At 36.8% G+C, this 111,576-nt stretch overlaps 5 protein-coding genes and 2 long non-coding RNA genes across 14 annotated transcripts; 5 read left to right on the top strand and 2 right to left on the bottom strand.

Annotated features, from left to right (window-relative positions):
- The first annotated feature begins 33,108 nt into the window (after positions 1-33,108).
- LOC106087322 (acyl-CoA Delta-9 desaturase) lies at positions 33,109-43,009 on the top strand. Of its 2 annotated transcripts, XR_001221256.2 has the most exons (6): positions 33,109-33,640; positions 40,729-41,017; positions 41,233-41,569; positions 41,639-41,982; positions 42,039-42,375; positions 42,447-43,009. XR_001221256.2 is itself a non-coding variant. In XM_013252331.2 (5 exons), the coding sequence occupies exons 2-5, from the start codon at positions 40,729-40,731 to the stop codon at positions 42,287-42,289; spliced, it is 1,221 nt and encodes a 406-aa protein (XP_013107785.1). In that variant the 5' UTR covers positions 33,109-33,640; the 3' UTR covers positions 42,290-43,009. The 2 variants fall into 2 exon arrangements, 1 of the variants encoding a protein (XP_013107785.1); XM_013252331.2 differs by having other exon boundaries at positions 42,039-43,009.
- LOC106087321 (spindle assembly abnormal protein 6 homolog) lies at positions 42,939-94,293 on the bottom strand. 7 transcript variants are annotated; one of them, XM_059363148.1, is made up of 6 exons: positions 93,910-94,000; positions 93,702-93,824; positions 78,643-79,002; positions 62,784-63,082; positions 62,159-62,700; positions 60,846-61,606 (listed from the first exon to the last, which is right to left on the bottom strand). In XM_059363148.1, the coding sequence occupies exons 2-6, from the start codon at positions 93,741-93,743 to the stop codon at positions 61,491-61,493; spliced, it is 1,359 nt and encodes a 452-aa protein (XP_059219131.1). In that variant the 5' UTR covers positions 93,744-93,824; positions 93,910-94,000; the 3' UTR covers positions 60,846-61,490. The 7 variants fall into 7 exon arrangements, with proteins under 7 accessions (XP_013107778.2, XP_059219132.1, XP_059219129.1 ...); XM_013252324.2 differs by lacking the exons at positions 60,846-61,606; positions 93,702-93,824 and adding an exon at positions 42,939-43,718 and having other exon boundaries at positions 93,910-94,293; XM_059363149.1 differs by lacking the exons at positions 60,846-61,606; positions 93,702-93,824 and adding an exon at positions 53,585-54,064 and having other exon boundaries at positions 93,910-94,292.
- LOC131995125 (uncharacterized) lies at positions 52,527-56,184 on the top strand. The gene is made up of 2 exons (XM_059363150.1): positions 52,527-52,745; positions 56,058-56,184. The coding sequence occupies exons 1-2, from the start codon at positions 52,606-52,608 to the stop codon at positions 56,164-56,166; spliced, it is 249 nt and encodes an 82-aa protein (XP_059219133.1). The 5' UTR covers positions 52,527-52,605; the 3' UTR covers positions 56,167-56,184.
- Positions 56,220-57,037, top strand: LOC131995126 (uncharacterized). Its single transcript, XR_009397172.1, has 2 exons — positions 56,220-56,667; positions 56,840-57,037. It is a non-coding gene; the product is annotated as an uncharacterized LOC131995126 (long non-coding RNA).
- On the top strand, positions 57,601-58,077 carry LOC131994944 (coiled-coil domain-containing protein 12; the record flags this gene model as incomplete). Its single annotated transcript, XM_059362187.1, has 1 exon — positions 57,601-58,077. A coding segment is annotated over one exon (360 nt), but the record flags the coding sequence as incomplete, so codon positions are not given.
- A 4,846-nt stretch (positions 94,294-99,139) lies between the features above and the next one.
- LOC131995330 (uncharacterized) lies at positions 99,140-99,835 on the top strand. The gene is made up of 2 exons (XR_009397383.1): positions 99,140-99,382; positions 99,455-99,835. It is a non-coding gene; the product is annotated as an uncharacterized LOC131995330 (long non-coding RNA).
- A 2,517-nt stretch (positions 99,836-102,352) lies between these two features.
- Positions 102,353-109,538, bottom strand: LOC106087339 (DNA-binding protein modulo). The gene is made up of 4 exons (XM_013252353.2): positions 109,358-109,538; positions 103,610-103,744; positions 102,779-103,543; positions 102,353-102,724 (listed from the first exon to the last, which is right to left on the bottom strand). Exons 1-4 carry the CDS (start codon positions 109,473-109,475, stop codon positions 102,444-102,446), a joined length of 1,299 nt encoding a protein of 432 aa, XP_013107807.1. The 5' UTR covers positions 109,476-109,538; the 3' UTR covers positions 102,353-102,443.
- Positions 109,539-111,576: the final 2,038 nt, after the last annotated feature.

The raw sequence follows: 111,576 nt of genomic DNA, 5'->3' as shown, positions 1-111,576 counted from the left end.
CTCGTTAGTAAGTCTATTCATGATGAAATGTCAAAGCATACTGAGCATCTTTCTCTTTGACACCATGTCTGAAATCCCACGTGATCTGTCAAATACTAATGCATGAAAATCCTAACCTCAAAAAATCACCCTTTACATAAAATATTGACGCCATTATAAACAATTTGAGTGCGTAAATCCTGTTCAAATACTCGAAGGAGGTGAAATGGAAATAGTACAAATTCTAAGGACATTCTACAATACATTTAAACATGGTAGTCTCTTGTGTGGAAAACGATGCCGTGTTGATGTATTTATATGAGAACCACTTCTGGGAATCAATGCATATGAAATCAATTGCTGAATACAAAGAATTGAGGATGGTCACGATGTAACATTACCATTTGTAATTAATAATATAAATAATCAAAATAATTTGTTTTTAGTACTTTTTATTACGTCTGAATAATCTTGTAATATTTATAAAATATAATATTTTAAGGTAATTTAAATATTCCATAAGAAGTAACACAACAGTTACTCAATGCAAATATTATCGCAGCAGATCCATTGGTAGTGTCCGCTGTAGTCTGCAGTTTTGATGCATGCCTTTGGGCCTGAAGTATGGCTTCTTCTTTAACAGTACTGATTTCTAAGTCTCGGTGCAGAGCCCGGTTACGGATGTACCAAGGAGCTATTCATTGATTGTTTTATATGATAAATGATATATCAGATATTTGATTTGTTTTTTCTTGACCTTTGAACTATCCCGTTAAGGTAGTTCGATAGGCTCATCCGTAACCTGGATTCGAAAACGATTTGAAGCTGTTCGCGAACATGTAGGTCGTTCTTTCATGTAATTATTAAATATTAATGTAATTAATCATATAATTATTAATATTAAGAATTAGCGTTTCACTGTCTCTGTCACGAGTTAAAATGAGTTTTATTGAAATTTTCACAAAATTTATGAGGAAAATTATATGTTTCCGCGCACCGACATCGAATTTCCTACTGGAAAATCAGATGGAGTGTTAGTTTATCTATTTATTTTAATGCCAAAGAAAAAAACAGATAGACAAGTGCTGTTTTCGCGCACCGACACCGAATTTCCTACTAGTAAATTAGATGGAGTGTTAGTTTATCTATTTATTTTAATGCCAAAGAAAAAAAAACAGATAGACAAGTGCTGGTTCAGTGGTATTCTTAGATTTTTTTTCCAACACGTCACAGGTAAACCTCAAGGCACGATAACTTTTGCAGAAAATAAAATTTGTTTAGAATTCTTTTCCATGTTTTTTGGTTCATTAGGAGGTGATCAATCAATAACAGATTGGTATTAAAACCAATGCCAGTTCGGTAAGAAGCCTAGTACCAAACGTTACTAATCATTTTATGTTCCATCCATGGTTTTGTACCATACCATTTGGAACTTTCTTTACACCTGGAGGTAGAGGTATGAAATTTGGCATGTAGGTACAAGAAGGAAACATATAATGGGTAACTAAATGATCTAATCAAAGTTGGTACATTTTGGTACCAAAATGTGTACCATTTCTTACAGATGGAGCTAGAGGTCTGAAATTAGGCATGCAGGTACATGCTAAGTGAACGATTTTTGTTGTAAATAACCAAAACAAATCTAGTTCAAAAAAGTTTCGATAATAATTTGGACAGTTAATGCGTCAATGCATTCTAATCTGAGGAAGTATTGGAAGACATTTGGTGTTATGTCACAAATCAATGTAATGAACATACCTGACAAGGACGTAGGCATTTGTTTGGCCAAGTTCCTTTATTTCCACAATCATGTAAAGTCCCATGTATCAAAAGCCAGGTTAGCTTTTATGAGTTATAGTCATATCTTCTATTATATCTCCATCATACATGGAAATTATAAGGAAGATCGAATGAATTGATAATTTTATAATCAAGCTCATAATAAACCACCTGATTAGAAGGCCCAATATAAAAGGATTTGATGACAATTTGCTTTTAAATAACGATATACGCTTTGAAATTTGTATATCTAAAATGGATTGAACAGAAACTAAGGAAATGATTAATAAGTGCTGGTGGCTTAATAGCTTGACCACATGTCTTTTAGTTTTACCATCTCAACTTTTCTTTTTATTTCCATATATTATAATAGTAATGTTTTTTTGTTGTTTCTTGTTGAAAATTTGAGCTCGAGGTCATTTTTTTTGTGTTTATATTTAATTTTTTATTCGATATTTCGTCTTCTGCTGAAAGACATCGTCGGAATTTCTGTTACAATTACAAAGGAAAACGTATATCAAACACATATTTAAATAGTTATTTTTCTTCGAGCTTAAGGTCGTTGTTTTTTATTAAAATTTTCATTTGCTTTCCAATTTTCGCCCATCCTTTGGTGGGCATTTTCAAGAAAATAAAAATGTTGAGTAACAAAAATACAAACATAAAACTAAAAGCTATGCGACCATCTTCGTCGGCCGATTTCTGTTTTATATCGGCCGTTGTCTGTTTTGTATCAAAACGGACAATGGGCGACGAAGATCGTCGCATAGCTTTAAGTTTTTTGTTTGTATTTTTGTTACTCAACATTTTTATTTTCTTGAAAATGCCCACCAAAGGATGGGCGAAATATTGAAAATCAAATGAAAATTTTAATAAAAAAAGACGAACTTGAGCTCGAAGTAAAATAACTATTTAAATATATTAGGAAAGATAGCATACACATACACTGTGAATCAAACACATATTTTTATAAATTTATAATACAAATATCAAAACAAAGGGCTGTGATGCTGCACTTACGAATAAATAACCACAACATAATAAAGAAAAGTAAACAGCGGGTTTCGATCTTGTGTCGATGTCAGTGCGTTGCATACTGAATTGCACTTGTCTTGTTGCTTTCGTCTTATTGTACTTTCTTTCTTATTAGACTACATACAAAACCTCGAAAAACATATAAGCGAATTTAACAAACAATCAAACAAAAAATCCACAATAGTAATCCTAATAATATGCAGAAAGGCTGCGATAATACCCAATTTTATCAGAAATGCCACCAAGAAAATATATAAAAAATTTGTATACCCTACACCACTATTGTGGTGCAGGGTATTATAACTAAGTGAATTTGTTTGTAACACCCAGAAGGAAGACAGATAGACCCATTGCTAAGTATATCGATCGACTCAGAATCACCTTCTGATTCGATTTAGCTATGTCCGTCTGTTCATGTTAATTTGTGCACAAAGTACAGGTCGCAATTTTCTTCCGATCGTCTTCAAATTTGACACAAGCATTTTCTTGGGCCTAGAGACGAAATTGAAATTGGAAAAAATCGGTTCAGATTTGGATATAGCTCTTATATATATGTTCGTCCGATTTGGACTAAAATTGCAAATATATCGTCATTTGTAAACCGATTCTCACGAAATTTTTTGCACAAGGCATTCTATATAAGTCTCGATATGATTGGTTACTTTCATAGAAATCGACCCATATTTAGATATAGCTCCCATATATATGTTCATCCGATTTGGACTAAAATTGCAATAAAATCGAAATTTTGCACGAGTGATTCTCTTATAAGTCTCGACATTTTTGGTGAATTTCAAAGAAATCGGCTCAGATTTAGATATAGCTTCCATATATATGTTCGTTCGATTTGACTAAAATTGCAATAATATCGACATTTGTAAACCTATTCTCACGAAATTTTGTACGAGTGATTGTCTTATAAGTCTCGACATTATTGGAGAATATAAATCGGCTTAGATTTAGATATAGCTCCCATATATATGTTCATCCGATATGGAGTTGTATTGCAATAATTTGATCATTTGTAAACCGATTCACACGAAATTGACCCAAAGTATTCCCTTATGACTCTCGGTATTGCCTTTGAATTTCATAGAAATCGGTGCAGATTTAGATAAATCTCCCATATATATTTTCGTCCGATTTTGAATAATACTCAATAATTTAGTAATTTAGATCTCAACAAAATTTGGCACGAAGATTTCTCTTATAGCTCTTCTGATGACTGATGAATTTCAAAGAATTTTTTTCAGCTTTGGATATTGCTTCCCTGTATATGCATCTTCCGATGTTCACTTTTAAGGCCTTTGCAATCGGTATCTCAAAAAATTAAATGTAAGCAAATTTTATATTCGACGACTTGGATATTGCTTCCGTGTATATGCATCTTCCGATGTTCACTTTTAAGGCCTTTGCAATCGGTATTCTCAAAAAATTAAATGTAAGCAAATTTTATATTCGACGACTTAGCTTGCATATCCAATTGGGTGTAGGGTATCAAAAGGTCAGCTTCGCCCGACTTTAACCCTACCTTACATGTTACAAAAATATTATAATACATGAAACAGATAAGGGTAACGTCACAGTGACTATGGGACGAACCGAGTTAGAGGATGGGAGGATGAGGGTACAATAGTTGACGATATCATGACCTATAGAAAATTAAATTCGGATCCCGAAAACAAACTTCAAAATAGGAATAATGAACTAATAGACATGCTTTTTTAACTAAAGGTTTTAGATGAGAAACAGAGGAAGGAAATCAAAACCGAAACCTCCGCCGCCCCAAGGATTTATGAACTGCCGTAAATACATATATGTTCAGACAAAGTGTTGGATGAGCTATTGGATAGAAGCATTGAAGTCTGCAATGTTAGACCTAAGTTTCTGACTAAATATGTTGACGACCTTTTTGGGATAGTAACATCTAGTGCAATAGACAATCTATTGACGATATTCAACAATTTCAATCATCACATCAAATTTACAATTGAACAAGAAGACAACGGCTATATACCATAGTCATACGACACAATTAATCTCTTAATCAGGCAAAATCAAGACGATAAAACCGACAACAAGGAAAATATTTGCATTTCTTGTTTGTTTATAGTTTTGTATAAATGATGGATAAAAATAAAAATTGTTTCTAGTAATATATAATTGTATCAACTAATATCTAATTAGATCCAATTATATATACAGCGGTCAAAAAAAGTATTCATCATTCAATGTTTTTTTTTTAATAAGTCTACAAAAGACAATTGGAATAAAAACATATTAAACTAATGATGCAGTAGTGCTTGTGTGATATATATGTACACAATTTCATTGTTTTTAAAGAAAAAAATAGTATTTATTGGAACAAAAAGGGCCATTTTACAGCTGAACACAAAAAATTAAACAAAAAAAGTATTCATCATTGCAAAAAAACAAAAAAATAAATAACATAATTTAAAAAAATTAATACTTTGTTATTCGACCACCGCGTCTTATAACTTCTTTTGAACGGTTTGACATCGATTGGACTAATTTAGCGGTTATATTTTGGTCTATATTAGTCCATTCCTCCATTATCACCTGTTGCATTTGACTCTTGCTCGAAAAATTGCGCGTTCTCAATTTGCGTTCGAGATGTTCCCAAAGATGTTCAATTGGGTTCAAGTTGGGACTTTGAGGAGGAGTTTTAATGACTTTGGGGCAGTTATACAGCATCCACATCTTGGTATTTAAAGCAGAATGTTTGGGGTCATTATCTTGATAATATTGAAAGTTATTACCAAGCCCAAGTTTTACAGCACTATCTTTTAAATTCCTCTTTAAAATGTCAATGTAATACTTATGATCCATTACTCCATTAATAATTTCAAGATTTCCCGCTCCTGAAGCCGCCATACACCCCCAAACCATTAAACCACCTCCACCATGTTTTACAGTAGCAACTGTGTTTCGTTCTTCAAGCTCTGTATTTGGTTTTCTGTACACTATGACCTTTCCATCGCACCCAAAAAGATTAAACTTGCTCTCGTCTGCAAAAATGACTGTTTTCCAAAAAGATTCGGGCTGTTTTACATACATTTTTGCGAAGTTTAGCCTTTTCACTCGGTTTATTTTATTTTTAAAGGGCTTCTTACGTGCAGTTCTTCCTCTGTAACTATGCCTTTTGAGTGTATTTCGAATTGTTTGTGTAGTAACTTCCTTCCCTAAATATTCCATAGTGTTTTTACGAAGAATGGTCGCATTTGTCTTCGGAGTTTTCTGAACTTGCCGCACTAGCCAACGCACATCTTCAACTGAGAGTGCTTTTGGTCGACCAGATCTTGGTTTATTGTCAACAGTTTTCGTTTCTGTCCACTTTCTGATGATGGATTGTATAGTAGATCGTGGTCTATTTAATATTTCACTGATAGTTTTTTGAGTTAAACCATTCCTGTGGTGTTTTATTATCAAAACTTTTACCTCATCAGAAACCTCGTTTTGCTTACGACCCATTTTGACAAAAACTATATTTTCAATGAAATTAAATATTTGCTGTCAAGGGCAAAGCCTCCTTTACTAAATAAAACAGAAATGGGGGATTCCCAAATAATATTTGAATTTGACTTTGATGATAGCACATCAATGATGAATACTTTTTTTGTTCTGTTTTTGGTGTTATTATATAAAATTGCATTTTTTGCGCTAATTAAATTTATTTTTTGAATTTATTTTAAAACATATTACGAAAAATAAACTATTGCATAAAACTGCATTATTTGTTTACTTTAAATTTTCTTCAATTACCCAAAATAAGTGAATTTATTATCAATTTTGCTAATGATGAATACTTTTTTTGACCGCTGTAAGCATTTTTTGGCATTCAATTTTATCTAATGCCAGATGTAACTATGTCTACATACTCAACTTTTTTTACTCCGGTAATTACGAGTCTTTTTGGCAAAAGTTTTCTTTAAGGGTTAGTATTCTATTCTGCTTTCGGAATAGTCGCTAAAAATTTTAATTGTTCCACGAGCGGAATTTGACACCAATCAAATGTTTTTGTTTCCATACCAAAACACGTTTTTGTATCTGCACTTATTGTTTACTCCATTTAATGTATTTTTTCGCAACTAAATGAAGAATAACGAACCATTAAAACTAATAAAACATACAAAAATGATGCCGACAATGGTTTCAAGTGTTGCCACTTTGATTGTTTTTGTTATTTTTCTCACTATATATTTTAGCCAACGTTTTTTTATAGAGTTTGACAGCATTCCGCTTGAAAAGCTGAACGGAATACTCGGCTTAAAGCCTAGTACTGACTTCGACTTTTCACACGAACAACTGTCAAAACGCACTATAAAAATGGTGACGAAGATAATGAGAACACATTCCATACAAGTGGTACTGAGTTCTGAGCAATTGTAATTAAATGCTCACGAAAAGAGCCGAATCAACTCTGATTCAATACTGTTGTCTTTGTTGTGTGTTGTTGTTTGACTTTTGTTTGTGTTCTGGCAAAAAAAAAAGAGTCCGTCAGATTTCGCAATAATTTAATTGGCATTTTCGCTGTGAATGAAGTCCGGCTTACTAGGCTTAAAGGCGAAAAGTATAGTTTGTTTAATTTTCAATCAAGTTGAGTTTAAAGCCTAATGGAGGCATCCTAATGTACATTTCTAATGAATAACACAAGAACCATGCATTATTGGCCAATCATTTGAAATTCATTGTAATCAACATCTAAAACTTTTTATACGACCTGACATGAATTTAAAAAGAAAGATTCATAATGATTGAATGAGTACGTAAAGCATGCATACGTCTGTAGGTGTGTTCAAAGTGTGTTTTTTTTATAGCGTTTACACGGCAAATACATAAATGCTTACGCAAAGAGAAGAGTGATATAAAATAAGTCATTTAATATGCTGATTTTTAAAACCGTGAAATACATTTTAAAGATTTTTTTAGTGGTAAAAGGCTTGCGGACCATATATTTGGGGGTATTCGACCCCATATTTGTCCAGAAGCCGAAACTTGGGGCGAGTACTCATTTACATTTGATTAGTTCTTAAACAATACTTTATTTCGTACACAAATATAATGGTGGGGGAACCATGGTTGTTGTTCAATTCCAGATCACTTAACATCTTCTAAAGGAGTTAGTATCAGGGCATAACCAGCGTTATATTAAGTTTTATATAGATATTCATGCCAGTGCCTATGTATGTGCGGGATTGTGAATGAAATTTGAACGTGCTGGTTTGGAAATTTTTATATTGCTTGCCAAAAACGTGCTTAAAATTTGTTTTTCTTATGTTATTGAATCTCCAGTAATGTAAAGATTGACTAGTTATTCGTAGACAGATTTTCGATCTGGAGGAGTATTATTTTTATTGTTTTGTCAATCAAGATACTGCCTACCAAAATTTAAATGAAAATTCTACAACTTTCAACAACTGTTCTTAAACAAAAAAAAAAAACGATATCATTCTTTTAACCCCCCACCCAAGGCGTATTTAATAAGGTGACCGCATCAGCAGAGCTGATGGAACTTGATATGTCAATTAATTTTTGAATTCGCTTTATGAAAATATAAACTTTAAAATAAATCTTTTGTAAATTGATTTCTGTTTTTGCTGATGTTATTGTTCTTAACCACACATCACATGTGTCAAATGCATGACTCTCTGGAGGACATGAGGATTCCTCCTCCTGAATTGAGTTCATACGATGGTCATGTGCAGTATAGTTAGGGTACCACTAGCAAAGGGCTCCAATAAGAATATTGTGACAAGAGTTCAATGACGGTTTTTGTGACCCTTTTTGGTGCTCTTGGATAATTGTGGCTACGAAGATGACGTTTTCATCTTAGAGTGTGGTCGTTCAGAGAGCATATAGTATGCTGCCAAGATGGGCCAATGGGCTTGACGTAAACCCCCGAAGGATGAAGTTGGTGCTATTCACCAACATGAAGTAATTTGGTGTGTTTAGGGGACCTCTCTTAGATGGGGTGGAGCCATCGCTCTCACTACATTTCACATTTCAGGACTTTGAAATCGCGTTGGTTGACGATTGTGCATTTATTATGGCACTGCCTGAATTGATTCAGGATTATGGCTAAATGAAGTATTCCATATAATGAGGTGTTATTTTTGACTGCAATGGGGGCTTGAAGTGGTAGATTGGAGGGAACTTCTTCAGTCCGCCTGAATTGGGAAAACCTAAAGAGACTGCGTACGTGCAGTTTATGATGCCTTATCTCATTAAGTATTCGATATAATGAGGTGTAAGTATAACAAATACTATATTTTTAAATATATTTTGAAATCTTTAACTGCTGAATAGTGGCGTATGCTATAAGATAGTATTACACGAACGAAATATCAAGTTTCCATCAATAACTTTAATCTTAATTTAGCATATTTGCATTGTTCTAAGAAAAATTTCTCATTAAAGGCCGGTTGTCATAAGAAATTCATTAACATATCCAAAGAGAAATTCTCGGTTTGCTTGTGTCACAAGGTGAGATTGCAGCATTGTACGTTTTTCCGGCTTCATTGAAAGAATACTACACTCAGAAAAAAGCTTATCGTAAATATGAGTTGATTACATAATAGACGTTAGATCATGATCTTTACTCACGTATAATTAAAAAGGGGTTAGAAAATTAACTTTGTACAAATAAAACTAACTTTTCTTGAGTTTAAATGAAATGGTTAAAAACTCAGGTGGTGTTAGTAATTTTTCTTGAACTTATTTCTTTGGAATAAGCAAACATTTTACCAAGCATGGGTAAAGGCATGTTGTCGTCGACGATACCTCTTCTGGGGTATTACCGAATGAACTACTCAAAGAAATTTGGAATTTAGTTCAAAATATGTAACTTAAATTTTTACATTTTTTTTTCTTGAGTTCACAATAACATGCCCGGAAGTAAGCATAATTTAATTTATTTTAACTAGTTTGTGTTGAACTGAAATTCAATAATCTGACGGTGGCATTGTCAACTCTTAAAATATATTTTATAATTTCTTTTGGAATAACGTGGGATCTAATTTTAAGGTATGAAACAATAAAAATCATTTTGTTGGTTCGAGACTCGACCTAAAAGAAAAAGTGTGGCCATCTTTTGACTTTGTAGTGTTAGCAAATATGGAAATAAGAACATAGTCGAAGACTCAAATAATAGTGATGTGGACGAATGCGTAGAGCGTCTGCTTTGTAAACGGAATATTTTTTTGAAATTTTATATTTTCAAAAGAGTAGTCTACTATAAATGTTTAGTTCTCTTGTTATTTTAGGATTATTTGTACATAACAATGTTTATTTTTGACAAATGCATAGTAAATCAAGTCACAATTATACAAGTCACAAAATACATACTTCAAGTAAACAAACTCATGTCAAACTCATGAGAATGTGCAACATTCAATTATCACCAACCATAGTGTTGTTAAGCAATTTCATGCAAATTCATAATAACCTTTGATGTTTAATAAACAAACTAAAATGTTGTGAGTATGTCATTCATTCACGATGTTGGATAGTTCACGATTATTTTATTAAACTAATTTTTCACATTGCAACGAAAAACTACAATAAATTATTTTGTGAAATTGTAACACAAATGTGTAACATGTGAATATATTCTGCATTAAAATCGCATTACAACATATACATTGAAAATTACTCTAATTTGTTTAGAGTGCGTAAAACACACGCGGTATGTGACGATCATCACAGGTAGATCAAAAGAAAGACAGCATGTCTTGAAGCATGATTTGTTGTCATGGTCTATTTAGTGGATGAGTGAGCTCTGCAGGGAAATGGTTGCATGGAAGTGAGAAATATGAAGTATATATTTCAAGAACTATATAAATCGTGGAGGATATGCATATAACAGAATTTGTACGAAAACATCAAAGGTTTAGGAATTTTCATAAAAAACTTGGAAGTTTAACTGAAAGTATTAAAAAATCTCGGGTTATTATATTATATAACAAGTAAACGAATATCTTTGGTTTTTTTCTGAAATATTTTCGAAATGAATACAACTGTCAGATGCATTGCATGTGCAATGAATGCATGGCATGGCTGTAAAACGGTTTCAATCGGATCACAAATAATCCCACAATTTTAAAAAATACCGAGGATATCTTTACTAAAATTTTCACAGGTAAATAGACAGCTGATCATACAATACCAAAACCAAATAAGACCAAATAATGATAATGCAGTACAGTAGTTTTGTAATTTTAAACGTTCCTTCTAAAGCAGATAAAAAGTAGTCGACACAAATATGCGTTTAGGCAAATTAAGCAAAACCATTTAGTTGCCAACGAAATGTATGTATATGAAATGAAAATCTCACGAAAACCGGAGAATCAACCTATACCTCGCACGAATTTATTACGGTTTGTATTAGCAAACTTCCGCGGAAATCGCAACCGGTCTGATCTACAAATAAAAGGTACATTGAAAAAAGGGTTCCGGTTATAGACCGTATTAAACACCTTTGTTAAAGTCACAAAATAACACCACATGCAAAGTTTCAGCCAATTCGGACAAAAATTGCAGCTTGTAACGGCTCAAGAAGTCGAATCGGGAGATCGGTTTATATGGTAGCTCTATCAGGTTCTAGACCGATTCGGACCGGAAGTCATAACAGAACACTATATGCACAATTTCAGCCAAATCGGACAAAAATTGCAGCTTCCATGGGCTCAAGAAGTAAAATCGAAAGATCGGTTTCTATGGGAGCTATATCTAAATCTGAAACGATATGGTCCATTTTCAATCCTCTACGACCTACATCAATATTAAGTATCTTTGAAAAATTTTCAGCGGATAGCTTTAAGCGGACGACCGAACACGACTAGATCGAATCAGAACGCCGAGACGATCAAGAATATATATATATATATATATATATATATATATATATATATATATATATATATATATATATATATATATATATATATATATATATATATATATATATATATATATATATATATATATATATATATATATATATATATATACTTTATGAGGTCTTAGACGAATATTTCGAGGTGTTACAAACGGAATGACTAGATTAATATACCTCCATCCTATGGCGGTGGATATAAAAACGGACCACCCTAACGTTGACGACCCAAGCAAATGAAAAAAGGACCATGATTCGCGGATCTGAACTTGGAATGTCCGCACTCTTTATAAAGAAGGTACAGTATACGCGCTGGCAGATGTGTTAGAGAAGTACAAGGCAGATATTACCGTCTTACAGGAAGTGCGATATACTACATCTGCCATAATACGAGGCATGAATTTGGATTTGTAGAGACTGAAACACCTTGTCTTAAGCTTTACTCCGGTGGATGAGTGGCCAGCTACAATCTGCATAGAAACCAAATTCGTCAACTTTACCCATATTTGTGTCCATGCCCCGACGGTAGACGGTAGTACGAGCAGACCAAGGATATTTCTACGAGCGCCTAGAGAGAGAATATGACCGCTGCCCCCATGATATAAAATCGTGCTGGGAGATTTTAATGCGAAGATAGGGAAGGAAGCCAACTTTGGTCGAACAGTCGGAAAGTTAAGTTAACACCCGATAAGGTGTTGAGGCTAATAGAATTCGCCGCTGCAAAAAAACATGGTAGTTAGCAGCACCAGATTTCAACATAAAAATATTCGCAAAAACACATGGCTGTTACCCGATCAAAACCCGAGGAAACAAATTGATGACGTTGTGATATATGGAAGGCATTCATCCAGCGTGTTAGATGTACGATCGGTCCGTGTAGCGAATGTAGATTCGGATCATTACTTTGTGGCAGCAAAGGTTCGCACCCGTTTGAGCATGGCGTAGAAAGATACAAAAGACGTGAGTGCCAGCGAATTGAGATGTACAGAAGTTAGAATAAAGTCCCGAAATTTTACCGGGAAACTAAACATCAAACCGATGACTTTGGCGCATACACATTCTCCTGCAAAGACAAAGAAGGAAATCTAATAACTGACACAGATTGAAAGAACATTTTGCCCAACAGTTAGTTTCCGACGATGGCGGCTAAGAGGATACCGCAGAAGCAATCCCTGATAATGATATATAATATTTACCTCCTAATCAGAATGAGGTCCAAGTAGCAGTGACCCGACTGAAGTGCAACGAGGCAGCAGGAGCTGACGGGTTACCCACTAAGCTATTTAAGACCGAAGTCGATCTTAAATAGAAGAACACATACCCGACGATTGGAACCTAAGCATACTATGTCCCGTACACAAGAAAGAAGACAAGTAGGAAAGTGCCAACTTTAGAGGAATAAGTCTCTTCTCCATCGCACTCTCGAGCGTACTGTGTGAAAGATTAAAACCTAAAGTCAAAGAGATAATTGGGCCCTATCAATGCGGCTTTAGACCTGGTAAATCTACCATAGAGCATATATTCACATTGCGCCGAATCCTGGAAAAGACCCGAGAAGGACAAATCAACACCTACCATCTCTTTGATGATTACAAAGCCGCTTTTGACACCCTATACGAGCAATGTATACCTGTATGATAAATTTCAGATCTTTAGCTCAATCTGCAAAGAATGTACCAAATAGTACTAATTATAGCATTACTAAAGGTACTATTTCTCCCACTTCTCCCAAAAATTTTTATTTCAAACTTAATTTTTTCGAGACGCTCTTTAATTTGACCCCAATTGCATCATTCTAGTCCTTTCCGTTCGTGCTGGGCAAACATTCACCATTACGTACTTTTTGGTACTCTTTAGTACGTGCAAATGAAAATTTGCTCTTAAACATTCCATAATGAACTGGGGCAAACTTCTCACATATCACTGAGTGCTGTCCGATTCAAATTTGAGCTCAGTGATAAGGGGCCTCCTTTTTATAGCCGATTCCGCAGTGCGGCACTTTTTTGGGGAGAAGTTTTAATATGGCACAGTACCTCATAGATATAGCCAGCATTAGGATGGGATAACCACCGCTGAAAATTTTTCTGATACTCCGCCAGGAGTCGAACCCAGTCGTTCATCGTCATGCTAACCTCTGTGCTACAGTGGCCTCCTCAGCTCTTACTATTTCAAATTTCAAAGAGATATCTTTACCCATTCTCAAATGGCATATTTGTTACTATTTTTTTCGACTCTACACCACTGTGCGTCGGAGCTGCAACTGCTGGTGAGAAAGGCAAAACAGACAGGAAACGTGGTACTAATAGGGTGCGACGCGAACTCTCACTACGTTTTTCGCGGGGTATTATCGACGTTAATAAAGCTGCTATTACACTACAAGACTTGGCATGTGAACTGTCACCTCTAATCCGCAAGTGGCATGGGTCTACATGCATGTTCGGTGAAATAAAAGCTCGATTTATTTCGATAGAAAAAATTTTATATTTGTTCCAAAATTCATTTGTCATTTTAAATTTTTCGTACGTATCACACGATGTGTACAACCTCTTTCAAAGGTGCTATTTCTGAAATTAGATGACAAGTCTTATCGTGTACGAGCTTAAGCGGGGTCAAGCCTTGGCATAATTCTTGAATACTTATTTATTTATTTTTTTTTCAAACAAAACCAAACTTCTACTAATGGTACGTTGTCTGTGTCCGATCCACCTGTGTGTGTGTCTGGCAATTTATTTTCTGTAATCGATAAAAACCTTCCATTCTAGCGATATTCATTCTTGCAATATTAAAACCTTTTTCACCACGTTCATATTGGCGAAAAAGGTCCAACTTATTTTTCCACATGCATTGTTACTCGTTGAACTGATTTTTCTATAACAAATCTCAATGTTGGGATTCCTCGACATTCACATATAAAGAACGTACATCGGCCAAAATTGGGATTCCCCATATTCACAAAACAAATAAACAACGAGAACAATTTTTGCCATGAAAGTTCTGAGACGACGTTAATCGAAGTTATTGGGAACAATATTTTTGACGACGTAAATCGAAGCGACGTTAAATGAGGTATTACTGTATGAAATTTGGATAGGATTATCAGTAAAATGTCTTTATTACACATGGAAATAAACTAAAATAGTTTCTAAAGTGAATAGTTTCTAAAAAAAAGAACCGCTACACTCATGTACAGCTCCACCACACACAGATCCTCCGATTTTATGACCCCATTATACCTACATTTGTTATGGGATTTGGCTGCAATTTGGTTCAGTGAGTTATATTACAGTCCTACATATTCATACCGCATATGGTCATTACGCTTTTGCAGAAATTTAAGACGCAGGAGAATTCTACATATCATGCCATAATGACCTATTTTCCGATTTAGGTTTGGACCCCTAAAAGTCGCATTTATCACCCAAATTGCCTAACGCGATACTTTATATTTTATCCGACAACTACATACATATGTACATATCTCTGCCGAATATTGTCCAAATCGGACTATATGTGTATTTACCTTCCATACAGATAGATTTTTCTATAGTTGGCCCCTAATGAGCATTAATTACACGATTTCACTGAATTATGTTATAGTGAGTTGTATTGTAGCCGTCGATAACTGTGACGCGTATGATAAAGATCGGACCATTTATTAGATGGTGCTATGAAATTACACATCTTTCGATTTAAGGCCTTCGGCCCATAAAAACCAAATATATTTTTTGCACTTTTGGTCCCGATCCAATAACAGTTTGACAAAACGGATTTCACGATAATAGTAATAATAGTATAATAGCAATATATATGTAAGTAATATATGTACATACATATATCCGTGGTGGTGGGTACGCAAAGTTCAGAGTTAATGTGTTTTCACTTGTTGATTTCCAAGTATTTCATCTAAATAATAGAAAAAACTCACATGAAGAATTGGGACTTGCTAGGCCCTGGGGTCGGTTAGTGTGATTTTGTCTAGGTATCCATTTAGGGATTAAGCCTTGTTACACGAAAGAATTAGTCGTTTACTTTATTTATCTCTTGCATTTCGCGGAGATTGTGCTCTCTCAACTAAAGAGCCTCAGTTTGGAGACAAAAAGAATTTCTTCGACGCATAGATTGCTTAATATTATTTCAGGTTAGGTTAGTTTGAAAGGGGGGTGCGTATATTAATCGGCCCCATACCACAATGGAAATACACCTAAGCCAGTAATCGGCTTGTTGTGCGATCTAAAAACTATTTTTTTTTTAGGGTATGAAACATATCCATGCTTCCCAATGTTCGGCTCTGCCAAACCTTTTTTTACTTGTTTTAGTTTCTAAGACACTAATACATTATACGCAGCAAATAGTCATGTGAATTGGCTAGCAGGAAGATAGCAATGCTACTCGCAACGGCACGTCGTTAGTCCGCACCAAATAAGGATCGGTAAGAAAATGTTGTATGAAATGCTTGGCAACTAAATTCACTGCCACACTGTTGCGGAAGTATATAATTTCTATATTAGTTATTGGCACGATGGTTTTATGATTTTGCGCATTTATCCAACACATATGATGAATATGGACAGCACCGTCAAAAGCTCGGTGCACGTGTGTACACCATACAACATCTTATGTCTATGTATGTAGATCGGCACATGTACCAACCTTTTTTTTTTAACAAAGGTTATGATTGTATCAGGGCTGCGGAGCCGAACAAATTTTGACTCGACTCCGATTCCGGGCACTTAAAAATGCTATAATTTATACCGACTCCATGGAAATTGCTCAACTCCGACTCAAACCAAAAGGGAATAGACAGACATAAAATGTGATGGCTTTGGGAACTTTTACAAGTTGTTGGGCTTTTTAAAGCAATCTGATTGGTTCAACGGTAGCACCTAGAAGGCACCTTCCTTCTCCTGTTCCTGTGGTATCAAAATCGACGAAAACGTCAAAGTGAGTCTGATGACAGACTGTCTCTTAAACCTAAGCCACTTAACGTAATCTTGATAATTTCTTCCGATTTCAAGTGTAATATCACGGAAACCCGATAGCGCATTGGCATTGTGTATTTTTTGCTATTGATGGATATATCCATCAATAGCAAAAAATACAAATAATACAAGTAGAATAATCAAAAACAATAGCAATGATTTCTTTTAGCTTCTCCAAGTAAATCACTATTTAAAAAGTAAAAATTTTTTCAAATTTTTGACTATTAATGGAAAATAAATAAATGTTACCCTTTCTTAATCTTGCCAATTTTTAAAATACACAATTTGATTGCTTCTTCATATAATTCAATAGAGTTAAGCTGCCCGTACTTATTCCATTTTCTTCTAAAGTTATGCGAGTTACAACATTTTTTATTTGAAAATTTCAGTCACGGTATCCTCGGTATTTTTAATATTGTAGAACGGTGACAAAATTCTCCGAAGAATAATAAATTTTGTTTTGGTTGGTCATTGTAAAATATTAAAGCCTTCACAAATGAAAAAAAATCTTGAAAAACATGTGCCTATATGTGTAGAATATTTCTTACGGTTTATGAGTTATTGGAGTTAATTTTGTTTTGAAAATCTCTGTGAAGGCTTCCTTAGTATTTTTGAAATTGTAGGACTATTTGTTTGTTTGTTTTGAAAAACATGTGCCTATATGTGTAGAATATTTCTTACGGTTTATGAGTTATTGGAGTTAATTTTGTTTTGAAAATCTCTGTGAAGGCTTCCTCAGTATTTTTGAAATTGTAGGACTATTTGTTTGTTTGTTTTGAAAAACATGTGCCTATATGTGTAGAATATTTCTTACGGTTTATGAGTTATTGGAGTTAATTTTGTTTACGGTTTATGAGTTATTGGAGTTAATTTTGTTTGTTTGTTTGTTTCTTTGTTTGTTTGTTTCCTTGTTTGTTTGTTTGTTTCTTTGTTTCGTTGTTTGTTTGTTTGTTTCGCCAAAACTCCCAGCAGGGTCAATATGGAAAAAAAGGTATTTGGGAGTAGAGCATGAATATGATATTTAAAATTGGGTCCAAGTACCTAGCGAGCCGTCCAAAGCCAAGAAAAACCCCAAAAATTGAAGTGAACCGATGGGGACACTATGGGACTCAAGTGAAAAGTTTTTGGGAGTAGAATACGAATATGGTGCCAAAAATTGGATCCAAGTAATTAGGGCGTCGCCCTAAGAGTACCGCTCAAAATAAAAAGTGGACCGATGGGGCACAATATAGGTCCCCAATGAAAGGTATTCGAGAGTAGAGTAAGAATATGATATTAAAAATTGGATCCAGGTATCTAGGAAGCCGTCCCAAGTCCAAAACCGCCCAAAATCAAAAGTGGACCGATCGGGACCAATGAAAGTTATTCGAGAGTAATATATTAGTAATCATCGAAAATCGCTTTATTGTTTTTCAAAATCTTCCATATTGAGATCTAAACACTTTTGCATGCGTTTGAACCAATTGTCGAAGTACTTTTGGCGCTCTGATTGAGGTATCACCAAAATATGCATTCTGAACGCGTCAACCCCTTCTGCAGGTATCGTTGACGATGACCTCTCATTTTATTTTTTACGTACAGGAACAAAAAGAAGTCATTCGGTGCCAAGTCAGGATCATCAAATCGATGTTTTGAGTGCTAAAAAATGCAGTTGTTTAAGCCGATGTGTGAGAGCTAGCATTGTCGTGGTGAAAAGTGATCCCTCTTCGGCGATTGGTTTTCCTGATTTCTTAGAAGGCAACTGGTAAACATATGGTTGTGTACTACTTAGAATTGACTGTTCTACGTTGTTCTTGTGGTACGATTGCAACATGTCCGTGCGCGAGCAACTTTTGTTGGATTTGGCTCATCTTGAAATACCCATACAGTCGACTGCTATTTACTTTCGGGCTCAAACGCGTAAATCCACCATTCATTACCTGTCACGATATCATAGACGTGTTTTAAAGCACCGCGATCGTATTTTTGGAGCAAATAAGGATCGGTAAGAAAATGTTGTATGAAATGCTTGGCAACTAAATTCACTGCCACACTGTTGCGGAAGTATATAATTTCTATATTAGTTATTGGCACGATGGTTTTATGATTTTGCGGTTTTATCCAACACATATGATGAATATGGACAGCACCGTCAAAAGCTCGGTGCACGTGTGTACACCATACAACATCTTATGTTGCGGGGTGTTGATTCAAACATATGTCTATGTAGATCGGCACATGTACCAACCTTTTTTTTTAACAAAGGTTATGATTGTATACCAAAAAAATTAGAATTTAATTTTGTTCAAAATTTTTTCTATTTTGTCCGGAGTCGGAGTTGACTCAGGCAAGATTGATTCACTCTGCATCCCTGTTTGCAACAGCCAACGACCTACCAATTTTAATGGACATCGGTGGATGTTTTCAGATGGGTTATTAAACAATCCTTATCAAATTCCGAGCAAATATGTTCAAAATGTAATACCTAAGGTTGACAAATGACTACAAATTACCCAATGACGAACATATATATGGCAGCTACATCTAAATCGATTTTAACCAATCTCCTTAGATATTGTGGTAGTCATCGAGGAAAACGTTGTGCACAATTTTAGCAAGATTTGTCAATAAATGCGCTGGCAGTGGTTTTAGAAGTGAAAATCGGGCGATATACATAAATGACAGCTATATCTAAATTTGAAGGAGTCAGAAGAAAATTCTTTATGGCAAATTTCGAGAGAATCGGGTAACAAATGAGCACTTTATTGCTCTTCTCTTAAATACCATTTACTTAAACCCCATATTGCCATTGGCTTAAGAGGAGTTTACAGGATTTGGCGTCCCCCAACCACATGGCTCCAAAATAGGTTATCAAATTCGTTTTCTAATCTTAAATACTACATATTGGCATGGCCGAAAAATTTTTACCCTTTGGGGGGTGTTTTGGGGAAGGGGTGATTCCCTTTGAGTGATTCATATTCTACTCCCAAATACATTTATTTGAGCCCCATATTGCGATGGTCACTAAAAAATTGCTGTTTGTGGGGTATTTTGGGAAAGGGGTAGACCCGAAGAAAATTGGTCTCGAAAAAAAACTATGAATATTTAGTTCCACTCTCTTTAAGACCCAAATTGTCTTGGTGAGCAAATACGTTCTATTTGGAGATTGTTATGGTGGTGGGACGTCCGCTAGACAGTTGGCCCCTAATTTTGATATCAGATACGTGGTCTAATCCCACATACCTTTATTTGAGCCCCATATTTCCATAGTCGGCAAACATGTATATCGGATATATATCGTGTTCCACTTTAAAAACCCTCTTATTTGAGCCTTATATTGCCATGGTCGGTATATATGTCCGATTTAGGGGTGTTTTGGGGCTTGGGGTGGTCCCCCTAGCACTTGGTCCGACAATTCGATATCAGATACGTTTTTTTATCCAAAATACCTTTATTTTGAGTCCCATATTGTCGTGATTGGTCTAAATATATGTTTGGTAGGTTTTAGGGTGGGCCACACCCCCTAGGTACCTGATCCGAAATTTGGATACCAAATTTTTATTTTCAGGGTACTATATGAGAGCACACAAAATTTCACTTAAATCGCACCACCCATCTCCGAGATTTGGCATTTCTGAAAATTAGGGTAAGGGGGAGGTACCGCCCCCCCTTCAGATATCAAAAAATGTAGCACCCTATTTCACCACGGAGTCATTATGCACCATCTGTGAAAATTTCAAGAAAATACGTTCAGCCGTTTCTGAGTCTATAAGGAACACACAAACATACAAACAAACAAATATAGAAACAAACAAACAATCACAAATTGATTTTTATATATAAGATTACCGCAAATCGGACGAACATATATATGGGAGCTATATCTAAATCTCAACCAATTTTTATGAAATTCGCCAGTAATGCAGAGAGTCATAAGAAAATCCTTCCTGCCAAATTTCGAGAGAATCGGTTAAAAAAACAAATGGCCATTTTATTGTATTATTACTGCAAATCGGACGAACATATATATGGGAGCTATATCCAAATCCGAACCGATTTTTTCCAATTTCAATAGGCTTCGTCTCTAGGCCGAAAAACATGCCCGTACCAAATTTGAAGACGATCGGATGAAAATTGCGACCTGTAGTTTGTACACAAATTAACATGGACATACAGACGGACATAGCTAAATCAAATCAGAAAGTGATTCTCAGTCGATTGGTATACTTATCAATGGTTCCATCTCTCTTCTTTTTGGGTGTTACAAACAAATGCACTAAGTTATAATACCCTGTAACACAGTAGTGGTGTAGGATATAAACATTTCACAGACAAATATTTCGACGTGTTACAAACTAAATGGCGAGATTTGCATTTGAATATATATGGGAGTTATACCCAAATCCGAACCGATTTTTTCCAATTTCAATAGGCTTCGTCTCTAGACCGAAAAACATGCCCGTACCAAATTTGAAGACGATCGGATGAAAATTGCGACCTGTAGTTTGTACACAAATTAACATGGACAGACAGACGGACATAGCTAAATCGAATCAGAAAGTGATTCTGAGTCGATCGGTATACTTATCAATGGCTCCATATCTCTTCCTTTTGGGTGTTACAAACAAATGCACTAAGTTATAATACCCTGTAACACAGTAGTGGTGTAGGATATAAACATTTCACAGACAAATATTTCGAGGTGCCACAAACGAAGAGAACACACATTGTTGATAATTGTTGCGAAGTTATCTGTAATAAACGTTAAACAGTCAATTCAGATATGTATGGTATATACACATTATCTAAAACTTTCTTTGACAATATTTTTACTTCAAAAAGGTTATTTCAATTTTTAAAAAGAAGGTATTGCCTGGACGGACGGCTTTGTTCCATGCGTATTTGGCGGAATGAGGAAGGTGATTCCCAAATTCAGGCGTGTTTAATTCATTAAATGTTCAGTTTATAAGGCCTGAGCGAGTTCCGAGTTCTCAATCGTATTAGGCCTTTTTTGTTAACAGGCGTAAGGCCTGTAAACAGGCATTCCGTTTTCTTTTTTTTTATATCACAAAACGTAGAACGCATAAGCACATTCCCTTCACACTAGTAAGATGTAATGCGTGTACACATTGCCTTTTGCTTCCTTAAATCAGGTGTTTAAGATGACTGAACACAACAAGAAACGACATTTACCGTATATAAAAATGAAAGAGACAAAACAAAATATTTCGTCATCAAAGACAAATAAATGCCTTCTCTTCAGTTCAATTCTAAACCTCGTGTAGCGGGGATGCTTTCTATCAACAGCGACGGACAAAAAAGACAATTTTGTATTGAAAAAGTTATAAGTTATTCTCACGTCATTTTTTAAAATCTCTTCAAATAATGTCATATTGTCATTATACACATGTTTCTTGATATATTTATACTAATGTCAGTGTTTTGGAAGGGTTAATTTTCCAGTAATTGTACAGCGGTTCTTACTGACATGCCTGTATTATGTCTCTATATGAAGTGCTTGTAAAGACCCTTTTTATGGAAATTAACGATAAAGCCTGAATTCCTGGATCACCCTATGTAAAATGGAAAGGAAAATGCAATATGCTAATCAGACCTCTATTTAGATTACCTATGTATACCGTTTCTTCAATATAATTAATTAAGCAGCAGAGATTTTCACCAAACAACAGGATTTTCAGCTGGCTTAGCAGAACTACTGCTGTAATAGCACCAAATGAATTACTAAGAGTCAGCACACAGTGTTTGTTATTATCAGCAGACTTTTTTCTATGAGTGCAGCCTGCGAAAATACCTTCTTACAGACCTCGCATGCATATAAAATTATTAATTTTATCTCAAAGTTTTCCCAAGTAATGTTCAAAGAATAGCCATTAAAGAGTTTATGCATTTGTTGCAATAATAGGTATAAAATTAAAAAAAAAAGAATACAAGTAAAAGCGTGCTAAGTTCGCCCGGGCCGTATCTTATAAACCCCCACCATGGATCGCATTTGTCAAATTCTTTGCCCAGTATATCTTTATAGGCAAACAAAGGATAATGAATAGCAAGTAAAAGAGTGCTAAGTTCGACCGGGCCGAATCTTGGAAACACACCACCATGGATTCTGCTAAAAATTTTTACAAAATAAATTTCGTTGAAGAGCATAATTTTATTCTACATACCAAACTTCTGTCAAACCAGCAAAAATTAAAGCTTCTAGAGACCGAACAACGATGATCGAAAGGACTGCTTTCATGGGTGTTATATCACGTTATAGACCGATTTGGACCGCGCATGGCACAGTAGTTGAAAGTCGTAACAAAACACTACATGCTCAATTTCAGCCAAATCGTAAAAAAATTGCGGCTTGTAAGGCGCCAGGAAGTCAAATCAGGAGATCGGTTTATATGGTAGCTAGTATATCAGGTTATAGACTGATTTAAACCCTACTAGGCACAGTTGTTGTAAGTCATAACAGAATACTATCTGCAAAATTACAGCCAAATCGGACAAAAATTGCGGCTGCAAGGGCGCAAGAAGTCAAATCGGGAGATCGGTTTATACGGGAGCTTTATCAGGTTATAGACCGATTCAGACCGTACTAGGCACAGTTGTTGGAAGTCATAACGAAACACCATATACAAAATCGGCCCAAATCCGACAAAAATTGCGGCTTGTAAGGGCTCAAGAAGTCAAATCGGGAGATTGGTTTACATGGGAGCTATATCAGGTTTAAGACCTATTTGGACCGTACATAGCACAATTGTTGGAAGTCATAACAGAACACTATGTGCAAAATTTAAGCCAAATCGGGCAAAAATTGCGGCTTGTAAAAGCTCAAGAAATTAAATTGGGAGATCGGTGTATATGGGAGCTGTATTAGTTAATAGACCGATTTGAACCGTAATAGGCACAGTTGTTTAAAGTCATAACAGAACACTACATACATTTTGCAATCCCCCATGACCTACATTAATATTAAGTATCTGCGCAAAATTTCAAGCGGCTAGCTTTACGCTTTCGACCGCTATCGTCATTTCGACAGACGGACGGAAGGACATGGCTAGATCGACTCAGGACGTCGAGACGATCAAGAATGCTATGGAGGTGGGTATAAAAATTGTCATGCTGTTGGAGCCATCTCAGGTTAAGAACCGAGTGAAGCAATACTTTGTTTGGATTTTGGAGACCATAGTAGGGGCTCAAGAAGTTTTATCGGGAGATCGGTTTATATGGGAGCTATATCAGGTTATTGGCCGATTCACACCATATTTAACACGGATGTTGAACCTCATAGAAGAAGTCATTGCACAAAGAATTGCGCCGTCTAGAAGCTCATAAAATCAAGATCCAAGATCAGTTTATATGGCAGCTATATCAAAACGTCCACCGATATGACCCATTTACAATCCCAACCAACCTACACTAATAGGAAATACTTGTGCAAAATTTCAAGTGCCCTGCGCGCTACTCCTTCGAAAGTTAGCGCGCTTTCCACAGACAGACGGACGGACAAGGCTAGACCGATCTAAAATGTCTGGCGATGAAGAATTTATATGTTTTATGCGGTCTTAGGCTAATATTTAAATGTTTTACAAACGGAATAGCGATGTTAGTCATACCCCCATCTTATGGTGGAGGGTTTAATTAAGCATAGTAAAGCGCACCCCTTTTCAACGGCAATCACTCCTTCCAAACTGAAATCGAAAATAATTAGAAAAAAAATACTTCATTATACCGAGTGTACTACAGATACGTAATGACTACAAATCTTGTTTCACACGAAGTCGAGTAATATGGTTTTGCCTATAGTTTTTGACATTACTCTAAACCGCCTCAGCACTCGTACGAGTATTGATGTTTGGTTATTGTTTGTTTGCTTTTCTCAAGAACACCGACGACGGTTCCACTCCAAAATGCAAAATGGGTTTGTCTTTCTGTGTATTTTGCAAAGTTTGACTGACTACATACATTTTATGTTCAAATGATTGAATAGACACAAATGGCTATGTTCTGAATACATAAAAACCATCGAAAGTTGAGATACCGACATAAATATTCAAACCTTAGCTGCGATTCGATAAAAACGTCTAAATGAAGTATTAAATTGAAAATGATTAGCCATTAGATGCTTATTAAAGGCGACACCAGGTGATACATGGTAATGTACCGTGAAGCATTGTTTGTAACAACTAGAGGCATTGCAAAATAAAGAGGGTAGTATATATTGGAGCTGGCAAACTATCGATATTCGCTCCATTCTTAACTATAGATAGTATTGACAAATTTGTTAAATATATAAAAAAATGTGCATGTACGCTAAGAAAGTACGTAAAAACGTGTAAACTTCTCCACGCCGAGCTTTGAATACCCACTGCATACCTGTACAACAGCCAACCAGCTGTACTCGAGGATTTTCATGCATTAGTATTTGACAGATCACGTGGGATTTCAGACATGGTGTCAAAGAGAAAGATGCTCAGTATGCTTTGACATTTCATCATGAATAGACTTACTAACGAGCAACGCTTGCAAATCATTGAATTTTATTACCAAAATCAGTGTTCGGTTCGAAATGTGTTCATTCACCGTAACGTTGCGTCCAACAGCATCTTTGAAAAAATACGGTCCAATGATTCCACCAGCGTACAAACCACACCAAACAGTGCATTTTTCGGGATGCATGGGCAGTTCTTGAACGGCTTCTGGTTGCTCTTCACTCCAAATGCGGCAATTTTGCTTATTTACGTAGCTATTCAACCAGAAATGAGCCTCATCGCTGAACGGTGAATGAACACATTTCGAACCGAACACTGATTTTGGTAATAAAATTCAATGATTTGCAAACGTTGCTCGTTAGTAAGTCTATTCATGATGAAATGTCAAAGCATACTGAGCATCTTTCTCTTTGACACCATGTCTGAAATCCCACGTGATCTGTCAAATACTAATGCATGAAAATCCTAACCTCAAAAAAATCACCCTTTACTAGTTTTTGTGGTCTACACCATTTTCGGGTACCCTATATTCTTTCTTAATGACTGACAAAGGCTTTAACATTGTGAGTGATACATACATATATGTGGGAACTTCATATATCCAAATCTGAACCGATTTCCGAGATATTCAGCAGCAATGTTGGGAATCCTAACGCCAAATTTTGTGAGAATTGGTAGCGCAGAAGAGTATGCCCGCCTATGATACTAAACTCCTGGGTTCGAATCCTGGGGAGAACATCAGAAAAAATTTTCAGCGGTGGTTATCTCCTCATAATGCTGGCTTTATTTGTGAGGAACTATGCCATTTGGAAAATGGTACGGCAGCCATGTAAAAACGTCTCCCCTTATCACTGAGCTTAAAACTTGAATCGATCGAACAGCATTCATTGGTATGTGAGAAGTTTGCCCCTGTTCCTTTGAGGAATGTGCATGTGAAATTTTAGTTAACAATATTGCAATATTGGTCCAAATCGGACGAACATATATGGGAACTATATCCAAATCTGAACCGATTTTTACCAAAATCCGCACGTTTTGTGGTAGTTGTAAAAGTAAGCGTTGTACGAAATTTTGACAAGATTGCTTCATAAATGCGCATGCAAAGGCTTTAGAAGTAATAATCAGTCGATGCAGATATATGGGAGCTAAAAGGTCCCGTCTCTCTCTCTCTTGTGCTTAAATTGGTGAAATTCATCTCTTTGGCACCATACAGCGGTCAAAAAAAGTATTCATCATTAGCAAAATTGATAATAAATTCACTTATTTTGGGTAATTGAAGAAAATTTAAAGTAAACAAATAATGCAGTTTTATGCAATAGTTTATTTTTCGTAATATGTTTTAAAATAAATTCAAAAAATAAATTTAATTAGCGCAAAAAATGCAATTTTATATAATAACACCAAAAACAGAACAAAAAAAGTATTCATCATTGATGTGCTATCATCAAAGTCAAATTCAAATATTATTTGGGAATCCCCCTTTTCTGTTTTATTTAGTAAAGGAGGCTTTGCCCTTGACAGCAAATATTTAATTTCATTGAAAATATAGTTTTTGTCAAAATGGGTCGTAAGCAAAACGAGGTTTCTGATGAGGTAAAAGTTTTGATAATAAAACACCACAGGAATGGTTTAACTCAAAAAACTATCAGTGAAATATTAAATAGACCACGATCTACTATACAATCCATCATCAGAAAGTGGACAGAAACGAAAACTGTTGACAATAAACCAAGATCTGGTCGACCAAAAGCACTTTCAGTTGGAGATGTGCGTTGGCTAGTGCGGCAAGTTCAGAAAACTCCGAAGACAAATGCGACCATTCTTCGTAAAAACACTATGGAATATTTAGGGAAGGAAGTTACTACACAAACAATTCGAAATACACTCAAAAGGCATAGTTACAGAGGAAGAACTGCACGTAAGAAGCCCTTTATAAATAAAATAAACCGAGTGAAAAGGCTAAACTTCGCAAAAATGTATGTAAAACAGCCCGAATCATTTTGGAAAACAGTCATTTTTGCAGACGAGAGCAAGTTTAATCTTTTTGGGTGCGATGGAAAGGTCATAGTGTACAGAAAACCAAATACAGAGCTTGAAGAACGAAACACAGTTGCTACTGTAAAACATGGTGGAGGTGGTTTAATGGTTTGGGGGTGTATGGCGGCTTCAGGAGCGGGAAATCTTGAAATTATTAATGGAGTAATGGATCATAAGTATTACATTGACATTTTAAAGAGGAATTTAAAAGATAGTGCTGTAAAACTTGGGCTTGGTAATAACTTTCAATATTATCAAGATAATGACCCCAAACATTCTGCTTTAAATACCAAGATGTGGATGCTGTATAACTGCCCCAAAGTCATTAAAACTCCTCCTCAAAGTCCCGACTTGAACCCAATTGAACATCTTTGGGAACATCTCGAACGCAAATTGAGAACGCGCAATTTTTCGAGCAAGAGTCAAATGCAACAGGTGATAATGGAGGAATGGACTAATATAGACCAAAATATAACCGCTAAATTAGTCCAATCGATGTCAAACCGTTTAAAAGAAGTTATAAGACGCGGTGGTCGAATAACAAAGTATTAATTTTTTTAAATTATGTTATTTATTTTTTTGTTTTTTTGCAATGATGAATACTTTTTTTGTTTAATTTTTTGTGTTCAGCTGTAAAATGGCCCTTTTTGTTCCAATAAATACTATTTTTTTCTTTAAAAACAATGAAATTGTGTACATATATATCACACAAGCACTACTGCATCATTAGTTTAATATGTTTTTATTCCAATTGTCTTTTGTAGACTTATTAAAAAAAAAACATTGAATGATGAATACTTTTTTTGACCGCTGTATATTTATTTATGGTTTTGATGTCTTTATCAAACAAATTCTTTTGATAAAAACACTCAGGTGGCTTTAATTTTTTTTTTTTTACAAACCGATGGTTTAATATAAAAAGGGTCTAACTTAATGTTTTTTTACTTTACAGGAGAAGGAAGAATCTTGACTTAAGTTTTCCAACGGAACAGGATGTGGAGTGGTTAAAGCAGTTATACCTTTAGCATCATCAGAAATATCTGTGTTAAATAATGATGTAATAATACTGGTTGAAACTCATTTAATGAAGGCTTCAACAAACCAAGAAGACATCGACCTTAGATCTTAGATCTTAGACGAAAGTCACAAACAAAACATTTTTATCAGGGATGACAAATTGAAAGTCAAGGACAATTCGTTTACTTGACAAGCAATGGAAACTTTTGTAAGAAACATTAGTTTTTATACCCTAAACCACTACTGTGGTACAGGGCATTATAACTTAGTGAATAAGTTTGTAACACCCAGAAGGAAGAGAGATAGACCCATTGATAGGTATACCGATCGACTCAGAATCACTTTCTGATTCGATTTAGCTTTGTCCGTCTGTCTGTCCGTCCGTCCGTCTGTCTGTCTGTCCATGTTAATTTGTATACAAAGTACAGGTCGCAGTTTTCAGCCGATCGTCTTCAAATTTGGTACGGGCATGTTTTTGGGCCTAGAGACGAAGCCTATTGAAATTGGAAAAAATCGGTTCAGATTTGAATATAGCTCTCATATATATGTTCGTCCGATTTGCAGTAATACTGCAATAAAATGGTCATTTGTTAACCGATTCTCTCGAAATTTGGCAGGAAGGTTTTTCTTATGACTCCCGACATTACCGTTTAATTTCATAGAACTGTTAGATAAACCTATTTTAAGGCTTCATAAAGTTTTTGTGAATAAGGCCGTAAGACTTTGCTGAGTATTGATATCCATGCTCGTAAAATTATCCTTTGTTGTACCATTAAGATCCTCTCCGTTTGTAAGAATCGTTTTTTGTTTTCAATAAAAAGACAAAATATTTTAATGCAATACATTTAATTTTGTCAATCCCCATTAATCGACTAAAGTAAAAAATTGCTTGTTTATGGAAAAATATCAATTATTTAAACAAAAAATTGTTTATTTTTGGATATATATCGATTATTTAATTGAATTAAGTCAGTTTAACGTTTTTTTTTTAAAGAATAAACAATTTCCAATAAATTAGTTTGTTGAGTTGGTAACCGCTTAAATTGAATTATTCAAATTACAAAATATTGATAATACAACTTCCTTTATGGGTCCGATTTCAGCAACATTTTTAAGGGACAAATTTCTTAGTTAAATTAGGATTTTCATTTTTTCTGTGAGCTGTCATATAAACCGATCTCGTATCTTGACTTCATGGGCATCTAGGGAGAGCAATGCAGACTGACATTTTGCACGTGGCGTTCAAAATGCTCTAGAGTTTGAAATTTCCCGGAGTTGGAAAAATTTAATTTTCGAAGAAGCCTTTTTATGGTTTTAAATTAAAAAATGAAATATGTTACAAAACAAACAGTCCTACTTCTAGACTGTTGAGAAAAGGTTAAGGGACTTATGATGAACTCATTGAGGTCTGTTTCAATAAAAATAGGTGATAGCTAAAAAAAAATTATATACATATTCATATTTTTTCAATAATAATTTTATAAACAAAGTTTTCACCTTTTGAAAGTGCCATTTTTTGCTTTATGCTTTATGCTCTTGCCACAAACGATTCTCTGATGAACTTATATAGTTATATTTCTGATGGAAAATCCATTTAAAGCTGCTAGCTTTGCCACTAAATGCTCGACCTGCTCGCTTTTAAGAAAACAGTCCATGTTAAAAATTTTTTTCGTGAAGTATCGATGGGAACAAAACTTTTTTAATTTTACGACGATAGCATAGTTACACGCATCAAAATACAACGGCTGCGTTGGCTGGGCCATGTTGTCAGAATGGATGAAGAAGCCACAGCAAAGAAGTCTTTTGAAGGCAAACACGGTGGTACACCCAAACCGGGAAGACCAAAAGCCCGATGGAAAGATCAAGTTGTGGGAGACACCTCGAAACTTCGTGTCACAGATTTTAGAATGAGCGCAGAATATCGAGGCGCTTGGAACGCTATTCTTCCTTCGGCTAGTGGAAAAAATATTCTGTCATAGCCAATTAAAGTAAAGTAAGATTTAAATGAATTAATTAATTGTTGGCCACCGTGGCACAAATGTTAGCATGTCTGCTTATAACGCCGAATGCCTGAGTTTAAATCCCGGCATAAAGATCAGAAAAAATTTAAGCTCTGGTTATCCCCATCTATATCGTATGAGTTGATTAATAAACTCAATACAAAATGCTAGAACATAATAATGGAGTATTTTAGGGCAAAAAATCCTTAAAAACGTTCCCTTATCGACTTTCCCGGGAATTTTTTCAAATGAATTTTTAATTAATTTTTGATTTTCGTGATTGCAGCAGTTTCTATTAAGACATTATATGGATCAATTAATTTCGTGATTGAAACCGATTTTTATTTTTTTCTGTGTAGGGCATCCAACTCTATTGTTTCCCTTGAACATCGTCGAAATGTGGGTTGTGTAGCGCTATTCTATCGATTCTTTTTACGGTGTGTGTTCTTCGAAAATCAGTCTTTAGATTCCTGACTAGAGGATGTTTGTCAGAAAAACAAGATTTTCCAGAAGCGAGCGAGTTTGTAATCGATTGGTCAGCTGATCGAACCATGCACTACCTAGAGAATTCTTTTTTCGCAAGGACGGTTCGTATGTCGAATCGACTTCGGGCAGATATCTTTCCCGCTACTTACACATCTAGAAATTCTTAGCAAATGTCAATAAACACCACTCCCTCTTTCCCCCTCCGATCCTTAACTATCCTCTCCAACTCAATCCACTGCATATATATGGGATATCCCCTGCGTGTTGGTGGATTGAAAAAAAAATTTATTGGATTTATGATAAGCTCAAATATCCAATCAAAGGCTGTGTGTCGAATGGTAGTAAACTTTTAGGGATAGTAAAAATATGAAGTTAAGTTTGGTTAATAATTTTTGAGTAGCGCAGGGGCTAGTAAGATTTTTGACAAACTTTGACGTTTCATTGAGCAAAGTCCCATGTCAGTAATTGTAAATTCATTTGCGTTTTAGTAACCAACTTGCGTCCGGCATAACTTAGCCGCCTACAATGTGGGTAGACGTCACTAAATTTCATCGACTTATTTGGCATAAAATAAGCAACGGGATTCTAAAACGTTTTTATTTAACAATAATGGACAAAAGTACAGTTTTGTTTTGTAGTGTATTGAAATGTTTGCGCCGCCGTTTAGTGATTTTTCTATAAAGGCGTCAATAGTTTGTTTGTTTCTATGTACAAGAAAAGTTCTAATACAGATGTGTTTAAAATAGCATTACTTGCCTTACTCGCCGTGTTTTCCGCTTTTCCACAGCAAAACCTAAAATATATCCATATTGCAATATAACTGCTAGTAGTAATGGAAAATATTTTTGGAATATTGTACATATATTCATTACGCAAATAATTATTATTTTCTGGTTTTTCCTGTATTATTATTTGATTTTTGACAAACGTCAAAATTTGTCAGTGTTAAAAAAATGGCCGATTGGCACAGTAAAATGAAATTTTTTTCTCACCAGCGTAAAAAACAACCCCCTACGTCATTTTTACATCTCATTGCTATCATTCGACACTCGCTCAAAGTGGTTTTTAACTACATAAACCAATTATTTGATAGTTGCCCTTGCTTTTAATTGATATTTTTCACATAAATAAAAACCTTTTTATTTCCTTGGATTAAATGCATATAAAACATGATATATATTACTTAAAAATATAAATGATAGAAGCGTCGATGGTATACAGATTGCAAAATTGCCCTGGAAAATGCTATTAGGAAACAGTGGGGACACTTTTTTCCTATCAATAAATGGTGACCAGGTAAACCCTTTATGAAGACTAATGGCGCCTTGCGGCACCCCAATTATTTGCCCAACAAATATTTGTCTGCCAAAAAGAATCACACTCAAGAATATGTGAGCATTCCCTGAAAAATTCTTCATATAAGGAACGTCATCCAAATACCTAATAATTGACTTTGTTATTTATAGATGAAAACACCAGACGTCATACATCTCTGTACTTAGCGAATCACCTCAATATCTATTTGGAAAACACCAACATCTAACCCAAAACAAACAAAAATGAAAGAGAAAACCCCGAAACACCCAAAAAGCCCCACCTTTGGGAAAACAACAACATCTATTTGCTTGTCAAACAGAAACACAAACACACACATACAATAGGATCTTCATCCAAATATCTGCTCGACTCCTTTGTGTGTGTCTTCGCTAAGTTTGGTGCACATCATACAAGTAGACAAATTGAGTTTTTAAAACGTTAAACAGTTTCATACTGAGCTCCTCACCTTAATGGATATGTACTTGACCAATAACAACATCTAACATAGAACCCAAAACAATTAACAATGAAAGAAGAAAACCCCGAAACACCCAAAGAGTGGCACACAAAGGGAAATGCGAAACAGCATAACACAACGAGCATAAACCCCCATCCATCTAAAGAATATTATCTGTAGTTGTGGTGGTCATTGGTTATTATAGTCATATAGACCGGCAGATACAAGATCAACTTGACCGCAGACTACAAACAACGCAGGCTATGCTGGCTGGCATGTGTTTGGCTGAGATAGAGATGAGGCGGACGACGACAACAACGCGAAAGAATCTGCAATGGTTGGTTTGTATGACTGGCTAGTTGGCGAGCGAAGAGATAGATAAGTAATCTAACTACCAACGACCGATCACCAAAGAAGTAGGCAAAATACACAACTACGACGTCGTAGCCCTTGAGGTCATAGAACAGATTGCAGAAGATGTAAGGTGTCGATGCTTTATGAAAACCCCAGGTTCAGATACAACGTCAAGCAGTTCACTGAGAGCGTGGCAACCATTCAAACGTCCTCTGGATACGCCGCCTAGAGTGGATTCAGCGAAAAAAAAAAAATCTTATAAATGAAGTGTAACGTGTTCTGCTGCCGCTGTCTGTTGTCTGTTTCTGCCTGCGTTCAGTTTAATAATAAGAATTTTTTGAGCAGCGCCCAAGTTCTCTTAGGCATTCGAAAAGACTGCTTTCCGAAATAGAAGTCACCAGCACACGTAGAACAGTCGCGCATTGATTACTGATCGAAAGTCTTTAAAATTCCGTGTAATTGCGCAAAGCTAAATTGTCTGCGAGCTGACTTCGTGCAGTCAGCATTTCGAACCGCCGCGTTTCCGACCAAACGAACAACAACGGATACGGACGACAACAAATTAAAAGAAAGCTATAAAAACAAAAACTAAAGCATATCCTTGTGACAAAAGAGCAGTGATGAATTGAAACAAAAAACATACAAATCCAAAAAAATAACATTGTGCAACCTAACATACACGTCTCAATAGTTTCGTGAGAACAAAGCAATCATTCGCAGAAAGTGTCCGTTCTTCGAATCGATCATTGCGTACATTCTGAGCAATATTCACCAATCAACAAAAAGGATAACCAACAAAATATAACAAGGTAAATAAAATCGCGAACTTTGCAGCAAATGAAAGCAGCTTGAACGGAGCGACAGTCAAAAGGTTTTAAAATCTGCACTCGTTCTCCCTCCCACATCTGAAATGCATTTAAACCAGTCATAAAGGATAAAAAACAACAAGTGCTTGTGTGTGTTTGATATGAAAGTGGAAAAATGGTAGATTTGAACAATAATGTTATACCAAAGTGACTTTTTTTCATCATTTTCTCATTCGATAACAAAATACAAATTTGAAAGCTCATCCTATACTTAACCATTTGGCTTAGAGTAAATGTATTGTATATTCACATATATACTACTTAAGCTGCTATCACACGATATATATTTTCAATGATAGCAACTCTGAAAGTTGTACACATCGTGTGATGCATGCGAAAAATGTATATATGAAAAGTCGATTTTCGAATAAGAATAGAATTTGCAACTCTTTTGTTTAAAGGGAACTCTTATTTCTTCGAACATATATGGAGACGCATCCCTACAAAAAATACAATACATTAGCCGATTAAAGCGTGCTCTATTCTTATTTGACGTACATAAGGAATATGAATACACACTGTTAACCAAAGAATGTGCTTTAAAAATATCTTTCCCGATTGAAACGTTCATAATATTTTACATTTAATTATAAAATGCTCATACCTGCTATCATACCCTCACCAACAAATCGACAACGAGTTGTTTTGAAGACTGTGAAGTTGAATGCCATATAGTTTGAAGATAAAATGTGTTCCTTTTTTCTATTCAATCACATTTAATAATTTGTTACTGAAATATTTTCTGAATACTATAAAAATTTTAAATATTAAATTACATTCAACATTTTACGCCAGCAATAAATAATGGCTTAATATAAAAAAGGCCTAACTGAAGTTCTTTAAAATTGCGTTTTTTTTTTTGTTTATTTTGAAAGAGAAATATCCGAAGCATCTGTCCTTCAAATTTCAGGTGGATACAATGGGAAATAACAAATTTATAACGATTTCAAAAAAGGCCAAATTCAAAATTACTTCTTCGTTAAAGTAACAAAAAATCGAGGTAGACCCTTTTTATATTGAGCCACAGATATGTGTATTTAGTTTAACATTACATTGGTTGTCATGCCATTTCCCAAAATATGTATGTTGACAAATAAAGCATGCAAATCGATTAACTTCGACACGCTTCTCCCTTTTGCAAGTATGAGTACACTTTGAATGGTATGATTCGATTTCATCTATTTCCGTAGTATTCAAGTAAAATATTGATTATCAATTTGGCCAACGTCAAGAATAATAAGGCTTCATTACAATATCCCATTTTTAAATTGGGCATTATCACTAAGGCGAACTGCCTTAAAAGGGTACACATCTCATTAACTGGGATCACTCGTCATCGGTATCGTCGTGACAGTTGCTATTGATTTGCTTTGACTGGATGGCCGGTACACAAACACAAAGTCCCGCGGATGACACAGCCCTACATTAGTATGCCAAAACACGCTTTTCCATTCGCTGACGTTTTGCATATCAATAACGGCCAGACCAAATAATGATCAGCTACATGGATGAGGCGATTGTTGGACGTATGAGAAATTCATACGTGCTAAGCGATGAGCATTCTAAATGATTTCCTATGACTTGCCAAGATATACGCAAACGCAAGCCACTTCTCCATGAACACGAATGGAGTTTTTAAGTAAAAATACAACAACAAACACATCTACAAGCCCTCTTAATTGATATGGAATAGAAAAATTGCCGTCGAGTGTTGTCTTCTGGGGATAGTGAATTCACTAGTTAAAATATGCACACTTACTACATACATATACAACCATGGACGTGATATCTATGAATTTCCAAAATTTCGATTTAATATGGATGTTCCTATATTCGTTTGATTATTACAATTATTTATTATTAGCCATACATTCTAGTCATTCCCAACGTATATCCGCATGTGGACCATAAATCGAAGTTAAACGTAATACATATTTATACGAGGAAGTAATTAACCTTGACCATTTGTATGATCTTAAGAGCCCAAAAGAACCACCAAAAAACCCACCAGAACCACTCTTTCTTTCATTCAGAATAGTTAATAACGAAATACTCATCACCTTCTAGATGTTGGCTGTACATATTTGAACTCATTGTGTGTGTATGAGTGTGTGTGCAAACGCGGACAGAAAGAAACAAATCGAAAAAAATCGTTTTATCTCAAAACCTTGTCTTATTTATGCAAATCAATGACGAAAGAACCTTAAAGAAGAAGAAAACTAAACCAATCATTAGTTAAATATTTTTAATTGGAGGTTACGTATGTCTCATACATATAAACATATATGGGTACGTGCATATGAACATACATGTTTGTGTGGGTAAGATGGAAACTTGTATTGATCTCCATTTTATAGGCACCACAGCCCTTGCTAACGCAAGAAGCATTTCGATGACGATTAGAACAGTCGAGTTAAGTTACCAAATCAGCAGAACACTAAATCTATGGCTATCAACTGTTCTACCGCAGTTTCGTCGTAAATGGACTGTCCATCGAGACTGTTAATTGCTTAAACAAATCAAATTCGTAGATAATTATGGACAAGCATTTTTGCACTTTTAACCAACATTTGTTGACTTTTACCCTTGAAGTTCTAAACTTGACAGGATTATTAGGTAGATATTGCGATGAGTCACGCAAACAAAAAATAAAACGTTAATGCTGATAATAGACAGTTTTCTATCATTAAATACTTGCAATTTATATGAACATATGTACATACATACATACATGTATCGAAAAGAAAAATGTATAAAAATAAATGAAGTTTTCATCTCAATCTGGCATCCAACAAGCTTCAAAAATTGTTGTACCTGCTATCTGTCAATCTGCGCATCGAAACTGGTAGAGAGTTGATACGCTTTTTGTATCGAAAAGAAAAAATACATAAATTGAATTATTATTCTAATTCTGCCATCCAAGAAGCTTAAAAAATTGAATCTGCTTTTGAGATTAATATTTTTTATATTGTTGGTAATGAGGCCACTGTAGCGCAGAGGTCAGCATGTCCGCCTATAACGCTGAACGCATTGGTTCGAATCCTGGCGAGACCTTCAAAATTTTTTAGCGGTGATTATCGCTTCCTAATGCTGAAGACATTTGTAATGTACTATGCCATGTTAAAACCTCTCCCCAAAGCGGTGTCGCACCGGAGATCCCTTATAATTGAGCTTAAACTTGAATCGGACAGCACTCATATATATGTGATAAGAAGTTTGCCCTTGTTTCTTAATAGAATTTTCATGGGCAAATTTGCAGGCAAGGAGTTGATACCCCTCATGGTGCCATTTATTAAAGGCACAATGTAAATAGAAATAATTGATGTATGATACGAAACGCCAAAATGTCATGTAAAACAGAAATCGTGTAAAAAGAAAAATCATTAAAAGAAAAATCATAAAAAGAAAAATCATAAAAAGAAAATATCATGAAAATCAGGAAATATGTGTATTCAAAGTAAGAACATTAATCGGGCATTGTTTGGCCTGTAGAAAGTGATCATATGCCCCGCTTTACACAAATTTTCCTTATTTTTCATACCGTATACCACTACTGTGTCACTGTCAATCGACTTTATTCCTACAGAGAAATTTTATAGAAATTAAAAACTTCTATGACAACTACTAGTCTATATTGATTTTGATTCCATTAATGACTTTTCAATTTGTAATATAAAAAGTAAAATAAAAATTTGATTTGCGCGATCTCGCCAAACAAACGGCTTATGAAATTCTCTTTAACAGAACACAGTTATTTGTTTGGCATCGTGCCGATTTTGTTGCCAGTTGTTTGGAAAAGCTGCCGGTTGTCCTTAAAACAAACAGCTGAAAAAAAATTAGTTTCATTTACTGAAGGTGCTATCAGGTGACATATATTTGTCATGTGACATGTCAAATTTAGCATATGTACACCAAAAAAAATGGTCAACAATTTAAGATTTTTCTTATTCGTAGAATTTTAGCAATGAAAACGACCCAAAGAACCTAAACTTTAAAATAAAAATGCTATATTTAAATTAATTTTCCTATTTATTAACGGACATGAGCATCCATTTAAAATTCTGATCGCAGATTGATTCTTATTTGACTTCATGAATGACTGTCCAATTATAATTTAAAAAAAATGTGTTTTGTAAACTTAGTATTTTAACCCTAAAAAGACATTTAAGCCGCGCCTATTTATAAAGCTATGTTACATCTTTATCTACGGTTCACTGTTGTCTTTTTCCAAGGTCAATTTATTTTTTTTTTTATTTTTTAATAATAAAATAAAAAAAAATCCTTAGTATGTAGGAAAATATTTTTCACCACAGGAAATGGGAAAAGTTTGCTAAACTTTTCAGTGTAAATATTGGAAATATCGTCCGGTACATGTAAAACATTTAAGTTAAAAAACAGATGTCGGAACAAATATGTAATTTTTATTCCATTTGACATACATGCAGACACATGCTAATAAAAGAAGTGCAATACATATGACAAACGCATGATGATAAGAGCGCGATCTATTCGTATCTGATATACATAAGAATAGTCATATGAATTCAAAAAATGAAATCTCATATGACAAATACATATGGTCTGATAGTACCTTACCATAACGTATATATTTAAATGACCTATTGTACAGCATTAATTCTGATCATTACTGTGCTCAGGAGGCTTTACTCAAGATTTACAAAGAATTTCGTTATGCGTAGAACTGTAATTAACTCAATAAACATAACATATCGTAGCACATATTCAAATGCAAACTATTCGCCCTTGAATAAGCACTCTGACGAGGCGAGCATCATCAGTCGACCTATTGTATAGCATAGCATAAATTCTAGTCATTACTGCGCTCAGGCGGTGTTAGTCAAGATCACAAGACGTTGGCTGGATTTTCACATTGGCTTTGTAGCACATACAACTGGTTATTTTCGAGGTGATGTGCCAGTTGTTTTTTATTATTACTTTTCGAAATTGCAATCTCACCGCCACAAATGTATCAATTAAACAACAACAAAAAATGTTTAGCCATGAATGATCTTCGGCAAAAAACTGCATAATTATCAATATGCAGATTGGTACTATTCGTCCACTTCTTTATGAAAGTTTAATTCCCTTTCAGAACATATCTAGTTCAAAACTTGTTTCTCATCAAATTAATGTCATGGAAATAGGAACACCCATTTTTTATTGCTCCTATATTGTATATAATTTCAAAATGCGCGTCGTGCAATCTCCAGTAATAGTTTGTACCAATATGAGTGATAATTAAGGTTTTGCTCCAAAGTTGGTTTTATAAAATGTGTCATAAAATAGAAGCCGAAAATCGCTTTTGTTCATGTACATTCAAAGAACTCCAATTCCTACGGCACAAAAGTGTGACAAATGACCCACAACGTCCAATGTACACATATATTATGTATGCATACTTTTGAAAATTCCTCCACTGTGTTAAATATTCCAGCTAATCAAAGAGATCGAAAAGATGTTCAGGAAGTAAACACAAAACTCGTACACACCGCCATCACGCATAAAACTTGCGCGAATGTCTAGATTTACTTCCGACTTCTCTAGTCTTCGTTTTGTTCTTTTGTGTTGTGGTCAATATCGCCAACCGGTTACTAGATTATCTTATTCAATGAATTAATTAAAATCGTATCTAACGTTGCTTTGGCTGCTGCCAAGTTTTGAACATAAATTTCGAATTTAAAAATGAATAATTGAAAAATGAACCATTTTGAGACACTAGCTATACAACTTGGCTTAAAATAGTTTTCTGGCCCATTTAACCTTTGACATTATGATCCCAAATTAATTTTGTGTTTTCAGCAAAACCGTTCTTGCTGTGGTTAGTCTATGCAATCACAGCAGTTTGTTACCATAACCAATTTAACATAGACTAACCACAGCAAAACCTTTCTTGCTGTGGTTAGTCTATGTTAAATTGGTTATGGAAGCAGACTGCTGGGGTGACAAAATGAGTACATTGTGGTTTCACACGAATGACAGAAAGAAGGATTCTGGTTTTTGACCCAATTAGATCAAAACCGGATAAGTGAACCAGAACAAAGTAGTATATATTGTTTTAGTCGCAAATCAGATAAGTGTAACACATTTCTAGTTACAACTAAAAAAGGTGAAGAAAGTATGAAAAAATATTTGTTGTATTTGTTTGAAACCTTGTAAAAGCCGGTACTATGTTCAAGTTTCGCAGTAAAAACCAACATATTTCACGATTACTTTTTTAGATAATAAATATTGAAACACAATATGCGGACTGTATTCGTCATCCGTTATTTTTGATGAAGTAAAAAAAAAACTATGTTATCATCAATATATAGTATAGTATTTACCTTGGCTCTCACAGTGAAACCCGAACATTGCACCAGCCTTAAGGTACTTCAATAGGCGTGTGGTCATGTGACCGGCTGATTAAAGAACTCTATTCAGTTGTAAATTCAAAATATAATATGCATATTTGGTCATTAAAAGCCCTAGAACTTTTTTATTTATTCTACCATGACTAAAATGTTTTAAATTGTTTTATATCAAGAATATGTTAAAAAACCACTGGTGGAAACGATATTTTAGATTAAGTCCTTTCCTTTGTTCCCCAATTCAAAATCGTGGAGGCCACCATTGCGCAGAGGTTAACATTTCCTCCGATAACGCTGAACGCTTGGGTTAGAATCCTGACGAGAACATCGTAAAACATTTTCCACGGTGATTATCCCCTACTAATGCTGGCGGCAATATGAGGTACTATGCCATGAGAAAATTTCTCCCCAAAAGAGATGTCGCACTGCTGCTCGCCATTCGAGCTCGGCTTTACAAAGGAGGTACCTTATCAGTAAGCTTAAACTTGAAACGGACAGTACTCATTGATATGTGAGAAGTTACCCCTGTTCCTCAATGGAATGCTCATGGGCAAATTTGCAATTCAAAATCATAAAAAGTATTTTGTATTTAAAAATTGTTAGCAAACTAAACATGAATAGATTTAACTAAATATATTTGATATGTTTTGGTTTCAATTCTAGATGGCGCCCAATATAATAGGTAGTACCTTTATTTTGGCTGAGACGGCTATAACCAACACAGACTCCAACAATAACAAAGCCATAAATGCCGCAGCGTCTGCAACCACAAAGACGACCAACGCAATTGTTAAGCCTACTAACAGCACAAATCAGGATGCGGAACATAAAAAGCCCTACCAAGTGGAAATTGTTTGGCACAATATTTTGTTGTTCATAATACTGCACAGTTCCGCCTTATATGGTCTTTATCTGGTATTCGCCGAAAATGCGTATGTGGAATTTGCGCTCTGTAAGTCAAGAAATTGCAATATACAGTATAAGCATAACATTTACTAACCAAAATACAGTAATAAGGTCTTCCAGTCGAATCTGCCTAAATGAAAGCCCATTTAATTAGAAAAGTCGTTTAATTGTAAAAAAGGATGATGCAAAACTCAAGATGTTTTTTATTTACATACCTATTTTTATTATTATGGTTTAATATGTTCAAACCATTTCTTTCAGCCTATATATGCCTATTTCTAGGAGGCATGGGTATTACAGCAGGAGTCCATCGCTTATGGTCTCATCGCGCATATAAAGCCAAGCTACCATTACGGATATTCCTGATGCTTTGCCAATCGTTGGCCTTCCAAAACTGTATATATGAATGGACTAGAGATCATCGGGTCCACCATAAATTCACCGACACCGATGCAGATCCCCATAATTCCAGAAGAGGATTCTTCTTTGCCCACATGGGTTGGTTGTTGTGCAAGAAACATCCAGATGTCAAAGAGAAGGGGAAGCAAATAGACATGAGCGATCTAAAAGCGGATCCAGTAGTAATGTTTCAGAAAAAGTAAGCACATCGCACTAAAATTATTATATATTTAGCAGTGCTGTTACTGAATTTCGCTATGTTTTCCAGATACTATTTCATTATTATGCCTGTCTGTTGTTTCGTTTTGCCGGCTCTCTTTCCGTATTATTATTTGGGATCCTCTTTGAAGGTGTGCTTCTTTGTCGGATCCATGCTACGGTACTGCATATCTTTACATGGTACTTGGTTGGTTAATAGCGCTGCTCATTTCTATGGAATGAAGCCTTACGACAAGAACATTAGTTCGGTCAATAACAAAGTTGTGTCCAGCATCACTTTTGGCGAAGGCTGGCACAATTACCATCATGTTTTCCCATGGGACTACAAAGCAGCTGAGTTGGGAAATTACTACAATATGACGACAGCTTTCTTAAATATAATGGCTAGAATCGGTAAGTGAGTAAAATTATTTAAAACAACTTCTGCTAATTGTTGTTACATTTCTTAGGGCAAGCATACGATTTGAAGACTGTTTCTGATGAAATGATTCTAAAGCGGATCCAGCGTACCGGAGATGGAACACATCCTTCATGCACAGATATGAACAATAACCAGCTTTCTGGGAAAGGCATTACGGCCGAAATGTTGGCTAAGCTCGATCACGAAAATGAGGAAACAATGATCTGGGGCTGGGAAGATAAGGATGTGAGCGAGGAGGACCGCAAGTGTGCTAAAATTATTGATAAAAAAGATGACTAATTCTCCGTGAGAGTGAAAGGAAGACAGTATACCATAAATATCAAATGCTCTCATCGAAGGCTTGATTGTCTCTCTTTAGATCATCTGTAAGGTTCAGGAGTACATATTTAAATTAAATTTTATTTAAATTGGTGTCTGTTACTTTCGTACATCCTAGCCAACCTTATAAGCTCCCGGGAACACATATTCTATTTTGTACCTTATTACAAATCCGACTACCGTACTGTGACATATGCACACTGCCATCTTCAGAACATTTCAGTTATGGTGTGTTACCCATAGACACGTCTGCAAAGAGGTTTTCCCTAGTTTTAGGTATTCCTAGCTTTAATTCATAGTTCCATAAGTTCCACATTGTTTTGTGGCCATCTCATCAGCACTGGCTCCAACCATGTGCTTGTGGTTTGCTACTCGCCTTGCCTTCTTTCGGTTTCTGCTTCAAATAAAAATTGAGCAAAGATGCGAATAAAGCTAAAGGCACCCATGAATCCCTTGTTAAGCGCGTTAAGTATGTCTTGTTTATAGTCTTAAGTTATGCATTAATGTCATTTGTACATTTCAATTTACATAATAACCAAAAATTCGAATATACGCATAATTTTAATGAGAAAATATAGAAAAAATTAAAAAAAAATAAATAAAAATTCAGTTTTCATTTTTCACGTGATCTTTAGTACAGCGAAAAATGAACAATAACTGAACAAAATATTAAAAATTAAATGTTTTCGCCTACATCTATTTTAATTTTTTTCTAACCAGTAGTAAAATATTTTGAGTTTCTCAACATGACGATCTCAAATTTGGTAGTCCTTATAAGAGTCCCTTTGAGAGAATTACAGCCACCCCAATTACAAGCGGCGATACAAAGGCAGTCTCTGAATCAAGCGGCATATCAACCGTAGCAACAGCAATAAAGATCTATCGAATGAATACAGACCTTGGAGACCATCCGCCGTCCATAGCTCAAAAGAATTTAACATCAAACACCAACCCATTTTAGAAGATTAAGCAGCCGTCTCAATTGAATTGACACCAACGGGCTGATAGTACCCATGCGCACTCAACTTTTAGCATCTTGCATTATAAAAAGCCTAAAACACAGCATTTCGTCAGCCAATGAAAATGCCACTAGTCACTCCATGACAACTTCTCCGAATATGGCCAAATGAATAATACACTTGTCTCTTTACTTTGCTTCGTATACCCTACAACACCACCGCGGTACAGGGTATTATAACTTTGTGCAATTGTTTGTGATGATAAGAAGGAGAATAGGTAGGCCCATTGAAAAGCATTCCGATAGGCTTTCTTCCTTACGCGATTTAGCCTTGCCCGGCCGTACGTTTTCTGATTGTCGAAATCACGATAGCTTTCGAACGAATAAAGATATCCGCTTGAAATTTGGCACCGATACTTTTATCGATGTAATCTGCAAAAGAAAAGAATTAAGAGAATTCAAAAGAGTCAAAAGAAAATTATTAAATTACCTCTTTTTAAATTTTTTCTTACAGCGTTTTCAATTTGAATTTCGTTTTCAGAAAATTGCATTTCTTCCTTATTTTTGTTTTTATACATTCACACCAAAAATGGGGGAAAAATTACAAATTATCTGAAAACGAAAAATAAAATTGAATTCTATCTGTTCTCAAACGGATTTTTTTTATTCTATCCCAGACTTATTTTTTAATCAAAGTAGGTTCTACTTAAAAATACAAAACTGGATAACCACCATCATGGATATATAGTCATCATCTTATTGTATCCAAATATTGACAGACACAGGTGACAGTATGAGCCAAATTGAGCAAAAACTCCGTTTTTTTATTTAGATCTTAAATCGGCAAATCAGATCTTAAATTCAAATCATAATATTACAGTTATTGGGCAAAATTACAAGGGATCTAATATAACTTCTATTACAAATTCCAGCGAAAATTGCTGCTTTTTTTTTGTTCTCAAACGGATTTTTTTTATTCTATCCCAGACTTATTTTTTAATCAAAGTAGGTTCTACTTAAAAATACAAAAACTAAAATGCTTTCCAGGAATGAAATGCTGTTCATCGCTCATTTGCTTGAAGAGTGGCCTAATAAAATAAATAAAAATATATTAAGTTCGGCCGTGTTGAACTTTGGATAACCACCATCATGGATATATAGTCATCATCTTGTTGTATCCAAATATTGACAGATCCGCACCAATTTTTATGCAGGTGCAGCCTAACACAGGTGACAGTATGAGCCAAATTGAGCAAAAACTCCGTTTTTTTATTTATATCTTAAATCGGCAAATCAGATCTTAAATTCAAATCATAATATTACAGTTATTGGGCAAAATTACAAGGGATCTAATATAACTTCTATTACAAATTCCAGCGAAAATTGCTGCTTTTATAGGCTGAACGCTCTATATCGGGAGATCGAAGCAGCTATATCCAAATATAGTCCTATATAGACCACATTTGACAAAAAGGTGTAGATGTCTACCAAAATTCACTGTTCCAAATTTCTTCGAAATCGGATGAAAAATGCTTCCTTTTATGGGCTCAATACTCTACAATTGAACGATATGTTTTGTATGAGTGCAACTCAAACACAAAGAGTAAGACTAAACTCAAATTCATAACAACTTTCTAAGAGAAGGCAAAAAAATAAGGAGTATCGACGGAAGCAAAAAACGATCCTGTTTGTAAAGACACTTACTTTACTATGGCCATAAGGGCAATAACAACCTGGACGGAAAGGGCACGAGCAGTCTTGCAGTGCAATAAGGAGATTAACGCCTTCCCTGAGGATTCGAGCTGACGGGGAATGAAAGAGCTGACGATTTTGTAGTGAAGGCCAGAGGACTGCCGTCAATAAACTTAGTTAAACTTTCGGGTCGACACAGTCCGAGTTAAGGGCGTGGAAGACGAACACTGTGGAACAGCGAAACAGTCGTTGAAGAAACTATTGATGTTATAATCTATAATTACAACATTGTACATAAGTATTACACAACATAGAACTAGAAACAGGTACAGTACAGTCCACTTGTGGAACACGGAACCAGCTGCTCTAAGATCAATAAAAAAGTGACTTTGGCATATCTTTTAAAGGAAACCGTCACAGGCAAACCTTGTACCATATAAGAAGGCTAATGCACTTTTTCGCAGATCATTAAATGATAGCAAAAAGGTGAGCTTTCAGATTTCCACAGAACAAATAAATAAGGACACGCCGCTATCTGTCATATGGAATAAGATCAACCACCTTACAAGGGAAGGACCCGCCAGACCAATAAGAGCCATTGATGCACCACAGAGTACTTTAATAGACTCATTGGAAACCGGTAACCACTTTGATCTTGAATGGTCAAAATATGGAGATGACTCGAACTTACTCCATTATTGAACTCATGGCAAGTCGGCTACGAGTCTTCTTGAAAGACTTAATTACAAACTTAGAACCCAACCATTGTCTTAAGAGAGTTAAGGGGTAATCCCCGAGCTTGGCCCCCATAAATTATCCAATGTTGAACCATCTGCCAATGAACAGAAAAAATCAACTCTTACACCTCTATCCCTCAGGCATGGAAAACTGCGCTGGTGGTCCCAATACCTAAAACAAGCCAAGTTACTCTGTTCGTCCTTATCGTCCAAACTCACTTCTATCCTTCCTTTCCAATATCCTAGACAAAATAATAAGCAGTAGGTTACGAGTCTTCTTGAAAGACGGCTACGAGTCTTCTTGAAAGACTTAATTACAAACTTAGAACCCAACCATTGTCTTAAGAGAGTTAAGGGGTAATCCCCGAGCTTGGCCCCCATAAATTATCCAATGTTGAACCATCTGCCAATGAACAGAAAAAATCAACTCTTACACCTCTATCCCTCAGGCATGGAAAACTGCGCTGGTGGTCCCAATACCTAAAACAAGCCAAGTTACTCTGTTCGTCCTTATCGTCCAAACTCACTTCTATCCTTCCTTTCCAATATCCTAGACAAAATAATAAGCAGTAGGTTATCTTTGTTTACAATGCCTTATTTCTAAAAATCTACTTCACATTGACTTAATTGTGGCAACAGCTCTTTTGGCAGAAAACCATGTCAAAGTTTTGTCAATCGATTTTGAAAGAGCATTCGATAGAATCGGCCCTCACATAATATCTGTATCATCAGTAACCAGAATTTCACTGGTCAAAAGTAAATTGCTTCCATATATAGAAAACATGAATGCGGGGATTCTAATTTAAATATAAACTTTCATAACACAGAGGCGAGCAATGTGAACAATCTGAAAATCTTAGGAATTGAATTCTCCACGAGACAAAGCTGGAGAGACCGTTGCATAAGACTGAAAAACGCATTATTCCCCCGGGTCAACATTATAAAGTATCTCAGTGCTAAGAGTGCAGTGCACATAAACACCCTCACATACCTTCCACTTGATGCCATGACATAATTACCAGGAAGTGTACCGTAAACAGCTGAGTACAATTTTTTCTCGTGAAGTGCACTATCTGTCAATGAGTTTTTGGTTGCAATTTACGTCATCGCTTGGACTTTGGGATTTGATGTGAAGTTCAGAGAAAATTGAAAATTTTCAATTCAGAGAAGAATAACTCAAGGGCAGGTTGGAGAAGACGGCCACACAGTGATACGAGAACTTAAGCCGTCTCTCCAACTTAAGGAGTACGCGATGACGGCCTTCTCGAATATTGAGAGGGCATTTAACAAAGAGGAGATGGGTCGACAGTCACTGCCCTGAGATGCACGGGGAGACAGAATACGGCCAAGTTTCCCTTCTGGACACTACGGATGCGGTGGGTAGACTTATTGTTGATGTTGTAGCCACATTTGTATGTGGAGGTAGCGATTCTCTTAAAGCTTGTTCCGGTCACCGAGCGCCTGGTAACGTTGTGGTCATTGGTTTAAAAAGACGCCTATATATCGCCTTGTCAAAATCAGTATGTGTATATGGCAGTCCTCAAGGCCGTGGGCTCTGGTACAGTGAGGTCGAAGTGCCTGGCGTAGTGAGTGGAATCCCTGAATACACCCCAGTTTCACGACATAGTGCTAGCATGGATTAGCGGATACAACAGCTCCGTATTGGCGCTTACCCCCTACTTTCTTGTAATTTCTTGTTGTCACATATGTCACACTTTTTCATTTATTTTTCACAACTGGCTCCACTATTTGTGGAGAAACTGCATAAGTTTGTATTGTCGCATATGGAACGCCGACATCGTCGTACGCCACGGTTCATCTTTGCTTTTTTTCTTAATTTCTTTTGATTTATTGATCCACTAATTTGCTTTACAATTTGCTAACAGTTCCCGTTCCATATGAGGCCAACCGCTCTAGATGCACCACTTTCAATTTTCACCTTGGACATTCGTCCTTCTAGATGCGATATACGACGTCATTTATTTTCTTGATGACTTTGTAGGGGCCTTCCCGATGTGTTTGCAATTCTTCTTCTTTCGTTGTAGGTTAAACAGTTTATCCCGTTGTCCTTCTTGGAAGCCTTCAGTATTTTCCGCACGGTTGTACCTAGCTTTCATCCGATTGCTGACCATTTTTATTCGATGGCGCGAATCATGGACTTCACGAAAGTTGTCCTGAACATCTGTTCCGTAGTATTCATAGCTACCTGGTTTAGCACCGAATATCAAATCACCAGGCAACTTTAACTCGCTTCCAAATAAAATCTTGGCCGCCGTCGGAGATGTGACATCATGTATTGCAGATCTATATGACAACAGAAATTTCGGTATATGCACATCCCAGTCTTTCTGGCCATTATCTACCACTTTCCGTAGGTGTTCTTCCAAGGTGCGATTGAACTTCTCCACCCTGCCGTCGGATTGCGGATGTAGAGGCGTTGTTCTGGTTTTCCTGATTCTAAAGGGTGATTTTTTTGAGGTTAGGATTTTCATGCATTAGTATTTGACAGATCGCGTGGGATTTCAGACATGGTGTCAAAGAGAAAGATGCTCAGTATGCTTTGACATTTCATCATGAATAGACTTACTAACGAGCAACGCTTGCAAATCATTGAATTTTATTACCAAAATCAGTGTTCGGTTCGAAATGTGTTCAAATTTTGACAAATTTTGTTCAGCAATGAGGCTCATTTCTGGTTGAATGGCTACGTAAATAAGCAAAATTGCCGCATTTGGAGTGAAGAGCAACCAGAAGCCGTTCAAGAACTGCCCATGCATCCCGAAAAATGCACTGTTTGGTGTGGTTTGTACGCTGGTGGAATCATTGGACCGTATTTTTTCAAAGATGCTGTTGGACGCAACGTTACGGTGAATGAACACATTTTGAACCGAACACTGATTTTGGTAATAAAATTCAATGATTTGCAAGCGTTGCTCGTTAGTAAGTCTATTCATGATGAAATGTCAAAGCATACTGAGCATCTTTCTCTTTGACACCATGTCTGAAATCCCACGTGATCTGTCAAATACTAATGCATGAAAATCCTAACCTCAAAAAAATCACCCTTTATATGAGTCACACATTTCTTTAAAAATTGCAGATTCTAAATTTCTGCCATGATCAGAGTGAATCTCCGATAGAACTTCGTAGCGACATATTCAATTTTTGCTTAAAACATCCACAATTGTCTTTGCTTCTTGATTTGGGATGGCATAAACCTCTGGCCATTTTGAAATAGTCCATGACAACTAGGACATAACGGTTTGCTGAGTCGCTAATTAGAAATGGTCCAACCACATCCATTACTATCCTATATATTACATAACGGTGCTCCCGAATTATACTGTTGCATGTTACCTTGACTTTCCGTGTTGGACCTTTTGCTTTCATACACCCTTCGCAATTGGCTACCCATTCGGCAATGGATTTTGGCATCCAGCCCAGTAAAATCGTTGTTTCACCTTGTCGGCTGTATTCGTCATTCCTAGGTGTCCTCCGCTTAGGTAATCGTTGAACTCTGCTAATACATCCTTAATTTTGAAATCTGGTACGATAATTAGTTTTCGGCTGGTCTTCCCATTTTCGGTACATTCATGGGAAGTAGAATGTCCCATTGAGTCCAATATGATTTCAGGAGAGGGCTTTCCGGAGTGATTTCCTTTCGGGTTGGTACTTTGTCTTCTCCCTTTGGCAGAATTATCTTGTTTATGATGGGTTCTTTCGCTGTTCTACTGCCCAATCCTCACCAGATTCAATCGTGATCAGTCTTATATCCACGATGCTTTCCTGTGAGCAATGCCTACACTCAATCTTGCATGGTCGCCGTGACAGGGCATCAGCATTACCGCGTTTGCCTCCCTTTCTATGCTCGACGTTGAAATCATAGCTTTGAAGACGCTCTATCCAACGAGCCAGTTGAGCTTTTGGATTCTTGAACCATCGAAGAGCTGAATGGTCAGTCCTTAGCTGAAAGTGCTAGCCATGTAGGTACTTGTGGTAGTTTTTTTATGGCTTCTACAACTGCCGGCAACTCCTTTCTCGTTACGCAGTAATTCCTTTTGCGTTTAGATAACGTACGGCTGTAGTATCCGTTGACCTTCTCGTGATCGCTGACTTGCTGCGACAAGACACCTCCGATACCATATGCGCTAGCGTCCGTATCCAAACCAAATTCCTCACCAGGAACACTTTTTCGCATTTAGTCTCAGGCCGGCGGCTGATAGTTGCTGCTATAATATCGTCCAGGTGTATCAAGCATGACTTCCAGTGAAGCCCCTTCAATACACGCTCCATCAATTATAACTTCGTCTACAACATCGGCCACTATAAACTCATAGTTTACGGATATACCGGCGATAATCAACTTTAAAACAACATTTTCTTTGACTGTTGCGGGCTCCCCGTGACCGTACGCAATCTGACTCCATTTACTGGAGACATCCTTCCTTTTACCAAATCTGCCCTAATGAGAGATTTTGATGCTCCCGTATCCAAAGTCAAGAAACGCCTGTCGCCATTGATGTAACCGGCTGTAGTTAAATTTGTGTTTTCCTGTTGATTGTGGGACCATAATCTATGGGAGCCAGCTCATGCCCCGTTGAACTAGCTCGATTTAGTGACTCGATGAACTTTGAGTCACTCTTTTGCTACCCTGTGTTGGAGGTGGTAATATCGATAATACGCACTGGACCGCCCTTGATTTCCAGTTCCGACAATTTCTTCGCGTCTAGAAATTTCTCATCATACTTCAAGATTTTCTTATCAAGTTCCTCAAATTGGCCTTCTACATTTTCTACTCTTTTTCCATAGTTTTAGAAATCTCCCCATGTTTCTCGTTTAGAATTGAGGTATTATCGCATTGCTTCGCATCCAATTCATTCAGTTTTTCTAGATGGAATTGTCTTCCATTATTTTTCTGGAATTTTCTTCCATCATTTTGCTAATGTCAGCTATCATTGCTGGAAAAATTACACCACTTAGAACTACTTTCGAACTTTCCTCGCCGTCCATCATCGATACACCGTACCATCACCTCTTATCGATACATCGAAATCATACTTACTGTCGAACTCATATTTGTTGATGTCAATTTTACGGCGCTCAAATTCCTCTAACAACCGTCTTTGTAGTTCCGCCTTATAGCAGCTGGTTGCAAGCTCGATTTTATGTAACTCCTTCTTCAAGTCTTCTACACGTAGATCAGCGAATTTCATTGTAGAAGTTTATTACGTAATTTCACTTCTGACACCAGTATTTAAGTTTTTTTACTGTAGACGTTTTACTTCCAATTAAAAAAACTTGTTTGAGTAGGTAATACCTCTTGCTGGCCACATCGATGTTTCGAGAATAACCAATCTAATAACTTCGCGATAAGTCCTCTATTAATCTATGCTTAAGCTGACCAGTGACAGGCAAACACATACACGTACATCTACTGAACAAGCATGGGGTGGGGTTAACAATGTGTGATGACGTATTAAGAAAACCGTTATCATTTGAAATTTAAAATAAAGGACATTAAACTAAAGGGACATTAAAACTAATATAACCCAATTGTACCAACATTTTTAAGATTTAAGAAAAACATCATGTGTTATCGAGCCACAAAATCAAAACAAAAATAAAAAAATGTACCCAGCTGTTCGCATGACCTCACCATATAAGTGTAAAAATTTTCTTTATCTTTTGGCGCCCTTTATAGCAAGTTTAAAGGCCTATTTATTATAAAATGGAAAAAATTACAGAATGTAAACATCATACCGCATGTAAAAAATTGCATTTTGAACCAAAATTGTGGGTTTATTGGAAAAGAAGACCAAGCATGGTTCACATGCACGTAAGCAGCTGATAAATTGATTTGTGCCATTAATTTTTAAATTTAAATGGCAACATTTTAGCCAAAGAACCCCAAAAAATCAATTGTGGTAACCTAGTCAAACCACTGGAAGATGGATTTTCGGCCATATTTCCTCCGAAAAAAAGTAGTACCAGCCTTAACTTATGAAAAAAATTTCATAAAAGTATTAAGTTATCATTGAGACTTTTTGGTGTTTGCAAAAAGTACCTATGACAAACATGTGTTTTCACAGGCTAGTACCAGGTTTTTTTTGGGAAAAATTTCCGAGTATCGTTCTTTCAGTAGTGTGACAAGGTAACCACATTTGATTTTTTTGGGTTTCTTTCTGTTGCCATTTATATAAATAAATTTACATATACAACCGCGAAAATCAAATAAATACCATGCTTAACATTGGAATGACATGAATAAGCTGATTTTTAGAAATTCTTACGCAGCAAAAGCGGAATGTTACTCCAGCTTATTTTATTAGTTTAGTTTTATACTCTCGATAAATACGCACTTGATGTGCTATGTGAACTCCCTATAAGCATTTGATGTACCGTATAAGCTGCCCATTACATCCCTTAGCAAAACATCCAATCAGTGTTCACTAAAGAAGGTTAATTCACTTGCCCAGCTGATGAAATATTTATTGCAATTTCAGAGTTGTATCCAAATACACTCTTATGTCAAATGCTTTTTTTCAGAGTTTAAAGTTTTTTCAACATTTAGTTTATTTTTCCACATTTTTAATATTTATATTTTAAACGTTTGTAATCACAAATCCTTCAATTTTTTGGATGCTGTACGCGGCAATGCAAATAAAAACTAGAATGTCAATTTGACAGTATACAGAAGTTTGACAGATGAGTGGGAATTTGTGCCGATGATTTCGTTGTTGTTGGGCAAGTAACACTATTGAACAGTGCATCCAATCTAATATTTTTAATTAATTTTAATATTGACATACAGTACCACCGCCTGTGCAAATCTTACCAATAGTGGGATCTTCTATTCGGTGCATTTTTTTTAATATTTAAAAATTACAAATATGGTCGGTGATATGACAGAAAATGAGCAATTAGGGAAATTGGCTGAAGAATCCCTTCGCCGAAAAGAGCGTCTAATGCATTTGAAAGAAAAAGCGTGCAAAGAAAGCAACAAAAGAATAAACGACGAAGGTATAACCAAGTATGTATATTTTCATATTTCCTGTATTTGTTATAAAAGTTATAATCATAATAATTTGTCCATGCGCAGTCCAACCGTAAGGGAACGTTAGGCAATATGCAGAGATACAGAGTTTGTGTCGATCTTTTCAAGAAAATAATCTCACAGAGCTCAGCATTACACAGGCTGGAACTTTGCGCTCCAATTTGTGTAGTGTTCTTCGTAATCACGAGAAGCTTATCTGGGAGCTACCAGGCCAGGTTGCGGATAGTGGAATGCTCCATACGGAGTGGCCGCTACTGCAGTCGCGGACAATCAGCGGTATCGTGTGATGAGTTTCTGTGAGAGGAGGGGTGGCATCAGCTCTTGTTTAAATACTGAATGCCTATTATGCTCGATACGACAAGGCGAGATATTGGCGCATTTAAATAATCAATGGTCATCATGTTTCCGCGACGATCGGTCGTTGGGACCGGAATAAGGTTGCTCACCTATAAGAGCTTGACTAGAATCGCCACCTCCACATGCAAATGTCGCTATAACAACAACACTTATTTCTTTACCAGAATTGTATGCTTTCCCTTGTGCAAAATATTTACATACTTCAAATACATCTTTACATTTATAACTCGTCTGAGGCTACTTTGTAGTTTTTTTCTAATTTACACGTGCTACAATTAATAGTTAGACACAGCCTTGTCACTGCAAAAAAAAATTTTTCAAAAAACCTACTTACATTCCTTCCCAGTCGACCAAAATTGTAAACTTAATCAAAATACACTCAATCTTCTTGTAATAGATTTTATATATTTAACAATATATAATATTACATAAAAAAGCATAAAACTAATAAAACTGCATAAGTTCGGCTGTGCCGAACTTTATATCCCACATTTTTTATTAACATTTGTGAACAAAATAAGTTTTTATTTCCGAGATATTGGTCTCTATCTGGTAAGAATTTTGAGGGGATCAAATATAGTTACTATTTTTAATTTTGTTAATTTCGAGAAATAGTAGAGGCCGTTTTGAGCCTATGGTCTAATACAACACACTTAAGGTATAAGACCTTAACACACCATATATATACCCAACTATAATCCCATATTGACCATACTCAGTACAGTTATAGGGGGTCCTAATACAAGTAACTACCAAACTTCTGAAAAATGGGGTATAAAATCAGACTTCCATGGTCTCAAAACCTAAAACCAGTGTATTGTTCCAAATTGTAGCAAAATCGGATAATAAATGCGGCTGTTATGGGCACTAAATCGGCAATTCTTTCATATAGAAGCTAAACCCAAAATAGTCCAATTTGGTCCATTTAAAAATTTAACCTGGAAAAAATATGGATCTGTCACAAAATTTAGCTCAATATCTTAGTTTTTGAAGGTTGTAGCGTGATTACAACAGACGGACACACAGGCGTTAAATCGACTTCGAATTTACGACGATCATGAATATATATATATATATATATATATATATATATATATATATATATATATATATATATATATATATATATATATATATATATATATATATATATATATATATATATATTTTGTATTGAAAACGGAATGACTTAAATAATATACCCCTATGGAAGTGGAGGCCACTGTAGTGCAGAGGTTAGCATGTCCGCCTATTAGTCTGATCGCCTGGGTTCGAAATCTGGCGAGACCATCATAAAATTTTCAGCGGTGGTTATCCCCTCCTAATGCTGGCGACATTTGTAGGGTACTATACCATGTAAAAAATTCTCCTCAATGCGGCACGCCGTTCGGACTCGGCTATAAAAAGGAGGCCCCTTATCATTAAGCTTCAACTTTAATCGGACTGCACTCATTGATATGTGAGAAGTTTGCCCCTGTTCGTTAATGGAATGTTCATGTGCAAAATTTGCTATTAAAGTGGATGTAAAAATACAATTTCGCAAAATAGAATTGGGCCGTCCACCCGACCAACCCCTTAAAATTGAAAGTATTGGGTTGCACAAAAAGTAATTGCGAATTTTTTAAAAGAAAGTAAATGCATTTTTAATAAAACTTAGAATGAACTTTAATCAAATATACTTTTTTGCACTTTTTTTCTAAAGCAAGCTAAAAGTAACAGCTGATAACTGACAGAAGAAAGAATGCAATTACAGATATATATATATATATATATATATATATATATATATATATATATATATATATATATATATATATATATATATATATATATATATATATATTGTATTGAAAACGGAATGACTTAAATAATATACCCCTATGGAAGTGGAGGCCACTGTAGTGCAGAGGTTAGCATGTCCGCCTATTAGTCTGATCGCCTGGGTTCGAAATCTGGCGAGACCATCATAAAATTTTCAGCGGTGGTTATCCCCTCCTAATGCTGGCGACATTTGTAGGGTACTATACCATGTAAAAATTTCTCCTCAATGCGGCACGCCGTTCGGACTCGGCTATAAAAAGGAGGCCCCTTATCATTAAGCTTAAACTTTAATCGGACTGCACTCATTGATATGTGAGAAGTTTGCCCCTGTTCGTTAATGGAATGTTCATGTGCAAAATTTGCTATTAAAGTGGATGTAAAAATACAATTTCGCAAAATAGAATTGGGCCGTCCACCCGACCAACCCCTTAAAATTGAAAGTATTGGGTTGCACAAAAAGTAATTGCGAATTTTTTAAAAGAAAGTAAATGCATTTTTAATAAAACTTAGAATGAACTTTAATCAAATATACTTTTTTGCACTTTTTTTCTAAAGCAAGCTAAAAGTAACAGCTGATAACTGACAGAAGAAAGAATGCAATTACAGAGTCACAAGCTGTGAAAAAATTTGTCAACGCCGACTATATGAAAAATCCGCAATTACTTTTTGGGCAACCCAATATATCCTTCCAAATTTGGTAGAAAAAGCCCAACTCGGCAATACTCTGTAATTTGAAATCAAAACGAAAAAAAATTTTTTTTTCATCAGTTGAACATTTGGCGGAGAGTAATTAGAAATTTAATTTCTTTCAGTACTAAAATTGAATATATATATTTGAAGACGATCAGATGGAAATTGAGACCTGTAGTTTGTTCACAAATTAACATGGACAGACGGACATAGCTAAATTAATTAAGAAAGTGATTCTGAGTCGATAGGTATACTTATCAATGGGTCTATTTCTCTTCCTCTTGGGTGTTACAAACAAATGCACTAAATTATAATACCCTGTACCACAATAGTGGTGTAGAGTATAAATATCGATTTGTAGATACTTTTAAATAACAATATGTTTTTTTTTAATTTTTGACTACAACATTTTCGTTTTAGACCGGTATTTCGCAGCTACAAACCACAAAACGAAATCACTCCATGCCAAATAATCCCTAAAATGGCTGCTGGAGACATAGAAGAAGTTGTTGGCAACCAATTGGATTGAAAGTATTGGGTTGCACAAAAAGTAATTGCGAATTTTTTTAAAAGAAAGTAAATGCATTTTTAATAAAACTTAGAATGAACTTTAATCAAATATACTTTTTTGCACTTTTTTTCTAAAGCAAGCTAAAAGTAACAGCTGATAACTGACAGAAGAAAGAATGCAATTACAGAGTCACAAGCTGTGAAAAAATTTGTCAACGCCGACTATATGAAAAATCCGCAATTACTTTTTGGGCAACCCAATATATCCTTCCAAATTTGGTAGAAAAAGCCCAACTCGGCAATACTCTGTAATTTGAAATCAAAACGAAAAAAAATTTTTTTTTCATCAGTTGAACATTTGGCGGAGAGTAATTAGAAATTTAATTTCTTTCAGTACTAAAATTGAATATATATATTTGAAGACGATCAGATGGAAATTGAGACCTGTAGTTTGTTCACAAATTAACATGGACAGACGGACATAGCTAAATTAATTAAGAAAGTGATTCTGAGTCGATAGGTATACTTATCAATGGGTCTATTTCTCTTCCTCTTGGGTGTTACAAACAAATGCACTAAATTATAATACCCTGTACCACAATAGTGGTGTAGAGTATAAATATCGATTTGTAGATACTTTTAAATAACAATATGTTTTTTTTTAATTTTTGACTACAACATTTTCGTTTTAGACCGGTATTTCGCAGCTACAAACCACAAAACGAAATCACTCCATGCCAAATAATCCCTAAAATGGCTGCTGGAGACATAGAAGAAGTTGTTGGCAACCAATTGGATTGAAAGTATTGGGTTGCACAAAAAGTAATTGCGAATTTTTTAAAAGAAAGTAAATGCATTTTTAATAAAACTTAGAATGAACTTTAATCAAATATACTTTTTTGCACTTTTTTTCTAAAGCAAGCTAAAAGTAACAGCTGATAACTGACAGAAGAAAGAATGCAATTACAGAGTCACAAGCTGTGAAAAAATTTGTCAACGCCGACTATATGAAAAATCCGCAATTACTTTTTGGGCAACCCAATATATCCTTCCAAATTTGGTAGAAAAAGCCCAACTCGGCAATACTCTGTAATTTGAAATCAAAACGAAAAAAAATTTTTTTTTCATCAGTTGAACATTTGGCGGAGAGTAATTAGAAATTTAATTTCTTTCAGTACTAAAATTGAATATATATATTTGAAGACGATCAGATGGAAATTGAGACCTGTAGTTTGTTCACAAATTAACATGGACAGACGGACATAGCTAAATTAATTAAGAAAGTGATTCTGAGTCGATAGGTATACTTATCAATGGGTCTATTTCTCTTCCTCTTGGGTGTTACAAACAAATGCACTAAATTATAATACCCTGTACCACAATAGTGGTGTAGAGTATAAATATCGATTTGTAGATACTTTTAAATAACAATATGTTTTTTTTTAATTTTTGACTACAACATTTTCGTTTTAGACCGGTATTTCGCAGCTACAAACCACAAAACGAAATCACTCCATGCCAAATAATCCCTAAAATGGCTGCTGGAGACATAGAAGAAGTTGTTGGCAACCAATTGGATCTTCTCAATCATACAATAGCGATAGACGAAATTGATATTGCAAATCTGGCACCCCGAAAGCCGGATTGGGACTTGAAACGCGATGTTTCGAAAAAGTTGTCTATTTTAGACAGGAGAACGCAGAAAGCAATAGCTGAACTTATACGAGAGAGATTGAAAACAAATCAAGAAAGTCATGATATATTTCAAGTTGTTAACGTTGCAACATCACAAGCAAGTGAAAATAAGCTTTAAAAAAATGAAAATCATATACAAAAAAAAAAAAAATTAAATATATTTATTTATAGTGGCAAATTGTAATTAAGTGCTATTTGTGTTTCTTCTTTAATAAAACGTCTTTTTTGATATCCATCCCCAACGGTGTCAACCTCAATCGGATCGAATCAATATCTAAAAGATAAAAAAAAAATATATGTTAACATAGTTGGATCATTTTGGTAGGATCGCCAGCTAGGTTACAGGGTCAAAGGCGACAAAGTCCCAAAATCGGAAGGACAAGTCAAAGATTCGAGGTCAAACCACATATACATTCCAAATTTCAGTGAAATCGGAGGTGCGACCTACAAATTGTTTTTTTCTCATAAATTTGACATTTTTACAAAAGATATTATAATTGTCGAAGACGAAAAATCTTGTTACATTTATGGTATCACGTAAGCTAGATTCACCATTAAAAAGAGTTGTATGTACACTTTATTACATAACATAACATGAATATGGAGAAAGTACTACTACTATTTTATTTGCCATGAGCACACAATTAAGGAATAGAGGATATTTTCTCAATTCAATGTGTGCAGTCCCATTAATATCCCAAAATAGCATAAAGTTATCTTCAGTCGTTCAAAAATTACGGACAGAGCTAAAGACGAGTATTTGGACTTTTGTCGTCCACAAAGAGACACAAAAGAGCTACAAGAGCTTGACGAGGATAGCCATCTCCATTTGAAAATGTGGCTGCAACAACTAACAATATGAGCACGACAGGAATTGGAACTCTAAGCTCCGATTTGTATGTTGTTCAACGTCATGACAAGAAACTAAGCTGAGAGCTACCGGGCACGTTCACAGATTGCGGATTGGGGAATGCTCCACTCAGGGAGTACCACCATGTGCAGTCGCGGACAATCAGCGGTATCGAGTGGATAGTCTCAGTGAGCGGCCGGCCACGACAATAACATCTTATTTAACATAGTATTTAAATATGGTGATAACAAGTCCAAAAACTTTTGCTGGTAAAGCTACGTTGTTCTCTGCCACTGACTGCTTCTTATCTCAGATCGATTATCTAAGATTTGAACGCCTGCGGTCCGATAACATGGGGCAAAATTTTAAGCGGTGATCCCCTCTTAATGCTGGCGACATTTGCCATGCATGGTCATGTAAAAATTTCTCTCCAAAGAGGTGTCGCACTACGGCACGCCATTCGAACTCGGCTATAAAAAAAGTCCCTTATCATTGAGTTTAAACTTGAATCGGAAAGCTTTCATTGATGTGATGTGTAAGTGTGCCCCTCTAGGTTTCTATGTAAATTTTTACTCCACTCCCAAATACTTTTCTTTTGAGTCCTATATTATCGTATTGGTAAATATTTCCTGTTTAGAGAGATAATTGACCCTTAATGTAAATATACGCTTTGTGCTCTAATTTCAAATAAATTTTATACGAGCCCCATAATTGCATTATGTTTCAGGATGGGGTGGAACCCAAGGACTTTGTCCCGAAAATGAGTATCAATTTCCCGAAAATCAATCAATTTTAACATCAAATGGCTTTTATATAATAGGGAGGTGTTTTCGGGTGGGGCAGTTCCCCAAACACATGGCTCTTCAATTGGATATCAAATTCATTATTTTCTCTCAAGCACCTTTTGTTTGAGCTCTATATTGTCGTGATTGATCTATTAACCGATTTTGGCGGGTTTTGGACGACCCCCGAGGCACCCGACCCCAACAATAGAAACCATGTTTTGTGAGAGTGCAACAAAAAATTCGAACGAACCGCGTTACCAATCTCCGCGATCTGTTGGTTTTGAAAATTAGGGTAATGAGAAGTGGTTTTTAGGGGAGGGATGGCACTTAGACATTTTGACTCAAATATGGATATCAATTGCGTGCTGCACTCCCAAATCCATTTAATGGGAGCCCCATATTGCCATGGTCGATAAATATGGAATGTTTTGTGATTGTCGTGATTGGTCTATTAACCGATTTTGGCGGGTTTTGGACGACCCCCGAGGCACCCGACCCCAACAATAGAAACCATGTTTTTTGAGAGTGCAACAAAAAATTCGAATGAATCGCGTTACCAATCTCCGCGATCTGTTGGTTTTGAAAATTTGGGTAATGAGAAGTGGTTTTTAGGGGAGGGATGGCACTTAGACATTTTGACTCAAATATGGATATCAATTGCGTGCTGCACTCCCAAATCCATTTAATGGGAGCCCCATATTGCCATGGTCGATAAATATGAAATGTTTGGAAGGTGTTTTGGGGTTCGGGCGGCCACCGGATCTTTGTCTTGAAAATAGATACCAAATTCGTTCTTCACTGCCAAATACCGTTGATTTGAGCCCCATATTGCCATAATCGGAAATTAAGTTCAGTTCAGAGGGTTCTTTAGGGCGTACCCCCAAACACTTGACTCCATGAATGAACGTCGAATATATCAGTTTAGAAGAGTTTTTGGGTTCGGGATGCCCACTGGGTACTTTGACCCAAATTTTAATACGATATTCGTTTTCTAGTCTCCAATACCTTTCATTTGAAACCCATACTGTGCCTATCGGTTTTTTGGTTTGGTTTTGGATGGCGTTGTTGGGGTAAGTGGGAGGGACCGTCCCCATCCGATATGTAAAAATTATATAGCCTACGATTCTTTTCAGACAAACATACACAATCTGTGCCAATTTCAAGAAAATTGGTTAAACCGATTTTGGCGGGTTTTGGATGACCCCCGAGGCACTCGACCCAACAATAGAAACCATGTTTTGTGAGAGTGCAAAAAAAAAAATTCGAACGAATCGCGTTACCAATCTCCGCGATCTGTTGGTTTTGAAAATTAGGGTAATGAGAAGTGGTTTTTAGGAGAGGGATGGCACTTAGACATTTTGACTTAAATAGATTTAGATTTAGATTTATTTGTTCGTTTTCACATACAACAAGATAACAATGATCTTATAATTACTGTATGTGAGATATCAATGACATTTAACACAGTTCAACAGAGATTAGTAGTATATAAAGTAACATTTGTAATATGGATATCAATTGCGTGCTGCACTCCCAAATCCATTTAATGGGAGCCCCATATTGCCATGGTCGATAAATATGAAATGTTTGGAGGGTGTTTTGGGGTTGGGGCGGCCACCGGCACTTTGTCCTGAAAATAGATACCAAATTCGTTCTTTACTGCCAAATAACGATGATTTGAGCCGATTTTGGCGGGTTTTGGATGACCCCCGAGGCACTCGACCCAACAATAGAAACCATGTTTTGTGAGAGTGCAAAAAAAAAAATTCGAACGAATCGCGTTACCAATCTCCGCGATCTGTTGGTTTTGAAAATTAGGGTAATGAGAAGTGGTTTTTAGGAGAGGGATGGCACTTAGACATTTTGACTTAAATAGATTTAGATTTATTTGTTCGTTTTCACATACAACAAGATAACAATGATCTTATAATTACTGTATGTGAGATATCAATTACATTTAACACAGTTCAACAGAGATTAGTAGTATATAAAGTAACATTTGTAATATGGATATCAATTGCGTGCTGTACTCCCAAATCCATTTAATGGGAGCCCCATATTGCCATGGTCGATAAATATGAAATGTTTGGAGGGTGTTTTGGGGTTGGGGCGGCCACCGGCACTTTGTCCTGAAAATAGATACCAAATTCGTTCTTTACTGCCAAATAACGATGATTTGAGCCCCATATTGCCATAATCGGAAATTAAGTTCAGTTCAGGGGGTGCTTTAGGGCGTACCCCCAAACACTTGGCTCCATGAATGAACGTCGAATATATCTGTTTAGAAGAGATTTTGGGTTCGGGATGCCCACTAGGTACTTGGACCCAAATTTTAATACGATATTCGTTTTCTAGTCTCCAATACCTTTCATTTGAAACCCATACTGTGCCTATCGGTTTTTTGGTTTGGTTTTGGGTGGCGTTGTTGGGGTAAGTGGGAGGGACCGTCCCTATCCGATATGTAAAAATTATATAGCCTACGATTCTTTTCAGACAAACTTACACAATCTGTGCCAATTTCAAGAAAATCGGTTATGCCCTTTTTGAGTCTATACGGAACAAATTTTTTTGATCAGATTTCGTAGAGATGTCCAAAAAATAATTTTTTGCAAGATATAATCGAAAATGAGTTGAATAGAAGATATAGAAAATCGTATACGCAATTGAGTTTTATTACTTACGTTCAGAATACTTTGCCTCCAATGCTGCAGCACTATTTCTAATCGAGTCCAGCTCTTTTGGAATGGCGGACCTTAAACTATCCACTGTTTGCTTGAGAAACACAATCTGCTCATTTTTTTGTTTTATATGTGTGTCGTTATCTTTTATTGTCTGCTCCTGTTGTAGAGCTACTTCAGTGCGCCATTTTAAGATCTTTTTCATTTTGATTAACTCTTTGGACTGCTTTAATATGATTTCATTCGCTTTAGAAATTTCATCAGTAGCAATTTCCAAAGCTTGTCTCTTTGTATGGCTAATTTTCTTTTCTGCTGCCAACTCGGCCATCAGTTCTGCCTTGTCCTTTTCACAATTGTTTAATTTTTCTTTCAAATCATTGATCTCTTTTCGAAAATCTTGTAAATGCATTTCATGCTTACGCTCAACGTTTTTTAACACTGTCAAATCATTATAACATTTATCATTTGCTTCTTTAAGATTTGCTATCTTCCCTTTTAATGAGCTTATTTCTTCATTTAGTTTTTCATTGCGTTTCTGTTCCTGCCTGTTAATATAAAAGAAAGACATAATATTATGATTTCATTTGAAAATTGCATACACATCTTGAAGTATATTTTCAATAAGTACCCCTTTTCTGTCTGGATTGCACTTCTTTCCTCTAGCAATTTATCAATTTTTTGTTGTAAGTTCTTAATGGCAATACGGTTGCTTTCATTGTCTTGTTGCCTTTGCTCGGACGAGTTTTTCAGCCTTTCCTGCAGTTCCAAAATTTGCTCTGAATGCTTTTGTTGCATATTTTTGGTCGTTTCGGAGTAGATTTTTTTTAATTTACTATTCTCCATTTCCAAATTGCAAATTTTTTGATCGCGAGCATTAATTTCATGTTGCAGATGTTGTGTGGTTTCTTCTTGATGCAATAACTTTTTCTGAAAACGAAAAAAGGAAATACATGGTTTTTATTTTAGTTACTGCTTTTGGCTATGAGCAAAATATGGACTGTTTTTTACGACACGTTTCGCATAGTGGAAAAATATTTTTTCAATCCTAAGTCGTGTTTTTTCACGTGTGTCGTGCGCGTCTTGTGAGTGGTACGTGAGTAAAAGTTTTGCCTCGGGAGCATTCGTGAGTAAAAGTTTTACCTCGTGAGCATTCATGAGTAAAATTTTTTTTCTGGTGAGCGTGCTTGAGCCTGAATGAAAAATCACTCATGTGCTCATCTCTAATGTGGACACCTGTAATTCTCTTAAGGCTCAATCACACTACATATTCTTGTCTTTTGACACGTCACTTTTTATGTATCACTAGCTGAAACCGGCCCGCTCCGCTGTGCTCTTTTACAATATATGGAACAAAACTATCCTTTGAATAGTTATCTTCGGTAATTAAAGAGATTTCAGTGAAATACGATGCTACGAAAATGATATATATGTCACTAGCCCCGATACAATATAAGCAAAATATGATATCAAATTCGTATTCTAATCTCAAATACCTTATTGCAAATAAATCCGGTTTGGAGGTGGATCCCAAAAACTACCGACATCGAGCTCTACTCCCTTTGATTCCCAAATTGCCATGGCGAGTATATACGTTCTATTCGGGGGTTGTTATGGAGGTGGGTCGTCCCATAGACAGTTGGTCCCGAATTATGGTATCAGATTCGTGCTTTACTCCCAATTTTCTTTCATTAAAACCCAATATTTCCTTAGTCGGCAAACATGTCTATTTTGGGGGATGGAGCGACCACTCAGTATCTTGGCCCTATATTGCGATGGCCAGTAAATAAGTCATGTTCGGGGAGGTGTTTTGCGGAAGGGGTGGACCCCCAGAAACTTGGTCCCGAAAGTAGGTATCAATTTTTTTTCTGACTTTTGTAATTTTGAAGCCCTATAAAAGCCCATTCAATAAAATTACAATAAGCACTACTCTCAAACACAAAACTTCTTAAATTTATTATATGAAATATAACAAGTAAAAGCGTGCTAAGTTCGGCCGGGCCGAATCTTATATACCCTCCACCATGGATCGCATTTGTCGAGTTCTTTTCCCGGCATCTCTTCTAAGGCAAAAAAAAAGGATATAAGAGAAGATTTAGTCTGCGATTAGAGCGATATTAAGATATGGTCCGGTTTGGACCACAATTAAATTATATTTATGTTGGAGACCTGTGTAAAATGTCAGCCAATTCGAATAAGAATTGCGCTCTTTGTGGGCTCAAGAAGTAAAATAGAGAGATCGATTTATATGGGAGCTTTATCGGGCTATAAACCGATTCAGACCATAATAAACACGTGTGTTAATGGTCATGAGAGAATCCGTCGTACAAAATTTCAGGCAAATCGGATAATAATTGCGACCTCTGGAGGCTCAAGAAGTCAAGATCCCAGATCGGTTTATATGGCAGCTATATCAGGTTATTGACCGATTTGAACCATACTTGGCACAGTTGTTGGATATAATAACGAAACACGTCGTGCAAAATTTCATTCCAATCGGATAAGAATTGCGCACTCTAGAGGCTCAAGAAGTAAAGACCCCAGATCGGTTTATATGACAGCTATATCAGGTTATGAACCGAATCGAACCATATTTGGCACAGTTGTTGGATATCATAACAAAATACTACGTGCCAAAATTCATTCAAATTGGATAAGAATTGCGGACTCTAGAGGCTCAAGAAGTCAAGACCCAAGATCGGTTTATATGGCAGCTATATCAGGTAATGGACCGATTTGTACCATACTTGGCACAGTTGTTGGATATAATAACGAAACACGTCGTGCAAAATTTCATTCCAATCGGATAAGAATTGCGCACTCTAGAGGCTCAAGAAATCAAGACCCAAGATCGGTTTATATGGCAGCTATATCAGGTTATGAACCGATTTGAACCATACTAGGCACAGATGTTGGATATCATAACAAAACACGTAGTGCAAAATTTCATCCCAATCGGATAAGAATTGCGCACTCTAGAGGCTCAAGAAATCAAGACCCAAGATCGGTTTATATGGCAGCTATATCAAAACATGGACCGATATGGCCCATTTACAATACCAACCGACCTACACTAATAAGAAGTATTTGTGCAAAATTTCGAGCGGCTAGCTTTACTCCTTTGGAAGTTAGCGTGCTTTCGACAGACAGACGGACGGACATGGCTAGATCGACATAAAATTTCACGACGATCAAAATATATATACTTTATGGGGTCTAAGACGAATATTTCAAGTAGTTACAATCAGAATGACGAAATTAGTATACCCCCATCTTATGGTGGAGGGTATAAAAATAAGTAACTTTAGCTTAGTTATAAGATAATTTGAAGTGTGTAAATTTCTACAAAATCTACCAATTTTCGTGCTCTACTACCCATTACCTTTCATTTGAGCTCCATATCGCCATGTTCGGAAAATATATACCATTAAGGGAGGTTCTGGGGAGTGGGGTGGTCCCCCAAACACTTAGCCCTGAAAAATATCGGCATAGTGCTTTACTCTGAAATATCATTTATTTGAACCCCATATTTCCATTGGTGGCCAAGGAGGCCAAACACTTGGCCCCAAAATTGGATACCAAATTCGTTTTCTAATTACAACTACCTTTCATTTGAGCCCCGTATTGCAATAGTCAGTAAATATGTCCGGTTTGAGGGTGGAGGTGTTTTTGGGAGTACTTATTTGCAATGGCCTGCAAATACGTTTTATTTGAGGTGTTATGGGGGTGGGGTGGCCCCAAATGTTGCTATTAGATTTGTGCTCTACTCCCAAAGACCTTTCATTTGAGCCCCATATTGCTATGGTCAGTAAATTTGTTTCCCTTGGCGGGTGTTTTTGTGGGACCAAATACCCACAATTGGATATCAGAAACGTTTCCTACTCTAAAATATCTTTCATTTGAGTTCCATATTGTCGTGATGTTGTTGTTGTTGTTGTAGCAGTTTATTGTGTACTATCTTTCGTCTGCTTGATTCTGTCAAGACCCAGGAACTCCGCGACTAAGATGGGGTGCGTCCACAGGGATCTGGGTCTGAGTCGAGTGGGTCTGGCCGGGCAGTTAAACAGGTGACGTGTATCGTGCGGTCCCTGGTTACAATCGGGACATACATCTTGCACGTCGGCATCAATCCTAGCTCTGTGGGAATTGAGGCGGCTGCATCTGCCGGAACGTAATTGAGCCAGAACCACTCTGGTTTGCCGGGGGAGGTCGATTTCTTCGGGTGCAATGGGTGGCGGTCGTTCTCCAAGGACTACATTCACCCGGTAGCCAATTAATGCGTCTGCTACCGTGTCTGCATGAATGTTGTTCAGACCCGCTTGATATGCCGCTTGATCTAGAGGTTCTCTCTTGTAGCGCTGGACCTCACGCTCTAGATCGTGTAGATCAACCTTAAGGCTTCTGGGCGGTGGGTATCTATCCACAAGATGATGATTTGGAAGATTTCTGCGATAACAGCCCAGAAGGTATTGCTTAGACAGCATGTAGTTATGTCTTCGCACTGGTAGGATCTTTGTCTCCTGATGGAGGTGCTCCACATGAGAACTAAGGAGACAGCCCGTCGCAGTACGGAGGGCGGCATTCTGACAGATCTGAATATTATTCCACTGCGTGTCACAAAGTTGACGTGACCACACTGGCGCTGCATAACTTACCACAGACCGGCCAATTGCTTTGTACGTGGTCAACAAGGTTTCTTTGTCTGCACCCCAAGTGCTGCCAGCGAGTGACTTGAGGACCTTGTTTCTACTTTTGACTTTATTGCAGATTGCTGTGGCATGTGGGGAGAAGGTGTAGGAGCTGTCAAATGTGACGCCAAGTATTTTGGGACACTTGATGGTCGGAATCATTTCTCCATCTACCATCCCAGTCAGCTCAGAATTCACCTCACGCGTATTTGTAGTGAACAGTGTGGCTGAAGATTTGGTGGCGGATATCTTCAGATTTCTTGCAGCGAAATATGAGGCAAGCTCGTTGAGGTAGACGTTCAACCTATCGCAGATGTCATCAATGGGTGGGGGCCTGATGCCATGATCGTACAGTCGTCCGCATATGATACGATCTCTATGCCGTCTGGAGGAGGTGGGATGGAGGATAGGTAGAGGTTAAACAGAGCCGGAGATATCACCCCACCTTGGGGAACTCCCTGTTTCACTCTACGGTGTTTTGACTTCTTATCCCTAAATTCCACAAATGACTGGCGGCCACACAGATAATTCGCGACCCAACGTTTCAGGCCTGGCTGGAGGGACGTGTTGGCGATGTCCTCAAATAATTTGGCATGGCTGACCGTGTCGAATGCCTTCGATAGGTCCAGTGCCACGAGGACCGTCCTATCACATGGCCTGGGTTGATTGAAGCCACGGCAAATGTGTGTGGTGATGGCATGCAAAGCTGTTGTTGTGCTGTGCAGTCTCCGAAATCCGTGTTGATGCTCGGCGAATGGAAATTCTCCTACGAGGCTCGGGAGGAGTAATGCCTCAAGCGTCTTAGCCACTGGTGAGAGAAGGGAGATCGGTCTGTACGACTCCCCCAAACTCGGGTCCTTACCAGGCTTCAGTAGCGGGATCACTCTGCCCATTTTCCAGACATCGGGAACTATAAGAGTGTTCAATGACAGGTTAAGGACTGTGGTAAGGTACTCAACTCCAGGTAAATCCAGATTCTTCAGCATCAATGTAGAGATTCCGTCGGGGCCCAACGCCTTGGAAGGTTTGGCGCCACGGATGACATTCGTAACTTCGCCCACGGTAAATTGTAATGGCTGTTCATCGGCTCGGAGACCACGAATACGGCGAATGGCTCTCCTCCTTGCCCTGTCTCTCTCGGGATGCACAATAAATTGACGGTTGAACAACCTGGCGCATCTCTTCGGATCAGTCACGGTTAACTCGCCAAAAGTGACTGAGGTCCTGTCGTCCCGTCTACCGGGGTTCGAGAGAGACTTAACAGTGGCCCACAATTTGCCTGCACCGGTGCCTAATTGGCAAATTTACGGCCTTACTCACAAAACTTGATGAAGCCTTAAAATAGGTTTATTTGACAGTTCTATAAAGAAAAAAAGTCAAACCTATTTCAAATCTACATAAAGTTTTGTTAATAAGGCCCTTAATGTTTATTATGTGCTTGATGAGAAGATTAGGTCACTTCCCCAGCTGATAGAATTTTCCAATTCCATAGTTGTATGCAAATCAGGGTTCCGGGGCGGGTACATTTTTTTCTCTCCGCTCCGACAAAAATGTATAATGGGTAGAATTCTGAAGCTCCGTGGAGGATACATCTGAGGCCTCAGATGTCTGAAGTCTGAGAATGTATGGACAATGTCTAGTGAAGAAACACCAGAACTACTCGTTGATACACATTTCCCGGGAAATTCTCCAACGGACAACGTGGGGCCAGAAAAGGTTGTCAATGGTATGCATTTATCGGAGGTTATTGGGGAAATTGTGTCTGAGCCTTAAAATCTTTGGGCGATAGGAAGTTTCGACCAGGCCCTGATTATGTATCACTGATTGAATTAGAAGCTGTGTCTGATAGACCTGTTTTTTGGCTAAGGGAGATGAACTGCGCTTGTATCAGTATATCATATATACCTGTGGGATGGAAGGACACGAAGGCATTCCGAAAGCAGGAAAACCTTACCACACGAAGGCGAACGATTCTCGTCCTATTAGTCTGTCGTCCTTTACTCTTGAGAGCTTGATAGAAACATATTTTAGGGCAAAGATTTCAGGGGATCGCCTGTCCCGGCAGCAGCATGTATATAGTATAGGCAAATGCACTGAAACAGCCCTTCACGATCTAGTCGGCGACATAGAGGGTTCTATTGCTATCAAGAAATATACAATGGTATGATTTCTTGACATTGAAGGCACTTTCAATAGTAAAATCGTCAATCATGAAGGAGTTGGAGTTTCTAGAGATAAACTCTACCGTAAGAAAGTTTATTAATAACTTACTTACTAAAATATGTGTTACGGCAGGCTTGGGATCTGTCGATCGAAAAAGATGGGTCAGCGGAGGAACCCCTCAAGGAGGTGCACTGTCTCCTCTACTTTGGTATGTAGCCATTTACAATATATTATTGTCTCTTAAAGAAAAAAGGTGTAAAAGTGATCGCGTATGCTGATGACGTGGCTATTGCACTCTAAGAGATATACTTCAGGCAGCTCTACGTGCAACAACAAATGGGCTAAATGGTATAGGCGTTAATCTGTGCAAGACGGAAGTAGTTCTTTTCAGCAGGAGATAAAAGTTATCTATAATGGCTTTTTGATAAAAATTACTGTACCACTTTTCCTGATAGAACCGATCGGAACTAAGATATTCCTGGTAATAGAAGTTACATTGACTTCCATACAGATGGTTCCAAACTAGACGACCAGGAGGGCTTTAGTGTGTATCTAAAGATGTAGAACTGGTCATATCGCAAAGGTTACCGGACCACCTTAGTGTGTATCAAGCGGAGATCCTTGCAATTAAGGAAATGGAGGAGTGGCTTAGATGTAATGTCATTACGACGATTGGCATAAATATCTTCTTAGATACCCATCCAGCCATTAAACCGCCCTCAACTGTAGCAGATCTCTCAACGAGATGGATGAACAGTCAAAATTCACCTGTTCTGCGAGCCGGGACACAGAGATATTCTAGGGAGTTTTAAGGCGGGCGAGCTTGCGAGACTAGGGGAGACTTTTCACAGATGGTGCATAATGATCCCATGGTGAAAATAAGGCACTAATTTTTTTGAAACGCCAGATCTCGGAAATGGCTGACGCGATTTAAGCGAAATTTTGTTTGCCCTTTTATAGTAACATAAAACCAAAAAATTTGGGATCCAAATTTCGGGCAAAGTGCCTAGGGTTGCCGTCCCACCCCAAAACCCACCAAATATATATATAGATCAATCACGGCTGCAAATCCATGGCAGCCGGTTGTACGCACCGGATTGACCCGATGGAATCTTCATCGGCAAGGGCTGCCGCCTCAGTGTACGTGTTCGTCTTTTTTCGTCATGGGAGAGGCACATCCCGGAGTGCCTTCTCCGTATGCTTCTGGTCCGTGCCGGGATTGAAAAGAACCCCGGACCCTGGTTCTGTTCCGTTTGCCAGAACCACCTTCATCATCGGTCAGTGTCGGTGAGGTGTAACCGGTGCTTGGAGTGGGTACACTTCCGTTCTTGCTCTGGCCTAACTTCGCTACGGGAGTATAGTCATACTGGCTATGTCGCTAGGTGCTGTGCGAACATAGCCAGCAGTGGGTCACAAGCGTCGCCGTCGTCGCCTTCGGCGTCCTCGTCGTCAGACTATGTGACCCCCCCGACCTCTCCCGTACGGCAATTTATGCAACGACAGCACCCTAGCCCTACTATTGCCAGGCCAGTGTCAGGAAATGTATCGTTCTTGCGAGGCAAGATTAATGAGATTGTAGATTTCATGAGTCGGAAGAGCATATCGGTCGCAGCGATCCAGGAGACAAAGCTGACTAACACCTGCAGCTTGCACAATTGTCACGGCTACAATGTGCTACGTAAGGATCGCTCAAGGAATGGAGGTGGGGGATTGGCCTTCGTTATACACCATTCCGTGCAGTATAGACCTATCTCGCCTGCGCTTGACGCTAGTGACCCATACATGGAATGTATGGGGGTAGCAGTCAGGTCTGGTACTGCCGAGATAGAGATATACAACGTGTATATACCGCCGGTTGGTAGCTGTGTCCCGATTAATGGCCAGGCCTACAGCACCGACATTAGTGGGTTGCTATCTGGCCATAGTCGTCTGGTTCTGGGGGATTTTAATGCACATCACTCGTCATGGCATTCTCCCCTAGGTAACGACCAGCGTGGCATAGCTTTGGCAGAGCAGATAGATAGCTCCACGTTTTGCACGGTGAATGAGGATGCCCCCACTAGGATTACGAGGAGGTGCAGCAGCTCGCCAGACATCTCAATCGCATCCCCTGATCTCCTGAGTGACGTATCCTGGCAAGCCGTCATCTCTTTGGGGTCAGACCACCTCCCCATAATCCTCACCATCGACCGACCACCAGACTTCATAACCTCTGAGCGCCGGACGTTCATCAATTACAAGAAGGCCAATTGGACTGGCTTCAGAGAGTATACCAATCGCCGCTTCAATGAACTGCCACCCCCCTCTGATGTGCTTGTGGCCGAGAGGAAATTCCGAGACATCATCAACTCAGCAGCCGGTCGAATACCGCAAGTGCGACCCAATTTCCCGGCGCAAGCAGTGGTACTCGCAGACGAGCGTGATGGGATTCGTGCTATGGACCCCGCTAACCCCAGAATCAGCGAGCTGAATCTGGAAATAAACAGGGTAGTCAACGAACATAAGCGGAATTTGTGGCTGGAACACTTGTAATGAAAAAGGGGAATCACACTAGTACAAACCCTTATATTTAGTAACAAATGTAGAGAAGTTTTTTGATTTAGACGCCTAGTTCAGCAGCTTCGAAAAGAAGGGAAAACTTATACATTTATAGCCAAATTCGTAGCAAATGCCCCAAAACAAAAAAAAATATTGAGGGACACGCCACAAAACGAAAACTTCTCTAGTTACGAAAAATCGTATAGTAACTTTAGCTTAACGAGACCCTTTCAAGAGTTCTAAAGAAATTTTAAAGGAAATTAGAAATGTTGTGTCATACCGAACAGTTTGAAGAAGATTGGTGAAGTAAAGCGATAAGCTTCCCTGCAGCAATAAAAAACAATTGTGGGAAAATATTCCAAAAGCATGGTATAGTATCCCGATAAACTTGCCGTAAGTTAATGTCATCCATGCCTAATGAAGACATGGTTATGCTCTCATAAATGTAGAAAAACGCTGTTTTGTTTTGCCTTATGAAAACAAATGCAAACGGTTACCGAACGTCTTTCGACCGTAACCGGAAAGTAGAATTCAAGGCCTGGTTATGCTATCGTAAACATACCGTAAATGTAGGAGACGTTTCAGCACTTTTGTTTTGCTTTATGTGCAATTTTTTGTCAATAGTTTAGGTTTAGTTTGAATGGCTAGGCCACTATGAAAAGGTAATTTCACTCGGTGGCCAGCATACATACACTGACAGAAAAATTACGGTACTTTGCCAATACCACCTTTATTATTTTTTCGCGCCATTGGCAATCACATTGGTATCAATTCAATACCAGACAAAGGAGACTATTGAGAAATGACGGCGTCGCATTTGTATTCTTGTCATAGCGCTAGAAGTGTTGTTGAACTTTGTACTTAAAATATTGACGCCATTTTAAAATATTTGTAAACGAATAAATAACATGTTTTAATACAATTTAAGAGCGTAAAAACATATTCAAATACTCGAAAGCGTTGAAAATGGAAATAGTACAAATTCTAAGGACATTCTACATCAAACACATGACAGTCTATTGTGTAAAAAACGATGCTGTGTTGGTGTATTCATATGAAACCACTTCTGGGAAACAATGGATATGGAATCAATTGCTGAATACAAAGAGGTTGGTCGGGGTGTAACATTGCTTTTTGTAATTATTGAAATGAATAATCGAAATAAAATTAGATTAACATTATTTTCGATGGTTTTGTTTTAGTCCATTAGGGGTGGAATAATCAATAACAGTTTGGTGCTAAAACCAATAACAGATTGGTATTAAAACCAATACCAGTTCGGTAATAAAGCTTATACCAAACGGTACTAATCATTCTATGTTTCATCCTTACCATCCGGTAATGTTTTTGTACCATACGGTGATGCTTTACTATCAATACCGTATGTACCACGTTTGGTATCAACTTTTATCTGAAGAAGTGGGCTGGGGTCGAGCGCCAATACGTCGCCATCTCATCCGATCCATGTTAGGACTTTATATGAAGTGAAAGATAGTAAAGCAATGAGTAAACCATATTTTTTACCAGACCACGTGTCTTTAACGATGATTCTAGAACAAGAAGATCGGCTAATAGACCGCTAAAGTTATATATTGAATCATGAATTCATGATTCAATATATCAGACTTTCCAAACTGTTAATGTAGGTAGTAAATAACCCTGAGTTCTGCGGCTGTCAATACCAGTAGAATATCTGGGCATTATTATAGTAGTAGTCATATTTTCCTGATTCATTGACTGTCGAAAACGTTCAACACTTCGACTGAGTTTTAAATCTGTGTCCATTTTCCCGGGGAAATATAAAATGAGAGACTATGCAACAAAATTTGAATTAATGCTGATAAAAGGGTTTTAAGTTAATTGAAAGTTAACCTTAACTAGTTCTAAGACATCCTTTAGGTGTTATGCTTTGTCATCTGGTCTCAAGGTAGATTCTATACTTTTGTAGCGAGTTTTTTCACTAAATAGTGTGTATGGAAGGCGTAATTCTCTCCCTTGGATCAAGTAGGCGGGGCTGAATTTTGTTGAGCTCTATTTACTAGAACTCACGGCGTGCTGAAATTCTCTCTCTAAAGGCTATTATAAATATCTTAATTGTTGCTTGTCGTACAGCTACAAACTCGATCACTAAATAGTGTGTATGGAAGGCATAGTTCTCTCCCTTGGATCAAGTAGGCGGGGCTGAATTTTGTTGAGCTCTATTTACTAGAACTCACGGCGTGCTGAATTTCTCTCTCTAAAGGCTATTATAAATATCTTAATTGTTGCTTGTCGTACAGCTACAAAATCGATCCAACGAATAATTTTATCCGAATACGATCAGCATAGTATTACGTAGATCAACAAAATCTGCACATACCGTATGCCATGGGAGTTCAACAATGGAACTTACATTATGCCAGCAGGAAGTTTCTGCAGAGGTTTGAACAACTGGCATGCTTCACATTTGCGAACGTAGTTCACGATGTCTCTAAATATTCCAGACCAATAATATAATTTGGTAATTCTTGCTGTAGTCTTTTCGATTCCAAGATGACCTGCGGTGACACTATCATGATTTTCACTTTGTACTCGATTTCGATCGAAGCGGACGAATCATAAACGGTCTTCCTAAATTGCCATCCTCATCCACTTTATAATATGGCAACTTTTCAGGATTTGTCTTGCGAATTCGTATTTTCTCGTTGTACCAAGAATCAGTGGGTGCGGTTTTTTTATCATCTGGAGTAAAGCAGGGAAACTAGAATCTGAAAATGGGGATCGAGACAGCGAATTTGCCACAACATTCAATTTACCCAATTTACCTTTTGCATTGCCGCAACGGGCGATTGATTGCGGGCTCCGTGTATGAAATTCATTGCTATTATAATCGGATCTAGGCAAGCTCTAAGTACATGAAATATATACACAACATATACATGAAATAGATCTATCTGCGAGAAGCATTGTGTTGGAACCAGCTTTACTTGAACACTTCTCGTATCGGGCTCTCAGGTTTTGAATATATACACTCATAGAAAAAGAGTTTGCTAAAAAAAGCAAACACTGTCTGCTGAATATTAGTAGTTAATGTTGCTGCTATTATAAAAGTAGTTCTGCTATTATAGCAGTAGTACTGCCACTTCGGAGTAGCAGGCTTACTCCTGAAAAGTCTATTGTTTGCTGAAAATGACTGCTGCTTGATTAGCGGATGTTAGAAGAAAAAATAGAATACTAATGTAAATGTGTGTCTCAGTGGGTGTTTATAATCACCACTGAATGTGTTCTTCCATTACAAAAGGCCATGTCATTTATGTGCTTATTAGTAGAGCAATAACAAAAAATGCGAGCTAGCTTGCCCACATTTCAACACAATTTCCAAAAAAAAATTCTAAAAAAGTGCCTAAAGTAATCAAAACAGGTAACCATAAAAAGTAGCATACAAATATTTTTCCGCTGACTTGTGTACCCAAATCAGCAGATTTTGTAAGTTGAAATAGCAGTAAGACTTTTTTGCTAATACATCAGCCCTATGATTGCTGAAACAGCAGTAATGCCTGCTTTCCCATTTTCAGCAGAGAAAAACTGCTGTTTTTGAAAACATTTTTGCTGTTTTGAATAACAAATTTGGTTGAATGTAACAAGTGATCTGGTGGTATATCCAATCTAATCTGTCACGCAAGAGCTAAGACCTTCTTTTTTCATAAGGTTCACAAAGGCACGGCTCATTTAGATTTTTCTCTATCTAGGTTTACACAAAAGGAAAATGACGTAGAATAATTAAATTTTTATCCCTGCTCAGGCGCCATTTATAGTATTCTTTGCCAGGATAAACCCAGCCTCCAGGACAATAAAAGACTTTTGTTCCTATTTTCTCGAGATCGCTATAAAATTTATTTTCAAACCATGAACAATTCTTCCAACATAAAAATAACTACCAGGCTCAAACAACAACCAGCAAAACCACCAGTATGGAAAAAAAAACTAAAACCCTGTGAACTGGCTGTGGCTGTTAAAACCAGTAGAACATCTGAATACTACAGGTTATTGCATTAGTCACTACTCCCTGAGAACTATGGCTGTAAGAACCAGCAGTCTCTGGGCACTACTGTGAACCTAACATGTTTGGCTGCTATCTAAAGGCTGGTACTATATTCATTTTCCACAGTTGAAAACATGCATTTCCCACGGTTACTCTCAATGAAAACATAATACTTCTATGGAGATTTTTTCATAAGTAATGGGGGAATGTCCTATTGAATGAAAATCCAAAAAAGTAATCACGAAGAAATGTAGCGAAAAGCGAACCATGAGCTGTTACATAAGCTGTTACTAACTTACGATAGCTGTCTACACCCAAACCGCACATGCCAGACTAGAGTAGTGGTGATGTACACAACCAGTCCGTAGCGATATCATGTTTACGTTATCAACACATTGATGAATATAGATGAGTATGCGATATTTTCCCATTCCTCCCTCCCAGGAAAACGAGCCCGTTTTCAAATCGGTCTTGATACCATGTAGTCTGAACCCTCCCTGAGGCGTTGCCCTTATCTCCCTCTTTCCGACCACTCTATCTCCGAGGTCCGCGTTGATAATCCTGTCACGTAGCAAACAGTCGGTACACCGTGAGAAACTTTGATTGACAGTTGTGCCTGAAGTCCTCCGACGTACGACCCTCCCTCACCTTCAAGACTATTTTGGTAATAAAATTGTTTTGTTTGAAATGTCAAATGCTAGTTTTTGTAATAAGAATAATAGCCTGTTTACATTTAGCAATACATTTTATTCTACATTTACAGTACAAAGAGGATTAAAATAACAGAGAAAATGCAAACGACGCAAACGGCATGCCATTGAGACCAGAATTCTGTCAGTGGCGTTTTCTTAGATAGTTCTATATTCACAAATGCCACAAACCAGCCCTAGGTAGATTTAAGAAGGTAATTTTTAATGTTTTAATTTATAATTTACACATTTGTAATCACAAAGTAAAAGTAACCCAGTTTTTTTTTCAAATCACGTGTCTTTAAGATACACATATTAGAAGTTACGACTGCAGACACCCTGAAATAACAGAGAAATGTTTGTGCTCTCAAATTTTTAATGCAAAAGTCAAGCTCTGCGAAAAAAATCAAATTTACAGCAAAAAGAAAGAAAAATAGACATCTTGGAAGCTATGACTGCCGAAACCCTATAAACATGCATTACGCCATAGTTTCTTTCATGGGAAAGGAAATAATGCATATTTAGAATATGTTAACGACGCAAACGTTCTTAGATAGTTCTATATTCACAAGCGCCACAAAACAGTCTTAGGTAGATTTAAGAAGTTAACATCATAAACCCAGCTGATAAAATTTTCCAATTTCAAATTTGAATCCAAATGCACTCTTATGTCAAATAGTTTGTTTGGATTTCAAACTTTTTTCAACATTTTTTTTTAATTTTTTCACATTTTAAATATTTTAATTTGTAATTTATACATTTTTATTCACAAATCTCTTAATTTTTGCCTATTAGGCTTAAGGCAAGTGGCAACTATTTCATTTTTTGTAATAGCAACAATAAATGTGAACAATTTAATAAATTTTATGTTAGGTACATGAAAATTAATTAAATCTCGTTTTAATTTAAAGATTGATAATAAAAAAAAAATCATATCAAAGGTATTTTTTGCACGATGACTTAAACAAAGAGTTTGAAGATATAGATTTCAATTATATTGGCAAATCGTTTTATAAGTTGCTGCCAATTAAATCTATTCATTTTGTTTTTCCAATCGATATCGGGGCATTCTAATGGGTCGATTATGGATTGAAACCCAACTTCACTTGAGTTGCCAACGAGCAAATTGGTTAAAGAAATTTCCAGTTCTGTATTCAATTCCATAATATTTTACAATTTATTTAGTAGCTATATATTTTTTTTTGTCAAAAACGAAAAGGATGTTCCAATACAATCTAGTTAAACCACGTGTCTTTACTAAAGAAACTTTTAGAAACTTTGTTGGTATAAACAGAAATCAATAAAAATAAATATTGAAATAAAAAACTCTATTACCCTGGGTTTTGGTTTTCTGTGCTAAGCTCAGTGGCGAGTGATTCCGATAAGCGCGGTTTAACTAGATTGTATTGGAACATCCTTTTCGTTTTTATATATACATATTCGTTTTTATATCTATCTATATATATATATATATAGATAGATATATATATATCTACCATAGTAGAAGTCATTGTGCCAATTCGAAGAAGACTTGCGCCCTTTAGGGGCTAAATATGTCAAATGTATCAGGCTATGAACCGATTCAAACCATATTAGACTCGTATGTTGAAGGTGAGGAGAGAAGTCGTTGTATAAAATTTAAGCCAAATCGAATAATAATTGCGCCCTTTAGAGGCTCAAGAAGCCGAGAACGTATTGGCTAGATGAATATGCGATTCAGCAAAATAGAAAGAATCCAGTGCCATGTAATTCATCTAAAGTTCCACAAAATAGCGAAAACCTATAGAGATGTGAGTTGTGTATGTAAACTTTTTTGATGATATCTGAAGGTTACTTATACGAATATAGAATAAGTCATATTTAAAAATTTTACATCATGCGTATTTTTAGCGAATTTTTTGTTTAGTAAATGAAGTGTACGTCAATTTATTTAATTGATTGCATGTGCTCGCCGGGTTTTTGCAGTAATATGGTCATTTTTTAACAGATCCTCAAACAGTTTTGAATCATGCGACTTTTTATTACTGTTGAAATTTCTAGTGAATTTTATTAAAACCGGATCACTCGATTGATACTTTTAGAATTTGTGTCGTAAATAATCAACATTTTTACTTCTGATGCTGTGTTGGTGGGGTCTTTATCAATTTAAATTCTTTATCTTGGAAACCCATTTTGCCAGCGCACGTGGGAAGAGTTATCATTTAAATGTTTAAATACATTTTGGCGTCCATTGTTCCATCAATAAATACTGATTAGAAATTATACAATGAACTTATTTTTCTATTTTTTTTTTTTTTTGACATAGTTCGTCAGTTTAGCAAAAATTCCAATAACTTAAACAAATGAAAGATGACAGATATCTTAAATGATTTGAAATGTGTTAGAGCTTACCTGCATTCCATCCAGAATATTGTTTAAATGAAACAATACTATATTCCAAGGAGCAATATGACAGGGTAAACTCAAATGAATTAAGTTTTTAAATGGTCTTACTTCCACAAATTGTAGTTGAAATTTTGTCTTTTCATTTGGATCACTACATGTTATTTGTGCATCGTTCAGTTGCAATTCCAAAAGGTTGATATTTAACTTGCCAGACTGACACTCTTTTAACAAATATATAAGATTTTCCACAAAACCCGAAAAGGATACATGAAGAGATTGGTCTTGTTTCAATTGCTGAAAAGAACTACTATCCAAGGTAGTTATAAGCATTTTTCGTTGATCACATTTCTCTGTCAACCGCAATTGCTAGAAAAGATATAATAGATATAATAGACATTTATTTTTGTTGGTTGTTTGAATTGCGTTCAACTTAGAGTTGTTAGGGTTGTTGTTTTTATTTCTATTTAGAGCAGAAACACGAAACAATAAAAACCCTTTTGTACAGTTTGGTACGGTAGTTTTAGGATAGGCCAACAGATCATAAACATTTGAACCAGAGAACGGTTTGAATGCCTTTTTTTATTGCCTATGAATCCTTTTGCAAAATTGCGTATTGTCGTCAACGCACATCATTTTAAAACAACAAAATTCAACTCAACCCACATAAAGTGAATATCACGAAAGCAGTACATTGCAGTGAATGCCATTTGTTTATCTCTCCTACCACTCTCAAAGACAACGAATATGCAGCGAATAGTATGAACTGTTTTATTCACGATTGAATAAAGCCTCTATATACATAAAAAAAATTTATTTGTATTTGTTTGTTCCATATAGACTCTAAAACGGCTTAGACTCTTGAAACTGTTACAGGTTGTGGATGTTGCAGTAGGTCATGCAATCGTTTGATATAGAAAAGGGGTGGGACCCGTGCCTTATCCAAAAGCACCACCCAAAATCAAAAGTGGCCCGATCGAAACAATATGGGACTCAAATAAAAGGTATTTGGAAATAAAGTACGAATATATTACTTAAAATTGGGTCCAAGTACCAAATGTTAACGAATACTGAGCGAATGATGCGAATCATCTTTTATTTTTAGCGTGTCAGCTTTCATTTCGTTGCTTGTGGTGTAATGGCAACAATAAATAAAGGCGTAAAGAAGCACTCATCAAAAACAATGAATACATTACAAGAAACAACATAACTCGCTTTTGTTGAATAAGCGTTGGTACCCTTTGGCTTTTTACGTGAACAACTGTCAATCTCCATATATGGAAGATTGAGTTAGTGCAAAACGTGTCATGTAGGCTTACTGCTGAAAAGTCTGTTGTTTGCTGAACATGTCTGCTGCTTAATTTTGAAGGGGATGTATGTATATGTGTGTCTCAGTGGATGTTTATTTGGTTGATACAAAGCAATCCATCCATTGGTATACATTTCGAAATGTATACCAATGGATGGATCAGATAGCTTCTTTACAGTAAAATTACACAAATAAAAATCATCTCTTCCAAGCATAAAAAGTAGCATAAAATTTTTTTTATCAACAGACTTGTGTTCTCAAAACAGCAGATTTTGTCAGTTGAAATTGCAGTACGAAATGCTTGCTAATACAGCAGCCCTATTTTTGCTGAAACAGTAGTGCTGCCTGCTTTCCCATTTTCAGCAACCAAAAACTGAGTGTATGAGTTTAGGAAATTATGGCTTCCCAAATTGAATAGTGAAAATATTAATGACGATCCAATAGCAAAAACTGAAGAACAAAATTATGAGGTGATAGGTTCGGGAATGGAAATAATTCCACCATCAGGCTACGGATCAGGAAGACGAATTCAAACTGGGTATTGACCCCAGAAGAAACGTATGCAGAGATAAATGCGGGTGCCGTCAAGCAGTTGAAAGAGGTCGCAAAACGCTTGAACAAGAATATCGAAAATTTGGAGAGACAAGTAATTGAAGTAACGGCACAAAATGATCACTTGGACAAGAGTAAAAATAATCTGAGCTGGAAAATACTATTGGGTTGTCCAAAAAGTAATTGCGGATTTTTCATATAGTCGGCGTTGACAAATAATTTCACAGCTTATGTCTCTGTAATTGCGTTCTTTCTTCTGTCAGTTATCAGCTGTTACTTTTAGCTTGCTTTAGAAAAAAAAGTGTAAAAAAAGTATATTTGATTAAAGTTAAATATGCATTTACTTTCTTTTAAAAAATCCGCAATTACTTTTTGGGCAACCCAATACAAACGAATCGGAAAAGAAACAGAAAAACGTTGACAGGATTTTAGCCGAGGACACAGCTATGAGCGGTTTTCCTAAGAAAGTGAATCTGCCAAACGTGAAGCCCGTGAAAATAAAACCAAGTCGTGAATTGGTCTTGGTCTATGACAAAATTTTACCCATAACAATATTTTATAAAACAACTAAAACGTTTAACCACACAGTGGACGAAACGTCTTGATATTTGTTTTGTTATGACTTCCAACAATTGTGCAAAGTATGGTTCACATCGATTCATAAACCGCACAGTGGACGAAATGTCTTGATATTTGTTTTGTTATGACTTCCAACAATTGTGCCAAGTATGGTTCACATCCATTCATATACTGATATAGCTGGCATATAAAGCGATCTCCCGATTAGACTTCTTGAGGTTGTAGAGTGCTCAATTCCGATTTGGCTGAAATTTTGTACATATCATTTTGGTGCCAAGTATGGTCTAAATCAGTCCATAGCCTGATATAGATCTCTCGATTAAACTTCTTGAGCAATTCTTATCCAATTTAGTAGAAATTTTGCACATATCGTTTTTGTATGACTCCCAACAACTATGGCAAGTATGTTCTAAATTAATCCATAACTTTTTATAGCCGCCACATAAACCGATCTCCCGATTTGACTTCTTCAACCTCTAGAGGGCTCAATTCTAATGCTATTTGAAATTTTGCATATGTTGTTTTGGTATGACTTCCAAAAAATGTGCTAAGTATGGTCTAAATCGGTGCATAACCTGATATAGCTGTCATATAAACCAATCTCTCAATTTGACTGAAATTTTGGAGGTGGTATTTTTCTATGACTTGTACCAGCCATGACAAGTACAGTCCATAACCTGGTATAGCTCATATATATTTGAACAGAACAGGAAACATGCGATGCATGGTATATAAGATTTGTCCCGGTCGAACTTAGCACGCATTTACTTCTTTTTTTATAGCCACCACTACATAAAGGGGGTATACTAATCCGTTTGTAACACCTCGAAATATTGATCTAAGACCCCATAAAGTATATATATTCTTCATCGCCTCGACATTCTGAGTCATGTCGATCCGTCCGTCTGTTGAAATCACAATAGTGGTCGAACGCGGAAAGCTAGCCGCTGATGTACGTCGTTGGAGATTGCAGATGGGCCATATCGGTTCAGATTTAAATATAGCTCCCATAAAAACCGATCTCTCGATTAGACTTCTTGAGCGCTTGGAAAACGCAATTTTTGTCTAACTTAGCTTAAATTTTGCATGTAGTGTGCTAAGTACGGTCCAAATCGGTGTATAACCTGATATAGCTCCTATATAAACCGATCTCTCGATTTGACTTCTTAAGCGTTTCCTAGCTGCAATTTTTCCGATTTGGCTGAAATTTTGCATGTAGCGTTCTGTTTTGACTTTCAACAATTGTACTAAGTAAAGTCCAAATCAGTCTATAACTTGGTATAGCTCCCATTTAAACCGATCTGCCGATTTGAATTCTTGAGTCCTTATAAACCGGAATTTTGGTCCGATTTGGCTGAAATTTTGCAGGGGAACGAAATTGGTCCCACTATTCACAAACGTTTTTTGGAAAATAACTTATTCGCAAAAATTCCAAGAATGGTACCATTGCTGACCAAGAAGTATACAGTTGCACGGTTAAAGTTCGCTAAAGGACAAATCGATTTGCCGATTGCAAACTGGAGGAACATATTGTGGGCCGATGAATGTATGATTGTATTATTTGGTGGAACCGGGTCCAGACAAACGTCTGCCGACCTGCCAAATACATAACACAAATCACAATTTACAAAAAACAAGTAAAAGTGTGCTAAGATTGGCCGGGCCGAATCTTGGGAAACCACCACCATGGATTCTGCTAAAAATTTATGCAAAATAAATTAAGTTGAAGTGCATAATTTTATTCTACATACAACCTTCCTCCAAACCAGCCAAAATTAAAGCTTATAGGAACCGGTTTACTTGTCGAGAGACCGGTTTACGTGGTAGCAACATCATGCTATAATTACAAGCTGGATAAAGTCAAAATTAGAAACAAGGTCCTCAAGTTACTTGCTGGCAGCACTTGGGGTGCAGACAAAAAACCTTGTTGGCCACGTACAAAGCAATTGGCCGGTCTGTGGTAAGTTATGCAGCGCCAGTGTGGTCTCGTCAACATTATGACACGCAGTGAAATAATATTCAGATCTGTCAGAATGCCGCCCTCTGAACTGCGACGGGTTGTCTCCTCAGTTCTCATATGGACCACCTCATCCGGAGACAAAGATCCTACTATTGCAAAGACATAACTACATGCTGTCTAAGCAATACCTTTTGGGCTGTTATCGCAGAAACCATCCAAATCATCATCTTGTGGATAGATATCCACCGCTCGAAGCCTTAAGGTAGATCTACATGATCTAGAGCGTGAGGTTCAGCGCTACAAGAGAGAACTTCAGATCAAACGGTATATCAATCAGGTCTAAACAACATTCATGCAGACACGGTAGTAGATGCGGTAATTGACTACCGGGTGAATGTAGTCCTTGGAGAACGACCGCCACCCATTACACCTGAAGCAATCGACCTCCTCCGGCAAACCAGAGTGGTTCTGGCTCAATTACGTTCTGGCAGATGCAGCCGCTACGCTACTACGTCTACGTTCAGCTGTCGTGAAAAGGACTCAAACAAAAAGCACAAAGTTCAACATCTTAAACCTAAAAGACCACGAAACAGCGCTCGAATACAGGGCAACATTAAAGGAGAAGCAAAACAACACCCATACATGGGCTCAGGCAATCACCCCAATAATCAGGGTGGCCTGGGATACAAACACTGTCCCCACGGAATAGACGTTGCTAAACGCAATAAATAAAGTGATACCAAGTTGTTGTTGTTGTAGCAGTTTGTTGTGTTCTATCTTTCCACTGCTTGATTCTGTTGAGTGTTAAGATCCAGGACCTTTGCGACTAAGATGGGGTGAGTCCATAGGGAGCTGGGTCTGAATCGAGTGGGTCTGGCCGGGCAGTTAAACAGGTGACATGTATCGTGTGGACCCTGGTTACAATCGGGACATACATCTTGAACGTCGGCATCATCAGAGATGAAAAGTCTTCTTCTGCAGCGTATTTCGCAGACAGGTTTTCGGGCAAATCGTTCTTGCGCCGATCACATTTACTCCATGCGCATAATCATTGAACAGTCTGCAGAACTTAATACACACCTATACCTTTTATTTATCGACTTCGAGCGTGCTTTTGACACTGTTTCGTTCAGGTTCAATGTGGAGTACGTTGTACGGAGCTATATAGAAATGCTGAAGTTTAAGTCCGTTTCAATGGAAAAGAGAGCCGTCCTTTCGGGATCGACAAAGGAGTGAAGCAGGGTTGCATCCGGTCACCGACGCTATTTGTAATTTTATTAGACTCCGTATTATACGCAACTAATGTTGAGGCGCTCTCTGGCATACGCTGAGGTAATAACGACTTCCTCGGGGGCATCGACTACGCGGATGATATATGCCTCTTTGCGCATCGCTTTGAGCACATAATGGCGAAACTGGAATGACTGAATGGAAATGCTGTCAAAGTAGGCAAAGACCAAATTGGTAAGGAACATCAAATCTTACACAGTTTACTATAAACGATCTCATTGAAGACGTTCAACTTCTCCTATTTTGGCAGCATAACAAAGGAAGGAAGCGAAAGTATAATCCATGGACGAATCGATTAATATTCTATAGTAACTCCTACATAAGGGTACATTTCACAAATAGAGATTTTTGCACCGAATTTAGCCAAGTCTAGATGGAATTTAGAATAGATAGACTCTGATTTGGGTTTAGCAATCTTTTTTAATGTTTAATGGTGACGACAACAACACAATTTATAAATTATAGATTTTTAAAAAATGGTATTTGATAATGCCGGATACGATTTTATGTATCCGGCATTATCTGGATCTACTTGGAGTCGAGTACCTTACAACTGTCCTCAACCTGTATTTGAACAATCTTTTAGTACCCGATATCTCGAAGATGGGAAAAGTGATCCCGCTCCTGATGCCTGGAAAGCCATAAAGACCAATCACCCTTCATTGACCAGAAGCCGTTTGGAAGACTTCTCCTCCCAAACCCTGGAGAATTTACATTCGACGAGTATCAGCATGGACTTCGAAGATTGCATAGTATAACAACTTGTTTTCAACTAAGATCTAGAGCAAGAAGTATAAGCCAGATATTACCACCTTACAGGAAGTGCGATGGACCGGGAATGGCGTCGGAACAACACCAAACGGTGACGAACTATACTATAGTTGCCATAACACGAGGCATGAATTTGGCTTTGGATTTGTGGTTAGTCGGAGACTGAAACAATTTGTCTCAAGCTTAATTTTGGTAGATGAGAGGCTAGCCACAATCCGTATAGAAGCCAAATTCTTCAACATTAACCTTATTTGTGCCGATGCCCCGATGGCAGACAAGGACGTGCAGGCCAAGGATATTTTCTAGGAGCGCCTAGAGAGAGAAAAATCGTTCTGGGAGATTTTAATGCGAAGATAGGGAAGGAAGAAACCCATGGTACGACTGAAGCCAAGAATGCGGTAAAGAGAGCAACCCTGCAATCAGTAGCAACGCGCCAGATGAAGGTGAGGTATCGGAAGAAAAAGAGAGAGGAGAAAAGAAGAGAAGAGAAACATCTATTCCGCAGAAAGAAAAAAAATGGAAAGACGTGAGTACGAGCGAATTCAGAAGTCAGAATGAAGTCCGAAAATTCTACCAAAGATTGAAACATGAAACCTAGATGAACGCAAACCCGATGATTGGAACCTCAGCATACTATATCCCGTACACAACAAAGAAGACAAGATTACAAAGAAATAAGTCTCCTCCCCATCTATTCCGCAGAAAGAAAAAAAAATGGAAAGACGTGAGTACGAGCGAATTCAGAAGTCAGAATGAAGTCCGAAAATTCTACCAAAGATTGAAACATCAAACCTAGATGAACGCAAACCCGATGATTGGAACCTCAGCATACTATATCCCGTACACAACAAAGAAGACAAGACTACAAAGAAATAAGTCTCCTCCCCATCGCATACTCTGGAGCGTACTGTGTGAAAGATTAAAACCTAAAGTCAATGATATATTTGTGTCCTGACTATGTGGCTTAAGACCTTGTAAATCCACCCTAGACCACATATTTACACTGCGCCAATCCTGGAAAAGACCAGATAAGGACAAATCAACACCTACCATCTCTTTGTTGGATACAAAGCCGCTTTCGATACCCCTATACGTTCAAAGGTATTTCAAGCCATGCCTGAGTTTGGCATCCCTGTAATGAATAAGACTCTGCAGGATGGAACTTGCTGATACACGTTCCTTAGAAAGAATGGGAAAGAATCTCTCCGAACCATTTAATACCAAACGAGGTATCAGAAAAGGAGACAGCCTATTGTGTTGTTGTTGTTGTTGTAGCAGTTTATTGTGTCCTATCTTTCGTCTGCTTGATTCTGTTGAGTGTCAAGACCCAGGAACTCTGCGACTAAGATGGGGTGCGTCCACAGGGATCTGAGTCTGAGTCGAGTGGGTATGGTCATATGTTACAATCGGAACATACATCTTGCACGTCGGCATCAATCCTAGCTCTGTGGCAATTGAGGCGGCTGCATCTGCCGGAACGTAATTGAACCCGAACCACTCTGGCAGGGGGAGGTCGATTTCTTTGGGTGCAATGGGTGACGGTCGTTCTCCAAGGACTACATTCACCCGGTAGCCAATTACCGCATCTACTACCGTGTCTGCATGAATGTTGTTCAGACCCACTTGATATGCCGCTTGATCTAGAGGTTCTCTCTTGTAGCGATGAACCTCACGCTCTAGATCATGTAGATCTACCTTAAGGCTTCTGGGCGGTGGATATCTATCCACAAGATGATGATTTGGATGATTGAACCCAAACCACTCTGGCAGGGGGAGGTCGATTTCTTTGGGTGCAATGGGTGGCGGTCGTTCTCCAAGGACTACATTCACCCGGTAGCCAATTACCGCATCTACTACCGTGTCTGCATGAATGTTGTTCAGACCCACTTGATATGCCGCTTGATCTAGAGGTTCTCTCTTGTAGCGCTGAACCTCACGCTCTAGATCATGTAGATCTACCTTAAGGCTTCTGGGCGGTGGATATCTATCCACAAGATGATGATTTGGATGATTTTTGTGATAACAGCCCAAAAGGTATTGCTTAGACAGCATGTAATTATGTCTTCGCACTGGTAGAATCTTTGTCTCCTGATGGAGGTGGTCCACATGAGAACTGAGGAGACAGCCCGTCGCAGTTCGGAGGGCGACATTCTGACAGATCGTGTCACAAAGTTGACGAGACCACACTGACGTGGTCAACAAGGTTTCTTTGTCTGCACCCTAAGTGCTGCCAGCGAGTGACTTGAGGACCTTGTTTCTGCTTTTGACTTTATTGCAGATTGCTGTGGCATGTGAGGAGAATGTGTAAGAGCTATCAAATGTGACGCCAAGTATTTTGGGACACTTGATGGTCGGAATCATTTCTCCATCTACCATCACAGTCAGCTCAGTATTCACCTCACGCGTATTTGTAATGAACAGTGTGGCTGAAGATTTGGTGGCGGATATCTTCAGATTTCTTGCAGAGGCAAGCTCGTTGAGGTAGATGTTCAACCAGCGCAAATGTCATCAATGGGTGGGGGGCCTGATGCCATGATCGTACAATCGTCCGCATATGATACGATGCCGTCTGGAGGGGTGGAATGGAGGATAGGTAGAGGTTTACCAGTGCCGGAGATATCACCCCACCTTGGGGAACTCCCTGTTTCACCCACGGTGTTTCGACTTCTTATCCCTAAATTCCACAAATGACTGGCGACCACACAGATAATTCGCGACCCATCGTTCATAGGAGGCCCTTTTTTCATGGTAGAGGCGCATCCCGGAGTGCCTTCTACGTACGCCTCTAGTCCGTGCCGGGATTGAAAAGAACTCCGGACATGGTTCTGTTCGATTTGCCAGAACCAATGCATGAAGTGGGTACATTTCCGATCTTGCTCTGGTCCTACATCACTACGTGAGTATAGTTATACTGAATATGTTGCAAGGTGCTGTGGTAACATAAAAAGCAGAGGGTCACAAGCGTCGTCGTCGCCTTTTGCATCGTCGCCTTTTGCGTCCTCGTTGCCTGCTTGATTCTGTTGAGTGCGTCCTCGTCGTCGGACTATGTGCCGGGAAGTGAAATTGAATTGCAACGGTCTCCGTGCCAAGATCGACTAGATTGTGGAATTTATGAGTCGGACGAAAATATTGGTTGCAGCGATCCAGGAGACAAAGCTGACCAACGCCTGCAGCTTGGACAGTTGTCATTGATACAATGTGCTATGTAAGGATCGCTCAAGGAATAGAGGTGGGGTATTGGCCTTCGTGAAACACCATTTCGTGCCGTATAGGCCTATCTCGCCTGCGCCTGGTGCTATTGACTCCAACATGGAGTGCATGGGGATAGCAGGCAGGTCCGGCCGGACATTTCCGTTGCATTCCCTGGGTTCAGAGAGTATACCAATCGCCGCTTCAGTGAACTGATATCCCCCCTCGGATGTGCTAGTTGCCGAGAGGAAATTCCGAGACATCATTAACGCAGCAGCCGCTCGATTTATACCAGCCGGTCGCATACCCCAAAGTGCGGCCTAATTTTCCAGCGCAGGCAGTGGTACTCGCAGACGAGCGTGATGGGATTCGATGTATGGACCCCTCTAACCCCAGAATCAGCGAGCTGAATCTGGAAATAAACGGGGTAGTCAACGAACATAAGCGGAAATTGTGGCCGCGTAATAGTGACAAAGACGCTTGAGGAGTAACTCCTCCCGAGCCTCGTAGGAGAATTTCCATTCGCCGTGCATCAACATGGATTTTGAAGACTGCATAGCAAAAAACTGCTTTGCATGTCATTACCACACATATTTGCCGTGGCTTCAATCAGCCCAGGCCATGCGATAGGACGGTCCTCGTGGCACTGGACCTATCAAAGGCATTCGACTAACTATTTGAGGAGCATTGCCAACACGTTCCTCCAGCCAGGCCTGAAACGCTGGGTCGCGAATTATCTGTGCGTTCGCCACATAAAAAATATTCCTACGGCAAAGAAAATATTCAACAAGTAAAAGCGTGCTAAGTTCGGCCGGGCCGAATCTTATATACCCTCCACCATGGATCGCATTTGTCGAGTTCTTTTCCCCGCATCTCTTCTTAGGGAAAACAGGTCATATCTTTTATATGACAGCTATATCAGGTTATGAACCGATTTGAACCTTATTTGACACGGGTGTTGAAAGTAAGAGTAAAATACGTCAAATTTCAGCCAAATCAGATAAGAATTGCGCCCTCTAGAGGCTCGAGAAGTCAAGACCCAAGATCGGTTTATATGACAGCTATATCAGGTTATGGAGCGATTTGAACCATACTTGGCACAGTTGTTGGGTATCATAACAAAACACATCGTGCAAAATTTCATTTCAATCGAATAAGAATTACGCACTCTAGAGGCTCAAGAAGTCAAGACCCAAGATCGGTTTATATGGCAGCTATATCAAAACATGAACCGATATGACCCATTTACAATACCAACCGACCTACACTAATAAGAAGTATTTGTGCAAAATTTCAAGCGGCTAGCTTTACTCCTTCGGAAGTTAGTGTGCTTTCGACAGACAGACGGACGGACGGACAGAAGGACGGACATGGCTAGATCGACATAAAATGTCGCGACGATCAAGAATATATATACTTTATGGGGTCTTAGACGAATACTTCGAGTAGTTACAAACAGAATGACGATATCCAAATATGGGACCAAGTGTTTGGGGGGCCGACTCTCACCAAAAACATCCCCCAAAGGCGACGAATTTTCTACCATAGCAATATGGGGCTCAAATGAAAGGTCTTTGGGCGTAAAGCACGAATTAGATATCAATATTCGGGAAAAGTGTCTACGGGGCCACGCCACCCCCACAACACCACCCAAATAGTAAGTATTTTCTGACTATTGCAATATGAGGCTCAAAAAAGAGGGTTTTTAAAGTGGAACACGAATCCGATATATATTATCAAGGCCAACTCACTGAGTGGCTGCCCATCCCCCAAGCCAGCCATGTTTGCCGACTATGGAAATATGGGGCTCAAATTAAAGGTATGTGGGAGTAAACCACGTATCTGATATCAACATTAGGAGCCAACTGTCTAGCGGACGTCCCACCACCATAACAACACCAAATAGGACATATTTGCTCACCAAAACAATTTGGGTCTTAAAGAGAGTGGAACAAAATCATAGTTTTTAGGACCAATACCCCAAACCGGACATATTTGCTGACTTTTGCAATAAGGAGTTTAAATGAGATTAGAAATCGAATTTGAAATCCAATTTTGAGGGCAATGGCAATATGGGGTTCAAATAAATGATATATAGATATATGTGAATAGAGCACGTTGCTGATATATTTTCCAGACTTAGTGTTTGGGGGACCACCCCAAAACACCTCTAAATCGGGCATGTTTACCAATCATGTCAATGTGGAGCTTAAATGAAAGGTATAGAGCAAGAATTGATAGTCATTTTCGGGACCAATTTTCTGGGGTCTACCTCTTTTCCAAAATACCCCACAAACAGCAATTTTTTAGTAACTATCGCAATATGGGGCTCAAATGAAGGTATTTGGGAGTAGAATACGAATTTGATATCCAAATGTTGGACCATGTATTTAGGGCATCACCCCTTTCCCAAAACACCCCCAAGGGAAATAATTTTTCGACCATGCCAATATGTGGCTCAAATGAAAGGTATTTGAGATTAGAAAACGAATTTGATATCCTATTTTGGGGACATGTATTTGGGGGACGCCTCATCCTGTAAACTTCTCTTAAGCCAATGGCAATATGGGGTTTAAATAAATGGTATTTGAGAGAAGAGCATGATGCTTATATTTTTTCAGGGCCAAGTATCTGGGGAAACACGTCTCCCCCAAAAACACCACTAAATCAGACATCATGAGAATTATTATCGAGCCGAAATGAAGTATTTTAAGAATGGAGTACACCTTACATCCAAACTTAAATTCGTAGACCAATAAAGATCATATGGGATTCAGATAAAGCACTTATATTGTTAAACTGTTAGTCAAGTTAGCATGGTATTTCACTACAAGATCTTTAATTGTCGAAAATAAATATTCCAAGGAAACTTTTGTCCCATATAAAGTAAAAGAAGGCGCAGCGGAGAGGGCCCGGGTCAACTAGTAAATTAATAAAAAAAATATATTGACTTCGTTAATATCTCGCATACCCGTAAACTGCACTTGCTAAAGTTTACGGGCCCTCGCCAAAAAGCGTAATATTTTTCAGGCGATAGAGTTTGATGTGCTGAATGAAAATGTAAAAAAAATTGTTGGTTTGGGACTTAGATCGTGTTTTTAAAGTTCAAAATGTAAATGCTAACTTTTTTTAAACATTTTCCTACATAGAATATCGTAAATTTTTTCAGATTACAATAGCTACTCCTCTAAATTTTCATTTGATGTATAATTCATCTAATTAGCCAGAAGTAATTTGAAGGAAATAGCCAAGAGCATTTTAAATAAAACTTTCTTTGCCTTCTAAAGTTGGACAAATTAGACGGCCTAAGGCCGGTAAACCGTAGGAAATAGCCAAGAGTATTTTAAATAAAATCCTCTTTGCAATCTAAAGCTGGAGGGATTTAAAATATTTTACTCCTCCATATGTCCAACAGTTAAAAATAGCCAAAAGTATTTTAAATAAACCGCTTTTTTCGAAAGCTTAAATATTTGAAATAAAAATCTTACTTTGAAAAAAGTTCATGTAACTTCTGTTTGGAACAGTAAAAGCTTATAATTTATATATGAATGGAAGCTCTGGAAATTGTTTTTTTTTATATCTTAAGAATCAGCACGCCAAACTGTAAAAATTATGTCATTTTCAAAGGAATTAGTAAGCCGGTAAAATGCACTTGGGCCGCTAAAAAACAAATACAGCGGTCAAAAAAAGTATTCATCATTAGCAAAATTGATAATAAATTCACTTATTTTGGGTAATTGAAGAAAATTTAAAGTAAACAAATAATGCAGTTTTATGCAATAGTTTATTTTTCGTAATATGTTTTAAAATAAATTCAAAAAATAAATTTAATTAGCGCAAAAAATGCAATTTTATATAATAACACCAAAAACAGAACAAAAAAAGTATTCATCATTGATGTGCTATCATCAAAGTCAAATTCAAATATTATTTGGGAATCCCCCTTTTCTGTTTTATTTAGTAAAGGAGGCTTTGCCCTTGACAGCAAATATTTAATTTCATTGAAAATATAGTTTTTGTCAAAATGGGTCGTAAGCAAAACGAGGTTTCTGATGAGGTAAAAGTTTTGATAATAAAACACCACAGGAATGGTTTAACTCAAAAAACTATCAGTGAAATATTAAATAGACCACGATCTACTATACAATCCATCATCAGAAAGTGGACAGAAACGAAAACTGTTGACAATAAACCAAGATCTGGTCGACCAAAAGCACTTTCAGTTGGAGATGTGCGTTGGCTAGTGCGGCAAGTTCAGAAAACTCCGAAGACAAATGCGACCATTCTTCGTAAAAACACTATGGAATATTTAGGGAAGGAAGTTACTACACAAACAATTCGAAATACACTCAAAAGGCATAGTTACAGAGGAAGAACTGCACGTAAGAAGCCCTTTATAAATAAAATAAACCGAGTGAAAAGGCTAAACTTCGCAAAAATGTATGTAAAACAGCCCGAATCATTTTGGTAAACAGTAATTTTTGCAGTCGAGAGCAAGTTTAATCTTTTTGGGTGCGATGGAAAGGTCATAGTGTACAGAAAACCAAATACAGAGCTTGAAGAACGAAACACAGTTGCTACTGTAAAACATGGTGGAGGTGGTTTAATGGTTTGGGGGTGTATGGCGGCTTCAGGAGCGGGAAATCTTGAAATTATTAATGGAGTAATGGATCATAAGTATTACATTGACATTTTAAAGAGGAATTTAAAAGATAGTGCTGTAAAACTTGGGCTTGGTAATAACTTTCAATATTATCAAGATAATGACCCCAAACATTCTGCTTTAAATACCAAGATGTGGATGCTGTATAACTGCCCCAAAGTCATTAAAACTCCTCCTCAAAGTCCCGACTTGAACCCAATTGAACATCTTTGGGAACATCTCGAACGCAAATTGAGAACACGCAATTTTTCGGGCAAGAGTCAAATGCAACAGGTGATAATGGAGGAATGGACTAATATAGACCAAAATATAACCGCTAAATTAGTCCAATCGATGTCAAACCGTTTAAAAGAAGTTATAAGACGCGGTGGTCGAATAACAAAGTATTAATTTTTTTAAATTATGTTATTTATTTTTTTGTTTTTTTGCAATGATGAATACTTTTTTTGTTTAATTTTTTGTGTTCAGCTGTAAAATGGCCCTTTTTGTTCCAATAAATACTATTTTTTTCTTTAAAAACAATGAAATTGTGTACATATATATCACACAAGCACTACTGCATCATTAGTTTAATATGTTTTTATTGCAATTGTCTTTTGTAGACTTATTAAAAAAAAACATTGAATGATGAATACTTTTTTTGACCGCTGTATGTCCTTCGTTATGTGTTATATATAGCCAATAATTAGTTAAACAAAATATAAAAGTTTTCAATTGTCAGATGCCAAAATACTAAAATTCTTCAACATTCTTACCGCAAAAGTATTATCCTTCATCCGCGATAACCTCGAATACATTTTAGATAAAATAAGTACATATACTGTATAACAAAGTGTGAACTCCGGCCTCTATACTTTTCGTTTTAATTAAAGTGATCGCTTTATAAATTACACAATATTTAAAATTTTTAAAAATTTAATAGTTCCATCAATATCAAAATCAAAGTTAACCGGCAACACTTACAATTATTTCCTTGAAATCAATCTTTTCGGCATGTACCAAAAAGAGCTTTTGTACTTTTGCTGTGCTTAATCGGCACATATTTGCAAATATTTCACCAAAAAATATATTTGTACCATTATTAATATTGAGATCTTCTTCAAACATGATCCAATATAGCGGATGTATATATTTATGCTTGCAAACAAAATAAATAAGTTCTATAAATTGGCCAATCGGTAAATCGATTTTTTAACAATCGAATAATCGACACTAGGGATCTAGTGCGGAGCTAGGTACTTGGTACAATTAGAAGGTAAAATCATTAGCCCAGCTGATCAAATTTCCAATTTCAGAGCTGAATCCAAACCCCATCAGAACGTCAAATGCATTGTGTGGATTTTAAAGTTTTTTACATTTTAATTCTTTCTCACATTTTTATTGTTTGATTTTATAATTTACTCGTTTACAATTATAACTCTTTTGATATTGTGGATGCTACACATGATAATGCAAATAAAAACTACAATGTACATTTGACAGTGTGCTACTATCCCCACAGGGTTGTATCGTTGTTGTCTATGTTTATGACTTTACCTTCTTATTGTACCAGGTTTGCAAGATACACTCATTTACAGGTAGTGGCAGTTGCCCAACAAAATATTGATAAATAAAATATTGCACTATCTGTCAAAATCAGTGATTAGTACAACTCTGATTTTGTGTAAGTTACTAGTTCGCGTCACTTGTAGTTTGTATGGTATAGTTCTTAACTATAATACGCACATACACAGCCAAAATTTGTTGACAGATAGTGAAATTCGCGAGAAAAAATTATACTCAGCTGTTTACGGTACACTACCTGGTAATTATGTCACAAAGGCTAGATAGATTGAGGAAGGTAACCATGGTTGAATTAAGAAGGTTGGCTCACTTGCCCAAGAACAACGACATCAATGATACAACCCTGAGGTGATGGTGGCGCAAATTCCCACTAGGGAGTCAAATTTCTGGACACTTCCATTTCGACCATTTTTCTAACGTTTGACGTTTTGCAACGATGATTGAGTGATGAATATTTTTCAAAAATATTTCCCATAAGCAGTTATATTGCAAATGCGAACGTTGCAATCAAGATTTATTCATTTACAGGTAGTGACAGTTGCCCAAAAACAAAAGTAGTAGTAGAAGTAATAGGTTTTTATTGAGTCTTCTTCTTTTTCAATGAATGGTATAAACGAGTGGTTAACATGAACACATAGAACTATTGTTGTCTTATTCTATTACACATTGGACTTGTTATGAAATGCTACTTGCAATATTGAAAAGTATAATATGATGTATTACATACAAAACAGAAAGCGGGAGAAAAGGCTTGTTCGCGGCCCTTACTGTTACTGGACAGGCAATAGAGAGCTGTCAATAAATATATAATAAAAACAAAGATGCTTAACACTAGTTAACAACGGTGGTCTGTTTTACTATTGACAACAGAGCTTATAAACGTAAGTTCATTGATATGACTTTGTATGTATGCGTGTATATGTATATAATTTAATGCTTATGTCTATATCACAGTTAAATATTTTTATAAAATGGTAAACGAACGTTCAGGTACAATAGAACAATTGCGACAATGGAATTGTAAGTACATATATAAATTAATAAAATAAAGTATTTGGTTTTTCTTATGATTATACTTGTGTTTAGTGTTGGTACATTTTATATTATTTTCGTTTTTAAGTGTTTTTTTATTATTTATTTTTTATTTATCTTTAGCATTTAACCCCTGTGGCCTCCAGGTACTGTTTTCTGGAACAAAAGTGGCAGCAGACATTGGGCTGGATCGTTGTCAATATTTTCATTTAAAATTCCTACAGGAGAGAGATAAGCAGATCCAGACCATAATATATTTTTTTCCGATTCAAAAATATCGTTTAACAAGACGTTTTCGTGCATAGGCAGTTTATCAACAAAAAGTTTTTGGTGGCGCAAAACATAGCTGCATAGTGGCTCAACTCCAGAACCATCATATACATATGAGTTGGAGTGCTTCTTTGTTCGAGTTGCATAGTGTCTATTAATACATTTTTGCAAGATCTTCCTTTCAAAGATTTCCATTTCTTTGGCGACTATTGGGGAAATAGTGAACCAGACTGGAAATGCATATGTCAGAACTGATCTGATGGCCACTTTGTATAAAAGAAGTTTGGTTCGCTGCGGCAGGTATTTGTTGTTGAATAGGTAAGCAAACATCACAGCAATTTTCTTGGCTTTTTGCAGAATTGAACGCGCGTGTTGGTTAAATTTCATCAGTTTATCAAATGATACCCTTAAATATTTGATATTGGGTTTAAAGTTTATTTCGACACCTTCCAATGATACATGCAATGTTTTGCTTTCTGGTACTACAAACCTGGGGCATTTTCCTGACGCATTGCGAATGCAAATGGCTTCAGATTTCGAAGCATTAATTTAAATGCCCCAAGATTTGTAATAATCGTTTATAATATTCAGATGTGTGACAGCATTACTTAGCGCTTGAGCAGGCGATATATTGTGAGAATAAATTAAACAATCGTCGGCGTACAGGATTGCTATAGAGTTGTTAGTGATGTGGGGAAAATCATTAAGAAACAGATTGAACAGCAACGGGGCTAGAACACTTCCTTGCGGAACTCCACTGTTTACTAGCCCTGAAGAAGAGGATGTATTTTGAATGCACACAGAAAATTTTCGGCCAGTAAGAAAGCTCAGAATTAATTTTACCAGATATGGATCAGTTCCCAAATCAATCAGTTTATACAATATGCCCTTGTGACAAACAGAGTCAAACGCCTTTTCAATGTCCAAAGATATTGCCACTGTGCAGACTTGAGTTCGAAGATTTGTGATAATATCATTTTGAAACTTCAGCAATGCGTGTTGTGTAGAATGGCTCCGTTTGAAACCAAATTGAAAGTCAGAGATTGGGTTGATTACGAAATCATTTTCAATTTTCTCTTTCAGAATGCGCTCGAAAAGTTTACCCACGTTTGACAGTAAAGAAATTGGACGAAAATCTGCTGCAGTTTCGCTGTTTGGTTTCTTCTTGATTGGAACAATTTTAGCTATTTTCCAATCTTCGGGAAAGTAACCGTTATTAATACAATTGTTGTATAGTGACGTAAGTAATTTTAGCGTAGATTCTGGAAATTTCTTAATTATGAAATTTGTTATTCCATCAATGCCACTGGATTTTTTATTGTTCAAACAATGAATAAAATTTTTAATTTTTTCAGAATTCGTGAAGTGAAAGTTGTCTAGATTTTCAAGAGCATTAAGGTTCTCATCAAACGTGTAAATGTGGTTGGGGACAACACTGATGCAGGAAGATATTTTTTCATCAAGATCACGAACAGGCCTCTCCGGAATTGTTTCGCGGAAGGAAGATGAATAGAAAATTTGGAATTGCTCAGCAATATCATTGCTAGTTGTGAAAATATTATCATTCTGTTGAAGATGTTGGCAAAAGGGAGTTCTTTTTTTTTCCTGTGATGGCGTATATTTCTTTGAATGCGGACGGACCAGGTTTGATATTTGACAATTTGTTGTTGAACAATTTAGCTTGATCTAACGCTACTGTTTCTTTTATTATTACTTTAAGTAGTTGAAGTTGCTTAGAAAGAACTTTGTACACACTGCTGAGACGATTTCCAGAGCGATGATAAATTCTTTTCAACTCCTTTTGCCACTGGTGTTTTATTTTGAAGATTTTCTTCGCTTTCTCCGAGAGAGGAAATTTATTATCGTTGATTACCACATTTTCGGAATGAGCATCATGAACAGCAGCAAGAGAATCGTTGAAATCTCCTATCAATAAATCAATTTCCTGATTATTGAGGTTACGGTTTATGGGAGGCATTATCTGACGAGATGCAGCATCTAGATCATTACGGAAGTTATCCCAATTGGTATTCTTGTAAGATGTATAAGATTGTACAGGAGTCAAAGTGATATCTGAGCATTTTATTTTTATTTTCAGTTTCAACGGAAAATGATCAGAGAAAGTTGGAATGGTCGTTATTTCAAAAAGTTGTTCCATCGATAAAGTTGGTGCTAAGGAGAAAATGGTCTAAAAAAGAATTCGCATTTGGATATGAAGGAGATGAGTCACAAAACCTGGCGACGTCCATTGCATTATCTTCCAGCCACTTTGACAGTACATTCCCATTTGTATTATTAAGAGTGTCGCCCCAAGCCAAATTTCTAGCATTCAGATCTCCACCTAATATAAAGCCATCAAAATTATCACATAACTGTGACAATTTGCTCAAGTCAGCCTCAAGTCTTTGAGGCGAGTATCTGCTTGGGATGTAGACAGATCCAACTAAGTAGCGCTTGATTGTGTTGTTTACAGAGGATTCTATTTGAATTAGGGAAGAGTTAATTCCTACATTATTTAATGCAATCCGAATGTATTTATATAATTTTTTAACCACAACAGCAGTACCGACCTGAGAGTTGTCGTAAATAAAGAAGTACCCATTTATTTTAATATTTTTGTTTTTACGCAGATGGCACTCTTGTATAAAACCAATGTCAATGTCGTTCTGAATTAGAATTTTGTATAATTCGACTTGTCTATATTTTTCGATGAGCGATCGAACATTGAAAGTTAAAAAGTTTATGAATCTATGGTCCAAATCCATATTGGCTTTTTACTTTATTAAAAAGGCGCAAGAACTCTGTTTTGGCCTCTGATTTTGACATGGATCGAAATTCATTCATAAATATGGTTATCTCTTGCTCCAATGTAAGTTCTTGTGGTTCGAGAAAATGACTGGCAAGTTGCATAAATTCTTCTATGAAGGAGGGTTTACTTTGTCTTGTTTGTTGCTGAATACTCGTTGGCTGAAGCAAGCTTGCGAAAGATTTTCCTGGTGATCTTAATGACATTTGGAGAACATTATTTACATTTCGTGAAGCCCCAAAAACAAAATATTGAGTGCACTATCTGTCAAAATCAGTGATTAGTGCAACTCTGATTTTGTGTATGTAACTAGTTCGTGCCATTTTTCGTTGTTTGTGTGTGCTATGGTTCTCAACTATAATGCACACACACAACCAAAACTCGTTGACAGATAGTGCACTTCGCGACTGTTAGGCAACTGCTCCTACCCGTAAATGAATATATCATGGCCAAAACGTAAATGAATTTACAATTACTGACATTGGGACTTTGTTTAATGAAACGTCAAAATTTGCTGTGCTGTCAAAAATCTTGCTAGCCCCTGGGCTATTCAAAAACTAATCACCACACCTAACGTCATATTTTTGCTATCCCTACAACTTTGCTACCATTCAGAACACAGCCAAACGTGTAAATTACAAATAAAACAATTAAAATTTAAAAAAGGAACAAAATGTGAAAAAAATAAAATCCAAACCAACCTTCTGACGATCTAGAAGGATTTGGATACAACTCTGGAGTTGGACCATTCCATCAGCTGGACAAGTGAGCCAACCCTCTTATTTCAACCATGAAGGTAACCTTATAAGACCAACTGATAAAATTTTCCAATTTCAGGGTTATGTCCAAACACACTATTATGTCAATTGGGTTGGTTAGATTTTAAAGTTTTTTTTAACTTTTTGTTTTTATTTTTTCACATTTTTAATGTTTAAATATATAATTTATACGTTTGTTGTCACAAATCTTTTAATTTGTTGGCTCTTACATGTGTCAATGTAAATGAAAACACGTGCGTGAAGTTACCATCGATAACTCGCAAGACGGCAGTAATACAGGGTCACACTAACACAAAAAAATTCAGCATGTACGGAAATTATCAACCGTTTTTAACTACAGCCGTTAGAATATTAATCTGTGAATAAACAATTTCCATTCTGGAGGACGTATTGTAAATGGACTTCGGTCAATAAACTGCATACACCAAATTAAAGCAGAGATTAATACCATTAATTTGGTATACCATATTGTTTTTAATTTCGTATACCCAGAACTGTTTTCCTTCCGGATTTTTATTTAGAAACTGGAGGGCAACACAGATACGGTTGATGGTAGCATTGATGATAACTATACAGTGTGACATAATATTTTAAGCAAATTTCTCACTTTGCATTTAGAATTCGTCTGCGGTGGACTCTTCGGGATTCGGTACTTAGCAAAATATATTCATTTACAGGTAGTGACAGTTGCCCTACAACAAAATATTGAGTGCACACAACCGAAACTCGTTGAAGGATAGTGCACTTCGCGAGAAAAAATTGTACTCAGTTGTTTACGGTACACTACCTGGAAATTATGTCATGGTACTTAGTCATCGTTATACTCCAAGGCGGATTTTAAAAGGTGGTCTCACGCAAACAGCAGTTAACAGCCGGGCAGGTTTGACGGTATTTAGATGTCAGATTTTTATTTGCATTCTCTTTGTTGTTATCTTCTTTCTCGCATATTTTCTGCTCATGTACGCACACGTATACACACACGCACACAAATTTCTTTGTGTGTGTTTGCAAAACGTCGATCTTGATGGCGAATTCCACCATGTGATTTCGAAAGTCCCACCTGGCATATAGAGTCACACTCTGCCATTTCAATGAAAGTCAAAAAAACAAACCAATTTCTTCTTTAAAGGCTGGTACTATATTCGTTTTTTGTTTGCATTTTCTTTGTTGTTATCTTCTTTCTCGCATATTCTCTGCTCATGTACGCACACGTATACACACACGCACACAAATTTCTTTGTGTGCCAATGCGCACAAATTAAAGGTGTTGATCTCCCCTTTCATTTGGTGTACGCACTTTTTTGATCAAAGTACATTTATGGATTCCAACCTGGATTTAGTGTCCTGGCCTCCCGTTTTTATTAAAATCTGTAAGGACTGTTCTAAGAAAAACAGTTCTAGTATATGTGTGGTAAACAAAATTAAAGGTCTTTAACTCCCCTTTAATTTGGTATACGCACTTTTTTAAACGAAGTCAAATTATGGTTTCCAGACTGATTCAAAACAAAAATTTGTAAAATGTGTTAAAAAAAAACAGTTCTGGGGTAAGTGTGATATACCAAATTAAAGGTAGTGATCTCCCTTTAAATTTGTGTATGTACTTTTTTGAAAGAAGTCCGTTCCTGGCCTCCAGGCTGAATGTAGGTAACTCACAGATTAAAATTCTGGCGACCGAGGCTAAAAACTGTTTATAATTTCCGTACTTTTTGATTTTTTATTCTTTGTGTCACCTTGTGATTTTAGAAATGTTTGTGTTATCAAAAGTTAGCGACGTCGCTAACTTCACGCAGGTTCTAAAACCACTTTGACATTTCAATTTACAGCATTTGCCATGACATAATTACCGGTTGGGGTACCGTACACCTATACATCTGTCAATTAGTTTGGTTGTGTGTGTATTATATTTAAGACCATAGCACACACAAACAAAGGATAATGGCGCCAACTAGTTCCATACACAAAATCAGAGTTGCACTAATCACTGATTTTGACAGATAGTGCAATATTTTGTTGTTGGGCAACTGCCACTATCTGTAAACGAATATATCTTGGATTTCCCCTAGATGAAAAAACGAGTTAAAGCGAAACGAACACTTTTCATCAATATTTTACGCTTCTTTTATATGAAGTTTCTTTCATTAGATTTTCTTGGGTTCCTTTTGCCAAATTGTTGCTATTTACATATAAATATTAATAAAGCACCAATCAATTTTTCAGCTGCTTACGTGCATGTGTACACAGAAATTTGAGTGTGTGGACCGCTCTCAAATTCATATACATATGTATGTGTTGTAATTTTAACCAAAACTCACTCTTTCGAAATTTATAAATAATGAAACACAAAACTGTTTTAAAAGAAACGAATGAAGCTTTTATTTATGAATATAATTAATTTTTGTACTATTTTCATTGGTATAACTTAAATAAGCACAACTTTCCAAAAGCCTTTGCCAGCGTCTTCCACTTGTTTCAAAATAATGTTATTGTAATTGAATGACCAAAAACAAAATACCAGCTTTCACAATCATTATTACTTAGTACAGATGTATTGCAATAGTTTGCTTGAAAGAAAATTTTTATTTATTTTACAAGTATATTTATATACAAATATTTCATTGTTTATGCATCCTCAAATAACAAATTGTTTTCCACCCCGAATAAGTACATGTGAGCAAGGTCACTAACACTAACAAACACATAGTTGCAATAATAAATTTGGCGATCGCGTTTATTTTACGTAAGAAAACGACTTGTTGCGCAGAGACTGTGTTCTTTTTGGGCGTCATGAAATGAAAACCGAATATAGTACCAACTTTCATTTGGGCATTGTTCACAGATAAAAGTCTCTTTGGATTTATGATTTTTTTTACCAAGATTTTATTAAAATGTAAAAGCCGAATGATTGCACAGCTCCTTTTTGTTACATGCTCTGAACGAATAAAAAAAAATAAAATAATAAATTATTCCATTTTATATATATTGATAAAATGTCGATTTATTTAAATAAGTAGTAATCAGGCTAATTAGATATTAGCATACTGAAAAAATTAATCAGTTTTAGAACGTTTAGCATCATAGTCTCCGCTAATGTTTCGAGATCGACGTTTTTTGCCTTGACTCTGTTTAAATTTTAAGACTTTATTTTTCTTAAAAGAATGTGGCTCAAGGAATATCATTTGGCCTTTAAGTATTGATTCATTAAGTAAAAACGATTTGCAGTAACCATCCGAGTCTTTAAAATGAATAATTGCAAATCCTTTTTTAAGAATAACGGAAGATATTTCCCCCGATTTCGAGAAGTGCTTCCGCAAATCGCCTTCAGTCACATCTAAAATAAGAAATATTTTTTTAAGAACTTTAAACCTTTGTTATAAAGTCTCACCTTTTGCTATATTCATTATGAATATAGAAGTTTTAGGTGTCTCTGGGTTATAAGCAACTACTTCCAACGCTATGTTTTTTATTGTCTTTCCGCTAAGACCATATGCGTTCTCAACACCTTCTTTCGTTCTAAAAGTTATGAAAGCAAGTGCATTTTTTCTACATATCACGTCCATTGATTCTATTTCACCACACTTTTGAAATATCGCTTCTAATATTTTCCCCTCCACGTTTTCCAAATTTTGTGGATTTTTTAACATAATCGTAAGTGTAGGGTCGCGCTTTGCCACATGCTCACTGGTGTCCGAGCTGCTTTCAAAAACTCCAATAGTGCTGCCATTTAACACAGAGTTGTGTAATTTAAGAGCATTATTAGCCATCTCTTTTGCAGAAAACGTCACAAATGCGTAGGTAATAGAGTTTTTATTTACTATTCGTACATCTTCCACATTTCCACATAAACTGAAATGTTCTTTCAGCTGCTCTTCAGTTGTTCCACGTTTTAAAAATTTTACATAAATTCTTCCTTCACGGTTAGTTTGTATTTCATTACGCTTCTTATTTTTTTTAGCAGTATCTTGTTTCAATCTTACTACTATCGCCGATCCTTTAATAATCTTTTTGTTGGCACATAAGGCTGAGGTGGCAGCTTGTGGATTTTTGAATGAAATATTGGCTGTACTGTCAATTGGGCCCTCTTGAATGTGGACAGTGTCTAGTGGACCAAACTCCGCAAAAGCTTCTATGATGTCAATAACTTTGCATTCTAAATAGAGGTAAACAAATCTGTAACTGCACATTTTTCCACATATCTGTGTGAAATTTTACATACTTTTGGGTAATTTGTTAACGTGAACAATGTGATCCTCTGGAAAATCTTTAGAAATTGCGCCAATCTTTACTTTGGATGGTATAGTCGGTTCTTCTTTTCCTATGCATTCTTCTGTCGGTTCATCTAGATCGTCATCTAATGAGGAATTTCATACATATCAAAACCTTAATCGATTTTGTGAATAACAAAATATTAAGTAGGTTGTTGCTTAAAATTTTGATTATTTTGAAAAAAAAAAAGTATATGCCAAATGTGTTTTTCTATCTGATATTAGTTTCACCGCCGTATTCACAAAAAAAATTAATTTGGATTTAGCCCGGCATGTGTTTGTCTATGAGCACGACACGGTGCTCCGATTGTGTAGTTGTCGTATCAGTGTGTTGCACACTGAGGCGGCAGCCCCTGCCGATGAAGGACTCCATCGGGTCAATCCAGTACGTGCAACCGCTGCCACGGGATTGATTTGTGTGGTGTTCACGAGCTCAGCTGATTTTAGTTAAACCGCCGTATTCACAAAAAAAAAATAATTTGGATTTAGCCCTGCTCCACACGGGTTAGAACTGTGAGCTCCGATTTGTGTAGTTGTTTTAGCCGTGTGTTGCACACTGAGGCGGCAGCCCTTGTCGATTAAGGACTCCATCAGGTCAATCCAGTACGTACAACCGCAGCCATAGGATTGATTTGTGTGGTGTCCAAGAGCTCAGCTGAGAGCTACGGGCGCGTCCACAGGTTGCGGTAAGTGGAGTGCTTCTTCGGAGTTACTGTAATTGTAGTCACTGACAATAAATCGAGAGGAGAGTCTCAGTGGGAGGCCGGGCGGCACCGGCTCTTGCTTAAATACTGAGTGCCTATGATGTTCAATACCTCAAGGCGAGTTTTTAGCACCTTTAAATAACCGAAGGCCAAAACTTTCTCGCGGCGATCGGTACAGCTACCTCCACATAACAATGTACATCCCGCCACGGGATAATTATGAGCACCACACTGGTTGGAATTTTGAGCTCCGATCTGTGTAGTATTCATCATTGTCACTAGAAGCTTATCTGCGAGCCACCGGGCGCGTCTACAGCTTGCGGTTGTTTAGTACGGTACGGAGTAGCTGCAGTTGCGGATAATCAGCGGTATCGAGTGGAGTTTTGATGCTCGACATGACAAGGCGAGATATTGGCGCCTTTAAATAACAAATATCATCATGTTCCCGCGAACGATCTTGCTTACCTATAGGAGCTTGATGAAGATCGCCACCTCCACATATGGACATGTGGCTACACAAACTAATAGAATAGAAATAGAGTTTTTTGTTTTGGAGGGACTGCGTGAGAGCGACCAAAGTTTTTAAAGTTTGGTAATTGAGAACTTTCGCCTGTTTCATTCATAGATACCAAAAGAGAGAAAGAAATGTTCTTACTCACTTGTAAACTTTTTCTGAAAAAGTACGCGGACAGAACTAATGGCATATACACACAAAGTATTTCTTTCCTCGTAAAAGTGTCTTCTAAGAGAAATGATAAGAAATCTGACATTATCCATTGTTTCTTTTTAAGAATCACCTAAGAATTGGTGTTCTTTTCTGCTTTCGGAATAGTCGCGAAAATTAATAATTATTCCGCGAGCGGAATTTGACAGCACTATGATAATTTTTTTTGTAATTTTCCTCACTATAAACAGAGTACTACTTTTCCGCCGATTTTGAGCCAACGTTTCGCCGACGTATTCCGCTCGAAACACTGAACAGAATACTCCGCTTAAAGGTTGCTATTTTAATCTGCTTTCGGAAAAGCCGCTGACATTTTTAATTGTTCCGCGAGCGGAATTTGACAGCAATCAAATGTTTTTATTTCCATACCAAAGCACGTTTCTTTATCTGCACTTATTGTTTTCTCTATTTTATATATTTTTTCCTAACATACTTTGTAAAATTAATTTTTGATGTATCTGATGAAAATTCATAAATTTTACATTTTTTTCTGTTCCTGCTTTTATAACTCTAAAATATTAAATATGTTTTTATCATTTTTCTGCATTCTATTTTTTTAACGAGTAGGTACATGCCAAGTTATTGTGAAAAATCATTGTAACTTCGTATACTATAATTATAAGATGATCGTTTTCTTGTTGTATGTGAAAACAAATCAAATCTATTGAACACTTGCTAAATCACTTTAATTTTTCATTTACAGTACTTTAAAATTCTCTCTTTTCTTAATTTTTTTCGTTTCTTATCATCTTTGCACCGCGTTTTTAAAGAGTCGCTCGGCACATCTGCTATAGGGATCTAAAAGTCGACTTTCGACTAGTCGATTAGTGTCCAAAAATCATCAAAAAATCGATGATTCAAAAAAGCTAAAAAGTCGAAAAATGTATAAAAAAAATTTAAGAAAGTCAAAAAAATTAAAAAGTCGGAAATAAATTAGAAAAGTTCAAAAATAATATGTACTATAAATTATAAAATTGTAATATGTAGTATGTACTATAAATTATAAATATGTACTTTTGGGTAGTATTTAATTCCTGATTTATTTTTAAGAAAACTTTTATGAATTGTTAATTTTGTAGTGTTTTTGTCATATATGGTCTAACGACTTGACTAATAAATGAGCAATTTAAATTAAAAAAAATTCAAATTAAAAAATCGAAAAGTCGAAATGGATTTAGTTTCAAGTCGCTTTTTGCCGCCGACTGCTTCAACTATTTTTAGCTATGGTTGCAATTGTTACAAATGTGATGTTTACAGCGAAAAATACCAAAAATAAATCGTAATGGAGCTTTTAAAAAAGAAAGTAAAAAAAAACCAAAAACAAAAGTAAACCTTTCGAGGTAATATGGATATCAAATGAAAGGATCTGGAGGGTATAATACGAATATGAAAAGTTCAAATGAAAATTAATACGAGACTATAAAACGAATCAGATATCCAATTTTGGGGCCCCACACCCACAAATCGTACATATTTACCTGCAATGGCAATATGGGGCTCAATTTAAAGATAATCGGGAGTATAGCATGAATTTGATATCCATATTTATGGCGAAGTGAATGAGGGGCCATCCCAACCCTAAAAAGGACTCCTTATTACCCTCATTTTCAAAAATCCTGATTTCGGAGACTATTAGCCCATGCAAGCTAATAATTTTCTGCACTCTTATTTAAACTAAAAACAAAGATTTGGTATCCATTGTTCCGGTGGGGTGCCTTGGGTTTCGCCCCAACTAAACCCGCCAAATAGATATATAGATCAATCACGACAATATGGGATCCAAATGAAAGGTATTAGAGTAAAAAACGAATATTATAATAATTGACGGTCTTCAAGAACTTGCAATATTTATTTTGCATTCTGATTAGAAGCTGTATCAAGTTGCGGACCGAGTTAGGCCATACTAGGCGCAGATGTTAAGTCATAACAATTTTATTAAAAATGACGCCCTCCGTGTCGTCACATTTAAAACAAGTAAACACGTAGTAAGTTTGGCCGTGTCAATATTTGCATACCCACCAACACGGACAAAATAATTATCCTCTTGTTTTTATTATGTCCATAGTTGTATTCAAATACGGACCGATTTGCATCATGTTTGGCTTAGATACCCAGCGGTTAAAAAATTCGACGTTTATGGGCTGAAGACCCTAAATTGACAAATCGGTCCATATAATATCTACATATAAATAGGATCTGATTTGAAACGGATTCAGTATATAATCTGGATATTTATTACAATTTACTGTTTCAAAATCGAGTAATAAATGCGATTGTTATGGCTTTTAGACCCTATATCAGGAGATCAGTCTGTATGGCAACTATATCATAATATAGTCCGATCGGGACAATGTTTGACAAGGATTTCAATAATTAACCTGCGTATGGACTAAATATGGATTTGTGGCAAACAACAGACGGACACAAAAACGCACTTACATCGTGAAATCGTCTTAGAACTTTACGACGATTAGAAATATATCTTTGTAGGTTCGGAAATTGATATTTCGATGAGTTGCAAATGGAATCACTAAATGAATATTCCCCCTATCCTATGGTGGTGGGTATAAAGATATATGTATATTTGTCGAAACACAAACATGCCACGATATTTCCTATTGCCAAGCGTAATGAGCAAACAAATTCAATAGCAATAACTGATAACAAAATCCGTTGCTTTAAAGAATTAATTAATTTAAAGAAATCGAATTAACAATAAAAAAAGTCGCAGCCTATTTTTTCTGCAAAAAAACCTATTTTTTGTGTAAAAAAGTAAACTTTTGGATTATCAGAAAAAGTCGAAAAATCATGTTTTCAATTTCACTTTAAATCCCTAATCTGCTAAATGCCATAGTCGACTTTGGCGAAAAGTACAACACTTTGCTAGAACAAGTAAAATAAAATTTTTTTTTCATATTATTAGTTATTTTTTGAAGTATTTTATGCCCCTATGGGCCAATAACTAAGCCAGTAACATACGTGCTGTTCGCTTAAATCATGAAGTGAATCCATACAATGATTTTTTTCCACCTCAGATAATCCCTATTAGCATTCTTTCTTATTCCATATAAATCTCTTCAATTCGGTGGAGTTTGGCGGGAACGTGGTACGTGAAGTACGCATGTGACGTTTAAAACTAAAGCCGATGTAGTTTAGATAGATCCATTAATAGATATAAATTCCAAACAAATCCATGCACGTAACGGGTTAACCCGATGAATTCCTTGTTGTTGTATCCACATATTCATGTGGAGGTGACGACTCTCGTCATGCTCCTGTAGGTGAGCAAGCTCATTCAGGTCCAAAGGACCGATCGCCACGGGAACAGAGTGGCCATTGGTTACTTAAAGACGCCAATAACTCGCCTTGTCATATAGAGATCCATTAATAGATATAAATTCCAAACAAATCCATGCACGTAACGGTTTAACCCGATGAATTCCTTGTTGTTGTATCCACATATTCATGTGGAGGTGACGACTCTCGTCATGCTCCTGTAGGTGAGCAAGCTCATTCAGGTCCAAAGGACCGATCGCCACGGGAACAGAGTGGCCATTGGTTACTTAAAGACGCCAATAACTCGCCTTGTCATATAGAGCATCATAGGCACTTAGTACTTGTAGAAGATACCGTTGATAGTATGCCGTTGCAGCTACTCCGTATGGCGCTCCCGGTAGCTCGCATGTAAGCTTCTCGTGATAGCAATGAACACCACACAGCTCGGACATCAATTTTCCGGCCTGTGTGGTGCTGACAGCTATCCCGTGCCGGAAATCGGCAAGTGCTGCCGCCTCAGTGTACACACCGCTAAAACAACAACTAGAATGAAATATCTTTGGTATGTAAACTACGCATGTGACGTTTAACACGCAAGCCGATGTAGTTTAGATAGATCCAATTATATATAGAAATTCCAAACAATTCCATGTGCGTACCCGATCCGATGAAGTCCTTCATCGGCAAGTGTTGCCGCCTTAGTGTACACACCGCTAAAACAACAACTAAAATGAAATATCTTTGGAAATTATTTGTCCTAGTTTGTAAATTTGTTTGCACATTTTAAATCTTTACGGTCTAAAAAGCTGTTTTAATTCTTTGTGAATACAGCTGATAAAGTTTGTCTTCGTCATCAATTCTTATAAAATGGAACATCTTTGTCCTAGTTTGTAAATTTGTTTGCACATTTTAAATCTTTTCGGTTTAAAAAGCTGTTTTAATTCTCTGTGAATATGGCTGATAAAGTTTGTTTCGTCACCAATTCTTATATTTACCAAGTACGTTAGCGACTGACTCTGCTTGAATAACTTCCTTTCCACCCAAATTGCTCCTAACATTTTGTTTCTGCAGCTTTTCCTGTTTCTTAATCTGTTTAACTTTGTCCCTTTTCATTTTTTTAATGTACCGCAGCAGCACGTGTTAAAAGTGAGAATTTTAGTAGTGAGAAAGTAATTGAGTATTGGGTAATCAATTTTTGAATTTTGGCACATAATGGGGAATCAAAGATGTTTAACGGGGGTTTTACATGGCACATCAAGATTGTAATTAACCTGTGAACATGTTGATTACAAATTTTATCAAAAACGCTACATCGATTTTTTTTCTTTTATTTAATTTCCATATTTTTCTTCACCTTTTTTTATAGCTTTATTTTTGGCACAACGTGTTTTTCAATATCTTTCAATTGATGAAGGCACATTTCTGTGCCTAGTACTGACTTAGACTTTGCACACGAACAACTGTCAAAACGCACCATAAAAAAATTGTGATGAAGATAATGCGAACAAATTCCGCACAAGTGTTACTGAGTTCTATGAGCAAAATTTTAGCGACATGTCGCTGCATTAGAATAAATTTCGTACAATTTAATTGCAAATGTAATTAAAATCTCACGAAATGGGCCGAAACAACTCTGCTTCAATACTGTTGTCTTTGGTGTATGTTGTTGTTAGACTTCTGTTTGTGTTCTGACAAAGAAAAGTGTCTGTCGGATTTCACAATAATTTAATAGTCATTTTCGCTGTGAATGAAGTCAGTACTAGGCTTTAAGGTTTGTACTATATTCAGTTTTCGCGGTGAAGCTCCATATAAAAAAATAAGCGGAAAATATAAATGGAAAGTGTTAATTTCACTATAACTTGTTTTTTCATCTAGGGAAAATTTACATTTCACGACGCCCAAAAAGACCACAACCTCAATCGCTGCACAGAAAATGGTTTTCTTACGTAATATGAACGCGATCGCCAAACTTCTAATTGTAACTAAGTGTTTGTTAGTGTGATCTTGCTTACATGTACATACTCGGGGTGGAAAAAAAAATAAGTATTTGTGGATGCATAAATAAGAAAGTATTTTTTTGAATAAGTAAATATACTCAAAGAAAAATAAATATTTCTTTCACAACATGCAATTCAATTAATCTGTACGAAATAATAAGCAAACACTTTATTTTTTCCAACCATAGTAAATACTTGTGAGCAACATTACTAACACTAACAGACACTCAGTTACAATTAGAAATTTGACGATCGCGCTTATTTTGCGAAAGAAAATGACTTGTTACACAGCGACTGTGGTTGTGCTCTCAATGGGCATCCCGAAATGTAAATTTTCCCTAGATGAAAAAACAAGTTATGACGAAACGAACACATTTTGGCAAATTTTTCCGTTATCCCCTCAAGATTTTAGAAAAAATTACAGCTGTTTTACCAAACCTTTGACATTTAGATTTACAACAAAAATAAAAATGTTGTACTCAGCTGTTCGCATGACCTCACCTTATAACTACATCCTGGTGTGTACACATGCATGTAAATAACTGAAAAATTGGTTGGTGCCATATTCATTTTTATATGTAAATTTTTCATTACTATCTTCCGCTCATTTTTTTATATATAGAGTTTCACCACAAAAATCGAATATATTACCAACCTTAAATTGGCAATTTTGAGACACAGAATGAAATACGGATGATACATAAAAAGTGATATGTCATAAGACAAGAACATGTTGCCTTTGCAAGCCAAGATATATATTTATTTACAGGTAGTGGAAGTTGCCCAATAACAAAATATTGAGTGCACTATCTGTCAAAATCTGTGATAAGTGCAACTCTGATTTTGTCTATGTTACTAGTTAGCACAATTTTCGTTGATTGTGTGTTTTATGTTTCCTAACTATAATACACACACATAACCAAAACACGCTGACAGGTCAATCCCATGGCAGCCGGTTGTATGTACCGGATTGACCCGATGAATTCCTTCATCGGCAAGGGCTGCCGCCTTAGTGTTCCACACACTGCAACGTTGACAGGTAGTGCACTTCGCGAGAAAATATTTTAATCGGCTGTTTACGGTACACTGTTACAGGCTATTGTCATGTTACAAGCTATTGCAATAAATCTGTACCAAACAAGAGCTGTTTTTTATTTTAAATTTATTTAAAATACAATGAAATTTGTATGGAAATGACATCTATCCATGGAAGAATA

Source organism: Stomoxys calcitrans, chromosome 2, assembly GCF_963082655.1.
Source record: "Stomoxys calcitrans chromosome 2, idStoCalc2.1, whole genome shotgun sequence".
NCBI classification, from domain to species: Eukaryota; Metazoa; Arthropoda; class Insecta; order Diptera; family Muscidae; genus Stomoxys; species Stomoxys calcitrans.
Note: the sequence above shows the minus strand (reverse complement) of the source record. Positions and strands in the feature narration are given on the sequence as shown.

What these genes read in the sequence shown, in the direction of transcription:
- LOC106087322 (XM_013252331.2), top strand. Translation starts at nt 40,729, where the DNA reads ATGGCGCCCAATATAATAGGTAGTACCTTTATTTTGGCTGAGACGGCT. An exon ending in GTATGTGGAATTTGCGCTCT is followed by an intron (nt 41,018 to 41,232) that starts GTAAGTCAAGAA and finishes CATTTCTTTCAG; the next exon opens with CCTATATATGCCTATTTCTA. An exon ending in GTAGTAATGTTTCAGAAAAA is followed by an intron (nt 41,570 to 41,638) that starts GTAAGCACATCG and finishes TATGTTTTCCAG; the next exon opens with ATACTATTTCATTATTATGC.
- LOC106087321 (XM_059363145.1), bottom strand. Translation starts at nt 94,053, where the DNA reads ATGTTTGAAGAAGATCTCAATATTAATAATGGTACAAATATATTTTTT. An exon ending in ATATTCTGGATGGAATGCAG is followed by an intron (nt 63,083 to 78,642) that starts GTAAGCTCTAAC and finishes TTTCGTTTTCAG; the next exon opens with AAAAAGTTATTGCATCAAGA. An exon ending in GCAATCCAGACAGAAAAGGG is followed by an intron (nt 62,701 to 62,783) that starts GTACTTATTGAA and finishes TTATATTAACAG; the next exon opens with GCAGGAACAGAAACGCAATG.
- LOC131995125 (XM_059363150.1), top strand. Translation starts at nt 52,606, where the DNA reads ATGGTCGGTGATATGACAGAAAATGAGCAATTAGGGAAATTGGCTGAA. An exon ending in AACGACGAAGGTATAACCAA is followed by an intron (nt 52,746 to 56,057) that starts GTATGTATATTT and finishes TTTTCGTTTTAG; the next exon opens with ACCGGTATTTCGCAGCTACA.
- LOC106087339 (XM_013252353.2), bottom strand. Translation starts at nt 109,475, where the DNA reads ATGAAAAGGGACAAAGTTAAACAGATTAAGAAACAGGAAAAGCTGCAG. An exon ending in GTCAGTCGCTAACGTACTTG is followed by an intron (nt 103,745 to 109,357) that starts GTAAATATAAGA and finishes ATTCCTCATTAG; the next exon opens with ATGACGATCTAGATGAACCG. An exon ending in CATAATGAATATAGCAAAAG is followed by an intron (nt 102,725 to 102,778) that starts GTGAGACTTTAT and finishes TTCTTATTTTAG; the next exon opens with ATGTGACTGAAGGCGATTTG.